We start from the raw sequence: 120776 nt of genomic DNA, 5'->3' as shown, positions 1-120776 counted from the left end.
TTATCATCAATTCGCTTCACTAGTGCTTACTTAAACAACCAATAATTAATTTTTAATTCAAAAATTGTTCGTGTTCGCAATCGTCTGCTATACACCGTTTACAATAAATTAACACAAGAAAGAAAAAAAAAGTAGATTAAAAGTTCGCACAGGCTGCCAGCGAGCTTTTAAGATGATTTTAGTATCTGCAATTAGAATGTTAATTACATTACATTAACATTACATAAAGTGTTTACGAGCAAGGAATTTTGGGACAGACAGTTGCGTTTTGTGCGATAATAGATTAACTTTTTTTCTACAAAAATTAAGCTCTGTACAGAACAGAATATTTTTGTGCACATATAGGCTACTTAGTTGAAATCCTTTGAATGTTTATTCATTCATGTTCATGTTGCCCGGAATTTTGTCGAAAAAGTGAAAAGACTTTTGGAAGAATGTTATGGGGTAGGACATATTGTTAAATATTATTTATAATACAGACCCATTTAGCCAACGTAAATTCACCTTTTCAGCTGTTCTTCGTTGACCCTAGATGACGCTGTGGTGAACATGTAAGCTTTTCCCCTCAATGTCTCAAACCGGAGTCTATGGTGAACTGGGTTGCTTGGTTACGACGAAGCCGCAGATGATCGTCCCTGCTGTTTTCCTCAGCCACTGGTCTATGTCTGAGGTATACAACAACACATACGAATGTAGCAAGCTTGACAGTTCTTACTAAATTGCGTGCTTCGATTCTGCGGTTCAGGTTATTTTTTATACAGTCTATGGTTGTACTGTACAACCGTAGTGTACTGTACAAACTTATTACAGAGTGATGGCAAGCTAGGTCACGATGAAATCCGTCTAGTTAATTAGCTAGCCAATATGGAAAGAACATTTGACGTTCCCTTTTTAAGAAACGACTGATGATTCTTCTTTTTTTTCTTAGTTGGCGCTAACGTAGATAGCTACATATGAAAAAATACAGTTATCTAACGAAGGACTATGGAGAATTACCACTTTATCCGAATCGTTGGGAAAGGTAGCTACGGTGAAGTCAGTCTTGTCAGGCACAACACTGACCGAAAACAGGTAAACCAATTACCCAATCCAAGAAATTAGTTAACAATCAGGACTGTACATAAACGGTACGATTTACGTTAAATGGCTCGTTTATATTAGACTTTTGTGGCTTACACTACAGAATGTATTGAAGTTAAGTTAATCACTTAGTGATTAACTTAACAGTTGTAGTATAATGGGTAAGGAGTTGGTCTTGTCACCTAAAGGTTGCAGGTTCAAGTCCTCACTAGGACACTGTTGTACCCTTGAGCAAGGTACTTCACCTGCATTGCTTCAGTATATATCCAGCTGAATAAATGGATGCAATATAAATGCTATGTAAAAAGTTGTGTAAGTCGCTCTGGATAAGAGCGTCTGCTAAACGCCTGTAATGTAACTTGCTGGCAATGACAAGTGCCGACGTGGAAAAACAAAAAAGAACAGTAATGCTTAGCCAGCATAACCGAAACAGAATAGCCAGCGTCGTTCACATTGTGTTCTGTTCTGTTCTCAGTATGTCATCAAGAAGTTGAACTTGACGACTTCGTCCAGACGTGAGCGCAGAGCAGCAGAACAAGAGGCACAACTCTTGTCACAGTTGCGGCACCCAAACATCGTTACATATAGGGAGTCCTGGGAAGGAGAGGACCGTAGGCTTTACATTGTCATGCGCTTTTGCGAGGGGGGTGACCTCTACCAGAGGCTGAAGCAACAGAAGGGCGAGCTTCTCCCTGAGCGACAGGTGGTTGAATGGTTTGTCCAAATTTCCATGGCCCTTCAGGTATGTTTGGCTTGTTTTCGGGAAAACTACTAGAGTGGAAACAAAAATTGGCATTGCAAAAACCTCTAAGTATTATTCAGGTATATTAAATTTCATTATAAGTTATGGATCCTTCCTCTGTATTGATTCGTAGTATTTGCACGAAAAGCGCATCTTGCATCGGGATTTGAAAACCCAGAATATCTTCCTGACCAAGACCAATATAATCAAGGTCGGAGACCTTGGGATTGCACGAGTGTTGGAGAACCAGAATGACATGGCAAGCACCCTCATTGGAACACCATATTACATGAGTCCTGAGCTTCTCTCCAACAAACCCTACAACCACAAGGTATTTACAAAAGTAACATAAAACAACAACACTGTTGCTCACTGACTGTAATCAGAATTGGATAAGCAAGAAAGCCTTTACATATTCACTCATACGATTTTTCATTTCCTCAGTCTGACGTCTGGGCTTTGGGCTGCTGCGTGTATGAAATGGCCACATTGAAGCACGCTTTCAACGCCAAAGACATGAACTCCTTGGTGTATCGTATCATAGAAGGAAAGGTGAGGATTTTTCTCATGGTTATGAATGACTCAAAAAGTCTAATTCAAAAAGTTTGTAGTAGGCCTATTTAGCAACAGATTGTTATAATAATTTATGTCCTTTACTGTGATTATTTATTTGTGTATTTATACTTAATTCATTTTCAGCTGCCACAGATGCCCAGTATGTACAACCCCCAGCTTGGAGAGCTCATAAAGAGCATGCTAAGTAAGAAGCCAGAGGAGCGACCGGATGTTAAGCACATCCTCCGGCAGCCTTACATCAAGCAGAAGATTTTCATGTTTCTGGAGGCTACAAAGGAGTATGTGATTCAGTTAATTTTTTTTTCTGCAATGACCAAGTTTTGTTATTCTAGGATTTACAAGACTGAATGACTTAAAAGTCCATGTTGTTACAGGTGTTTGTTCACAGTCCTCTGATCTGTTTCACCAGGAAAACCGCTGAGTCCAGAAAGAAAGGTCTCAACAACAGGCCCAGTGACTCTTCCTCTGTGGTCTTGGCAGACATAAAATGTGAACAGCCCCTTCAGTCACCCTCTGATCACTGCAAAAGGGAAAAACCGGTGAGGGAAGCTTTTATTTCCACCTTACAGCTAATAGAGCATAAATGCTGTCATGGGACGACCAATTAAATGCATATTAAAGGGGGTGACCACTGTAACATTGTTGACATTTTTCTTTCCTTTTTTTGTTTTTCCAAAGAAGGAAGAAAAACATTCCCAGCATCACAAAGCCAGCAGTGTTCACGAGGAACCCTCCTCCTCAGCAGTAGAGCTGGTCCCAAAAGGGCCTGTGCAGGACTTTCTGAACAGCACAGATGTGTCCTTAGCAACCGTCAGTAACGTCAATATTGATATCCAGCCCCGGGAAGACGAAGGGCTGCAGGACGCGGTGCCACCACTGCCCGAGCCACCTCGGAGCATCAGTAAGCAGCCCGAGCCAGCAGAGAACACAAGGAGCAGGAAAGAGTATCCCTCTCCACCACAGTCCTGGGGCGGGGCGCCAGTGTCAGGTGTCACCAGTGGGGAGGAAAAGAGGGTGTCGGATGGCTCCATGACGCAGGACTGTCCCCTCCCGCCAGGAGTGAGACCGGCGGACAGAGGCAAATGGACCGTCGGGAGTCAGCCGCCTCCTATAAACATGGACGAGAAAAATGACACAGTGAACCTGCTCCAGGATGTGGACAGAGAAAACCAGAACAGAAGCCCTGAACTAAAGGTAGGGACCAGCATGCTATCATCGCAGTTTAGATGGTGAGCAGTAAGTAATGCATGCCCTTTTTCCATTTGGGTCTTCTTTTCACGCTATGCTGTCACACGTTTTGTTTTGAAAGGAGAGCTTGGACTCAACAGAACAGCTATTGGAACCATTTATTCCTGTCACCGTTGCGGTAAGATGACTGGTTTGTTTGATTCTTAACATAAGACAGTTTCTAGTTTTCTCCCTGTCTGCTTGACAGAGGATGTCAGTCTTTGCAGTGTAAACATACAAAACCTAGCCTGGTGTTCAAGTTCAGATGCTGTGTGTCAGTGTGTGAAGTGGTGTGATCAGTTGGTCATGATTCGTGTTTTTCGATTTAAGGAATTCCCCCATCAAGATCCACTCCCACCTGTCCCAGAGCAGGGTGTGCCCCAGCTGCAACTCCCCTCTTATACCTCAGAATCCTCCCTGTCCCATCAACACAGACAGAGGGACGGAGAGAAGCCACTGACTGATCAAGACAGGGTGGGTACAGAGTAGAGTGTGGCGTCACTCCACATGGAGTAGCCTCACTCTACAAGTGGAGTGTCACGGTGAAATGCTTTTTAAACTGTAGGATGGCCTTCCAAGCGAGTGCAAACACTATGGCTATCAGGGACCAGAGGAGACAACCTGCATAGCTTTGTAGTTATGACATCAAAGCCAAAGAAAGTTATCATCACCAAAGTGTTATGTAACCCTGCATTACAACTGTTTAACACTGCACTGCATTTGTGTTATTTCTCATATTACCCCCCCCCCCCCCCCAAACCCAAGGTAAAGACGGTCTCTTCCCGACCTTTGCCACCACCCCCTGGAGATGCTTTTACAGTCAGTAAGAAGGATAAGCACAGTGGCCGTGCGGCTAAGACAAAGCGTGTCAGTTCATCATGTCCCTCAGACTGCGGGTCTAAAGACGGTTCCATAGCAGCATCACAGGTTAGCTTATGGTAAAAATGGGAGGCTATTATTTCTTGAACCCAGAAGCTATAGTAGATCCACACATGGCATCTAGTCTCTGGTCACTAACTTGTGATGCTTGTATCACATCTAAGCAAACAGAACTGATTTCTATTTTCACTTCAAGTTTTTGTGTATTTCCTCGATTGCTATGGCTAGGAAAGGTTGCATATAGCAGCACAGATTTTATTGGAGAAAATAATGAGGTTGCAAGAGAAAATGAAGTAATTTGTTGGGACAGACAGGCTCTGTTTTCAGAAAGGACATGGTTTATCTTTGGCCTGTGTGAGATGAAATGTTTGTAAAATGCTGGTTTCAGGATCGTCCCCTGACAGCAAGAGAGCGAAGACGTCTGAAACAAAAGGAAGAGCCCTTCAATTTAGGTAAAACCTTTGCTTTAACTAAGATGTTCTCCAGTGGAGCGACAGACTAGTAATATCAGAAAATGGGGAAAAAAGTCAAATTGGATCTTGTCATTGTGCAACTACACCATGGATTCAACTTTCTCAAAGGTGTCCCTGTGCTGAGTCAAGCATCCTATAATGTCACCCCTTTGGAGAGGGAGGAGGTAGATTCCCAGAATGCAAACGTCTGCCCTTCTTTATCTGACACTGCCATCGAAACAAACAAGGTAATCATCAGCTCCTGTCCTTAGAATGGATCCATATACTGTAACCTGTGGACAGATTAGGAAAATACTTCAGGAAGAAGGAGAGGGTTAGTCATAGCTACACCGCAGTCAGTTCCCAAATGGAAACAGGAGGAATGATATTATTTGGAGTTAAGTAAAAGTCTAGTAAAACAGTACAGGCCAAATGTATTCATACCCTGGGTGGTTTTCTCGTCCCTGAAACAGGATAGGTCACAACTGCAAGCTCCAGAAGAGGATGAGAGTGGCTCCTCCACTAGCTCCACTGATCACTCAGAAGGGGACTACAAAGAGAGGTGAGACTCCCAGCCCTTTCATACATAACCCACCTTGGCATGTCCGGCATGATCAGAATTTACAGAAAGTGAAAGACTATGTGAAAAGCAAAATATCTTTCCTCCTGTAACATTTAGATTTTTTCATGTTCACTAATTGTTATAAAATTGTTTGTAATTGCTCAGATTTCCTTGAGATAACTTCTCCTATGATGTTTTCCATAAAGTATTTTCTCTGTAGGAGAAAGCACAATAAAGGTTTGTCTTTCTGTCTTAGGAAGAACAAGAGCAATGAGATGCAAGATCTGGTCCAGTTGATGACCCAGACACTACAAATGGATTCCAGAGATCCAGCATGCGAGCATGATGGCCCTGAATCTGGCTCTACACAAATGCCTGAGTTCAGACTGAATAGGAGATACAGAGATACCTTGGTTCTATATGGAAAGGCCAAAGAGGAGCAAGAGGAGTTCCAACTCAGTGAAGTTCCCTCAGGTCTGTCACCCCTTAAGCCTTGAGAAACCTACTGGCGATACAGGTCTTTATTCTGTAGTCTTAAAGGACCTTAATTATTTAATTGTTAAATAATTAACAAACCTAATCACATGTAACTCACAGTAGGTGAACAAGTGTAAAGTTAGGGCAGTGGCAATTGCTCTATTATTGAAACACTTAACAGCCTAGGATGGTTAACTTGTGGCTGACTCTTCCAGCATGAACAGGTTTGGAGAATTTTGATGGGAAGCTTATTTATTCCAACCATGCCTAGTGAACACATGATTCATGATGTTTTCATAAATACATCAGGGTCATTCCACAGGGAATGGACTAGGCTGTCGGGCCTGTTCCTCAGAATACCTTTTTTTTTTAATAAACATATTCCTAACCTATCTGTAAAGACTAAAACTGAAGCTTGAGCGCCAGATCTCTGTTCTTCTGGGAAAAATAGGGATAAGAATCTTTCCTTTTGAAACCTTTTCAGCATCATTCTTTAATAATTTTATGGAGATATTTACACAGCTAATTTGTGGAAATGGATATCACATTTACATAACCTCCAGGTGAAAATGATGAAGTAAGTTTTATACTTTTATAACATCTACTTAAATGCAGTATAGTCTTTGGCCACCAGAGTTCACTGTTTATGTTCAGTGTTTTAACAGAAAAACCAAACTGTTGTGGACTACTTCCCTTTTTTTTCATGTGATGTGTTTACACTGAATGAGGGTTTAATTTTGTTGTATGCATGAACTTGATTATTTGAAATGTCTTAGGAGTGTTAACTTTTTTTCAGAGAAACTAGATTCTAGTTAGATTCAGTTAAACATAGAGCTCATAGAGCTCTGTATATCTTTAAAAAAAATCTGTGAGTACCCTGACATTTGTGAAAGAAAATTCTCTGTAGTCTCCTCTATTTCAAAATGAGTCTCGGCATCTTGAGGATTATTGTGTGTCCAGCTACGAGGTGGAAAACCCTGCAGCTATGGAGGGGCCCGAGTTCTGGGAAGCACATTATTAGATAAAGTGTTCCTTTGTCTGTTTCTGTGTCATTTCTCCTTCAGATGTTACTTCTGGTTCTGCTAAGATAAGGAGAGCAATTGAACGCTTACGAACTGATGTTGTGAGGGGACTGGGGATGAAGCTTCTGGACAGAGTTATGGAGATTATGGAAGAAGATGATGAAGACAAGAGAGAGGTGAGTACAACCATAGTCTATCGGCAAAGTTGGGGCACCGTAAACGTGGAGAGTAGCTGACAGCACTTTCTCTCTAGGAAACTGAAAAGGGTGTGTCATTATGGAACAGCCAGGGTAAATGTTCATCTTCAAGATACAGTTAAAGGCTTTGTTCAGACAGACAGTTTAAAGTGAAAAAACTTCACAAAACCGATTTTTGCCACAAATCCGACTCTTATCTGTTCTTTCCCTTTAAGTCTAAACAGCGAATAATCATATGGAATCATGATGTGTTCCATTCCAATTTGGACCATTCTGATATGGTACTAAATTTGAGACACATCTGATACCTGGCCATGCGATAGACTAATTGTGGGACAGCCGACCATAGTGAAGCAGGGCAATGGTCTGCAGACTGAAGGTTGTGTACAGGTGTGAAGTCAAGACCAACTGGATTTATAATGCATTTGCTGTAGGTGTCTACTCTTAAGGCAGGCTGTGTTGAGAATGATAGAGAGAATGAGAATGACAGTTCTTTTAGTTTGTGTATCAGTTTCATGCAAAACTGGGTATCAGAGAGACACCTGCAAGGTTGGACATTTGTTAGCATTTCTTTACATCATGCAAAGTAGTAACATTTCTTCATTCCCTCCTCTGCAGCTTCAACTTCAGGAACAAATGGGAGAGGAAAAGTACCAGGCCTATGCTGTGATGGTGCGGCAACTAAAATTCTTGGAAGATGTTGCTTTCAAAGAATAAGGAGTCTAAAGAATGAATGGAAAATTACAGCAATGCAACTGCCAGTGCCTTTGTATGGCTGATGTCTGGACCACATTCACACATGGCTAAAAAGGAATCCCTCTGAATATGCAGTTTAAATCAATATTGTTTCTCCTTTCATGCAACTGTGTCTTGTAGATTTCTTTGTGATGCAATCTAAATTATAATTTGAATATTGTTTTAATAGAATGCATTTGATAGACTATATTCACAAATAAGACTAGTGTGATAAATCTGATTTCAGATTCAAATGAAATCAAATAAATATTTATAACCCCAGAAAACCTGTAGTACTTGAAGTAACCGATTTGGTAGGATAGTTTGAAGTATGTCAACACAAATGCAGGACAATGCTTTATTTACATACTGTATCAGAGACAGTCACACTGTTTCATTTGTGCTGTTACCATCTGTATGAATTATATATTCTATATTCTCATGTTTGGGATTTTTTTTGAGGTGCAAAATACTTCTACAAAAGCATTTAATGTATCAGGTCTGTCTGGTATACACAAATGGTCACCCACAGTGGCATCAGTGCAATAAATGAATCCACATATAGAAAAAAATAACCCACAGCACTAAGCTGCCATTTTCTTTGGTGGAATTTATTAGACACATGGATAAAAATAAAAATAAACATTTTGGTAAAAGAAAAATTAGTAATAATTATCCAGTTGTTACTTATTTCCCTAAGGGTTGAACTTGCAGAGGATAATGAAGAAGGTCTGCTTGGGATAAACTGTAGAAAGTGAACTGAAATCCTGGGGTTTTGCACAGGCAGTAATGCACTACTTGTGCTTTCGTGGCTTCTTTGTGTTTTCCTGAGTCTTCTCTCGCCCATCTCCCGGTGATTCTGGCAATACTGGCTGCCAAGTCAAAGGGTTTCTCCGGTACATAGGCCAAGGTGGCAGAGTGAGCTACAACAAGATTAGAGATAAAGAAAATTACCGATTAATTACGGAACAGAACAGGGTGCTTGCCACTGATGACAACTGAATGACGCAGCAATCATCTTAAAGCTAGCCTGACAACCAGCCATTATGCAGATAAAAAGCAGTGAGGTGAAGGTGCAGTAAAAAACCAGACTCTACTGGAAATCAATTTACTCACCAAAGAAGAAATGGCAAAACCTGCAAGTACTATATACACAGTCCAGCCAAACTGTTCAATGATCAGGCCATAAATAAATCCAATAACCTGCAAAACAAAGGTGGTGTGAGTTACGTAGCAAACAAGACAAGCCAGTAGCCATTTTAAAAAAAAAATGTACTCCACTTACTGCAGAAACGAGTATAATCCCTTGGAAAATCTGTTCTGCTAGTTTCTGTCCTTTGTAGTCCTTTAAAAAATAAAAACATTCCATGTCAAAGAAGCATATTTGTAAGTTACTAGAAGCATCTGCCAAATGCCGAAACTGAAATGGTCCTTTTAGTTTGCGCAATCGTGCCAGTTTAAATATTCACACTATTTTCATTCTTAGTCTATAAAAATGCAAAATACCACAAAGATCCTTAAAGGGATAGTTGACTTTCTGGACATTTTTGATGTTATTTTTCTTTTTGCATATGTTTTTGATTGACCCGTACAATTCTTTTGTGCAAGTAAGGATATTTTAAATAGTTACTGAAGTTCCTGATGACTAGCCAGCTTTACAGTGACTGGTGTGGGGCATCTGGGGGGTTTGTGGTCACAAGCAAAACACTTAAATTCCAAAACAGCTTTTACACATGTTTGCAGAAGCTGTACAAATGAACAAATTAGTTTTATATCATATATTCAGAATTACAAATGCAATAATCTGTTTTTATACTGTGCTGGTACAGTGGCCTCATGCTCTATAGGAAACGCATCTAAAAATAAGATTAAGCCATTTTCTTTTCGAAAAAATGTGGTTGTCCCTCTGGGGCACGACATCACAGCAAATTTATACACAGCCACAGGCTACAATGACCAAACTTCTGTAAATCATTGTCAAATGAAAAATAATTTAATATGTATACAAGGAAATGCATCTATACCTCTCATCGCTTCTTTGTAATACTGTCCGTAAAATCGGAGGCCAAACACAAGCTAATGTTTGCAACTATCGGTACATTTAAGTCGGTAGGCTATTCATAGGCCATTTAGCTAAATAGTAGCAATGTACACCATGGATAATAATTTCATTTACGGACTCGGCGGAAAGCTAACCTGCACTAGCAATTCATGAATGAATGAAACCATTTGGACAAATTGGCAAGCAAAATGTACCCAGATTAACCTGCCACCTAGTTAGCTAGCTACCTACAATAGAATAGCATGAGAATAACCGATGCATCCAATTTGTCAGAGTTAAAGCGAGCTTCAAGTGAAATGCCGCACGTTTCAGTTCTTACCATGTGTGTAGGAATGGAACTGAATATCGACAGCATTTTTCCAAATGGAAGAAACAGCTAGATATTATGAGGAAAAAAACAGCTACCTAGCTAGTAGCTGTAGCAAAGGGAAACGAAAGATGTCTTCCGGTTTGTGTTCAAGGACCCTGAAATTGCTGGCTATGATTATCCTGCACAAACTACAATTTAAATGGAAAATGACACGCTTATTAAAGTAATAATTAGATAATTTAATAATAAAATGAACAAAAATGTATATTTACGCGTAGAACATACAAAAAATATTAACATAATCCTATTTAAATCATATCGCTCGTAAATAAATTAAGGCATGAATTAAACCGCATATTTGGTGGGCCATTGAAGCACAGCTAGCTCGCTACCAAGAAGAAACAGTCGTTGATGTCGAGTTGGCACTTTGGCTTGGAAGTTAGCGCATCTTGAGAGTACTTGGTAAGTGTCTGTGTCTTAGTTAAACGGGTTGCGCCCTTGTAATATGAATTGCAATGTTGGATACTGCAGAACATGCACTGGCTCTTTAATATTATGAAAGCCGTGAGCCTACTGAATCCCTAAGTTTGGCATCAATTGCAAAGAGAAGCAACTTAATTGACGTGCTAAGCAGCCGAACAGTTCTCTCGACTGTCATGCAAACATGTGTATATTTAATGTTGCTAGGTAATTATACCTACAAATCTATGCTGATATTGATGAACCGCGATCATACAAACCATTTAAAATTAAGCGATATATGTTGTTATTATTATTATTATTATTATTATGATGCAGGTACTTCTATCCGGAGCAAGATGACAGTACGAAGAGGTAAGAATATATTCATGATATTGGTGTAATGGTAGTGATCTGCCTTTTCTTCCACGACTCTCGACTGATAGTTAGCTGATGAACTGGATGTAAAAGGTGCTGGGTGTTGATCATAGGCAGGCAGAGAGAGACACCGCTATTCTGTGTGATTTTCATAACATTTTTATATTATTCAGCTTGGTCTTTTTAATGAATTGTTGCCGATGAAAAACCTTGCACAGTTGTTTGGCATGCTGCGCCTTTTGCAATGCAATGCCCAGACTGTTGTACAACACTAGTGTTACTGTAGAGTATTTAGGCTACTGACGGGTAGCCCCTCACATGTTTCAGTTGTACTGCAAACTATATTAGCCAATGAGAGATGTGGCAATGTCACCTTAAAAACATTCAGCTGTAAAATTGTGGTCTGGGTCTATCCACATATAATGTGGAATGATTTAATTGCATTCCACAGGAAATGGATTAGGTTGTCCTGGCCTGTTACTCAGAATCATTTCATTTTTAATATTTCTAGCCTGTCTACAAAGTCTAAAACTGAAGATTGAGCTCCAGATACCAAATGATTATTGAGAAATAAATTATCAATGCTCATCCATAATGGCTGCCTTTTACTGAGGCATAATTCTCTGATATCTGTACCTCTGGGGAAAATAGGAATACAAATCTAATTATTTTTGTAAAACTACAAGGGCAATCAAAATAAGCTATTCATAAATTAAAAATAAGTTATCTTTGCAAAATAATGGCTATAAATGTATACTGGTGATACATCTACAACAGAAGAAAATAACATGTGAGTCTATTTTTTCAGCCTCATCCTCATTATTTCATGGAGATATGGATACAGCTAATTTGTAGAAATGGATATTACCTTTGCATAACTCTTTCACATTAAAATGAAAAATTAAGTTTTATTATGTTATAAATGATGTCTGCTTGAATGTATTGTAGTCTGGCCCCCTGAGTTTGCCGTTCTGGTTCAGTGTTCCAACAGCAAAACAGTGAAAATGTACCTTTCCAATTGAATTATGTGTATTTTCCCTTCTTTTATCTACAGTAAACATTTTAATTCTGGTGCTGGTTGCCATCGCATTTCTTATAATTGTGCGTCGGAATCTTCTGAGTCTGAGTGACTTCTTAAAGAGCGAAAGCACAGGTAGTGCCATTTCCTTTATTTACTCATAAAAACTGCTAAATTTGCACTTTCAACCTCTGTGCGTTTGTCAAATGTATCACTTTTGGCATTGCATTTTATCATATTTATTTCTCCAGATGCATTACCTGGTGTGCTGCACCCTTTTGACCCTGACTTTGCCATCGAGTCTCCACGAAAATCTGAAGTTGCCAGAACGGGAGAAGAAATCCCTGTCTTGATCACGGCAGGAGAGGAGAGGCTCGGTGCTGTGGTAGCAGCTATGAACAGCGTGTACCGTAACAGCAAATCCAACATTGTTTTCAACATTGTTACCATGAATGACACAGAAGATCATCTAAAGTAAGTGTCGCCAGCGCAGTGGAAGATTTAGCACATGGACACTGATGCGGGATGTCACTCTAATACAATTTGCATACATATATTTTCAGAACTTGGCTCAGCAAAACTCACCTGAGTGAAGTCAATTATAAAATTATTCGGTTTGACCCAAGGATTCTGAATGGTAAAATATCAAAGGATCCCCCGAATGTTGACACCGTGAAACCGGTAAGTTTGCTATGGTCACCCCTTATTGCTGTGGAGGCCTAGTTTCAAAAGGATTTGCTCTTCTTTTGGAAAAAAAGGAAACATTCTCAGTTTTTACTTTCTTTTGTTTTGCAGCTGACATTTGCCAGATTTTATATGCCCATGTTCATTCCGGATGCAGAGAAAGCAATATATTTAGATGATGACGTCATTGTACAAGGTACAATCATGCAGGTTTATTCTGCGAGTGGCCAGGATGGAAATATGCTGGATGGAAATGGCATTCATTTATCTGAGACACATGTATATATTATACATGTATAAATGTGTGTGTGTGTGTGTATGTGTATATGCATATATATAGATATTATAGTGTATATATATATATATATATATATATATATATATAGTATATTATATATTTTATTTACTGTACACTTGAAATCTCAATATTCTTTTTTAATTAATTTAAAAAGTTAAAAAATTGCAATTGGGGGAGATTCTTTCAGTGAGTAACTAAGTGAAATAACTTCTTAATTGTCAGTCAGTCAGTCTGTCAATATTGCATGGTTAATGTTTGTGTGTTTTTCAGGTGATATCCAGGAACTGTTTGATACTAACCTTAAGGCAGGGCATGCGGCTGCATTCTCTGATGATTGTGACTCTGCATCCTCCAAAGGTATCATTCGAGGGGCTGGAAATCAGGTAATAAATGAGATGACTTGCTTTAGAAAATGGTACATGCACTCAGCTGGTTCAATCAGATGGGGGTATGGAGTCAAAATGCTGCAGTACTACAAGTACTGCTGGTTGGCAAAATTATGGCCTAAAATGGCCTCTAATGGGCTGTTTTTGTCATTAAATTTTCTTTTTTTTTAATCTATAGAACAACTACATTGGCTTCTTGGATTTCAAAAAGGAAGCGATCAAAAAGCTTGCCATGCGAGCCAACACATGCTCATTCAACCCTGGGGTCTTTGTGGCCAATCTGACTGAGTGGAAGCACCAGAACATCACCAGCCAGCTGGAGAGATGGATGGAACGGAACGTGGAGTGAGTAAAACTTTTTCCCTACAAATGACATACAAATGCTGTGCAGGTTTTTCAAAGGAAAATAGCTGTTTCCTCTGTGGGATACACCCCTACCTGAATAAGCTATGCCTTGTATTCAAACATAATTTTCCTTTAACTTAGATATACCACTAAATGCAAGCGGTACACTTTTTCTTCACAAACTCTGTTTGTTGAGTTGCCTTTAGTAATTGTAGAACTTGCCAAATTGTCTGTACAAAAGAAAAACATTCGTTAGTCAAAAAAAAATGTTAGTCAAAGTCAAGGGCAAATGTTAACTGAACCCCAGCCATCATTTCTTTCCTTTCCTCAAGGGAGGACCTCTACAGCAGAGCTCTGGCTGCTAGTATCACCACACCTCCCTTGCTGATTGTTTTCTACAAGCGTCACTCCAGCATTGACCCAATGTGGCATGTCCGGCACCTTGGTATGTAATGGTGGACAGTTGGATTTTTAAAGTTAACTGTACTGAAAATGATCTGTTATTTAATTCCATAAGGAAAACAAATCTGGTGCACACCGGTTTCTGTACTTCTTATTGGAGAATACGTGGTTGCTTCTTTTTCCAGGATCCACTGGAGCTGGAAATCGATACTCCCCCCAGTTTGTGCAAGCTGCCAAACTCCTGCACTGGAATGGACATTACAAGCCCTGGGGGTGGACTTCGTCTTTCTCTGATATTTGGGACAAGTGGTACATTCCAGATCCAACTGGCAAGTTTCACCCCATTCGAAGACACACAGAAGACAAGTAAACCTTGACAGACTCTAAGCTACGTGGCTTCTCTTCTCCTCAACTTTTCATTGACTTCTGAGGAAGGTTTACTTGATTCAAGAACATTACAGCGTGTAATTCACCGATTCCTGTGAGGGATTATCACAATGTTTCTCAGCTCACTGGCACAGTACTGATCATATGACTGAGATTGACCTACTATTGTGCCCCAGGGACATTGTTCTTACTGTGGATTTGACAGATTGAGAAGTATTCCAACAAAATGTAATTCCAGCCTGTTGCCGGTTGTGTCTTGCACTTTAAATTTTTACATATGTGGTGTTAATACTAAGTTCATAGCAGGACCAGGCTTAATGCAGTTGCTGTCATATTGCCATCATTTTACAAAAAAGTAAAAGCATGCATGAGATTGCGTATAGATAAGCTTTAGATATTTAATTTTGGCAGCTGCTTTGGTGTGAATGCTGTCACTGGTTTTCTGCTTTTTTATCATGATGATGTAAGGATTTCTACCACTTGAGCATTTTAACTTAAGCGTTGGTTAACATGTTTTCAGGGAAGTGTTCTCACTTTGCTAATGCTGTGCACAAATGTATGTTTAAAAAAACCCAGAGAATATTTAGCATACTACAGGGATTGCTGACCATTGTTTTAAAAGATGTAATTTGTTAACCAAATATAACTGCATTATGCATGGTATGAATTCTTTCCTAGAATTTCCAGGAAAGACCATATGGATGAGGTCTGATTGTCTCTATAATCTCTCGACCATTCCTAGGAAATCTTAGGTTTCCCACATGACCCGGAAGTAATCATTTTTAAAAAGCAAAATGTATGTGTGTACTGTATGCTGCAAATTAAGTGCTACTGATTGATTTCATTGACATATTGCTTGCTTTTTTGCCAGAAAAATAACTTGTTGTAGTATTTTAAAAACGATTGCATTATCCATACTGGCTCAAACAATTTTATGCAGAAACTGTTCTGTACTTAATATTATCAACAAAAGATAGCCTTCTAATGCTAGACTTTTGGGTATAGGGAGGAAGGGGGGAATAGTTGTTTGCTGAAAAGACAGAGTCATGATCTACCTTATAATGGTTAACATTTGAGGCAATGTATATATGAATGTTCAGCAGCAAATAGGAAACTGGACATACATTTGTCAAGTTATCACCAAGCTGCAGCCAGGTCAAAGCATTATCAATGTGCTTTTCAGTTTCCTTCCCAAATTTTGAAAAGGTATTCCCTAGCTTTGAGGTACAAACATACAAACAAGTTTCATGATGATCAGCCATTGCAAAGCCTGTCACATGCTCACGAACAACTGATTGGCTGATGGCTGCCATATTTTTTTCAGATCATTATACATTCCTTGGCAGATTGACACCAAGACAGGAAATGCAAAGATTAATCTTTACTGCTCAAAAAATTGAGGATTAAAAAACATTTTTGTTTATTTTTCTCTTACAGCGCCACCTATTGGCTAAGCACCACAAAATTAGTATGCTGCCTCCGAGTCAACCATTGTACACGTACGCCAAGTTTTATGATGATCGGACAAAGCGCTCAGAAGTTACAGCTGTTGTAGTAAAATGGCCGCATGCACAACTATTTAGTTGCATATGGTGGCCATATTGTCTTGAAAGTTCAACATTTCAACATTTGATAATTATTCCATTTCAGATTCTACAGATTCTTTCAAGGCTAATTTGGTGACACCAAAGGCTTAATGGCCTTTGACTAGTTTGTGAGAGTTAGCTTTGTAAAAAAATAAAATAAAATAAAAATTCTAAATGGTGAAAAAACAAAATGTTTGCAGATGTTTTTTGAGGCAGGGTTTGCAAACATGCCAAAACCTGCATGCTTCCTCGGAATATGGATTGTAATTATGTACCGAATTTTGTGAGGATTGGACAAGGCACTCAAGAGTTACAGCTGTTTAAGTATATATTGTTTATTTAAAATTACTGATGGTCTCATGATGTCATTACCACTTGTGGTCAAAATGATAACTGTATCGAATACATTTTCATGATTGAAAATAGTTCAGGGGAACGACAACAAATAAATGAGCGTTGCCAATAAATCAGTGTGTGGGTGCCTGCACGGGCAACTGTTAAATGCTTTGTAATTACACTGTTAATTTTTCATAATAATAAAGTTATTTGAATACAAATTAAATGAAAATGATGATTAAATAATGCTGCTGAGTTGACTTGAATTCTGAACATTCTTTCCTCTGGTTTAATACTTGCCCTTGGTGCAAATTATTGTAAGGATGTGTGGTGCTGAATCATGCATTCATTTTGAGCCAACATGTCATAGAAAATTTAAAAGTTCTTTTTAAATTTGATGGTAAAAAATAAAGCTTTTTTTATATTTTAAATACTATTGGATTGATTATACCTACAACTGTTACTAAAAAATTACTACATTTGCATGTCATGCATTTGTTGGATTGTGAAATGATCATTTAGGAAGGAGTGGGTTCCTTTGACCAAATTTTCCATGATTTATTTATTATTGTAGCATAGTTCTGCAAAAATCTAATTCAGATCAGTTCAATTACTTTTTTCGAATAACTAACGTTACATTATGTAACACTTATATGTTTATTCATTTTTAAATCCTAAAATTTTACAACCAAAAATACGAAAGGCCAAACTACAGCAGGCAACAAGCTAGCGTTTGTAACACTTCCGCTTCCGTTAGCAGTTAGGATAGGAAAGGGTTAATTTTTTCGTGTGCAAACTAGGTTAAATTTATAGGCGAAATCAACACAATGTTATTTGCTAGCTTCTTGTTACGTGTTTATTATTCCAAATAAAAGGTAAGATGCATGAGTGGGTCTCAGATTAGCATGCGTTAGCTATTCAACTGATTATATTCAGGGAAGACAGACTGCCTTCTGCTAGCTTGCTGCATTGTCTTTAACTGAGCTTGCTAGCTAGCCAGCTGTACAGATGCCGAACGGATGCTGAGCGGACAGATTAGCTAACGTTAGCTAATTAGCTGCCATCCAGAGTGGGTACTTGTTAGCTATCTAACGCGGACGCGGTCAGTAGCTAACAAGCAGACTGGTGCGGTACCCAGGGGCGAGCTGTAAAATAGCCAGCCTAGGTAACGTTAGAACACTGTCTAACGTTATCTTGCAGTATTCTGAGATTGAAAGACAACAAATGCAACCAGTTACTAGTTTAATTAGCTGGCTAACTAATGATAATACGCGATGTGATGGTCACAAACAGCATCTTTTCAGGGGCGTTACTGGCGTTTTGACAGCTGGATTTCCACACGTTGTTTGAAATTGAAGTTAACGTCAGCCACGTACGCAGCGTTGCTTGAGTCAAAATACAGAAACCAAGCAATATAGATGGGTAGATGTACATTTAATGTATTTTACGCTTGAAAGATCATACACTCTAATTGGGTATACAATCAGATAACTGGCCAACGTTAGACTCAGCATAACGAAATACTGTTGCATAGCGTTACTATTCGCCAGATGACTCCCAGCTTGCGCTAGGCAACGGTAGATGTAGGTTTTTCTTTTATATTCATTTTGATGTTGGATGTTTGTGTTTTAAATACGGTTGGTGCGTACATCTTTTGCTAACTCAGCTCATTAATTCATTCCCGTAAGGTAACTTCGCTGTTGTCCTATGGGTTCAAAAAGGCGAAGAGCGACTTCCCCTTCCAGTAGTGTAAGTGGGGGTGACTTTGACGATGGACAGACCTCCTCATCTACGGCTGGAAGCACCCGAAAGAGGAGACGAGTTTCCAATATTCCCCCTGTTGATCCAGTAAGTGGATTTCCAAGTTTTGTTCCACCTTTACAGAGAGTGAGCGCAGGAAGCAGAACGAGATGTGTCGTCTGTTCGTGAGTTTGACATCAACATTAACTACACTTGTGTGGTGCATATGACTCTAACTTGGCGGTTCGTTTTCATTGTCTGTATATAAACACAAATTGAAATTGCCATTGAAAATTCTGATTTCATGTCTGAAGTAAATCATGAAGACTTCCCCAAAGCCGTAGAACCACCCCCCACTCGATTTATTGCCACCTGGTACTTATGCCCTGTTCCAATCTTAGATGGGCCCAGTTAATACCATTGTAATTAACTAACCATGTCATTCTGTTACATAATGCTAAATAGTATTTTTAAAATATAGAAGTTTGTTTTTATTTGTTTGCATTGGAAAATATGGTTTGGCTTTGACAGGATTCCAGACTTGCTTCTCCACAGAACATTTGGTAATTACAATGAAGGCATGAAAAGCCTTCATTCATTAAAATGTTTAAAAAAACTTTTGGTTTTGTGTAATGCTACAATCTGTCACTGACATCAATTTGTGAAATTATTTTGGACAGACATATCCATAACAGGTTGAAGCAGAAATCCAGATGGCTTGCCTGGAATGATTGGTTGTGTTGTACCCTATCCAAGTTAATGAACGTGTGTGCCTCACCATCTACAAACCACAGCTTGTACTCAAGATGTTTATGAATACCATGAAATTAATGTTGTTAACAAAATAATATAACATTGCCTCTTTCACTTTTAAGAGCCATGTTTTATTGCTCAAAGTGCCTTTTTCCTGTCTTGTGGAATAGCTGAGTATCAATACCGCTGCAACTGATTCGACTGATTTTATGTGTTCTAAGATTGCAGTGTGCCATGAGCTGTATAACACAATCAGAGATTACAAGGATGACCATGGAAGGCTGCTCTGTGAACTCTTTATCAGGGCTCCAAAGCGAAGGTACTATACTTGAGGGGTGGACCAATTTCATTTTTTTATTTTTTACTGTGAAATTATAACAATTAGTGTTCCTTAATAAAAATGAGTGCTCATTGTTATTACTGTTTTGTCTTCTTTTGAAGGAACCAACCAGACTATTATGAAGTGGTGGCCCAGCCCATAGACATGATGAAAATCCAGCAGAAGTTGAAGATGGAGGAGTATGATGATGTGGAGCAGCTCACTGTTGACTTTCAACTCCTGTTCAACAATGCAAAGACTTATTACAAGGTAGCAGGCACCACATATGTACACAGTATATCCCTGTGCTAAGTGAGTGTGGAAAATGGCATGCTGAATTGCTGATCCAGTAGATTCTGATAGAATACAACATTCATGCAATGGACTAAGTACATTTTTTTAGGTTAGTTATTTGTTGTAAAGGTTGTGTCACTTCTTCTGATGTGCATTAAATTATATACAATCATATTATACTTTGCTTTCAGTTGATTTTTTTTTTTCCTTTTGTTTAACCTGGAAGAGATTATCATTTTTGAACGATAATGATGTTTTTCTGATAGACCTTCATCAGAGCTAAATTTATGACTTATTTGGAGGTCTAGTGAAAAATTAGCTGAATAAATGAGATCTGCAAGTACAACTGAAGTTCTATTCTCTTGTAATTAATTTGTCTTCTGTGCATGTGTATAGTGTCTTTTGCTCTTTCGAAAGGAGCATTTAAATAGTTGGGTATTGGGAAAATACAGAAAAGAAAATACATTTTTGTGTAGGCTGAGAGCCCAGAGTACAAGGCTGCTTGCAAGCTGTGGGACCTCTACTTGCGCACAAAGAATGAGTTCGTGCAAAGAGGGGACTACGAGGAGGATGAAGAGGATGGGGAAGACATGCAGGAAGCCCCCGTGGCCTCCACCGAAGAAGAGGTGAGGACATTAGGCATTTATAAACTTCAAATAAATTGCTAAATCTATCTGTGCCTTTCTGCTGTAACAGTTTATGCAGAAAGTGCATAGCAGCGTACAGATAGCTTGTGCACGTGTGCAAATCCATGTGTTTCATTGCACTTGTCTCTTATTTCCTGCCCCTGCTTGGTTGACAGGCTCCACCCAGCTGCCTGAGGGAGGTCCTGGAGCAGCTCCTGGAGGCTGTGGTGACCTTTACCGAGCCCTCTGGCCGTCTGATCAGCGAACTCTTTCAGAAGCTGCCCTCGAAAGTGGTAAGAGCCGCTCTGTGTGCACAGGGTCTTCTCAGCAGGCCTATACCCATGTGTCACTGGATGTAATTTTGTTTTTGTTAATATACTGCTCAATGTGATTGCAAGTACATTTTTATTAAAGATACTTAATATTTGTGATTCATTTTTCAGCAATACCCAGACTATTTTGCCATAATAAAGGAACCAATAGATCTGAAAACCATTGCTCAGAGGATACAGGTATGGTGGAACTTGATCATGTGATGTAATTGGTGTATCGCTTCAGCACAAGTGCATGCACACACTCGCTCACACACAAGTACAGCTAGTGCTACGTGTTACTTTATTTGTGTCTTCGTATTTCTTCTCCTTTAGATGTAATTGATCAAACAAGAAATGTTAGTTATGTTTCATTAGCTTATATTTTCACTGCAGTTAAGGCTTAAAGGGGTAGTTCACCCAGCAATGAAATGAAGGTAAGTTACCCAGAACAGTATCTGTTCCTCAGTTCCAAAACAGATTAAAAAAATTTTTTTAATGTAATTTGTTGACTCCATTAGTTAGATCAATTGTTGCAGAGTTAGTCCGTCTTAGTATCTGTGCCAAATTTGTTTTCTAGATGGGCTACTACAAAAGTGTCAGTGCCATGGCCAAGGACATAGACCTTCTGGTGAAAAATGCCAAAACATACAATGAGCCTGGGTCACAGGTTTTTAAGGTATCTGTGTAATATATTCTTTGAATTCTTAAATTTGGAAAATAACAGTTTTAAAAATGAAAGATAATAAAAAGTAAAAAATGTAAGTCAAGTCATTATGTTCTGTGATTATTTTGATTTCCTTTGACTACTTTGCAAGAGTTCATCATCTTTTGTGCTTCCTAATATCAGTCACGTTTATAGGGGTGCACGATGTGGAAATTCAGCAGCTGAAGTCTGTAAACGATATTTCATTGGCCAATTCTCAGATGACAATGATAAGACTACTTTTTTAGCATGGCATTTTTACCTAATTTACAGCATCACCGGGGTATAAATTAAATCTGTCGACTCACCACCGCATGCAAGCGTCATCATACCAGCAGTAATCTTAGCCTCAGGCCAATATCTATCAGTTAATTTTATGAAGTTATGACAAATTTTCATCCTATACCAATATGACCCCAGTATCATTGTGCATCCATAAAACTAATACTTGTTGCAATTCTAAATGCTATAATTGGCAAACAATGCCACAGTATCTGAAGCACAAGTTGGTGTGCACATTCTAAAAATATTCAAATTAACATTATTATGCAAATTTCTCTATTTTCTTCACCATTAAAGGATGCAAACACCATCAAGAAGATTTTCATTCAGAGAAAGTTGGACATTGAGTATGCTGAGCCCACTAAATCCAGTATTCGTATCAGGTATTTTTTTCAAATATGTCACTCACTTACGTAAAATGTGAATACTTTTTCAGCATTATTTAATAAGATTTGGCTCCAAACTCCCTATATGCCATAAAACATTTTAGATGTACATCTTGCACTGACTGAATACATGTTCAACATTGTATTCAGTTATCTTATGACATAACATCATTGACACTTCTGGTAACAGCTGTTTTTGGGAGGACACAGCTTGTTTGTTGATTGGAAGGATGGAAGACTTAAAGTAGAAGGGTGTGCAAAAGAAAGTACGAATACTGATTTGATATCATGTATTGGTGGAGGCTTTTCTGTAATTTTCGGGTTTGAATATATGTTTCCTGCTTTATTGTCTGACACTGAAAAAAAATTGCACTGAATGGCTGATTTGACTGAAAATCGAATAAACAAAAGGGTGGTCTCTGACTTTTGCATAGGACTGTAAATTGGGAAAAAAAAAGAAACAGCTTGTTTGTAATAGGTGTTGATGCATCTCTTCTGATTGTCTGTGTTCATACGTGTGTCAGGAATCGAAGGTCAGCACAGGGAGACCGCTTCCCATCCATCACCCTGGCACTTCAGTATGGCTCAGAGAGCGATGAGGACGCCATGCTTTCTGGTATGTCCCACTGCAGTGCATTCTGGGATCACCAGTATAGAGGAGCTCAGTTGACATGCGTATCAGTTCCGTCTGCCTCAGAAATGTAATGCGCCTGTATGTACGTATTATTGTAAATTTAATGCACCTGTAATTTGTATGTATTGTAAATGCAATGCATCTGTAACTTGTGTGTATTGTAAATGTAATGCACCTATAATTGGTATTGGTTTGTAACGAAGTCTGCTCCACCAACCTGCTGGGATTCTTTGTGTTATTTTAGGCGCCGTCCGCTACGATGAAGGGGAGACGGAGGCCGAGTGCATGCACTCCAGCATGGACGTGAGTAACCCCATCTTCCAGCTGTACGAGGCGGTGCGGGGCGGGAGGAACAGCCAGGGACAGCTCATCGCAGAGCCCTTCCTGCAGCTGCCGTCCCGGAAGGACTATCCCGACTACTTCCACCAGATCAAGCAGCCCATCTCCCTGCAGCAGATCCGGTAGCTACTCACAATTTCATTTTTCAATTTGTCATATTTCTTATATTATTATTTTTTTTTTTATTTTTTATTACTGGAATGCAGGTAATCTCGGGTTTACTCCAGAAAGGGATTTTGAGTTAAGGTTTGTCAAGAATGTCCAATCAAAATAATTTTTGTTATTCATGGTAATGATGTTATTCATTCTGTTTTGAAATGGAAAGCGCAATATTGCTCTTCATTATTCCAGAAAGTCGTCAAGCTGTGGTCAAGAGCTCCAATGATAGGAGTAATAATATGAAAAATAGTTCAGCTGGATTTGCACCCTAATTGTACCTTTTTACCTCTTTCCCTCATTCTGTCAGTCATTGTGTACGCACTTGTCTTTACTCACTCATAATTTTTGTCCTGTTGTAATGGTGGGCGAGCCTAGTGTGTCAACCATAGAGCTCTTTAATGGTAAACTTGAGTGACTGTGTTTGTTGGAGGGGGCTGATTTTGCCTTTCTCTTTGCAGGAGCAAAATGAAAAACAATGAGTATGAAAGCGTGGAGCAGATGGAGGCCGACCTTGTGCTGATGTTTGAGAATGCCAAGCGCTACAATGTGCCCCACTCTCACATCTACAAGCGGGTTATGAAGCTTCAGCAGATTCTGCAGGTTAGTGTGCACCCGGTCGTCAGTAGTGTGTCGGTTATCATAAGCAGGATGGTCCAATACTGGAAATTGCTGACTGTGGTGGCTGGTAACCTATAAAAGGGCACATTGCACGGTGTGGAATATTCCTGTTATTTCCACTGCATTGACTGGTGATCAGAGCTGGGTTTCAAATAAAATGTGGTGATGATCACAGCAAAACGTGATTATTTTTGCTGGACCATTGGTCTTGGCCAACGTTGAAGTCTTTTCGTCGGTCTTTTAGGATGCTAACATGCAACCCTAACCTGGGCCCGCTTACAAAAGTGATCTCAGGCAAACACTGTGAAAACTGTGAACCACAAACCGGGAAATCAGGAACAAAACGCTATGGATAGTTTCCAGAATTAGATTCAGTTGGGTAGCAACATGGAAACCATTTATTATCAAGCGTTTATTATTGGCTTTGTGCTTTCGGTGTGCTGAGCGGAGCGAGACGTTTCAGAGGTAACAACGTGCTTTTTACTATGTGTATGCCATTGGTAATATATTGTTGAGAAAATTTTGCACAAATGCTCTATTGCACTCTTTCATTTACACTTTTATTGTTACTGTGCATACATGCACATACATTCATCTGCGTGTGTGTGTGTGTGTGTGTGTTTTTGTGGCTATCTGTCTGGCATTTGGAATTGGATCAGATAACTGCTAGCGCTGAAACATTGATGAGACTTGCTGTCTCTCAGTTCTCCGTCCCTGTGTAATGATATTCACTGATAGGCTCTCTTCCTGTGTGCTTGGGGAAACTGCTTCACACTAGAGCTCCCGGTTTTTTCTCCGTTTCATATTCTTACTGAATGGTTGCATGTGAGACGGCATCTGGAAAATAATTCTTTATCATTATTTTTCCTCCTAAATGTACATTTAGGAGGAAAAAAAAAGCCTTTCCTGGAATTCAGTTCTTTTTTTGGATTGCTCCTGAATACAGTCTATCTAGGGAAAATTAACATTGGGGATTGCTTCATTGTACAGTTAAGGGTGCTTAATGTTCAGAATGCAGATAATGTTAGTGTCTGTGTGCGGTTAATGATGCTTATTGTGGGGGTTCATCCTGCTTCAGCCTGTTAAATATTCATGCAAGCTCTATGTGGGGGAAAAAAAGGAGCAGCTGCTCCTTTAAGTTGCTTAATATAAATGTGGTGTCAGAAATATGTGTCTGTACTCCAGAACTTCTCATCATTAATATGTCTGTGTGAGTATGCGAAAGAGAGTGGAAATTCCTGAGAGAGGTGAAGAGAGAGAGAAACTGTGTGCGCGCGTGTGTGTGTGTGTGTGGAGATCAACTGTGGGAACTCCTGAGAGCAAGAGAGAGTGTGAAAGAGAGAGAGAGTGTGTACGTGTGAGAGTCTGTCTGTGCTAGTCAGTGAGTTGAGCTGTTGCTTTGTGGTGGGTGTGTTTTTACAGTTCCAGAGGAAGGTGTTCTTGTGCGTGCAAGTTAATATTAATGCCTTTGTCTGAGTGCAGCCTGAGGAGCTGGATGATATGAACGTGTCCGTGTGTTTCAGATGAAGAGGAGAGAGCTGCTGCATCGAGAAGACGAGGACGGAGACAGCATGCTGTCATGCACTATGTCAGACACCGGCAGTGGGAAGAGGAAGAGGTACTCTTTATCATTCTTTCATCATCCCCGCAGCCTCCCAAATGAGATGGCTGTCTACCTACACTGCCTGTTTGAGGCTGCAATCCCGGGAGGAAAATTAACTTTTTCCACTTACACCTTCATCTGGAAGTTTTGACTTATTTGCACTTGGGGGAACTTGTGCTGTGAATTCTAGCTGCCATGAAAAACGTTACAGTAACAATCATCATTTTAAAATCCTCTCTGTGGCAATATGAAATGCAACATGAAAAATTTTAAAGGAATGAATGAGAATGTGGCCTTGTTTACAGTTTGTTTAAACTCTAAATAATACTAAAATAATATTGATATTATTCAAGTGTGAAACCCATTGATAGTTTGACAGCTTTGTTTGTTCCAGTCACAAGAAGAACAGTAAGAAGAGGAGGATGAAGTTGCTGTACTCGGCAGTGACGGAGGCCCGCGAGCCACTTACCAGACGCAGGCTCTGCGACCTCTTCATGGTCAAGCCCTCCAAGAAGGACTACCCTGACTACTACAAGATCATCCTGGAGCCCGTGGACCTCAGGACCATCGATCACAACATCCGCTCCGAAAAGTACTTGAGCGAGGACATGATGATGGAGGACATGAGGCTGATGTTCCGGAACGCACGACACTACAACGAGGAGGGCTCCCAGGTATGCGTCCAATCGCGGGCAGGGATGAGGATGTCAGTCATACACAGAAAACCGGGCAAAAGTGTTCCTTTGTATTTGTTTTGTTATTTTCTTTTTTTTACCATAGCGACCAGTTAAAGAGTAATATGGCATGTCTGCTGATTATCAGGTCTATAATGATGCCAACATCCTGGAGAGGATCTTGAAGGACAAGAGGAGGGAGTTGGGGCCTGTGCCTGATGATGACGACATAGCTTCCCCCAAGTTAAAAATACGTATGTGTCGCTTCGGAAATGACGGGATTTTTCTGTCAGTGTGTCCATTTTAAATGATGAAACACACACGCTACGCTAATTTTGTCTGCTTAAAGTCAGATACACTCAAGATGCATTTTAAACTGTGAGCATTGCTATATCCTGGGAAAGCACGATGCATACAAAACTCTTACTATCCGTACTCAGTGGTAACGTGCAGCTCTGTATTTCCAGGGAAGAGTGGAATCTCCCTGAAGAAATCCAAGTACCTGACTCCTCTGCAGCAGAAGCTGAACGAGCTGTACGAGGCGGTGAAGAACTACACGGACAGGCGTGGCCGCCGCCTCAGCACCATCTTCCTCCGCCTGCCCTCCCGCGCCGAGCTGCCCGACTACTACATCACCATCAAGAAGCCCGTCGACATGGAGAAGATCAAGAGCCACATGATGGCCAACAAGTACCAGGACGTGGACTCCCTGGTGGAGGACTTCGTTCTGATGTTCAACAACGCCTGCACCTACAACGAGCCCGAGTCCCTGATCTACAAGGACGCTCTGGTGCTGCACAAGGTCCTGCTGGAGACACGGCGGGACCTGGAGGGCGGGGAGGACGGCCACGTCCCCAACGTCACCCTGCTCATCCGGGAGCTGGTCCACAACCTCTTCGTCTCGGTGCTGAGCCACCAGGACGACGAGGGCCGCTGCTACAGCGACTCGCTGGCCGAGATCCCCGCCCAGGACCCGGCCGCCCCCACCAAGCCACCGCTCAACTTCGAGATCATCCGAGCCAACGTGGACAACGGCTGCTACAGGAGGCTGGACGTCTTCCAGGAGCACATGTTTGAGGTGCTGGAGAAAGCCAGGCGGCTGCACAGGTGAGACATTGGGATTGCCCATCCACTCGATCCTTTCTTTTCGCTAAGTTCCTCCAGCTGGGTTGTACAATGGTAATTACAGTGATAAGATTATTCCAGGAGGTTGTGATTTTTTTCAGAGTAGTGCATTTCCTCTGGGGATATCTCTGGAGAATGTATTATGTATAATTTATATGCTGTACCCTTTTTGAAGAGGAAGCTGGTGAATAAAAGGCTTTGATTTTTGAAATACAATTGGGTTTGAATGCAGTTTTTTTTCCTCTCTCTGGTGTCTGTGATCCAGTGACTAGTATAAACCCTACAGACGAAATATACTACAGAAAAGCCAGATCAGAGCCGGCTGGTGCGTGGTTTTAAACCCGGCTGTGTTTTCCCTGTGGCAGGACGGACTCGGAGATCTTCGAGGATGCGGTGGAGCTGCAGCAGTTCTTCATCCGGATACGGGACGAGCTGTGCAAGAACGGGGAGATCCTGCTCTCCCCCGCCCTCAGCTACACCACCAAGCACCTCCACAGCGACGTGGAGAAGGAGAAGAAGGAGAAGCTCCCCAAAGAGATGGAGGAGGACAAGCTGAAGAGGGAAGAGGAAAAGAAAGGTATACTTTCGCTATCATCATCAGAGGAAGCTGGCTATCATGTCATCCATACAATGGCCAGCTTCATCTCTCAATGCCAGGCATTCAGTGCAAATTAGGAATCCGAGTGACACTGTAGTAGCAGGCACAAACAGAATGGATGCTGGAAAGGAGTAAATGTTGTCATAATTATGAGGCTGCGTAAATAATAGCCCTCTGATTGGCTGCAGAGGCTGAGAAGAGTGAGGACCCAGCGGGTTCGGCCTGGCAGTCAGGGCTCCAGCGCACGTACAGCCAGGACTGCAGCTTTAAGGACAGCATGTACCACGTGGGGGACTATGTGTACGTGGAGCCCGCAGAGCAGAACCTGCAGCCGCACATCGTGTGCATCGAGCGCCTCTGGCAGGACGACGCTGGTAAGAGCTCCTTCACTCCTCTCTCTCTCTGGATAGAGTTTTTTATAATTATTTAGGAGAACTGTCCATGTGAACTGAATCAATCTGAGAAGATTGCAATGTTGTTCTCATGCAGGTGAGAAATGGCTGTACGGCTGCTGGTTCTACAGACCCAATGAAACCTTCCACTTGGCCACACGCAAGTTTCTGGAGAAAGAAGTGTTTAAGAGCGATTACTACAACAAAATTCCCGTTAGCAAGATAATGGGGAAATGTGTGGTTATGTTTGTGAAGGTAAATACACTGTATTCACAATGTTGAGACGGGGAGTCATTGGGAAAGGTTCTTCAGAGACATTTATGATTAAATGATGTGATTGCATTCTTATTTCAGCCAATGACTGCTGTGCATCTTTGCTTGCAGGAGTACTTCAAGCTGCAACCAGATGGCTTCAGACCAGAGGACGTCTTCGTGTGCGAGTCGCGGTACTCGGCCAAGACCAAGTCTTTCAAGAAGATCAAGATGTGGACCATGCCCCTGAGCTCGGTCCGGTTTGCTCCCCGTGACACGCCACTGCCTGTGGTGCGGGTGGCCTCCATGTTTGCCAACGCTACCAAGAATGAGCAGGAGAAGCCAGCGGAGACGTCTGAGGAGGGCAGAGTGGCGGACGCGGTCGCCATCATCGACAAGGTCAGCGTGCCTGTCTGAACCAAAGGCCCGTGTACCATTATTTTCTACAGTATTGCCAAACTATTTGAAAGATTCATTTCTGCAGTATTGCCCACAATTTGAAAGGAAATGCCTGAAATGAATTAACAGACAGTTACATTTTTTATTTAGCAATTAGTTAATGTCTTGTTTGCACATAACCATTGGAATGTCAAAGTACTAGACAACTCCTTCATGGCAGACACTAACACATATAATTTGCTATTCTGATTGGTTAGACCTTGGAGGAGCTCAGATTGAGATATGTACTATATTCACAATGGGGTGGCTAATGTGTGCTGGCTCGTGTTGGTGTGGCTTCAGGAAAAGGAAGAGGTGCCCGTGGACGTGAGCAGCGGGGAGCCAGGATGCCAGTACTACGAGCAGCTCCGCTACAATGACACCTGGCTGAAAGTGGGCGACTGTGTCTACATCCGGTCACATGGTCTAGTGCGTCACAGAGTGGGCAGGTGAGGCGGGAAATAGAAATACTCACATTATCATCCTGACATCCCATACATAAATAGCTCTTTAATACTTATTACAGACTAAGTGGCCTGTTTTCTCTTTATTACACGATTACTACTGGAATTTTTCTATGGTATTGCCCTTTCATAATTGCCACTGAGCTAATTAGCAGATTGGGCAGCAGGCTGAGTTGAGGAGCTAGTACAAACTGTTCCTTGTGGCAGGATTGAGAAGATGTGGGTGCGAGATGGAGCAGCCTACTTCTTCGGGCCCATCTTCATTCACCCAGAGGAGACTGAGCACGAGCCCACCAAGATGTTCTACAAGAAGGAGGTGTTCCTCAGCAATCTGGAGGAGGCCTGCCCCATGAGCTGTGTCATAGGTACTCTCCCTTTCACCTGACTTTACACCACTGCTCACCTGATCTTACAGTATACACGTTTACACACAGCTTTCAGTGACCAGAACATTCTGTTACAGGTACACGGACCTGAAAAGCCTGTCTGTCACTAGTCCATACTAGTCCATCTTCCGTTTACCAAAGCCAGTTGCATAAGTACTCACCCCCACAACCCTGCTTGTGTGTGTATAAGCAAATTAAGTTGCTAAACTGACTTTTCCTGATTTTTATTTTTTTTTTATTTCTGGCTTGATATGTAGTTGGAAGTAACATTTGTGCCTGACTTAGGAAAGCAATAGAAGCTGTAATTCAGATAATTTTAATAACTTTTTATTTTGGTGAGTATGTGTGCCATGTTTACCCGTCCCATTCAATCACAAGAATCACAATGTCTTCCTCTTCCAAAGAACTAGTAGCACATTAAGACGTAAAAAGTCAACACGCAGATTGGGTTTATAAAAACGTTTTCATTTCTTCACTGTTTTCCCCCTAATATAATCTGACCTCCTTCCTCCGCATGCTTGCATCTGGCCTCAGGGAAATGCGCAGTGTCCTCCTTCAAGGACTACCTGTCATGCCGGCCGACGGAGGTGCCTGAGGATGATGTTCTGCTGTGCGAGAGTCGTTACATCGAGAGCGAGAAGCAGATGAAGAAGTTCAAGGGCCTGAAGCGCTTCTCGCTTTCCGCCAAGGTCGTTGACGACGAGATCTACTACTTCAGGTCAGACGAACAGCTTGCGTGTTTTTGTCTGAGGGGAATATGGCCCGAATGCAGGTGTGTCTACGGCCACGTATTTAAATTCTATTATGTATTCATATTGTCTAGCAGACTATTCACTGGATGCAAGGGTTCCACAAATGGAGATATGGACACTAAGAATTTCGCTTAATGTCAAAAAGCATACCTAAACCTGCACACCTGCAAACCTTAGAAATCCTACAGGATTCATCAAATATTATGAATTAAATTAAACTGGGATAAGTACAGTAGGAAGGAAGCTTTCCTTGCTCGTGATCTTTGTGGGGTTTTATCAACTTATGAATCATGAGGCAGGTTCAAAACATGCCAGTGAGGTGAGCGTACTATTATCAGTACAATGTACTATTGGATATGGAGTCCAGAGATTACCTAAAGGTGCGCTTGAACCCAAACCTTCATCATCAGCTTCATGACATGCGGCAGGGACGGAAACAGGTCCTCTTCCCCTCTGTTACGGTCAGGAAGCTGATTGTGCCGCAGAAGGAGCCATCACCCCTGCTGGACCGGAAGATCGAGGAGCTGGAGGCCAAGTTTGCTCTGATGGGAGACGACGAGCTGGACGACCTGGGGGACGAGGATGGAGAGGCTGCAGACGCGTCATCCACGGGTCAGCTGCAGACTCCTCTGGCCAGCGACATGGACCTCATGCCATTCACCCCCCCGCAGGTCAGATTTCAAGGGAAATTAGCATAAATAAAAATAATTATTATTATTATTTCTGCTTTATTATTCTTTCTCACTTTGTTTTGCATTTATACTTATGTAATATTATGATACTTCTGTATAATTGTGCAGTAATTGTTAAAAGTAATTTCATTCATTTTTACTCCAAAGGAACAACTATGACATATGCTGTCAAACTGATTCTGCATTGCTTTGATAATTAATTTTAAAATGACTAGGGTTAGAGATATTTATGAGCATGAGTGTGACAAGGATTAACCTGTCCTGCTGTTGGGCTTTGCAGTCAACTCCGAAGTCCATGAAGGGATTGTCCAAGAAGGAGGGGTCGAAGAGGAAGATCAACATGAGCGGCTACATCCTGTTCAGCAGCGAAATGCGGGCGGTGATCAAAGCCCAGCACCCCGACTTCTCCTTCGGAGAGCTGAGCCGTCTGGTGGGCACGGAGTGGAGGAACCTGGAGGCCTCCAAGAAGGCCGAGTACGAAGGTGAGAGGAGGCCGTGGAGCCGCACTCCTGCACCGGTCCTGCCTGCGTTTCTACGGCTCGTCCGGTTAAAGGGAAATGCTGGTGCATTTGCTCGGGGTGGTGACCGCGCTCCGTGTGTGTGGGTGCCGTCCTGCTGACTGAATCGATGAATGCTCACTGTGTCCCTCGTGTGTGTTGCAGAGCGGGCAGCCAAAGTGGCCGAGCAGCAGGAGCGGGAGAGGGCAGCCCAGCAGCAGCAGGGGGCTTCCCCCAGAGCAGGTACCCCAGTAGGGGCGCTCATGGGGGTGGTGCCTCTCCCGACCCCAATGGGGATGCTTAACCAGAACATGACGTCTGTGTCAGGTAACCCCTCACAGATGCAGATTGACTTTGTGGTGACTCTAGAGCTGGAGTACGAAGCAGCACTGCTCAAATATCCCATGTTTCTTTTTTTAAATTATAGCCATCACCTATTTGCCCATAATTGCATCCATATTAACAAACTTTTACCCAAAAGAAAAAACATGCAATTTGACATGCAAGCAGCCTATAATTTTAAATGTTTTTGTGTTCTTTTCAGTTACATTCAATCTGTGCTTGTTCTTAATCACATCATTAACAGCATGCCATCAAAATAATAATTTCTGTATAATCCAGTCTGTGTGTATTCTTCTTTTTTCTCAAACTCACCTTTATTCCTAATCTGTCTACATGTTCTGTGCTCATTGTTGTTTGAAGTGTGTGCCATTAATTGGTAATGCATGGTAGCATTTACTAGTTGCATGACAGTGATGCATGGACATGTTGTGTTGTTATCCCTCCAAGGCATGATGGGGGCCTGTGGTCTACCTATGCTGCCCTTGCAGGGCCCTGTTGATGGCATAGTCAGTATGGGCAGCATGCCACCTCATCACATGGGGCTGCCTGCATTGCCCCACCACCTGCCACCAGGTGTATCTGGGTTCCCTGGCATGCCATACCCGGGTAAGAACACTTCCACCACCACCATCCACCACTCTCCTTGCCACGCCCATGCAGTTGCTTCTTGTCTGCCACTCTCACCCACTGGAGGGGCTACCTGTACCATAGGCTCAAGTACTTTATCAATTACCCAAACCACCAGATCTGCGTGGTGACAAAGTTTCAGATGACCTTGCCGTTTGAGTGTAGTTATGTCTGGAAATTAAACTTGCCAAAATGATCACTAATTCCAATGATTAGTCATTTTAACACTCAGAATCTCTTAATTTGAATCAAGTGCGTGAACTAATAAAATCCATCAGAAAATATTTACTTAATCTTTAAATGGTACATCACTAACATCACTTTCAATATAATTGTCTTCTTCATGTTTGAATAAGTGCTAGCAAATATTTACCCTACCTTTGTTATTCCACTGAACGTAAACTACTAGCATACTGCATCACATTTGAGTATTTATTGTTTTTAAATAATGGTGTGCTTTAAAAGCTGCATTCAGCATGCACAAGTCAGTCTAAATTGGTGCATCACCGCTAACTTTAAGGGAGAGAGAAAAGTGTGTCACTAATTACCCTACCTCACAGTTTAAATTATTTAATTTCTCTCGGTGTAATCATTAATATAAATCTTGATGAAAAGATGCCTAGAAAACTTCATATTTACAGTTTACCCACCTCTTCTTTAGCTGCTGACAGTTGCAGTACAGGACCACAGTCCTGGGGTTAAACTCAGGGCACACAGTGCTGCACTGGGTTTCTGTGGTGCTCCATTCCTGACTGGCTGCTGCTGTTTTCACCACAGGTGCGATGGGACAAGGTTTGAATGGCATGGCAGGCAGTACCGGAGCCGGAAGCTCTTATGGGCAACAGGTGAAGTGATCGCCCATACAAACAGAGAATACAGGGCTCAGTTCATTGTACATAAACTGCTAACCACGATATGTGGCATTCTCCTGCAGCTGGGTGCTCAAGGCCAGCAGGCCCCGCCACCCTATCCAGGGCAGGCTCAGGCATTACAGCCAGCTCTCCAGCAGCCCTCCACCCCCATGTTTGTGGCCCCGCCACCCAAGTCCCAGCGTCTCCTGCACTCCGAGGCCTATCTGAAGTACATCGAGGGCCTCAACGCCGAGTCTTCCACCGTCAGCAAGTGGGACCAGACCCTGCTAGGTGTGTCCGCATTCACCAGAACCTAAATGGCTGTATTACCAAACACATAAACATTTATGCGTCAGAGAATCATTGTGAGATTGTAGACGAGGGTTAAATGCTTAATAAATAAAAATAATATAAAAATATAAATTTTTCCTCTTGAGGATTTGGAGCATAGGTTAGTAACTGTACATTTAGGTCTTTACATTACATTACTTACATTACCACAGAAGTGATCATAAACATTGGAGAAATGTGTTTGAAATTGGTTTCTGTTCACAGAACAATGTGGGGAAAAAACTCACTGTACTTAGCTCTTTATATATGCTTCCATAGCTCGTAGAAAAGACGTGCGTCTGACTAAGGAACAGGAGAGCAGGCTGCCATCCCATTGGTTGAAGAGCAAAGGTGCCCACACCACCATGGCAGATGCACTTTGGCGACTGCGAGATCTGATGCTACGAGACACACTGAACATCCGCCATTCTAATAATCAGCAGAATGTTTAGACGCTCTGTCGTGCAGCATTATAAATGTTGGGGGTGAGACTACATCACAAAAATCAGTAATTTTTCAATGTACATGATGTGTGTCAGGGGTTTTAATGTGTCAAAATATGCTCTGTCTCAGTGTTTTGTTTTTGTTTGTTTTGTATTGTTAAATTACGGCCTTTGTAAAAATACTTGTTATTGGTGTTTTTATATAAAATGTAAGAAAACCCCATATGATATCTTGACTGTTTTTTTCACTTTCTGTTTGTTTCTTGGAACTAATGTCCACATTAATTGCAATTAGCTGGTTTATAAAACAGCAGGTTATTTATTTTGAGAATTTGGATGTCATTCAAGAAGCATTTAAACCGGAGGCCAACTTGAATACGTATGACGACCATATGTTAAGAACATGGCCAGAATTGCTAGATTTAGTTTTAAAATGTTTAGAGAGAAAAAAAAATTATCGAGAAATTGCAATGTAGGAAACGCAAGACTAATGTTACATGCATAGCGTCCAGATAAACTGTTTAGCGTGGATAAAGTAGTTATGAGACACTTGTTGAACGTGTGAGCACATACCGAAATTTGTCATTTAATGATTATTGGGGGCAATCTACTTGATTCTTAATTGAAGTATGATCATATCTCCATTCCGTCACTTTGAATGAAATAATAGCACTGCTGCGTGTCACTCTAAGGTCCAATAACCAAGAAACAGCTGCACAGCTCAACCGCAGTATCCGCCATTCGCGCCTGCGTAGTGCGTACTAGTGTCATCGCGCCGTTAAAAAGGAGAAATCCAACCACTTAAAGCAGCTTCAGCAAAGTTGGTAACGTAAATCTATTCCAAGGGTAAGACATCACTTTCAGCGCTTTGAAGATATGTACTGTACAGTTAGTTCGTTATTAGGGTATACACTGCTCGGTATGCTAAGCAGTACCACTTAGTTAAGCTACCGTAGTTATAACGTTTTCGTTTAGATAGAATCGGGTCCTTTGAAAAGTTAGCGCTGGTTCCATGCAGTCACCACGCAACTTATAGCTCCAAGCGTTAAGTTGGGGTGGACATGGCAGCGCAGGTAACATTAGCTAATGCATCAGCGAGCTAGTCAGTTGTTTTGGATTGATAAATTGTGCCGCTCCTTCCTTCTCGTTGTGGTTGGTAAAAAGCATTTAACGAAAAAAAGCTAACTAACAGACTAGCTAAATGAATGCATTAGAGAACTTGATTGAAGCAGGCAACGCTGTGCCACAGTCCCGCCTCCTAGACTGTGTGATTGGACCAAAGTGCTACTTGCGATTTGACATCGTATTATATTGGACTGCAAAGGTGTTTTTTTGAATTTCAAACCAATTTCATGGGAAGTACTTGCATTGTTCGGTTGTCCTATATGTTTTTCATTTTTTTGTTATGCATGTGGTAGTGTTAGTTGGTAATTTGGTAGACTAACTCCCCTATGTTGCGTGTTAAGGTAGATAACGTTAACGAGATTGCCGTTATACTAGTTATATGCTGAATGACTCACCAGCCACGGTACTGCCCACTTTGACAACGTTATTAATCTTTCTAGCTGGCTATCAAGGAAGTTAGCTTGTTACTTGGCTAGATCATTTATTGTCGTTGTCGTGTTATGCAGCTAGGTATTGTGAGATGTCTCACTAACGTTAATTGGCTTTGAAATTGAAAGCATCGGTCATTAAAGTGAGTGTATTGTGCGTGATGAGAAAGTAAGTCGCTGTGTTATATATTACGGTATTCTCGAGTTGTCACTAATAATTGTAACGCGAGTTAAACGTGGTTAAAACTACATAAAGGGTAGAAAATGTTATGCCAATAAGTAAATTCAAACCTGTAATGCACGGGGCACGCCCACCTATCCAGCGAACTACTGTAATTTAGCAGGGCTAGCCAGCTAGGTGGTGCTTGGCTTCCGTAGCTATTGTGGTTATACTTTATACGTTTTCATGAATGTTGTGTTTTCTGACTTTGCAGTGTACCTTCCTTCTGTAAACCAAAATAATATTAATGTCTGGCGATAATATTAAGTCTTCGTCTTTTAGGGGACCATGGACCTGAATGATACTAACCTGCAAACTCTCACAGAGTTCCTGCAGAAAACTCTTGATCCTAATCCCTCTGTCAGACGACCAGGTATGTGAAAGAAAGGGCAGTTGGTTGAATGTATCTGGATGGACCATAAAACGTCAGTTTTTGTAGAAGTAGGTTTGCAAATGTGGAAATATTAAGACATATGAAGGTGTGGTCTTTGAAATGGCTCTGTAATGGTTTTCCTAATGTTGTGTTTATGTCCTTCTTAGCTGAGAAGTTTCTTGAGTCTGTGGAAGGCAATCAGAACTACTCAATCCTGCTACTCACACTGCTGGAAAAATCCCAGGACAGTGTGATCCGAGTCTGTGCTGCGGTCACTTTCAAGAACTACATCAAGAGGAACTGGCGCATTGTAAGTTTGTCAGGAGCGCACATCTGTTCTTGATTAGGATTAGTCATGTCTGGAGGCTGGGAGGTATAAAGTGGGGATGGGACTAACTGTATCCATTTGGTTCAGGATGGTGAGGTAGAGGCTACGCAGGTCTTGTAGCTTGACATTAGTCTTGTCTGGTGATAATGCACACCTGTGTTTATTCATATTTTTTTTCTGATTGTTAATTATCATTCTCATATTCACCTTATTCATAGATTGAAGATGAACCAAACAAAATCTCAGATGCAGACCGAACAACCATCAAAGCCAACATTGTAAATTTGATGTTGACCAGCCCAGAGCAGATTCAGAAACAGGTATGTTGCTGTGAGCTATGGATTTGTACTTATCCTCACTGCAATTTGGATAGAGCCCATTGTGAGAGCGTTGATGCCATACCTTCTCGCTTTCCCTATTGTACTGCAGCTGAGCGATGCCATCAGCATTATTGGCCGTGAAGACTTTCCTCAGAAGTGGCCTGAACTCCTCAAGGATATGGTGACGCGCTTTCAGAGTGGAGATTTCCATGTAATAAATGGAGTGCTGCGCACTGCACACTCACTCTTTAAGAGGTAAGTGATAGTGCGAGGATTCGCTAATGATATTGCAGATTACTATTAATGATTAATACTCTTCATATATTCATTAGATTAATGGATACATTCATATGTATGCATTTTATAGTCTTGCATATTTATGTATCGGTTCAGTAAATGGAACACATAACCGTTAAAGATATATTTGAGTTAGTTTGATAATGGCTTACATTTTTAAAATGTTGTGGGGGGTGGGCAGTAGATCAGTGGAATATCAGCAGAACGATGGTATATCAAGTTGAGTTGAGATTTCTTTTTCTCTTAGGTATCGACATGAGTTTAAGTCTAACGAGCTTTGGTTGGAGATTAAGCTGGTGCTGGACACGTTTGCCCAACCTCTCACTGAACTCTTTAAGGTGAATTTCTCAGCCTTGAATCCCAGCCCATAGATAAAATTAATTTGCGCTGTGGCAGGATGCTAATGCGACTGCTTGTTTTTCCAGGCTACAATTGACCTGTGTCAGACTCACGCATCGGACATCAATGCCCTGAAGGTCCTCTTCTCCTCCCTCACACTCATCTCCAAGCTTTTCTACAGCCTCAATTTTCAGGTGTGTCCCCTTTTGTGCTTTTCCCAGCAGGACTCAAAAAAAGCATTTGCTGCTTATTCAGCTGTTCCTATGTCCCATCTCATTCAGGATCTTCCAGAGTTTTTTGAAGACAACATGGAAACCTGGATGACAAATTTCCACAACTTGCTGACACTGGACAACAAGCTCCTCCAAACAGACGTGAGCAAAAGCAGTGCTTGGTTTGAAAACACTTTCCCTGGCTTAGTGTAGTTCACGGCCGGGTGCCGTGTCTGAGCCGTGACCGTGTCCGTGCCGCACGTCTCCCACAGGATGAGGAGGAGGCCGGCCTGCTGGAGCTGCTGAAGTCTCAGATCTGCGACAATGCGGCCCTGTATGCGCAGAAGTACGACGAGGAGTTCCAGCCCTACCTGCCGCGCTTCGTCACCGCCATCTGGAACCTGCTGGTCACCACCGGGCAGGAGGTCAAATATGACCTGGTGAGGCCGAGTTCTCTTCAGTTTGGCACTCCTCTTCACATTACTCCGGTTCCCAAACTTTCAGGGTTTTGAATGGCACATTGTGGTTTCTCTGCTTCTGGTGCAGCTTGTGAGCAATGCCATTCAGTTCCTGGCATCTGTTTGTGAGAGGCCGCACTACAAGCACCTGTTTGAGGACCAGAATGTTTTGACCAGCATCTGTGAGAAGGTCATCGTTCCCAATATGGAGTTCAGAAGTGAGTGAACAAGGGGCTCATTCCAGTCGCTTATTTTATCTGTCCTTGTCTCCTCGGTCCTTGACTGACTCAGAATTGGATCAATTCTCTAAGGAAATGCCAGTCTTTTAAATGCTCTTTGAAGGAGCTGGGAGGCTCGCAAAGGATCCTTGAGATGGGAAACCCAAGTGCATCCTTTGCATAAGTTTTTATTTTTTTAATTTATTTTTTGGAATGTGTGACGTATAAATAACCAACCTGTGGATCCACCTCTCCCTATCTGCCACATCTGTAATTAGCATATCTTCAAACTGACACTTGAGAGGAAAGCGCATTTGCCTAATACACATTTCCTTGTTTCTTCCATCCTCATGTCCTTTCCTTGCGTCCTCTGTTGGGTGGAGCTAAGGCGCTAGGAAAGTGTGTCGGGTGGATGCAAGGAGGTAAAAATAAGGGATTGGAATGAGCCCAGGGGAAGGCACACTAAGGATGGATCGGTAGTGTGCAGGTTATTGATGCAGAATGACTGAAGTAGATACCAAAACGAGGATTGGGGGCAGAATGATTAATGTACTTTGTAGAAGCAGAGCATTTGGCAACTATAAATATCTTACAAGTTTGAAAAGAAAGTTAACTTGCTGTTTGACACATCGGGATATGCATCCATATTCAGTTTTGTTATCAAATTCTAAAATGGTGTCATCAATGCTTGCTCTTGGTTTAGCAGCCTGTTGCCAGCTGACCTGGTTACTTTCACAGGTGCAGATGAGGAAGCGTTTGAAGATAATTCAGAGGAGTACATCAGGAGAGACCTGGAGGGCTCAGGTAACAGCTGCTCACTCAGCTTACCAGCATGCTAACAGAACAGTGGTACATGGTGATCATTTATTCCTGACTCACACCCACATTCAGCAATACTGTAGCATTTCAATAGGCTGTATGTAATCAACGCAGCATTTTCAAATCCTCATGGAATTTAGCACAGCCCTCAAGTCCTGATTTGTTTTTAAGCTTACTGTGTCACTGGTTGATATCAATAAACTTGATTTAAATGGGGGACAATGTGCCCACCTCCGCCTGTCCACAGACATAGACACCCGCCGCAGGGCAGCCTGTGACCTCGTGCGGGGCCTCTGCAAGTTCTTTGAGGCCCCAGTCACCACCATCTTCTCTGGTTACGTCAGCTCCATGCTGGCAGAGTACGGCAAGAACCCCAGGATCAACTGGAAGCACAAGGACGCTGCCATCTACCTAGTGACATCGCTGGCTTCTAAGGCACAGACGCAGAAGGTTGGTGTAGTTGTGTTGCAACTGTGTAGACTCCGAATGGCATCATAGTGGGAAAAGCACCATGCTGAGTTTGGGTGGGGGTTTTGGCTTGGGCTGTCCCAATGGGCTACTCCCATGGCGCAAATGAGGAATGAGACTTTGCCTGTAAAATGCTCATTTTCTGACTGCATTTGTTTCTTGTTGTACACAAACATCTCCTTTTGTTGTTCAGCATGGAATAACACAAGCCAATGAGCTGGTGAACCTCACAGAGTTTTTTGTGAATCACATTCTCACAGACCTGAATTCACCAAACGGTAAGGATGCCGTTGCATGTGCCCTCGTGTCCTTTCACCAACTTTGTGTGAGCGTGCTGGTTGTTCACTGATGACCGTTTTTCCTTCTTTCAGTTAACGAGTTTCCAGTATTGAAGGCTGACGCTATCAAATATGTAATGATCTTCAGGAGTCAGGTAAGATTGTTCCTCTTCCCTTCCACCATCATCTGTCCTCCCATCCTGCCTCTTCCCCCCCCGACTGTTGTCCTCTCCTCCTTTCTCCTCTCAGCTCCCGAAAGAGCACCTCCTCCAGGCCGTTCCGCTGCTGGTGGCTCACCTGGAAGCGGAGAGCACAGTGGAGCACACCTACGCTGCTCATGCCCTGGAGAGGCTTTTCACCATGAGAGGCCCCAACTCCTCTACCCTGTGTGTACTAAATTAATCACCGGCTATACCCAACACCGTTGCACTGAGTACCCTGTCAATCACCTGCTATACTCAACACCTCTGCACTGAGTACTGCTGGTCACCTTCTGTAACTAGTACCTCTACAAGGAGTACTTTTTTCAGTCGCCTACTGTACCCAACACCTCTGCACTGAGCATTTTGTCAATCACCTACTGTACTCAACACCTTTATGCCAAGTATTTTATCGATCACCTATTGTACTCAACACCTCTACATTGAGTACTATTCACCTGTTGTATCTTACAGTTCCACACTGAGTATCATACCCCTGGTTTACCCAGCCTTATTTCCCAACACCTCTTCACTGACTGATTACTCTACTAAACACCCACTGTACTCTCCAGGTTCACACTGTCTACGGTGTAAAAACACAGCAGCCAGTCGGCCCCATTGTGTGAGATGCAGGCAGTGAAGGGCATGATAAAGCTGTCAGTGATGTTCATTTGTCAGAATGATGGATATTTGAAGCGGTCTCTGTGCTCTCTGTCTGCAGTATTACACCTGCAGAGATGGCCCCCTTTACAGAGCAGCTGCTCAACAACCTGTTCAAGGCCCTGGCACTGCCCGGCTCTGCCGAGAACGAGTACATCATGAAAGGTGCCCCGCTTTTTATGCATTTATTTTCACTATTTACTCCCCACTTAGGATTTTGCAGTTATGTCTCCGTTACCACTATACCTGTAGCACAAACGTGTGCCCTGCAGCTGAAGCAAGTGTGTTTCTCTAATGCATTGCAGTCAAGGACTTTTTTCAATGCCACGATTTAAAAAAGGGCACTATAAGAGCCTGTTTTGAATAGCCAGTTACAATTTAATGCTGTTGTATTGTGTGTGGGGTTTTTTCTCTCTGAATTGTGTATGTGTGTTGTCATGTTAACATGTGACCTCACATTGCACCATCATCACTCAAATCTGCAGCAATCATGCGAAGCTTCTCCCTCCTCCAAGAGGCCATTGTTCCATATGTGCCCACTCTGATTGGTCAGCTCACTCACAAGCTCCTCCTAGTTAGCAAGGTAGGCCCTGGCTACTTTTACCCAGTGTTTAACTACCCATCCATAATTTTGGTATGGTCTGCTAATTGATGATGTGTAATTGCTTTGTGTAAGACTGTAGTCTGTTCTAAACCCTGGGAAGAACTGGTATAGGAGTGACTGTATTTCATATGTGTGTTTCCTTTCTTTCAGAACCCCAGCAAGCCTCACTTTAACCACTACCTGTTTGAGTCCCTGTGCCTGTCCATTAGGATCACCTGCAAAGCCAGCCCAGCTACAGTGGACAGTTTTGAGGATGCACTCTTCCCCGTCTTCACCGAGATCCTGCAGAACGACGTGCAGGGTAGGCAGGGGTCCCACTCCTCAGAAGTCCAATAAAATAACATTTTTAAAACTCCAACTTGACAGTAGTTGAAAATGTGTTTTTTAGCTTTATAAGGGCAACTGCACAGATCTTCTGGTCATTCCTTCCCCCCCCCCCTGTCTCTGTAGAGTTTGTTCCGTACATGTTCCAGGTGATGTCTCTGCTGCTGGAGATCCGCTCCAGCTCCACCACCTCCGCCTACATGGCCCTGTTCCCTCACCTGCTGCAGCCCGTCCTGTGGGAGCGCACAGGCAACATCCCCCCGCTGGTCCGCCTGCTGCAGGCCTACCTGCTGAAAGGAGGCGCCGCCATTGCCAGCACCGCCGCTGACAAAATAGTGAGCGCCTGCCAGAGGGCTTCCAATGCACTGCTGCTTACGCCTCTCCAGGGTTTATGAAAGGCAGTTCAGCATGCCGCCAACTGCTGGCTGAAATTGTACTTAATTTATCCAACATCCAGTCAGTACACTACCCTGCCTATGGCTGTGTGCTGGAAGTGCTATATCAACCCCTGCCCTGTGGTGTAGGGAAGCTGCATGTGCTCTTTACATAGTAGTCTTGTGTTTCCACAGGTAGGAAGTGGCTTTGAGATGCAGGTTATGGTTTTGTGAGTCAGAAGGGTAAAATACCCGTTACTTGCATGTCTGTAGGCGCAGGATTATGGTCATTGTAGTTATTGCAAAGCTTATTTCTGTGCCAACTGTTTTGAGTAGCTGCCTTTTAAAAACTACAACTTAAAAAAACAAGCACACCGAGCTTTGAGAGAAGCACTGTTTATCCACCAAATTAAGACAATTCAAATAATCAAACCGATGTTGATTAATTATTTAAACACCAAAAAAAAACAACATTGAAATGTTGGTTATTCGCTCAACACTGTGTTGTGCTCATAATGGGTTTGTGAAGTTTCATAGGGATGCCAGATTTGTACTGCTTGGCTGATGTTTCCTAACTGACTGTCCTCCCACCTACAGCCAGGTCTGCTGGGAGTGTTCCAGAAGCTCCTTGCTTCCAAGGCCAATGACCACCAGGGGTTCTACCTGCTCAACAGTATCATCGAGCACATGCCCCCGTGAGTGACCTTAAGCTCCTCCCACTGAAGGCATTACCCTACACTGATGTGCACACAGCGTGCCACCTGTCTCTGCTCAGTGCAGTGCTACTTTCCAGTTTCAGACTTTCAGTGCCATTTTGAGTGCAAGTGTGGCAGCCATTGGGGGGGGTTCGGATACTTTCCAGAATTTTATGATTGCTTTTTGTATTGCAGTTCTGTTGTGGGGCATGTGTTAATTGAATTGCAAGGAAAGCTATAATAGCACAAGGGATCCTGAAGAGACAACTCATCTGCTTAGGTGACTCTTGGGTGTTTTCTTGTTTATCTCAGAGAATCCATCACTCAGTACAGGAAGCAGATCTTCATACTCCTGTTTCAAAGGCTGCAGAGCTCCAAAACCACCAAATTTGTCAAGAGTGAGTCTACCTAAAATACGCATGCTCCCTCATATACAAACTATTCACACACACATACTCACTCTTTCATTCACCCTCTCCTATTATCCACAGGTTTCCTGGTATTCATCAGTCTCTACTGTGTGAAGTATGGAGCTATTGCCTTGCAGGAGATATTTGACAGCATACAGCCAAAGTAAGTCCTTCAGGTCAAACTGATGTCACCGTGTCATTTTTACATTACTTTCCATTTAATGCTCATGCTTCTCAACTCCGATTTATTATCTTACTTTTTGTTAAATATGACTAATTTTGTGGGTATGTACCCTGAATTTAACAAAACTCTGCCCTATTGCATAGTCCTGAATTGTGAATGAAATGGAATGAGAAGCCTCAGGTACTGCAGCTAGGCTCTGAATTCCAGTCTGCTTCTGCAGGATGTTCGGCATGGTGGTAGAGAAGATCGTCATTCCAGAGGTTCAGAAGGTGTCTGGCCAGGTGGACCGGAAGGTCTGTGCTGTAGGCATCACCAAGATGTTGACAGAATGCCCAGCAATGATGGACACCGAATACACCAAGCTCTGGTGAGGGAGAAGGCCAATTAGTGAGGGATTAGGCCCCCTTTGGCCTTTTGGCTAAAAGAAGACAGATTTTACTGTGGAATGTTTAGCATTTTAGTGTCAGGATATGTGGGTCCACAGTCATTGGAAGAACCTCAAAGGCTGATATTTAATGGATTTGTTGCTGCTTTTTCTCAGTTTCATGGCCCAGCCTGGAACTTTATTCATAAATTTGAGATTGGTTTAGATTTGAAATTTTCTTGCACTATAATCCATGCAAATGCCTTGTACTTCTGTGCTTTTTATTGAAGTAATGCCAGTTTATGGATGCTTCAAATACGATCTTCCGCCACTTGGGTTAAATACAATATGGAGGCGTCCAGTCCATGTTTGTAATGTAATCGTAATTGTCGTTCTGAGATCACTGCTCAGGATACTTTACAAAGAAACAGGATTACAGTGCATGGCTTTAATGGTTGGGTCTCATTGATGGAAATTGTTGTGCAGGCCCCTCCTACTGCAGGCTCTGATTGGTCTATTTGAGTTACCTGAAGACGACAGCATCCCTGACGACGAGCATTTCATCGACATCGAGGACGCGGCCGGATACCAGACCGCATTCTCTCAGCTGGCTTTTGCCGGGAAGAAGGAGCACGACCCCATTGGCGACACCGTCATGAACCCGAAGATCATGCTAGCGCAGTCCCTGCACAAACTGTCCACTGCCTGCCCAGGACGGGTGAGTCGCAAGCAGGCAATAGCGCCTCAAATTTGCATGTCTGTCTCCGGCATTCAGGAGCACAGTGGTCTCCAAACCTTTTCAGCAACTGTAGGAATTCATTTTGCTGTGAAAACTTCAACTTATTCACAGATCTCCGTACGGGGACTGTTTAACAGCTGATGGATAGCAGTTAACCCACACTGACTGCAGCTTTGCAGTAGTGAATGCCTGACTCATTCTTGTTTTACACCATGAAATCCAAATGTGTCAATAACTTGGTTTAATGATCTGTGGAGTCTGGAGAGGTGACTTAAGTGTTTCCCTGTTTACTCGGCAGGTCCCCTCCATGTTGAGCACCAGTCTAAATGCTGAAGCTTTGCAGTTCCTGCAGGGCTACCTCCAAGCAGCCAGCGTGCAGCTAGTGTAATGGAAGATTAGACTACCCTAACACTCATGTCTACAGGTGGGGTCACTGAGATACCGGGATTGGGTACACTTGGACTATGGCAGGGAACAGAAAATACAGCAACAGTGATGTTGATCATTTGGAAATGAGGGGTTTTTAAGGTTTTTCATTTTCATAAAATGACTCTGAGATGTGCAATTTGGAATTTTGCAGGCTGTTAGAGACCTTTCCCCTGGTTTCCAGAGAATGTCCCACAGGACCTGGACTTGCTGGGAAGGTCAGAGTACTTCCACTCAATCAGCATATTTGGGAAATCATGCCTTCAGTGGATTTTCATAACTGCCCAACATGCACCAACCCCACATACTAACATTTGTTGAACACAATAGAGGAAGGACCAAACACATGTGACCTCTTTATGGCTGTCTGCTGAATCCAGGAAGCAGTCTATTCCCCCCCCCCCCCCCATTTTTACTTTTCAAAATAGGAGTTTCATAGTCGCTCTTGCATTTTGTGCATTGTAGTATTTTTATGTTGGTTTTGTCCATTTCTGATGCCTTTAAACATTAATAAACAGCATTTGTATAAAACTAATGGTACCTGTTGCTTATTTGCAGTAGAAGTAAACCTTTAGAGTGCTTTTCATACAAGAAAAACCCAGATGTTTAAGAAATACAAATTTAAATTTCAAAATATTTTCCAAAGGATTGTGTAAAAATTGAAACTTCTAAAGTATTTACTGCTTCTGGCCAGTAAATTAAGGAAATCAAATGCACTCTAACCAGTGATCAATGCTGACTTGAGTGGAATTTCATGTTTCTTTGTAGGTGTACTGTACATATTGTAGCAATTTGACTTCTTGGGAAGACTAAACAAATTACAGTACTGAAGTGAATGCACCATTTTCAAAAAGTTAATTGTATTTACACAAGACAAGCTGAAATCAGGAACACCAAGACTCAACTGAATTTGACCAATCTCTTGCAGAAACTAGGTCTAAATTTAAGATCTATAAGCATCAGCAGGCTTCAGCATGTGGCAAAGGAACATGGTCACTATGCTGTGCAGCATGAAGTGAGTCACACAAATCTGAGAACCGCCCTTAATTAGGGCAACTTAAACTAGACTTACAGAAAATGCAAATGCAAAATTTCACACCAGAATGTCTACAGTATACATTAAAAGCAAAATGAATGAACAGACACTTGTGCACTTTGACAATTACATCAATACTCCAATTTGCAGTACTAGCAGATTTATTGTGATGTCTCTGGAATCCACATTCCCCATTTCAAAGATACCACCTAGATATCATACAGTACAGCATAGGCTCAATTTACAACAGGTTAGCTGCTAAACAATTTGGTGTAGACACTTCCATGAAGAATTGCACAGAAGCCTAATTGAGCCAGTTTACATTAGTTCACTTTTAAAAAACAAAATTAAATTAGGTGGATAATATACAATCGCATCCCATGCACACACTATGTAGTAGAGGAAGACCATAGTGTCCCTAGACAATGATGGATACTGAAGTCTGCAGGCAAATAAGCAAAGTTGCTGTTCTGTTCTCACCATGTATTATGCTCTTAAACCAAACAAAAAGGACAATACTTCAAGTGGTAGACAAACTCTTCAGAAAATTAGCCTACAGCCACAGGGAGTCCCCACATACTGTAGGGAACCATTTAGGTGTCTGGTCTTCGTGGGTTGAGACTCCCATTTCAGTCAAAAATGGGTCCTCACTCATCCTGTCCGGGGTGTTGGAAGATACCGGCAGGCCACATCGCTTCCCTTCAATACCTTGGACCAGAAAGGGATGGGGGGTAGAATTTTACTGCACTGGTTCAAAATCCACAGAATATGCAACAGTAGTAAGCACTGGTACTAGTGGCCAGATGGTGTATCAGACAATTTTGGCTTACAAAGTCAGGCAGTCAACAATGTCGATCTGCTGGGGAAAAAAGTTCAGTCATCATTATCACCATTGACCATGCAGATCTAGAGGCCAATAATCTACCTACATTCCCAACCCATTTTCAAAACAGCATAAAGGCGGCTGTATACTTACGTGTTGTGATGGTCTTTCTTCTGGTATATGGCAAACTGCCATCTGAGAATCCCCCACTCTGCCACTGCAGGAAGCAAAGCACAAATGACTATGCATTCCACCACAAGGCCAACATTGACTATATGCAATTCAGTTGGCGTGTCAGACAGGTTTGGCTTAAATCAAGAGTCAACAGGGTCGATCTGCTGGGGAAAAAAGCTTAGTCATCACAAACACCAACTTCATGTTCAACGGTTTGTAAATTCCCTATTTGCACTTATGTACTCCTATACACCTTATACTTAAGTGGTGTGCAACATACTTACAATGTCACAGGAAATAGGGGTCACAACTGGCCAGCTTCACATGATTCCTGGGGGGGGGGGAGAGGAGAGATGGTTTGCAAATATTTTGCACATACACAAAAAGTGCATTCTTCAAATGGTGTAATCAGACAGGTTTGGCTTTTAAAGTCATGCAATCAACAGTGTCGATCTGCTGGGGAAAAAAGATTAGTCATCACAAACACCGATCAGACTCGTAAATAGCTCAAGAATTCTTGTTCTCACCCCGATTAGCGGAGGGTGGTAGCCTTCTCAAGCGCCTATTCCAGTCAAGGCCCGCTGAAACTTCATTTTAGTGCAGTGCTGTGGGTGAGAGGTTCAACGTTAGTTCAGAACGTTCACTACCAGCGGCATGCACACGTGGTGACGGCTGGTGTTTCAGAGGTTTTGGCTTAAATTCCTGAGCAATCAACACTGTCGGTCTGCTGGGGAAAAAAGATAAGTCATCACGGACACCAGCATTTATGTCGAATCACGTTACAAGACCACTCATACCATTAGGCAAAAGACCTTTCCCAATTTTAAAATCATTAGGGGGCGATTCGCCTAAAGGCAGCCCGAGTACATCATAAGGCAAATACTTGTGGTACGAAAAAAATGCAAGGAAAAGCACACGATCAGTTACGCCGCGTTGTCTGAAGAACAAATGTGTAAACCCACCAATATGGACGCCAAAGTTTCTTGCGTGATGGCCGCCATGGTGACATCCCCCTCTGCATCGCACCAGATTCCTACAATCGGTTCTTAAAAACAGAAAACAAACGTGAGTTACTTACCCAACTTGGCGTTTAAAGATGGTGGGGTTTTTTTTGTTTTTTTTAAACACTGCTAAAGCAAATCAGATGTGCGCACATACTGCACGCGAGCTAGTCTATGAAGCTCATTTACCTACTTAGCTAACAAGCTAGCGAATGACCCCGCACACGTGGGCTATAACTGAAACATTGGTGGAAAAACTGCTGTAGCAAAGTCACGGTCCTCGCAAAATGTTATAAATGTTTTAAAAATGACTACCTATATTTATAGCGTAATGTAACTAATCGACGTTAATTGTAACGTTAGCCAGCCTTACTGCAGAAGTAGAAGAGTTATAGAATGCAGCACTCTCAACTACTCGACAGTTAAGAGAAAGTTTCCCAAATCATATAAAATCTCGCAAAACTTGGAACGTTAACGAGATAGCAGAAGAATAATAACTGCTATATTTACGCAATATTACTACTGAAGGTCTGCTATAGATATGACAGCGTGACTGCAGTGCATCCTCTTGCTACTCACCTTCGTTCCTCACTAGCGTGAAAGAGACGGGAAAAGCATGTGCGCCGGTTTAAAAAGTCAGGACGTGTCTTCTGCGCAAAAGCAATGGCCAGAATGCATTATGGTAAATGGAGTTGTATCCTCCGTGTTACTTAATCAATCAGTGTTCTCGTAGCCCATCAATGTACTCTGATTCTGCCGCTGTATTTGATACCAAACGTCAATGCATTGCTTATTGAACAGCAATTTATTTACCAAGTTACCAGAAATTGAAACAAGCACACGATAATTGATCCTCACGACATATAGAAAATGAACCTTGAACTATGCGTCTTTGAAATAGTGATTGATTTTACTCATTGCTGTGTTTTGCACCATTCATATCCCCCCCCTCCCCCCCCCCCCCCCCCCCAAATTTGTTGGATGGAACAAATTTGTTTTCCATTTCTCTCAGTCCCCAACACCCGCAGGATGAAATTCCACAGGCCCTTGTCTGAACCTAAATGCTAAAAAACTTTGAACTTCTGCTTGTTTTGTTCCTACGATTGCCACGTGGGGGCAGTAGAAACCATGGTAAGGTACTAATTTATTCTGTTGCGCTCAGCGTGTTGTGGAAAAAAGACATTCAGATGCAGGCAGTGAAATGCAATCACATTGCACAACCTGTTGTAAATGAAATCAAGTGTAAATGAAAAGCAATAAACAGACATCCATGCACAGTTAAAACTATTTAACATCAATATAGACACATAGAATACTTCATAAATCAATATCCTAAATAAATATCTAAATGAAGTCACATAGTTGGAATTGTTTGTATAGAGGCAAATTAGGAAAATGAGTTTGACATTGCAGATGTGACCCTTTCCACCAGTTACTGTGGAAGCGAGAGCTGCATCATGGCACTTCAGGTTGTCTAAATTCCCATTATTGCCCCGCTGTTTGGTCGCTCCTGGTAGGTGGCCTAAGACCCACTTCTTGGAGTAAGTGAGGTCATTTTCCAATTTGTGCTTAACCCAATGGTATTATTTGTGCCCTATCTGTACGCGTGGATAGTTTTGTATGTGTGCCTGCGTATCTAATCTACTTCGGGTTTAAAATTACTGGTGCAGTTGGATGCCCTTGAAGATCGCACTTTACCCGCCTATGTGTGCAGTGTTCCACCTTATTTCTGCAACTTGTAGCCTTCTACTTATTGTAACCTGTGTGTAGTGGACTGAATCCTTTAATGTGTAGTGGCATTGTTTATTTGGGCTTTGTGCAATATTCCCCCCCTTTTGGGCATCATGCAATATCTTTCCTCCACAATTTGTATTCAATTCATCATTCTGGAAGTAGCGTTGGAACTCCTCTGGGTTTGCATAAGTTAACTAATGTACAGCCTGACCTTGATGTGTGTCTTACTTGTTTATAACCATGTCATTTAAGTAGAGTGTGGCTCATGGCATTATAAATTAACTTGAGCACTAATTTGGCTACCCCGCTATATTGCCCTTTTTTAACTTTTATGTTCTTGTTGTTCTTGCACAAGTTTACAGGAACTTATATTTTAATACAAAACCAGCCTATGTCTTTATTCATTCAATTGAATTGTCGGTGCAGAGAACCTTGGCCTTAACCTACATTACGGAGGGTCTCCCACCCTTCTAATTGGGAGTGGCATAATCCAGTGCATGGTATCAATCCTCGTTATATGCTGTGTGCCACATGTATAATACATATGTACATATATTTATGTTATCTGCTACACACCGCATATCCCTTTATGGCTGGGGATGGATGATCAGGCATGGCCAGCAAAAGTATCCAATCCCAGAGTTGTATTTGATACCAACTGTTTCCAGGACAGCACATGGTCCTGATTAAATGACTTGGCTTCACCTTATAGGAATTCTCATAACAGAAATTTGTTCTTGGCAAGTAAGCAAGTCAATTAAATAGAGTTCTGAAGCAGTTCTACCATACCTTATGAAATATGAAAGGAAAGTGCATTTAATGCCTCCTCCCATCTCTCTGCTGCTAGCTCCTCATGCTGTAGTGACAGACAGAAGTGGGTGAGATGTCTTGGTGAGCTGTCAGTACATGCCCACAGTTCAGTTCTGAACTTTCCTTATTTGCTATACGTGAGAATAGACACGCACATAGCTCATACTATTACAGAATCCCTTTTCTGGTTTTTCCTCATTGTTTCCTGTAAGATTTTTTTTTCTTTGTTTAATCCTAGCCTCTATACAAACATTTTAAATTTGCTGTCTCACAGCATAGCTGCTCAAGGAATTGCCCTTGACACACAAAATAATTAAATATTCAAACACTAACATTAATTTAAATTAAACTGAGTGCTAATCCATATTAAACATGCATGGGATGAATGAACAAAATAGCTGAGACGTGCCTTTTTCTCTCATTTATTGTTTCTGTGCACTTTCAATAATGCCATTGCGTCACTAATGAAATGGCAGATATTTTCCAAGAAGTGTAAAGAAGTGTATGGTGTTGCCAAATTAACAGTTGTCAGACCTGCTGAACTGGACCCCGTAATGTAATGTAGGTCAGCATACAAAGTGGATCACAGGGACCAGTGCTGCTAAACACCCTTTAATGCTCCCAGACCCTGGCTGATAACTCACTCTATGCCTTTCAACAATTACCCTTTCAGTCTGAAACAGGACACCCACCTGCCACAGTAAACATAAAAGGTGGACTACGTAAACATTAGAATCTCGGAGGCACATGAACCTTGCCTTGGGCTCATTAAACTCTGCTATAGTGACATTTGTCTCCTCCCTGTCTCAGTAGTGTGCTCTGAGTTGAGTTTGTGAAATGTCTGGTCAGGTCACGTTTTGTGAAAAAGGCAGTAGCATGGGTGCATAGCCGGCAGTCCTTAGAGCTTATTGTTCACCAGCTGTGCAGATCAGTAGATCCTAGGTAAGCATTGCGATGCTAGGAGCGATCAGATAAGCATCTCGGCTGCTGCTATTGGTGCATTTTACAGGTGTTTTTGAAGTGAGGAACTCCATTGTGCCTGGCAGGAAAGGCTACGTCATCGGGCAGGTATGCGCTTACGTTGTCTGTGGAAGGTGTGGTGAAAAATAAACCTCTCTTTGTTATCCAAAGCTAGGTCACAGCAGGTAGCCATGACAACATTGAAGACGTGTGATGCGAGGTGTGTCATGCAGAATTGATATAATTTAGGCGAGGAAGGACCCTAAAATGGAAATTATGACTGATGAATGACCTCATCTGTGCACACCCACTAGATGGCTCACTGTGAATGACCACACCTGTCTGTACCTACACCTGCCAGACTGGACATTGCCTCACCCGTGCCTAACTTCATCAGTCTTCATCATCTGCCTTTTTGCTATCTGTGTCGTCATCAGTACTTCAGAGTCAGCACAGCCGGGCATCTGTGTGGGGTTTAAATGGTGTGTGAGAGGGGCCGTAGCCATTGTAAAATGTCCTGTCTGTTTGTGACATTTCCCCACTAGGGGGTGATCCTAGACTGAATGGCGATCTCTCTTGTATGCGCTGTCATTCTGTCTCTCTTTGGGCATGAGGTTACTTTCTGCCTTAAGATCAGCATATCTTGTCACAAACAATTAGTTTGCAGCACCTACACTTTAATGACAGAAATTTAAACAGTTTATCTGTGTTTGTGTATGGGAAAAGGGTGACTGGGGATGAGTCAGCCAGGGACTCGAAGCTAATTTTCCAGATATTTAGGTGAACGTGTAAACGACGCAATGACTTTATATACAGATGCCATTTTAGAGCATCATGCTTATGTAAAAATGGACCCTTTCCATACTTGAGGCACAGTGTCCCCACTCATTCATACACAAACACACACATGCATACACACTCACACACGCACATACACACACTCACACACACGTACACACACACACACAGACACTCGCACACACACACGTACACTCACATGCAAATACACACACTCACACACACACGTACACACATACACACACACAGACACTCACACACACGTACACACATACACGCATGCACACACAAACACCTGCACACACACATGCACACACGGAAACATCCTGATATCTTATTTTTGAAAAAGATGGCACAGGAATAAAACATATGAATAATTAATATCCTTTATTTAATTTTCAGTCAGCCAGGGGGAGGGGGAAGGGGGGCATTGCTTAATAAAGAAATAGGAAGAGCGTCAGATATTTAGAGATTTCTTTTCTAAGACAGGTTCAGAGTAACATAGTTACAGCTCCGTAATGCTACATGCATTAAAGGACAGAATGTCAAACACAAATAACAGTTTAGAATGTCAATAGGAAGAATCAACGTAAGAGACTTTACAAAACCAAATTTAGACTTACAAACAACATTGTAGGAGGGTTGAAGTAGGTATGTAGTGTGAGCTGTGATTTCTTCTTTTGAAAAATCCTGGAAATAGAAGGGTATTGGTGGCTTTGTAATAATTATTTATTTAGTTCGTTTTTGTATTTGGCTGTTTTTTAGCAGTTCTTTAACACTTTAAAAGAGAAATACCAAAATAAATTGAAAACCAAATAAAACAAGTCACTTGGATTGTGCTTTCCATTTTAAACATGACATTTATAAGACTTCCTGTGACCATTCTGAAAAACAATAGACCTTGCTAAGGCCTTATCTACTGGAAAATGTTTCATGTTTAATGACAAACCGACTGTCTCCAGGTGGGGCTCCTGTATAAAGTGCAGAGTACATCTTCTTGATATGAAGTAAGATTGACTTATATAAAGTGCCCTTAAAGAAAACAATCAAAAAAGATGTCACAAATGAGCTTTGACCAATCTTTTGCAGCAGCACAAGTTTCCCTTTGTTCAAAAGGTTAATGTTGTTTTATTTAGTAACAGGTGGAGACAGGGGAACACAGTAGATTTTGAGTAGACTTACAGCGTACCTTCATAGGGATGGGTTTTCACTGTTTTTGGAAAAAAAAAAACGAATCTTATTCCAGTGCAAAAATGTGTTAGTTTGCCCAACATGATTTAAGGTGACATCACTAAATGATTTGTACCCAACAGACCCACCCCACAGTCTCCATAGCTTTGTGGTTCTGGTATGGACTCAGCATGACAGCATGACAATTGCATGTCCACTGATCATACATCAGTTGCCACAGGTGAACTTTGAAAGCACTGTAAGAGCGGTTATCTTGTGATGGTGTCACACCTTTCTCATTAGTCTGATTTTTTCTCTGCCTGTAACTATACGGATTGGACAGGTGGAGGAGTACAGCATGAAAGGAGTGTTCCTTTTGCTTGTGTTACTGTCATTACCACTGGCACCTGAGTGTTTGTTTGTCAGTTTATCCAATTACAGCCCAGTTAAAGTCATCCTTCATTTGAAATCTTTTTTTTTTCTTTTTGGCAAGAATACAAGAGAGCTTGATTGGCATTTCGATAATTGGGGTTGCTCTGATGATGTCACAGAGCCATTTCCCCTCTACTGGCCTTATAATATCCAATGACTGCAGGAGGCCTGTGAAAGATGACACTAACAGGCTGCTGTTAACCACCCACCACCATTTTAAGGTTAAAAAAAATCTAATGACTATCATCAGTTTCCAAAACTGTCAAGTTCCCACGGTACACCTGACAAACAAACACAGGCCTTTGTGACGTGTATTACAATCAAATTCTTTTATTGCAAGATTATAATCCATTTGCATGGAGAAGCAATGGAACAGTTTGTACAAAGATGCCTATGAGAGGTAAATATGTGTGACCTTTGTCGGTCATATTTTTATACTCCTAACAATATGTTGCCTGAAGAGTGCCACTCTGCTACGACAAAGAAGTGCACAACCCCAACACCCCCCCCTCCCCCCCCCCCCCCCCCCCCCCAGAGAACAACACATCAATGCCTAAAAACAAATTATCATGGAAACTGAGTGGTGGCTGGTAGAGTTGAGTGTGGGCCAGAGGAACAGAACATCCTAAAAATTTCCCCATTGTTAAAAAGTAAGGTGACTCAGTGTACTAGGGCAATCCTGTTATTTACAGACAGTAATTTGCAGATTTTCCCTGTCAATTGCTGTCATCTTCTTGACGACATACTCTTCCTGAAATAAACTTCCCAGAAGACAGCTGGTTTAAATTCACAAAGACTATCATAGGTGGGTGACGGGGGTGGGTGAGTGGACTGTAGGGAGGTGGACTGTCAGACATGTGAGCAGGTAGGCTTTTCAGCGGGTGGAGTTCAGTGGACCATTGTCAACCCATTTGCTCTTTTTTCCTAACCCTGTCTGGAAAATGTTTGCATGTGTATGTGAGTGTGTACTGGTCTTTGTGTGTCTGTCTAGGCATGCTTGAGCATACATTATTGTTATTGTTATTCATGTATTTGTTGGCATGCAGCTACTGTGTGTTTGGATTATGTGCATGTGTGACACCTATGTGTACTGCATTTGTCAAATGTGAGGCATGTGCATGCATTATGTGTATGCAGAATTATTCCTAAATTCTTGTGAAACCAGAGTATGTGTAAAAATGAATGATATACTGCTGTGGATTTATTGTGTGTGTGTGTTTCAAAATAAGTCAAGGCACAAAAATAGCTACGTTTTAAATATGCAATTAGGTACATCAACAATGAACTAAAATTTGAAAACCAAAAATGTATATTTACCATTTTCTTTTACATATGTTTTTATATGTTCAACGGTTATTGAATACAATGTTTCACATAGAATCTTAGGTATTGTTAATATGTATTTGCGAATGACAACTAAAACAGGGTAGCGTACAGAATAAAGTGCACAGTTATATTAGAGATATACATATTGAGATGTATTAAAGTGATCTGAAACATTCGCATAGTAACTGGTGGTATTCTGAGACACACTGTCTTTCTGGATGGTGCCAGTACAAGACTAGAACTGAATAAATCCAATAGAGGTGTGTGTGTGTATGTGTGTGAGTGTGTCTGTATGTATGGATGTTTGGCGTGCGTGTATCTTTTCACAACCTCCCTTTCCCTGATCCTTCCTCCCAGAATGCATCACAGCTTCACCCCAACCCTCTCACCCTCAGATCTGCCGCTGTTGGTGTCGATGGGTTAACCTCATGCCCAAGTGTCCGTGGAGATCTGTCACTGGGGAGACAGCCTAACACATGTCAAAAACCACTCAGGCCACCGCCAATCTCCCCTTGACCGACTGAAAGAACGAGTCTTTGGCTAATCACATTGTATAACGAATAAAATTACAGAGACAACAGTCTTCAACAAGCAAAAAGATCCTAGCCAAAGATCATCATTCTCTCATGATGTTCTTTAGTACATACTTTTAAATAAAGCTATGTATTGAAATGCAAGCCTACAAGATTAGTGTAATTCACTTTCCTATTCAATTGCCATTCTTTACAAAATATTTCAAAAAAATATATATTATGCTTCTTATTTCTTCTTTTTTCCCCACCCCCAGCTCTACATGGATGATATGATTCCTTTTGAAAAAAACACTTTTTTACACATATAAAGTCCGAGTGCCTTGAAGAATCCAAGTGGTTTTCATTGTTTTATTTCCGGTTTCCTGACCGTGTTGGGCACATTTTTGGCTTTGACTGAATACTGTGAGGTGAAATATTTTAAATTATCCAGAGAAAGAGAGACCTATGTGTGTTGTGGTGTGGCATGCTGTGTGTGTATATGTGTGTGTGGTGTGGTGAGGTGTGTTTGTGTATGTATGTGTGTGTGTGTGTATAGCACATACATAGACAGTTTATGAGGCTATTTTATCCTGTCTATCCTGATTCTGATGCAGCATTTAAATTATGTAAACTGGAGTTGGAAAAAAGAATAACACCAATACAAGTAAATTAGAAAATAAACAAAACAAATTTCAAATATGTACAGAAAATGCCAAAGTAGTTCTCACATGCAGGGATTAGATCAAGACTGAACTGGAATAAGAGAGGTCATCCTATCTACATTTCCCCAAAAAATATACTCCTCAAATATGATGAAACCAAATGGTTATGAAGTAACAAAGAAAATGCAGATATAGATATTTTTCTGCTTTTGCTTTAGAAAAGATGCAGCTAATTACTGCATATGTACATATACTAGAGTGTATTTGTGTGTATTTCAATGCATTTTTTCTCTTCTCTTAATTTATCATTGTACCTATATGTACACACATGTATATACATATATACATACATACAGTATATATATATATATGCACACACAAATACACCATATGTATACACATACATGCATATAACTAAGGCCAGTTTGAAAGGAAAAAAACCTCTAGGAAGTAAACAGCAAATTTTTTCTCGCTCAGTCTGTTCAATAGTGCCTAAATCTACATTACGTGATTGGACAAGGCAGGGTGACGGTGGCCAAGTGTTCCATCCATGAAAACTATATCTCTGTCTGTGACTCACTGACATGCTCTCTCTGCTTTATTCTCCTGTCCCACAAGCCCACTATTGGCCCTGCCTTTCTCCAGGCCTCACCCCCATGACTGGGATGCCGTCAGACAGCACACAACACTGCTCACTTTACAGAAAGAAAAATAGAGGGATCACATGAGTCTCCCAAAGCTCCTGTCAATCACTGCACAGACTTGCTTGGTCTTCACTGAAGCCAGCAGATATTATTATTGAGCCTTGTTTACATGTCAATGGCTTATTTAGAAGCTTTTCATGCCATGCAGTTAAAGCTCCTGGTGTTTGTGTTACTCTTTCTTCATTTTTTTTCCCCCAGTGTCACTCACCCATCTTGCTTCAGTTCGCTCTTTGAACACAGGACATCCTGGCTCAGATTCTGTCATTGTAGCTGCTGGAACGGGTCCTCTCCCCCTGGGTCATGTGGTTCTCCTGCCGACTGCGTGGCCGTCCCTCCTGTGGAAACATGCAGTTCTGCCCCAGCCTCTTCTGGGCCACCTCCAGGTGGTTGGCACCCCGCTGATGGCCAGTGTTTACACTGAACTTGGGGCTGGTGTTTCTAAGGAGACGCTTGGAAGGGCTGGAGTCAGAGCCGTCTTGCAGATGCTCTTCCTCGTCTGTGTCAGCGTCGATATACTTGCTGATGGACGCGTCGTGGAAGGTGAAGATGGCAGGCGTCAGCCTCTCCGGGGATCTGGGCGGGGTCCTGCTGCTGGCCGTGGTGTAGACAGACACCTCGGGGCTCAGGAGGGAGTGGTCAGAGAAGGCAGAGATGTCAGAGAGGGCAGCATTGCCACCTCCTTGCACAGAGGAGGAGGAGGGGCCAGCTGCCGCCGCTGCCCGGAGCTTGGCCTTAAAGGAGCGTGACTTGAGCAGGTTGCTGAATCGTGAGCCTCGGGGACTATCCGAAAAGAAGCTGTGCCGTGAGGAGCCCCCAAGCTTGGAGCCAGCCTCCAAGATGGCACCCAGCTTGGAAATGTCACACGCAGTCAACATGGGCTCATGCTCCAGGGTGGTCTCGAGCCCGGGACTGGTGCTGACCCGCACAGGATGGCTGGAGGCTGGGCTGTGTGTGTAGCGGGTGGTTTCTGGGAAGTCTGTTGCACAGCTAATAAAACTGTCTAAGCTGGACATGCTCCTCATGTCTGCTATGCCCCCAGGTGTGGCTGGCGGTGGGCCTGTAGGCCCCGGAATACTGCCCATCTCCATCTCATCTCTCTTCTTATTTGCTTTTGAGGGGTCCCCTCTGTCTTTGCTGTTGAGGTTGGGATGGGACTGGGACTTGGACATTTTATTGTACATCTCCTCCAGCTTCTGGACATTGAGGTGCTGTGGGCTGGAGGGCTGGGCCTTGCTTGGTGACGTTGGCTCCTTCTCATTTAAAGACTTGGAGCTGGTCTCCATGGTCATGCGCTTAGCCGCCCACTTCCAACGGGAGGGGGATAGGTGGTTGTCCTGAACCTTTGCCCCCATCTCCATGCTCTCCCCATTTTGTGCCACCACCACGTCCATGAGCTCCACACTGCGGACAAATGCATCCTTTATGTTCATGGACACAATGCTGCCATTCCTTTTGGCCCTTTCCAAGGCCTCCCTTCGCTTAATGGCTTTCTCCTGCCTCTTCTGCTCTTTGTAGAACTCAGAGAAGTTGTTGACAATGATGGGGATGGGCAGGGCGATCACCAGCACCCCAGCAATGCAGCACAGTCCCCCCACAATCTTCCCCAAGAGGGTCTTTGGGTAGATGTCCCCATATCCCACTGTGGTCATGGTAATAGTGGCCCACCAAAAAGAGGCTGGGATGCTCTTGAACTTGGTGCCATCCTCGTCCTTCTCAGCAAAGAAGACCAGGCTGGAGAAGATCATGATGCCCATGGCCAGGAAGAGGATGAGGAGCCCCAGCTCGTTGTAGCTCCGCCGCAGGGTGAACCCCAGGGACTGCAGCCCAGTGGAGTGGCGTGCAAGCTTGAGGATGCGCAGGATGCGCATTATCCGGAAGATCTGCACCACCCGTCGCACGTTCTGGAACTGCAGAACGCTCTTGCTGGACTCTGTCAGGAAGATGGTGACATAGTAGGGCAGGATGGCCAGCAGATCGATGATGTTCAGGGGGCCCTTGAAGAACTTCCACTTGCTGGGCGAGGAGAGAAAGCGCAGCAGGTACTCCATGGTGAACCAAGCGATACACACGGCCTCCACGTGGGCCAGTTGGGGGTTGTCTGTACTCTGCCCAAACTCATCTGTGTCCTGCAGCTCTGGAAGGGTGTTCAGGGACAAGGCAATGGTCGACAGCACAATGAACAGAATGGAGATGATGGCCAGGACCTGCAAGGCAAAGCGCATAGGAGAGATGGGGTATAGTTCTTACAGTCATACTGAACATATCATATAGAATGTACACCATGCATAGCATGTGTACTCTATGTACACAGCCATATGCTTTCCCATTTATTGAATGTAGAGCTGGTGCCCTTGACAAACTGAATTATGATGTGGAACAGTGGCTCAACAAATAAATATGTAGTTTTCCCATGGATAGGTGTCTATAATCATGTGGACGGCCATGCGTTTCATGTACATGTGAGGATATTGTGTTTATGTACCGAAAATAGAAATTATATATACATTTGTTAAATGACATTGAGGATGTTCTATTGCTTCTTCTGTGGAGCTGATAGCTTGAAATTATTAATTCATGACCTACGTATCAGGCAACAAGAGCTTCTTTCTTCTCAATATCAATGAAAGAGAAATCACTAAGTTGGCAGAATAGTACAAGCTGACATTTAATACAAAAGCCCTGTAATAATCAATATCACCGGGTAACAAATATATATATATCAGAAAATAAGGTTGTCTTAGAAATTATTTTACTCCTGTGTTGTTCTCATTATGACCTATTTAAATTCATGGAAAAATAGAACAACTATTGTTTTAAGGAGCTGCTGGTTATGGTGAGATAAAAAAAAAAACAACTAAACTGTATACTCAAAAATAAATGCATAAATAAAGAAAAGAAACATTTCACTATCGCTACATCAGGTTTTTTTTTTTTTAGTGCGGAGGACGTATCAATGAAAAATGTATCAATAAGTGAGATGCATTACATATGCACGTGTGCTGGGAAAACACACACTTTCCATGCATTTCATTCTCTCATTGTTATTAATTCATCAAAGGAAACTTTGGAATTCAGTTTTGATTGATACATTCAATTACAAACTATCAAAATGATAATAATGGTAGGCCTAATGCTTCTGAGGAAAATAAACCAGGTGTTCAAACAGTAACTTTTTCACTGCAACAATTTTTCTAAAGTCATCATGCTCAGTGGTAAAGCTCACCATCTGGTCCAGGGAGTGATTACTAATTTCAGAGGAATATGCGAGCCCCTGGTGTGCTCAGGCACATGAGACAAGATTAAAGCACAGCAGCATTGCGATTTCTCATCTCTGTAGCAACTCCAGCCTCTCTCAGCGAGTCTGCTTCTGTGTCTGGCGAGTGACAGAAAGGAGCTGACTCGACTTGGCATTTGTGGAGCAGGGGGAAGGGACTGATGTCACAGGTGTTGCTGTTGGTGGTGGCTGAAGGGTGCTGGTCTCCCACCCCAGAAATTGTGATATTATGTATTTCCGTGAAATGTATCATTTACCACTCTGTTTCCATGCTACCTCAACCCCAGGCCAAAGAGGTCTGAGAATGTCTTTTAGAATAGATTTGCTAAGTTAGGGATGTTATGAGAGAAATAATCATCTAATGGTGACTATGTGTCCAGTGGAGCGATAAACCACAAAGTAGAAACTGGGCTTAATATATAAATAAAGGGCTCATTTCATGAAAGTTGCAATGTACAAGCTGAGATGTGCAAGATGCGATAGCTTTCTCCTGCTCTGTTTCACATAGAAATCACAATTGCGAGCCACAAATACATCACAGTGTGTTCATGTATGCAATCAGTAAATCGGCTATCTTTCTCATCCCCTGCCTCGTTTTGGTTTTGTGTTGAACCTATGTGTTTGTGTGCAACATTGTAGCACTCCTCTGCTCTACGTGGGCTGGCCACAGGTGTGAAGAGCCAAGGTTCGGACACAGAGGCTTTGCTTTTTCCATGGCATTGTCTGACACCCCCCAGAAAGTTGCCGGCTGCCAGGAAGTACAGAACTGTCAGCCCTTACAAAAAGAAGCTTATAAAAGTATACCTTAAGTATACTTTTTCTGTATGAACTCCCAGGTAGTGTACTTAAAGTGCTCTTTCACTTTACTTCCAGAAATTAACTTAGATCACAATTTTAAAATACTTGTAATGTACACCACTTTAGGATACAAAGTGTAGAAATAGTTAATACATGGTATACTTAAAATACATTTTCAGGAAATACATTAAGTATACCCAAAATGGGCAAATGTATTTTTAGAAAGTATATAAAAATATACTTAAAATAAAAACAAACTTGATGTGCTTAAGTATACTTCTAAAAAATGAACTTTTATGTCCTACTTCTATTACTGTACAATGAAATGAAACGCCATACTTGCAAGGAAAGAATTAAACGTGTGAGAGGCCTGTAGTTTTTATTTGCAATTAGCAAGCGAAGAATTTTCATGACATGCCATTTGAAACGATACTGCTATCTGTGAAAATGAGTGAAAACGCAAAACGCTTTCATTTAACAAGGCTCAGGACAGGCTATTTAGCTTGACGAGGGAGGGGATGGAGCCACACCCCGGAGGCCACTGTCAATCACGCGCAAGGTCACCGTCAAGTCACCGTCTCGGCCTGCAGGATTACACCCTTGCACCGCTCAGCACTCATTAGCTTTAATTAATCCTGGCATGAGCCTGGAAAGCCAGCCATGGTCTTTGGGCCAGGATGGAGGGAGGAGAGAGGGCAGCCGGCCGGGTTGCAGTGCCTGCTGACTGCATAAGGCGTGTAGAGAGTGGAAGAAAGGGTGGGCAGGTCTGCTGGAACATCAATCCATACACTGGCTAACAGCGCAGGAGAAAGCGGGGGCTGAGCATTGTGTTGCTAACAGTGTGGGACAGGATCAATGGGAAGCTCAGGAAAACTGTGGCTAGCTGAAGGTGTACGAGTCTGTGGGAGGGAATCTTAGCTGAAGCCTCTGTAAAGACTTCAATAGTTTCAATGTAGCTAAGGGGATATGAGAGGGATGGTGCAGGGCTATAGAATAGAACTCTCGACTGTGGTATGCCCCTCTCTGTATGTAAGTAAGCCTGCGAGGGCTTACACAAGCAGTTTTTACCTTTAAAAAAAAAAAAAAAACATTTTTTTGTGGAGGAGAGTGGACATTCCTTCCTCATTTTGTGTTTTTTGATTTATTCAAGGAGTATCCAGTCTTATCTTAAAAGGGCCGGTGTGGGTGCAAGTGTTTGATTTAGCCTAGCACCAACACACCTGAAACGACATATAAAGGTATTGATTGAAGACTATGATTGGATGATTAGATGATTGGACACCCTGCTTCAGACAAACAGAAAGCAGAGAGGGTAACAGAGGGAAAAGATCATGGCTGAGAGGACGTCATGGCAGGGGACTGAATCCATGTTCTCACAGGGGAACTTAGGCCCTGTCCACACGTATACGTCGTTTTTTCCCCCTCCGTTAAAAAAAAAAAAATCCTATCCACACGACCGGCGTTTTAAAAAATATCTCCGTCCACAGGAGAACGCTAAAACGATTGCCGCATGTGCAATACACCAATTGCCATGGTAACTGATGCGCGAGTTGACGTCATGACATCAGCGTTTTCATAAAGCTCCGTTTTTCTTGTCCACGCGAAGACAGAGAAACTGGAGTTTTGAAAAATCTCCACCTTGGAAGGCGTTTTCAAAAAGCTTCGTTTTCAGTGACCTAAAATGCCGTTTTCGTGTGGACGGGGCCTTATTTGTGACTAGAGGCTCAGACACACCTCTCACCCAGCATGTTTATTTGAATGCTATAGAGGTGGTAGGGTAGTATAGAGGGCAACAAACTGGTCTTGTAAACCAAAGGTTACAGGCTCCCTTCCTAGGTAAAGCACAGCCATAAGCCTGGATTCAATAAATATTTTAGCACTTTATTTTGATAATAATAACAATAATTATAATATTACATATAATATAATATTTTTCCCTTCACCCACACAGTTTGGCGAGTTCCTTTAGTTAATCTATGCTGGAGAAGATAATCCTTGACTTTTGAATTGAATTATGACTAAAAGTTAAGAGCAAATGTTATTCCTTTAAGCAAGGCTGATTACATGAACTGTCGCACTACATGTTTCACAATGCGAATGCATGAATGGTAAAAATGTAAATTTTAAGTCAGTGTTTCTTAACCTTGGTCCATGGAACCCACTGCTCTGCATGTTTTAGAGGTCTCCCTGCTCCAACACACCTGATTCAAATGAATGGGTCGTTATCAGGCTTCTGTAGAGCGTGATGACGACCCATTTATTTGAATCAGGTGTGTTGGAGCAGGGAAACATCTAAAACATGCAGGGCAGTGGGTTCCCAGGACCAGGGTTGAGAAACACTGTTTTAAGTGATTTAAAAAATGTGTCATGTAATGGTGGTTCTAAGATCCCTTGCCTTTACTACTAATAGTCAGTTATCCCTTTCTTTCACAATGTCCGCTCATCTTTACACATTCTGGAAGGCTTAATTGCAAAGACATTTCAGGGTCAACAGCCAGGGAGCAGTAGGTGAGAACACACGGACGTTTTACTGAGGCACATTAGAAAGGCATGCACACAGCTTAGGTAAATCAGTTAACATTCCGCTTGACTTAACAGGAAACAGGTGTAGAATGTGCACTTAAGCCATTTCAACAGAACTTAAATTAAACAGATGTATCCACTTTTCTTCTTGAGAGTTTTTGCTGAGCTGTCCTGTATTCTGTCCTAAACCGATTGCATTGTGCTTAAAAAGCAACTGTGGAGAACAGCTCAAATCCAGGGCAATCAGTGGAGTGGATGATTTTAGTGTTTATAGAGAGGAAGCACTTTGTGTTCCCATTGCAAGGCATTGATAAAGGCGGTTCAAACTCTAACTGGGCATGTGTGTTAGACTCTGACAGTGCAATGATAAAGAACAGTGAGCTCTTTTAGAGCTAACAGAGCATCCCAGCAGCTCAGGCTCGGGCTCCCTCATGGACAGATCCTGAAGGGAGAGACAGCCCAGGTTCTCACCCTCCCTCTTCACTCCAACACACATTTATCTTTGGGAATAGTAATTCAATTTCAGAATCTTTTGAAGCAGCCCGAGGCTCATATTTGATTGAAGCAGCCCCAGTTGCTCTGTGATGCAAATGCTCATTTCACCGTTGACCTGTATAGATCAGCAAAGAGGTTTTTTAATGCACAAGTACAGAATGACAGATGTGTCATGATCAAAAATATGCGTGTTTGCCTGTGTGTGTGCATATATATATATATTCATTGTTACATCATTGCCTTCAGTACATTTTGGGTCATTTATAACACGTATGTTTACTGTAGCATGTCTAAATCAGTCTATGATGTTTTTACCTGGATTTTTTTCTCTGTTGCATGCATGTGGAAAATGATTACCTTGCAACACAATGTTCCATTAAAATGTAAAAGGGAACACGTTGCTTCAATGTTCACTGATCAAAGCAAGCCTTAACCAGGACGTATGCTCATCAGATCAGGGCCAGATATATTCTGGCACAGAGACGTGAGTGAACTGCATTTAATGAGCTGCTTCATTTAGCACAGGCGGTTGTGCGGTGAGTGACCGCAGGTGCATCTGCGACTGCCGGAGACCATTTGAGGCATGACCAGCTGTCTTAAAGTACTTTATCATTACATTCTGGGAACGCAGCCAGTGACAGTGGACAAACACCTGTACCCAGCACCTTCACCTTAGAAACACCGCTAGCCAGCATGCTGAACACAGAAAAACACTTACCAATATGCAAACAACAGAGAAACAGCACTAACCAATATGCAGGGAACAGAGAAACACCACTAACCAATATGCAGGCCACAGAGAAACACCACTAACCAATATGCAGACCACAGAGAAACACCACTAACCAATATGTGGACCACACAAAAAGTCTACTACCCAGCACAGCCGCAACAAAAAACATCATTACCTAGCTACCTATGTTTGTTCACCACGGTGTCAACTTGACTCAGCCCACTTCTGATCTACAAAGTGCCCCCAGAGACTTTCACCAGAATAACCCAGCATAGAGATAACTCTGCCAAACCCACTCACCACTAAGACAAGCTAAAGCAACAAAGAACTTACAGTCACACAGTGTCATTTTAGCACAAAGCCACAATCACCTCTGGAGCCCACCAGCTCCCAACCAGCAATCCATGTTACTCACAGGGCTACTCAACTGCTGCCAAACTGAAGCCCCATCCTTCACTACGCTTCACTAAACTGATTAAATGCATGTTTATGTCTGTGCAGTTAGGGACTGGAGTGGGTGTTACAGTAGTAGGTGTAGAAGTATATGTCCTTAAGCTAAGCACTATTTACAGATAAAACCTCACACAATGTAGAATTTTATGTATGAATTTTATTTGCTCTGACTAAGCGGCAGAATTATGGAGCTCCAGTTGCTGGGAGATTAGAGGAAGTTATGAGTAATGGTCAGGAATTATGGAGCTGTTAGGTGCTGAGCTAATGTAGCCTGGGGATCTATGGCACACCTTCTGGCCCCCACGCACACCACGCCCCTTCTCCTCCCCCTCAGTAATTAGACTAGAATGTCCCCCTTCCTGTTTGGCCACCCTAATATGTAACGTCCCACTCGGGGCTGTGCTTTATGCCTATCCCTGGAGCGGCAGAGCGAGGTGGGGTGGGTGCAGCCCTTGTGCGGCTAAGCGTGAAAGGGAAGACGGCAGAACAGGTCTCCCAGCTTCACTGCTTCTTTCAAGATCACTGCAGACACGGAGACGGATCAGAGAAGCAGAACCATGCCGCACGCCCACACTTATCTTCTCACGAGGGGATCCTTGTCTCCTCATGTAATGGTGGACGAGCATAAATAGCACGTTCCGTATCTGCCCATCTCTCCCTTAACCGTCACTGGGAGTGGAGTCCAACACCACGGTGGGGCCCAGCAGCCATGAGGCTGGGAGTCTTTCAGGGGCGAGCCAAGAAGTAATGCAAGCCGAGAGTGAGGCAGGGGGAAAGCCGCAGAGTATCGCATGATGGGCGAACGACTCGATTTAGCACAGCTCTCTCAGGAGCAAAGCAAGGAACTGTGTCAAGAGCATCCTTCCACGTCTCACCGAATGTGCTGCTTGTTAGAGGAAGAGACAGGAAGGTGGAATGAATTCATTAATTTACACCAGTCGAGGACCTGGTAAGAAGGGAGACAGCTGTGAGCTGTAGAGAAAATAGAGAGAGGGAGAGAGAGAGAAAGAAAATAAGAATACTGTGTGTGTGCATAGGTGTGCATGTGTGTGTCAAGGGAAGGGAAGAGGGGGCACCATGAAGAATGTTTGTCACCAAAGGGTTAGGACAGTACAGGATAACTATAATAGGATTGAGTTTCTATATAAAGCCTACTATTACAAGAAGTTTTATTATGGTCTTCTTCTGGCTGCTGATCTGCAGCATAGATGTTTATTTATTTACCCAGCACTCCAGAACCTGCCGCTCCGCTTCATGTACGTGCCTGAGTGGGAAGTACGTGAAGCGGAGCTCAAAATATGACACAAAACAATTCTCTACTGGAAGGTGTAGGAAAAAGAGAAGTGGTGATAATCCTATTATGTGTAGTCCTGCTGTAATGGACAGGTGTATTTTCACACTTAAGTTATTACATTACTCCCATAGTTTTTATAGAAAAATGCCCATTAATCCTTTCCAAAAAGTTAATGATACATGGAATGACCTTAAATGGTGGAGATTCATGCTTGAATATGACAGCTCAGAGTAGCATGTGCTCAAGCATAACAACAATTGACGTCTACAGACCCAGTGGTGAGAGCAGACATTTACAGACAGAGTGGTGAGGGCAGACATCTACAGACCCAGTGGTGAGAGCAGACATTTACAGACAGATTGGTGAGGGCATTTTAGTGGCAATGCTACAAAGTTGACTACAGGCAGAACCGTAAAGGCAGTTCGCTGACCTCACTCTGTCATCCTGACCCACATACCCCGCCTCCTTGGTGGGTGTACTGGGACCATTAGCACATCTAAAGCACAGGAAACCTTTTCACAAGCCAGCTGCCACTTGGAAAACACATTAACATCAAGACAGACAGGGAGAGGGGTTGTGGGGGGGAGGTGATAGGAAAGAGGAAAAAGACTGGAGAGATTAAAGGACATGGCAGAGAGAGAAAATGAAGACCTCAAGAGAGCGTGCAAGAGGTGACAGAAGAGAGAAATAAAAGCGCTGAACCAATGAGACTGAGAAAGGTGAGAGAACCAAGAGTGAGAACAAAGACAGAAGAGAACCAGAAAGCGAGAGAACAAGGTTTTTCAAAATGAGAGTTTGAGGTGTCTGTGAGCTGAGGGTATCCTACCTCTTGTTTTTCCATGCCATTTGCATGGCAGACAGTCACATCTGATTCAATATGTATGTTGTTTTTTTAAGAAAAAGGATAGCACACAGTCTACCCACACCAGAAAGTGACAGAACAAGTTTTTTTTTTCAAAATTGTAAAAACCCCAAGATGAATATCTGCAAGCAGAATTCTGTGAAATAATTTTAATTGTACAAAGAAAAACTCTGAGTAGAGCTCTCTGAGTTGAATTAAGCCAATATCCACTACTAATCAGCACTGAATAAAATACTGAAGTTCAGCTATGGGAACATCTAAATCACTCAAACCTTTGTCGTTGCAGAGCCACAAAATACCAAAAGCTGAGCATAGAGAAATGCCCCCTCAGACAGCTGAAAATGAAGCTCTCTACACTAGCAACTATTAACACAAAGCGGCCTCAGGGCAGTACCATCAGAGCACAACACAACACACAACACCAACGAAATGTCATCTATTGAAAAACTTGAACCGAAACACAATGAACAGCAAAGCAGGTCCTGCAACAGAAAAAAAACATAACATGTATTGACAATATAAAACCACTGTGAGCAGAGTTTGGTCATAGAGACCAGCCAGCACAATCTTAACTTCCCAAAGAAGAAAGGTTATGTTCACAGCGCTCACAAAGAGAAAAAAGTTGAAAAGGACAACGTGTTTCACAGAATTGCCAAGCAAACTTCCCGTTAAGGAGAAAGTTCCTGTTCTCCCTGGGGAGGGAGGAAGTCGTATGAACCAGACCGTGTAAAATACGAGAAAATGTGTGAGAGAGAGAGAGAGAGAGTAGAAAGAAAGAAAGAAATAATGAACAAAAGAAAGAAAGAAAAAGAAGGAAATTCAGATTTTCAGCATGGGGGACTGCCTGGAGCTTTCAGAGCTGTGATAGCCTGCTGGTGCCACGCGGCTGAAACAGAAAGCCTGGAGGCAGTAGGGTCCAGAGAGGGATGGGGTCTGGATACAAACAGCCTCCTGAAACACCAGACTCTCTGGAAAGCTGGTTCATTTCTACTGCCAGACAATGGAACTTATGTTACACAAGGTAACACAATAAAGGCAGTTCCTCATTCTTAACCTTGTCATTTAGTAAGGACACAGCATCAATAATTTAAACATCTAATAATGGAATAATGGAACCATAGAGAAACAGAAGTGATTAACCAGAACAGTTCAGATTATGGCACAGTTGGGCAGAAACACAGTTTTGTCATGCATATCACATAAAGGTGACTGTTGGAACCATGGATTGGATGAACATGAGATATGATCATGTTTATGAATAATTTCACATTATGCTCCATGGTCACTTTAAATAAAGGGTGGTCCATGTTTTCTGAGCATTCATGATTGATATTGTATTTCAATTTCTTGTACTGTAATTGTGAAAACCAATAAGAAAACAATATACAGAATATATTGCGGTTGGAAATATGCTTTATGTAGCCTCTAGGATATACGTTATGAAATTTAACTATAAAACATATGTTTTCATTGCTGGAGACAAGATTGAAAGCAAAAATCTCTGAAAAAAAAAAAACAGAACTTTGTACTATTACTTTCAGTGCCCCAAAATGGGGACGCCCAATGGAGAGACTCCATTGATGTGTCTCCAAGTCAGACAAACACGTTGATTGTTTGGTCATGTAAGGAATTATATTTAGTCGCAGGGAGGAAAACATGTTTATCTGACTCCATTAACTTCAAATCCTGTAAAGTGAAGATGCATGTGAATACATGTATGTGAGTGTGCGTATACGTGCATTGGCAGCTCTGAAAAAGGAAAAAAAACTGTTTATTATGACACAATATGACCGTTGGCAATAATCGAAGATAGGCAGTTTCAATGATGAGAAAGATGAACACTTTATTTTACAAAGCAAGACAAAAGACCGCTATGAAAAGAAAAGAAATACAAAGTAACAAACTAGGACAAAGAAAAGGAACACAAAGTGAGTATTGATGAATGCCCAAATATTCTGTACAGCAAAGACTATGGTACCAGGAGAACTGTTAAGCAGATTCTCCCCGAATGTTAAGGGACTTCCCTTAAATCCAAACCTGAGAAAGCCTTCCACACCCCACAGCTCCCTTGGTTTGCCCAAATAAGGTCTGGACACGAATAGGCCGGTGACATCTGCCCCACCAAGAAACCCCCCTACTCGTCCAGGAAGAGAGAAACTGCACTTCCCCTCCTCCTCTGTAGACACAGGAGAAGTATCAAAATCCAGTGACAGCAATAAGATACTTTGTACGATGGCACATGATCCTATGATTTTACCTATCAATTCTCCACATACTTCTCTATGGGAGTCCATGGTGGTGACCCATCTGTGACCCAAACACTTATGCAGGCATACCTAAATATACTATGCTTTACATACTTGTGATCATAACCCCATATACCATCTCATACCCGTTCAGTGTGCTTGTCTATGTTTGATATTATTCACAGTCCCCCACATTTATCATATCATCCTTAGTTATCCATATGCAAATACATATGATGCATTCTTTCAGTCCATGGTAGTAGTTTTGTCTTACCCAGGAGAGCCTGGGCCATTGTCCATGGATTTCAGAGCAGCAGTTTATGGCCCCCAATTGAAGTTCTTCTTGACCCTTCACCTGGTATGGCCACAGCTCCAAGAGGGTAATACCCTGTCATCTGATTCCTTCAACTCTTCCAGGAGGATAAGCCATTTGAAGCTTCCCCTTAATAAATGGGGCCGAAAAAGACAGTCCCAAGCAGCTTTCAGCTGCTCTCCCCATCCTGGGGCATTTCATGGCTCCACTCAGCTCCACTCATGTACGGCAGTGGAATTTTTACAACTCCACCAGTGTGCGCGGCATGGAAGAATATGTCCCGTTGTGAAGGGACAACAGAGCTGATTGGGAAAATTGAAATTTTACCTTACAGTCATATTGCAGTGACTCAGGAGACCATGCAGGAACTCCCAGTCCTTTTGCTCTCTTAGCTTTGGAAACCTTTATTAATTGGCATGGCCATGTGAGACTATTGAAGCATGTACCCATGTTAGGTATGGGCTATCCCACTAGGTCTTCTCATGATAACAACTGTGTCACAGTAGGTAGAGTCTGTGGGCTGAGAGCATTCTACCTCTTGTTTTTCCATCCCACTTGCATGGTAGACAGTCATATCTGATGCAATATGTATGTTGTTTTTTAAGTAAACGGATAGCACACAGTCTACCCGCCTTTCATATTTTTAAACTCTATTCAAAAATGTAGAAAGCAGAGTAACAAATAAAGAAAGGAACAGACCTCAAAAGATGTCATGGTAGAGGAATGAACACTGAACACCAGATGCAATAGTCAGCTGCCCTACGGGATGTGCCACATCTCTCACCAAAGCAGCATGTGATTTATTCATTTACTGTAAGTACCTTGTTTATAAATATCTCATCCCACCTGGCACTCAAAATTATTCAAAATGATTCTCTGCTCTGATGCCCCTGCAGCAGCCCCGCCCCCGCCCCCTCCCAACCCCTACCCCAATATATTTCACTTTGACTCCAATCAAGCAACTGCACAATATGTAATGTCCCTATGGGAAGTCAGGAAGAAGCACAGGAATCCAAGATGGGAGCAAATCCAGTAGAGAAATCCAGGATGCGCAGTGGAACATTTCAACTCCATCTTTTGCAAAATGCTCTCAGGTCTCTTCCCTATCTGGGTTTCTGATAGGTCATGTGTGATGGGTGGGTGTGTTTAATACATTGTGATCCTGTGACCCTCTCTTAGACCAGATTACTTAAGGAATGCTCCAAGGTTCCGGTGATAATAGAGCCAACTGAGGCAGTCATTGATTAACTGTCTAGAGGAGGATCCAGGAGCAGGAATCCACTCTCTCACTGTGTAGGTCCACCCAAGCCGAAACACTGGACTCAGAGGCACAGAGGAACCAATGCCACATTATCTTATAAAGCCTCATAATGAATTTCCAAAAACATGCCATGAACCTTCATAGATTAAAGGTACCCTTTAAAATAATTTCCTGGTTTATAAATAAAAATTCCACATTTTTGGAATAAAATATTGAAAAGGAAAATGAATGAGGCACATAACATAACACACTTACACAGAGCACTACTGACTTCCTCTACTTAGCCCTTATTAATCCTCTATTGCAATAAACAAAGTCAGGAAAAACAGCCTCTTTCACTGTCAACACACACAAATGTGGAGAAAAAAACAGTAATGTAAACAGAAGAAGAATCTGGAAAGGTTCTTCCTAGAAAAGTACTATCAATTTAACTTCAAATCAATCTAGCATCTAAACACAGCCACTTATATGTTAAAGCAGCAAACTAATCTGGATTTTGATTTAGTCCAAGTTGGTCATTTACAGTATAATTTACTTTAAACTTTATACTTGGATGTAAAGGTTCCCATGTTGGGGATGGAAATGTCAGTAAAGGACTTCATGTTGACTGGTCAGTGCTTCAGATTCACTTTGCACAATCGGAAGAAGAACCGTTCTGTCTCGCACTGGTTTTCCTGCTCCTTGCTGTCTCGCACTGGTTTTCCTGCTCCCTGCTCTCTCACACTGGTTTTCCTGCTCCTTGCTGTCTCATACTGGTTTTCCTGCTCCTTGCTGTCTCACACTGGTTCTCCTCCTCCTTGCTGTCTCATACTGGTTTTCCTGCTCCTTGCTGTCTCACACTGGTTCTCCTCCTCCTTGCTGTCTCATACTGGTTTTCCTGCTCCTTGCTGTCTCACACTGTTTCCCCTGCTCCTTGCTGTCTCATACTGGTTCTCCTGCTCCTTGCTGTCTCACACTGGTTTTCCTGCTCCTTGCTGTCTCATACTGGTTTTCCTGCTCCTTGCTGTCTCATACTGGTTTTTCCTGCTCCTTGCTGTCTCGCACTTGTTCTCTTGCTCCTTGTTGTCTTGCACTGGTTCTCTTGCCCCTTGCTCCCTTGCACTGGTTCTCTTGCTCTTTGTTGTCTCACACTGGTTCTCTTACTCCTTGCTGTCTCATACATTTAAAAATATATCTATCAACTGCTTTGCAGATGCCTGTACCCCACAAATTCTTACATATTATTAATTTTACCAGCTGCTGAAGAAATGCAGCCATTAAGCAATATTGGAAAAACCTTCTTCAGCAAAAAGCCTGCCAAGTCATGATCACATCTTCTTTTCCTCAATACCATAGAGGTGATTTGAGTCTCCCTCCCCTCCCCTCCCCCAAGCTCCACCGCTTTCATTGAGCTGACTCTTCGATTGGGAATTTGTGTTATGGGAGATCCAACTTGGGGTGATAACGAGGTGTGGAAAGATGCTGTTAGTAAGTGATGTTCTCTGATAAAAATGCTGTTTGGAAACCCTCACCACTCTAAAGCAGTTTAGGACTTGTAAACACGCAGCCTAAGCACAGTTTTGAGTTCACCTTTTTTCTCATAATGCTCTTCCTAGGCACATACAGTTCTGTCATTAAAAAGTGCTCAGGGACTCCAGACTGGTTCATATATCAAGCTTCCGGGTGTGGTCAGTGCCTCTCCTCTTCCCTACTGCAAAGCTTGGGGGTCTGTGAGCAATCACAATCCAAGTAGGGAGCCATTTTCCACAACTTAGCTAGCACACTATTGTCCAGTGAACTCCAACCCCCAGGGGTCTCAGCACCCGGTCTATAGCTGTGAACACATAATCAAAAAATCAAACTGTGCCATCTATGCCAGGGCTGCTGCTCACCGTTGTCATGGCAACCATCTCACGGCCCGCCAGGTGGTGATTATGGGAGTCGCTGGTCCAGAGCCAGTCTGACAACCTTTCCCCCCTCTCTCCCCTCTTTCCCTCTCTCCTCTTGCTATTGAACTGTCTTACTCAGTTCTTTTCCTGTTTATCTCAATTTCTCTCCGCATTCTCTTCCTGTTTATCTCTGTTTTGCTCATTTAAATCTCTCTCTAAGTAGCAAAAATGCAACAAATGCAACACAAGCTTCTTATTCTCTGTGAGCAGCCAACACATTGCTATCCAGATTAGGTATCATACGGTTGTTCAAATAATACTCAGCAGTGATATTGAGTTTGTGACAATGTTTTTGTACAAACTCCTTTAAAAGGCAATGAGTTGCCAAAGTAATGTGAGAGGGCCACACTACCACATATCTTAGGATCCCCAACTACACCTGTTACTGGTTTTGTAGTGGACTTTTCCGTATTTTATTTCCATGTGGGTGAGCAAGAGACTGGACACATTAACATTCAGACTCATCAATAAATTATCAGTCCAGGTACCTCCCCAGATCTGCAGACACACACACACACACACACATGGCAAGGCTGCCAAAGCATGCCAACAGCCTTTACATTTCACCCGCTGAAAGAGGTGCACCTCATCAGCGCCACATTTTTCACCTAAATAATTGATGTCTCATAGATATTAGTGGTGCAGAGACTCCACGACTCAGTCTCTATATTTAAATCAGAGCCCTTCCAGCGGAGGTGTATAAATAGAAAAGGAAGGTTCTTTTCTGAGGCAGGGGGATGTGGCTTAGAAGCCAGCATGATTGTCCTGCTAACAGAGCTGCTGCAAGGCTGCACTGTCCCAAAAAAGGGTCTTCTCACCCCATACATTATCACTTGACAGGATGGGAGAAAAACTACCTTTAAAACTGACTCCGTGACTTCATGATTTCAAAAGAGGCTTTTAAAATGAGTACCAAGCAAAGAAGCAAAATCTTAAAGAGATTTAAGTCAAATTCTTTTCACAACTTACAAACCCAAAGCGTTTTATTACGAAACCCCAAAAATGTCATCTTTCATGTTTTACATTTCTAGGATTTTGTATTGAGATGCAAGCATTTTACTGGTGTAAAAAGAGATAGGAAAAGTAACAGAAATGGAAAACATAACGGAAAAGGAAAAAGTTGAACATTTCTGTCAACTGACAGAACCATTTTAAACAACATAACCTTTTGTATAATTGCATTAAAGATAGCAAAAAATGTCCCAAAAATGAGAAAGAATAAAGGGTGTTACACAATTATTGAAGCGCAGAACAGCTCTTACACACACATCTGTCAGTTAGGAAGCTGTGATGCACCCTTCCCTTTTCACACAGAAGTGCCAACTGTCACATAAACCAAAAAATAAGCATGTGCGCACAATTACATGCACACATGCACGTGCACACGCACACACACACACACACACACATACTCATGCCTGACTAAACAGTTGCAAATAGTGCTGCATGTGAAAATATTGTACAAACTGCACAAGTCAGAACTCAAGGCACAAATTGGAGTATTTTCGGGGAGGAGGCCTGGGGTTTTTTCCACACTTAAAAAACTGTCTCTGGCACAGGGCCCATCACTGCATACACTGGTCATCGTTAGCTGCATAGAACATGAAAATGTCTCTCAACTACCACTTCATGAAGTGCTGTAGAGCTGAACTGTGTTTGGCTTGCTTATTTCAGAGCAGAAAACCAACTCAGCTCAGTCAGCTATTGATGCTAATGCTGGCCTATTTACAATTGAGCTGTGGGATAAAGCTGAGCAAGTGTGTTGCCCCTGTTAGATGGTAAAACAAAGGAGCATGGCATCATCAAGTGGCTTTCAAACAAACAACAGCCACTAAACTCAGCACACTCACTCCTTCTGTTCTTTCAAAAGGTGTGCGATGTCACATGCTATGGCTCTGCTTTCTGGAAGTCTGAAAGAAAAACGGTCTTGTCATGCTGACTGAGCCAGCTTTGACACCAGCGTGATCTTGTTGGCTGCTCCTCTGCATTGGAAGCAGTGTTTTGGGGTGCATTTCAAGGTACACAAGCAGTGTTCCTCCAGACTCCTGCATTCTTCATTGCTCAGCAGGCCTGAGTCTACTGTTCCTCAGTATCTGACCCTAAAGGCCACAGAAGAGATGTGGAATTTCCCCCCTCAAAGAGGCAATGCTACTCAGAGCAAAAAAGCATGAACATAAATCCATCGCATATGCATGAACAGGTTTTAGAAGTTGGCAGATGTAGCTTGTGTCTGAATGTCCCAGGAAAAATAGCTGCCTATGGAAGTAACCTCCCGATGTGGCTCTTATTCTGTGCAGTACTACTCTGAATATATTATGCTGCCTCCCCTCTTTCCCAATGAACTCATGAATGCCGTATCCTAACTAAAAAGCAAACTAGGCAGCCGGCCAATGGGCGGGCAAAGAACCAGTGTGATGCTGTGGCACCGTGCCTGTGGATGGCCTACACCCACACCATGCCTGCTACTGGTGTATTTTATTTTTTTTAAGTGAAGGGGAGATGATTAGCAAATGGAATGAATGCCTAAATTACAAGAGTCAGTCAGTCAGTCAGTCAGTCAGTGAGGGCACTTATCAGCCCTTGTGCGTCTTGTGGCTGCTGGACGTTGACTGGAATCCCCTCTCTCAGAGCCATAAACAGATGTCAGAGAAAGGATGACACAGAGCGCACTGGGCACATAAATCCAGTGGCGTGTAAACGTTGCGCCACTTCGGCACGTTGCACTCAGCCGTCCCCTTCCTTACATGGACTGACCAGACCCTGCCTGGTGCACTGCGCTCAAGCACCCTGCCTATCCCACCCACTCCCCCTCCCTCTCCCCAGAGCGCTTCACTGAACTGCTTTACTGCCACTGATGAGGAAGCAATCACAGCTCCAACAGCCACAACACTTAATTTTGTTAAGAGAAACAATCGAAGATCATAGCAATTTTGTTCATCTTTCCCCCAGAGGGTGGCTCCTTCCTCCTTCTGTTTAGCCCACGGATGTCCGAGTCCGTCCTCACGTCACTGGGAGAACTGCACGTATTGCCCCATGTTTAATAAAGATATGACATCATGTGCGGAAACACGGCTGCATGGTTGATCTGAGCAATTGCGCCACAGTGCTGACCTCACACACCACCAGTATTTCCTGCCCTGGACCATTCCCACGAACTTTAAACCCATTCATCACTAAAATAAACTTCAGCTGAATTTGTTCCCGGGAAATTTTGCCACGAACATATTCTTCTTTAGCTTTAGTAATTACGTGTATGAGGATAAGGATTTGGGCGGATTCTGTAATACTTTCCCTTGCATCACCCACACGTTCTGCACATTGAAAGTCAAATAATATGCGTTACTAAGGTAAATGAAGAAAAATGAATGGTTTACTTCCTCACATCTGGGACATCTGGATCAATGTAACAGTAATAAAAGTAAACTTGTATTGTAAGAATTTGATTTCGTTGTCATTCCTTTGTTATCAATTTTCCCTCCTGGACAAAAATACACAAAAAGAAAAACAGGACTGATTTACTTGTTTGCTGCACACATCTGTTGTGTTTCCAGAAAACATTTGACAAGGCGAATTCCCCCCACTGCGCACACTCAAGTAGTCCTCTTGCAATCATGGGCTTGATTAATGTGTCCCTATGCCATGTTCCCAGACCTTGCTATAGCATTGAGCACAAGCTGTTTCCAGACAATGCTGTCGCAGTCCTCTGCGAAAAAAGCATCATCGAAATGAAGCATTCTCCTTTCGGTAGTCGTTATGTATTATTAGCTGTGATTGTGTATCATTTTAGTATTGATCAGATCTACCGCTGTGTTGACAATGGAAGCCTACCTGTTACTATGGCAATGACACTAGTCTTCCATCAACCCTGGGCTTAAGGCGACCCCAGGGTCATGGGACAGGAAGCTTGGAATTTAATGAGACAGAATGGAGATGGATTTCCTGTTCTTTCCCCATTGCTCACATATCAATGTTGGCAAACCCTGGAGTTTCATAAATTACTGTCATCCACCCACTTTCCAGTATTCCTCTGTTTTATGTGTTGCTCAAAACCAGAGTATGGTCCTCCACAAATTCTGGAATTCCCCCATCTCCTATACTATCTAATCCCAATGATTCCTGCTTCCTACACTGCCCAACCCCAGCTTCCCTGCCTCCAGCATCATCCGACCTGTGCACTGCATCCAAAATTACCTCAGGACGCACAAATACGGACCCACAGTTCCACAAATACGCAAATATATTTGTGTAATTGTTTTTTAAATAAAAAAGTATTTTCTTTTATTATTTATTCCTGTTTGCATAATTTTGTATTTATTTTTTAAAACAGTGAGGGAGAGAGACCTCCCTATGATGAAGGGTCACCCATCGGTCAGCTAGGTGTGTCCCAGGGCGACACTGCCTCTCTTTAAAAAAATGACATATCTTGGGCCATTGGTTACCCACTCACACTTTGGATTGGGGGCAGAAAAGAGCAGAGTCCTGCTACCTGACAATGTGAAAGAAAATTACCAGGAGGACATGCTCCTGCCTGATTACTCCAGGAAGGAGCAGGGATATCTCCTGTAGTGCACACACACAAACTCAAAACGTCTGACATTATATTGAACCTTTCTTCTGTAGTGTTATCTTCAGATTCCAGCTTGGCTCATGGGAGGACAGAATTCCTGCTTCATTGTGTTTCTCCACAATTGGCTATTTCACTCCAGCATCACAGAGTGAAATAGCCAATTGTATAAATAACAAACCTCAGCCAGTCGAGTACTGTGTTCCTTCAATTCAGGAAATGTTGCAGAGACTTAAGCGCTTTTCCACCGCATGCTACCAGCTCAACTCGACATGACTCTACTCAACTCTACTCGCTTTTGGTACCAGGTACTTCGTTTTCCACTGCAGATAGTGCCCCCGTCAATGTAGCTGGTCGTCATAGTGACGCCACATGAAATTGCATCATCTTCAACGCGACACACATAGGAACAATGGAGGATATCGAAGGGATGGTGTTCTTGATTCTCGGTATGTGGCTGTTTGTCACAGCAAGGAGACAGATTTTGTTTCAGAAGAGGCTGAGGGCAGCAAGACAAAAGACTGCTGAAAAAAACTGGAGAGTTTGGGAAATCCTACATCAGAGCTCAGACGATGAGACGACTCTGGTTGCTCAAAGGTGACGATTCTAGTGACGATTCTCTCTGACCAATCAGTGGTCTACAGTGTTCTCACGTCACCTTTTGGTATCGCCTCAGCTCGCTTGGAACCTCGACGGAGGTGATACCAAAAAAGGTACCAGGTACTATCCACAACTTTTGCCCGATGGAAAACCAAAAAAAGTCAAGTAGAGTCGAGTCGAGTTTAACCGGTACCATGCGGTGGAAAAGCGACTTAAAATCATTCAGGAATCTAACATTGTGACAGATTTCATATTCATGAAGCTGGGATTATAATAGAGCCTAAAATTATGAATGATAAAAATCCTCTAAAATGACGATGCAATCCATAATCATAAGTTAGTTAGAAACCATTAAGGGGTATGGAATCATGAAGCCATCTGATGTCATGGCAGGGTCTGGAGTATCAGCACATTCTTGAATATCTATTGACTCTCTGCCCCCCAGCCTCACTTCCTTGTTTCCAGGACTACAGGTCAGAAATTAGTGCTGCTTCAAACTGCCCATTCTCCTATTCAAAGAGCACCCTGCCTGTCTCTGCTTTGCTGATCTTTCAGGTGTCATTCTCTGATGTCATCCAAAGCATTCCATTTTATGTTCCATTTCATTTTACCTTTAGGAAGTTGTTGGGAAAAGATTAAATGTTCCCATATCAGTCTGTGCCAATCAATGAAAAACAGAAGCTGTGTGTGTGTGTGTGTGTGTGTGTGTGTGTATGAGCATGTATGTGTGTGTGTTTGTGTGTGTATGTGCACATGGGGAGGAGTGGGGGATTGTATTGATTAATAAATTCGACTGGGCTCTGCTGGCCATTCACGTGTGCCTGGAGACATGCACTGATCTCCATAGCAACCATTCTCTCTGTTCCCTCAGTCCCTCCAGGTGCAATCCAATTGAGTCAACTGGACCAATGTGATGTGAGAGTGCTTCTGCACAGCCCCCAACCACTGGTTTACTGTTGCTGGTGCAGAACCAGAACCAGAACTGCACGCCATTGCTATTTCAAAACATCCATAGCCCTTGCAACAAAACAGCCATATGAGTAGTACGATAGCACATGCCTCATTGATCTTTCCAGACTATTCGAGACAATGGCACTGAACAGTTCCATTTGGTTGCACAATGAGAGCATGTGCAAGGCGAGCGATGGATGCTTGTATGCATTTCCATAAATACCAGCCTGTTTGGCAGCGGCATGAATAGCTATACTTCCTGTATGGGTTTAGGCTGTGGGGTTGTGTTTTTCCAGCCCACGCTGTGTACACTGTCCGAACAGTCTGTGACCTCACGGGACATTTATAATATTGACCTGACATGCATTTGCCTTCTGCCCTCTGTTTGCCCAGGAAGAAAAGCATAACACTGTGTTTTGAACTGTGGAGATGGGCTCTGAGATTACACAAGCATCTCACACACAGATCGGATTCATCTGGGAAATTCAACAATTCAACCCTCAGACCTTCTCAGCTTTTTAATGCCTAATTCAGCCCGAGACCTGCGCTAAACCTCACCTGGTGATTCAGCATTTTTTGGGAGCATGTACAGTTTAGAGAGACCTTGATCTATCCAGAAAAAATAAAAATGAATTAAAAAAGTTACAATTTCAAAAACCCACACATGGGAACGGTGTTATGCTCTCAGGAATGGTACTTGACTAATTTATTTTAGCAAATGCACACATGTACACATGTTGTTTGGTGATACTGAACATTTAAATATTTAAATGATCCCAATTTTTAGCATGCCGTTAAAACTTCTATGATCTGTGATTCAGGGAATGAGCTAAATTGTGTGGAGATTTTTTTGGTGTTCCCATTATCATTTTGGGGCTTCATGTAGTCTCCCAGATGGAAGGAAATGAGGAAAGGCAACATTTAGAAAACACCCAATCATGTGAAAAAATGCAAAAATAAGATAAAAACACATTCAAGTTAAAGAAGATATTCTGTCTCTTCCCTCGCATTATACCTAGGCTTACAAGGAGACATCAGTCTAAGTAGACATCAAGCTTTTAAGCAGACAGCCTAAGTATCCTGGAAGTTCTGGCAGTCTCCCACATGCCCACAAATAATACAGTACATGCCAGAACCTGTACCTTTGTTCCACTGAAAACTGCAGTGTGCAAAACCAAACTGTTGTACATTTTGTCCTGCATATCGTTAATATTCATCACACACTACCATAAAATGAATTCTATAATTAGCGACCCGAACTCCAGAGCTAAGCAGGAGAAACACCAAATGAGAAGTCTCTGACCCCCCTTCCATTAATACAGCATGACAGGCGTGCTAGTGTACAAAACTGTCCTCCCCACATGCACAAAGCACACACTTCAGGGAGGCCTCGCAAAAATAATATTCTTATTTATTCCTTATTTCTCAAGGTCGCATTAGTAGAAATTTTGTCCAGCGAGCCAAAAGGAGGTCAATGTGCTCTTTAGGTTCATATTTATTAATAAACCCTGTAGGATAACAAACCATCCTAAATGGAAAGTGTGGTGTGTGTGGTGTAGTATCCAGTATCTGTTTCAAGTAATTACTGCCAGTGGGTTGGCAGCCACAAGGTTTAGAGAACAATCAACATTCCATTATTCTTGAAGGCCAGCGAATGGGTAAGTTTATTTGCTATACGCAAGAGTGTGAGAAAAACAGAGGAAATGTTTTTGTATTCATTTATTCCTTATCTGCTTCCACATCATGTTCCATGCAATAGAGAGGCACGTGAAAGGCCCTGGCAATTATTCAGGCAGAACGTTGCGTTCATGCACACCGATGTACATGCTATGGAAGATTTCCACGGAACAGTGTGAAACGTGGGCGCCAAATCAATCCTGTTGTCTTGCCTTTGAAACAGAGGGCACTGAGCAAAGCCGTCCTTCAGACAAACCCTGAGTGGCCAGCCGATGTTCTATATTAATCTCTCTCTCTCTCTCTCTCTTTCTCACTCTCTCTCTGCTGCAGATTCTTTTCACTCCCTTCTTACAGCTGCATGGAACGTGAGTCTGTGCCTCCCTTTTTCCTACTCCCTCTCTCACCAAATGTAGCCATCATATTTCAGCAGTGAGTTCAAATGGTAAATGGTAAATGGACTGCATTTATATAGTGCTTTTATCCAAAGCGCTTTACAATTGATGCCTCTCATTCGCCAGAGCAGTTGGGGGTTAGGGGTTAGGCGTCTTGCTCAAGGACACTTCGACATGCCCAGGGCGGGGTTTGAACCAGCAACCCTCCGACTGCCAGACAATCGGTCTTACCTCCTGAGCTATGTTGCCCACAAAATGTCCTCTGAGATTATATGCAGCCTCTCAGCAGCCAGAGGCACCAAAGACATTTTGTGGGCACCACTGTCGCATGGACCACAGGACTATGGGGTAACAGCCCATGTGGAACCCAGCTGTAGTAGGCTACTCTCGACGGCAGAACCCTAATTGAATTGCTACTAGAGGAAGATTCTGAAGTTTAGCCATTTATGAATGGCTTGAATATCACATAAAAATACCTGTGTGTATAGAGGAGCATCTGTGCAAACAGATTACAGTAATGACTGGTAAGTGCTACCATTAGGCAGGTGCTTTATGTTCCATAGAGAAGCAAGCAGAAGTCTTTACTGTGTGCTGAATACAGCACTGATTCTGGAAAATGAGAACTGGGTGATGCCATAGAAGTTCATTTCCCATGCTGGAAAGAATGTGAAATTAAAGCCATAACAGTCCATCACCTGCATGCACACGCACACTGAACTCTATGTTTTTCCTACATACAGTTTTCCTGGACTCTCCCCACTTTGTCCTAATGTGAGGCTCACTGGCCCTGCAGTTCCGGGTCTTTCTGAGCTCCCTCTCACATGTATCCTGTGACTCCAAGGTCTCTAATGCACTGCTGCCCAATAACTGTGGAACTATGGCTTTATACCATCTTGCTCTCATGATGTGTCATTCTCTCTCTCTCTCTCTCTCTCTCTCTCTCTCTCTCTCTCTCTCTCTCTCTCTCTCTCTCTCTCTCTCTCTCTCTCTCTCTCTCTCTCTCTCTCTCTCTCTCTCTCTCTCTCTCTCTCTCTCTCTCTCTCTCTCTCTCTCTCTCTCTCTCTCTCTCTCTCTCTCTCTCTCTCTCTCTCTCTCTCTCTTTGTGATGTGGCCTGCAGTTTGGACACCGAGACTCCCCCTGGCTCACTAATGATCGGATCCCCAGAAGGCAGCCTGTACTGAATAATAAATTAAGCTAACCTTCATTGCTTACCTCTCACCTTTGACAAATTTGGCTTAGGGACCAATCCGCAAATGATTGTGGTAGCACAGTAGTGAGTTCATAGAGATCATATACTCTATCTCCCTAGCAACGTAAGAACACGCACCTGAGCAAACTGTTGTTGCTGAGGGCCTACCAATTGTTCACATCAGCATGTTTCTCAAAGTGGGCCAAATTTCTCCTGAACACAGCGCTGCCATCCCTGCCTGTGAAATTCATTTGCACTTTAACATAGGATTTCAATGTGACCTATTCAGATCATCAGCACATTTAGCAATAAAGCTCTCCCCTTCCTTATCTCTGTCCCAGGCTGACTGTATGTGTGAGACCGAATGCACATACAGTACATGCAAACCCTTGCTGGTCCCAATGTACTGTCTGTCTGCAATGCTGAATTTAGGGTTATTTTACATGGCTGCACATAAATGATTGCAGTGCCTAGGCTTAGTTCACATTATTGCTGTGCCTATTTAGTTTTAAAAGTTCCAGTATTCCAATGTTATCCATTGTTCATTTTCTGGTTAGAGAACCTTACCTAGAACAACTTTTAAATTATATATTTTTTTACATATTATTTTTTGACACATCTGGATGTGTAGCTGTGTAATTCAGGTTAAGTAAACAGAGAGCACACTGCTTTATCAAGGCGATGAAAAAAGTAAAGCGCACAGCAACCCACTAGCAGCAAGAACTTGAGCTGAAAAAGTCATTTGGTGAACAGCAGTGATTCCTATTCATTCCCATGGGCTTCCCACTGTCTCAAATTTATAATTAAGCTTCTCTGAGTTCAGTGTAAGGAAGAAGAGGCCATTTCTGGAATCTGGAGTGATTAAGCTCAATGCAGGCTCATTTCTTACCTATGGAGATTATTTTTATTCATGTTGAACACTACTCCTGCAGCATGATTCGCTGGTAGTTGACTGTGATCTGTCCTTAGTCCCCAGAGGATGGCTGTCCGGCCATTTATGTAAGAAATCAGCTAGACCAGTAACAGTATACCAGCGTCAATGAAGTAAGTCATTTATAGACCAGCTGAAACCAATCCTTGAATCCCCTTTGGAAATGAAGGTAATATTCCTGAACAGTACTTTACAAATGTTTCCAGAGAAAATGTTTCCTTCATTGAACATCTTTAGAAATGTATAGTTTGGAAGGCCATTTGTATTTGAATCCACCAGCAGATAATATTGTTTTTCAAGCAAATATATCCTTGTACATGCTTGAAGGTCTACTTTAAATGCGGACATAAACCGCAGATTGCTTTGCAACGCATATTGATCAGACGCTTATTTCCGGGGGTAGTGAGGTCAACTGTGAGAAGTGACACGGAACAGGGAAAACTAACCAGTTTATCTGGAGGTCAAATATTTTCTATGTATGCCAAAAAGTTTATCACATCGTTCTCTCATTGCGGTATGAGACAGAAAAGTCCACCATTTTCTTACACTGTGTTGTTCTGGAATAAGTTCCTTTACATTGTTCAAGCTCATTGAAAGTCAGCATGAAGCTTAGAAAATATGACACCTCATGTTGGAAAACAACCTGCACTGTACACTGTTTAATCCTTGTTTCAGGCAATATGAAACATCAGGCCTTGGTGATAATTAGATTATTTTGTTTGATCTGCAGGCTGTCTATTGGGATTTTTAAAAAACTTTTTCTGCATGTTACTAATCATTCATTGACGATATCAAATAAAATCAATATAGTTCTTCTAGCAAACAGGCATGGGTAAAACAGCAACACAAACAACACCAGAAAGCTGCTCAAGTTGTGTATCTGTTTTTCATTTGGTATGGTTATCAACTCGCAACCATGAATTAGAGATGAAAAATATAGGAAAAGAGAGAAAAAATGTAGACTCTCTCAATGGAGAGGGCTGAGTTCTACCAGGAGAGAGACTTCTGGTCATGGAAGATCTTGCTCATCCATCCCCCAGTCAGCTGCAGTGATTTTGGGGGAGTCAGGAGTTGGACATTGTTGCTCGGACATGATTTTGTGTCACTTTGGTTTTCACAGGTAGTTAATTATCCCCATCCTGAGCAATTACAAACAGGTTGTTCATAGAATCAATGTACATCTCAGAATGTATTCATGCATACTTTAAGGATATTTTTGTGGGACCTCAGAGCACATACAAGATGGGGATTGAGGTTGAAGCGTGGGTTACTGTTTGAGGGATGCTGTATTAAGGCTGAGGATGTCAGAAAGTATTTCACCAGACAATTGAAAAAAATAAAGATGAGGGTAGCAAAAAAAGAAGTGACAGCTTTTATGTAATCTGCCCAGTAACACATCTCACAGCACCAGTGCTGTAGAGGGTGTGGAGTGGGCAGGGCTGGGGCAGGGGAGGGACTTTCTATGTATACTCTATTTACAGTGATGCTGAGAGAAAAAATGGGGGTGGGAAGGGGGTGTGTTCTCTTATGCCCCCATCTGTCTGCCACACTCTCTCAAAGCACAGCGTGAGATATATGGACATTGAATAAGCCAGGCAGACAAGAATTTGTGCTGTGGATTTATAGACATTCGACGAACTGTGGGGAGCAGCTGCAGCGAGCAACGTCAACACACTCTGCTTCCAAGCTTCACAAACCACGGCCGCAACCACACGCAGCAGGAACGCAGCACATAAAGTCAGGGCGCAAACCTTCACACAGTGAAATGATACATTGAAAAACTTCTGTTTCTATGTCAGTCTCCCAGGAAACCTTTAACCAGCAGACACTAATGTTGAGTGAACATTTCCAGAGTTAGTGTTGACAGCTGAACGTTTTTCCTCTGCTGTATTATGACGCCTCTTGTGCTGAGCCACCACCCCTCACACAGCACCCTGGTTTCCATCACTGATTCCCTCTCCAGTTCCAGTGAGGGATTTAAGGAGAATAAGAAAGCCAGTGATTGAGTCTCAGGTGATTGATTATTCCTTGGGGATCAGACGAACCGTGAAAAGTGTGATGACTGACTGATAGGTGCTGATTCTACTTTCACAGAGGTCTGCATGCGTGCTCCGACAGTGAAAAAGCCATAAATAATTACTATATAAAATATCAGATAAACATTTAGTCTAGACTCGGATCATTTGAGAAATTTCAAAACCATTTGCAATTTATGAATAAAACACAAGTTTAAGTTAAGCTTGATTTATTCATGCACAAAAAAATGAGACAGAAGACTGTAATTGGCAATTGGATGCTGTTGTCTGATGCCTAATACACAGTATAGTGCCACAGTGCTGTAATGGGCTGCATTCTTCCAGGCATGAGTCAACAAGAACAAACAAAAACCAAGACAGAACGTGTCTGGTTGTACACATGTGACTCCAGAAAGGGGCTTCAGCTGACCTCTAATGCATGAGCACATGAATAGCATTTGTGATCTTGAGCAGTAGGATGAAAAATCCACACTGACAGCTCATAAGAGCCCTGCTGTAATATACTTTAGGTTACAACTCCAAAGTCGTGGGCACAGGATGACATCTGCAGCTATAGATACACCAGATTGCACCTTCTTTCACCATTGTGAAGTCAAGCTTTATTAATGTGAAATTAAAAATTAATTGGCACTGAAAAATGAATGAAGAGAAATCTGCATATGGGATCGGCCTATTTTAGTGATGCTGCCCTTCAATTAAACAGGAGAAAACAAGCCTGTAGCCATGATTAAACTGTGTAGAGCTGCTTCCATCATCTCTTGCTCTGATGGGGATGGTAAATCTAATTTGAGGACACTATTTGTCAAGTAAATGAATAAAATCTGCAGTCCCCACCTTGGCTTTACACAGTTCTTCTATGTATACACGCATTCCAAATACATACATACATACATACATAATAGCCTTTTTTATACATTCATCTCTCTCTCTCTCTCTGTTCTGCACGGCTGATAAAATAAGTTCTACAAAGGTCAAGAACAGGTGAAGGTGAAGGAAATGTACTCTCACCTTAAGGAAGAACAGAAAAAAAACATTTTGAGGAGGGGTAAATATATCCTGTCCATTTCTGCCCATTTCTGCCCATGGGTCTTCACATTACATTATACTGTCACTTGTGTAGGCTGCTACATTTTTATACACACACATTGATGCATACAAACACACACACACACACAATTTTACTGAATTAGGCCATGACACACATTTTAACACATACCACGCATATACATGCAAAACAGGCTGTAGGTATGGGTAAAGTTATATCATAAATATTAAATGAATATTGATATTTAGCAGTTTAAGCAATATGATTTCACATAAACTGAATAAACAGAGAAGTAAAAATGTTTTAAAAAGAGAATACTAAATGCTCTACAGGTCTGTACACACACTGAAACTCCTGATATTCCTGCAGTTCATAATAATGCCATTATATAGCTAACAACCTCAATTTAAATTAGTAAGGCACAAGAGGGAGCCAAATGCACCCAAAAGCCCACTTTTGGATAATTAATGTGACACTGCCTTGGCATTTCGTTCAAGGTGTGGGTTGCAGTCTTGAAGGCATCTCATCATTTGACATGTGAGGAATGTGCAGATGTCGTCTGTGCTGTTACCTCATTAGCTAATACCACAGGAAATGTGCAATACACACAGCTACCAGTCTGTCCTTTGACATTGTGTAACTACAGTGACTTGAGCCACACACAGCAGACACTGCATTTGGAACCACAGAGCCTGTACCTGGAACTACAGTCTATGCGTCTGGAACCATCAAAAGGTGTACCTACAGTCGGACCACAGCGGATGAAAGTTCTGATTTTATTTGAGTGACATCAATATTTCTATGCACACAGTTTGTGTTGTTTCTCCTCAATCAAGTGTTCACTGGGCACCTTATTTCTTAACTATACACATTGATGTTGCCAAGTAACTGTTTCATTGATTTGGTGCACCAAGTGTCCCTCTAGCTCTACCATTGGCCATCAAATCAATCAAAATGCCTGATGCTCTAAATCTTAACAAAAAAATATGGTATGAATGATAATTCTTGCGTTTAAAATAAGAACACCTTTCATTTTGTTGTTTATCCTCTGATTATTAAATGGCTGCAGTAATGCATTTAGAATCCAGTGAAATGGAATGAGGTTTTACACCCTCCTTTTAAGCTAATTAGATATTGATATATGTGCCGGTACAACTGAGGGAAGATTGCCTTTTTTGTGGGATCAGCTTGGCAGAGAAAATGTTTACTGACAAAACTATCAAGTAGATTAATATTTATGCTTGAACTGCAATCAGATATTTTTGAATAGAATATCTTTTGACAAATTGAATCTTTTCATTAAATACACGTATATTGTAGGAACTCACTGGTATAATGTAAAACTAGTCCGTTAATGACTGTTCAAACACTTTCAATGAATGCTCCAAGTTGCTTACACCATGTTATTCAACATGTCTCAATTTCCATCTAGAAAGCTAATTATTTACTATGTCTATGCACTATTTATATTAATTTTGAAATGTTGGAATCTGTTCAAAACTAAAATGAGTGACTATCCTTTGGATTTCAGGGGTTAAATATAATAGGTACTTTCTTTCTTCACAAACACGTTGATGTGATTAGTTTAGTGATAAAAATGGGCGATAAAAATTAATAAAACTAATAGTATTATACTGCTGGAGCAATGCAAATTTGAAACAATTCCACAAAGCAGATGAATTAAAACCCCAATTTAATAACCACAACAATCCCATGACCACATATGACTACTAGTGAACACAGAGTGGGATGCACTGTATTAAGACTCGCCATACAGATTTAACATGTAATCAATATAGGAAAACACCAAAAATACTGAGATTATATCTCATTCATTATCAACTGAAGTGTATTATATTCACAGACACCCAATGACACAAAGTGCCAGTATACTTCCCAACTTTCTGTAAGCAGCACCATACAGTACACTAGGTCACGAGGCCTCATAAAACTATATGTGTGGTCTTACCATTAGCACACAATCCACTGAAGGTGACTGACACGCACACATCCTGTTGACACCTCATGCGGGTATAACTCTTGTGGAAAGCTGAGAGAAGACCACATCTGTGGACCCTCACTGACACAGTATTAATGGCAAAACACTTCCATCTGACCCCCCACAGCCCCATTTCCCTAATGTGGCCCATTTACCTGGATAAAAATATTGTTTAAGCAAACAATTCATGACAATGTATGCTACAAAATGACCACATGTTATAAACACAGAGAGGGGATTGATCAACAGGCAGAATCCAATTATATATTAAAGTATACAGTGACCATGCATGTTTTTCCACTTCAATATTTGAGTGGGTTTTGTGTGGTTTTCCATTCTATCAAAAGCAAATCATTCACACAACACCTTTCTATTTATAACTGTAAGGTGTTCCATTAAGGGCATCTCTCTGTCTGAGATAAAGCACACTTTGTTTATATCTCATTGCTTCTACTACTATCACTCCAAATGATTTCTTGCCTGTTGCTAAAGCAAAGAAAGGTGTTCCTTTCAAGAAATATCCTCTGTAATGTGCAATGTGTTCCATGACTTAGTTCTCTGTTTGGTAGAACACTCTGGGGCATTTCCTTTGTTGAAAATGGCATATCAAATTAAAGGATTGATTAATTCATGGATCTAGTCATTTCAAGTCAGGAACACAATTCAGAGAATCAAGCCCTCAGGCCCCCAATGATATGTATATATTCTATTATATTAAGCCCATTTCTCTTGTTCAGAGAATAGGAAAAGATACTACTTTCATTATGGCAATCTACAGCACAAAGCAATTATATTCATAAAAGATTTTTACATTTTTGAGGACCATATTTCTGCACTTTATATTTCCCTCATTTTAATCATGCCAACAAAACGCGAAAGAATGATTCATCAGGTTGCTGTTATTATTATTATTATTATTATTATTATTATTATTATTATTATTATTAATTGTTGTTGTTGTTGGTGGTGGTGGTGGGATTATTATATTATAAATTATCTTTGAAAAATGTATGGAATATGTTGTTCTTGTTTTTTCACGATATCCAATCACCATGTAAAGGTTGGCGCTGTGTTGACAAACTGCCGTAAATTACTTGACCTCGGGCAGAGTACATGGAGTTAATGCGTCAGTTCTCCGCGATCCATTTAAATCGAGCTTAAACACACAAATCCCATGATAGACTGAACAAGTTCGAAAGGAAATCCTACTGCGAACTGATTAACTAACAAGACACATTAAACTCATTTTATTTATTTAACCATGGAGTAGCCATATCCGCATACTTACTTTTGCTGCAAGTGATGAACTTGGCTTCTCTAGAAGATCCCAAAGTTTCTTTCGCTTATCTGCACAGCACGAGGTATCAAATTCCTCTCCTTCTCTTTCCCTCAAAGTCTCGGCTTCGCGTTTAAGCTCCTCGTTCATTTGTTCTTTTTTCTGATGATAGCGAGCTTGGCAACAGGACTCCAGGTAAATCTCGTCGATTCCCCAGTAGTCCAGTTCTTGGCTGAAAGACAAAGCACACATCTCCTCCATCATGTGTAACTTTCCGGTGCGGTAAAAATTCAGAATAGAAGTGAATGCCCCCGGGTGTCTGTCAAAGAAATATTCGTTCTGCTCCAAATTATAATCGTCGCATATCTCCATTATGGAATCATGCGTGTTGCAGTCTCGTAGTTTACCCAATCTCGTGCGGGGTAACCTGTCCAGCGTTCTCCACAGAACCTCGTGCAGAAGACCACCGACATTGAGCCTCACACGGCGGGAACACGACTTGCTACGAAGTATGTCCACCGGCTCAGGGGGAAGCGAGCAAGTCGACCGAGATCCGGATTTATTCATCCCTACGGAAGAGTTCGTCCACTTTCTTTCTTTCGATTGGCAAAATTCTGTCAGTCCTGAAGACAAACTCCGGGCGTTGCGTTAGCGTCTACATTTGGATCTGTGTTCCTCCATTCTTGCGACTGGGAGGGAGGAAAAGAGGGGAAAATATCAGCAACACTTTCTAAAATGGACACCGAACCCAAATGACCTACGGCATTGAGAAAGAACATTTCTCAGGCAATGTCATTTGGTTTATCCAATAATCAGAGGAGCAAATAGATAATTTAATCTGCTTCAGAAATAATCCAGCAGCTTTCCTTGCGAGCAGTGGGGTGGGGGAAGTCTAATGAGAGAATTCGGCTCCAGTAGCGAGCGCTGTCCAGTGAAACAGTGCTGAAACCACCGCTCTGTCACTCTAGGAAACAATCAATTCATTGCACTGTCCTTTCTGTTTCAGTGCTGAAATAATTGCACTTCTGCAGATACTTCAATAGAAGTCATTCGGTTTGTCGCCAAGAGAACCTAGCAGTTCCTTGATATTCTAAGGTGTTCTCGTACTTGGGATCTCTCCCAAAGAGATAATAGCCCTACTGGTTTGTTTAAGAGTTAGAAAAATTTAAGAGATACACGTCCAGTTAGTCAAGATTATTGGTTTAATCCATTTTCATGAAGCCCTACGACCAAATAATTGAATCACAGACGAGTTCACGGAGACTCCACTGTCGATGTGAGGAGTTTCTATTAGTCGGGACACAACAAATGGGCAATGCTGCCTGTAGCCAATGCACAACAATAGCGACGTACAAAGCGAGTTGTAAGTTAAATAAATCGTAAATATACATACATACAGGCTAAACACCCTTTAAATATAGAGGATTTAAAATAGGCTACACACTTAATGTAAACCTTCGGTTCACTGTCTGTGTTTTTTTATTTTTATTATTTTTTCAAGCAACATCAGTGTGAATTTGAGTACTACGTCCTCGCCGGAGTTCACAAACGTCAAAGAAAAATGTTACTGATAACGTCTGATGTATATATCGATTGTCCTTTCCACCAGGCTCAATCAGGGAAAGGACATTTAAAATACTTAAATGAAGATAAATGGGGGAGACATCACTGGTTTGTTCTTCCTCTCATCCCTCTCAGACCCTGCACCTAAGTAATCACTTTGGTCCCAGACATGTTTCAGTAGGAGACAAAACCATACAAAAAACCAATCCGTTTGTCCTACTTGTTTCTTTTTAACCGGAGATAACTGTAAAGGATCAACAAGTAGCCAACGTTATGAATCCGTACAATTTTTTGCTGTACCTGACTCTTGTATCTGCGCGTGAAGGAAGACATAGCTGCGGGGTTCTGAGGAGGGGTGCTTCGCGGCAGCTCCACCATCGGGCTCCAGCACACTGGCGGCGTTTTTAACTCTTGCTATCCCGGGTCGAGGGGCTGGCCGCGCAACTCTCACCTCCAACTTAGAGTGAGAAACATATATCCACTGGTACCCGCATTACCACGCCACGGATATCGCCAAGATTCAGTCGAAGCCGCACTCCATTCCTTAACGTGTTTTTAGAGTAGGCTGTAACCTTAAAATGGACTGAAACATCAACATAGCCTGCACATTTCTCAAACAAGCTCACTTGTTCAATCACAGTTTTTATGCAGTTTTTACAAGAGTAAGAGTAATTACAAAACAATTGTTCGACGGGTCTATTGAGAACTCTGCGAGTGGTTCATCTTTGTGAAAAAGCATTCATAACGTAATTTAAGATCAGGATCATGAACGTGTTCATGGTTATGAACGTGTATAATATATCAAACACCACAGGAAGTAAGAGAAACTCCACATTTCCTACATAGTAACCCCAGAGGGACTTGTTACAGAACCGATACAGGTCCTGACCACAGGTAACCTGAGTTTATAATGATGATCCAAATTATAGTGTGCGCATGTAGTGCCGGCAAAGAAGAGAACACATTGTTGCATGTTTACATTTCTCCGACCAGGCAGTTAGGATCTCGCCAAGCTCCTCTCATACCATACAACCCGTTAACCACACAATTCACTGTGACTAAAGCAGCATACCGTGCGCACGCACACACCCGCTCCCTTCAGGTTTTTGGGATTAATAACATGGAATGGTTTTTAAAACGCGCCTGATACGCGCACTCCGTCCGCCACTACAACATATCTGTCCTCTAGTAAAAACTTTAGCGAGAAAACCAAACGTCCAAATGATTAATATAGCTTTGAAGTTAGGCAGCTGTACTCGTTCATCTTCCACGCTTCTCCCACAAATCCGTAGAGGTATGTGAAATTGTGTCACCTTCATCCTTTATTCTGAATAAAATTAGTTCATTTGGGATGAAAGACATGGCGCTTATGAAAACGACCGATGGTTAATTACATAGGTACAAGATTGATAAAATATCGCCGCTTACCCTTAAACACGTCCGCGAGGGTTTACTCCGAGCGGCAACAGAACGTCCAGATTGAAAGCAACCATCGTGCCCTCGAAAGTGGAGTGTAGGCGTTCGGCGACGAGGAAAGAAGCTCCCGTTTTACGCTTAAAAAAGTGGGTCAAAAGAGATACTGTTGTTCCTATTGCCTTGAGTATTAAAAGAACAGAAAATAAATCTAAACTCTGCAGTCGTCATGTTCCTTCGAGCTAGCCATTGTTTAACACTATCCGAAAACACCGGGTCTGCACAATTAATGAGCAGTCAGAAAGTGTTTAAACTACTGACTACCAACTCGTTATTTAGAATGGGTCCTTCTTCAAACACATGCATTAGATAGCTTAGTTATTTGGCATCGGTGCTGGCAAAATGAAATTAAAATGGCAACTTTTTTTAAAGCAGTTCCATTAAAGAGATTCCATAGTGGAATGCAAATAAATGAGTAATACAACATACAGACATGAAGTAAAAAAATAAAAAAAAGTAAAAAATCAAAGTTATTGTGTCAAAAATTTACTTGAGGTGTACATGACATAATAATAATATACAACTCTGAATAAAAAAACACCATATAGAAAAGCAATAAAGACAATATTTATTATTTAATGAATAACAAAATACAAAAATACGTACAAAATATAATATACAAATGAACATGCTTTTGTTTATAAACCTGGAAAAGCTGTTCAGCATAAAACGTTCTGTGTAAATCAACTCTGATAGAGTAGCCTACGTATAACTCATAATAGAGTTGTTACGGTTGATTTAACACTGCATTGTGGTGAGCAAAGCTGCTGGACTCTATAGTGTGCATCTTAGTTTGTAACGTATTTCCATGTCTCCTTCCGGTTGCAGCACCCCAAATCCATAGCGACTGGGATTCCCTTTGGGCATCGTAGAGGCCGGGTCACACAGCTCCAGGTCCAGTCGCGTTAGCACCATCAGCAAAAGCCTGGACATCACAAGGAAGAAGGTAGGGGGAAGAGAGATCACTTAATAACCTGCATCTCTTAACTATTTAAAAATGAATGCAAATGTCTAATCTTGTTATTTCTCTTCCACTAAACAATAAAATTTGAGTCAAACACAGCAGCAATTTAATAAGTAGTTATTTGAATCAAGTGATCAAAAAGAAATACCCTAATGCCAATTTGTTACAGGAATAAAGTAATCCAGAGCCATGAATTATGGCTCAAATGAGCTCCTCTTTTCATTTCTCTTAATGGCTTTTGCTTCTAACACAGGCAACCATCCAGCATCCTTCAATAAGCTAATCAATTCATGCCTGCCAACACTAAAGCCACTTCCTGCATTTCCAGAGGCATTTGGTGACCTCACAGTTCCCTGTTCTGAGATCAGGTGGCTAATTCAGAATGCTCACTGTTTGATGCTGCTGATGGCGAATTGCTGTCCCACACACTTGTTCTTCCCCGCCCCCCATGGCATGGTGTAGTACTTCAGCCTCCTCCCGCCTTTGTAGAACTCCCTTTTCTCACTGCCGTTGGAATTCAGGAACCTGTCATACTTGAATTTCTACAATGGGAGACAGACAGGAAATACAGACTGTGTGACGAATGTTAATTATACACAAAGGTTCTTCATGGTTCAGCAGGCTAGTATCCCCCTGGCATGCAACCAGTCAGGCTAACCTGTTGTAAGAGGTTGTTACACAATCAGCAATAATAATGATTTGTTATGACTCTAGACGATTTCTGCCTTTGTGTACATTGTGGAAGTGTGATTGAGGAAAGCTCATAAGACTGCCCTAAATCTACTTCCCACGTCTATTATCTTTGTTTCTATTATAGCATGCAGTTAATCCTGTGGCATTCTGGGTTTAACCTTTCCATTGGTAATCTGAGACTGATGGAAACAGTGCTTGCATATATGATTACACTTTGTAATTACGTGATCATACAATCTTTACAATACAATTTTTATTGCTTTTTAAGGCACTCCATATGACTAAAATAACAATAGGCTTACAGTGACATATGTGCCAACTAGGCTAAAGGAGGTTGAGACGGAAGGGAAAGGCACAATAGCTTTGACTGACGGGGGAAGGCTGAGATCATGCAAAGAAATGCCACAAGCTTCTGCAAAGCCACTCGTCCTGTCAGGCTGTTGATCAGCCTCAGCTGAGGCATCTGCACCCAGTCGCGCTGTGGCTGACGTAGGCCTTACCTCTGGTTCCTCGTGGATTTCGGGGTCCATCTGGGGGCTGATGTAGGGGAACAGGCACATGCGGTCCCCTTTCCTGATGTCATACTCCCGCCCGTCGGCCATGCACAGAGTCTTGCTGTGCAGCACCTCTCGGGTGATGAAAGGGGCTGCAGTGAGCCGTAGCGTCTCATTCAGTACACTGTCTGTCACATGATAACACAGGAACAGCAAGGTTAATCAGCGCCATGGGTCATTCAGGCCATATACAGTAGGCTCATCATTTTGCATAATAAACATAAATGCCAAGACTGGCTTAGAACAATTCAGGCCTCTGCTTCCTCTTATACACTCCTCTAATACACTAGTAATAATAATTTTAAAAAAAATCTAAATAACAGTGAGAAATTTAGCTTTAACCAATTTATGCATATGTCCTCCAATTCTACTGACAGAACTCAACTTAAAATGCATCCTGTAATACCCTTTTATTTATTTAGTTAGTTATTTATAGAAATTTCTGCCTCCATTGATAATTTATCTTGGAAATATAAGACCAATACACCATATCAGGCTGCAGTAGGTTACAGAGGTGGCCACTCATATGCCATGCCTGTTAGAAAATTAGACTTAAATACCAGAACACTGCTTGTTCAAATCCAAGCAGGAGAATTGCTGGCATACCCCTGAGTATGTTACCAAACATTTTCCTTTTCATAAGATTACAGGCCTTCAGTCAAAACCATGCATCCATAAAAAGAGAGCTTTAACTTACTGTGAATGTGCCGTACTAAATAATTTACAGCCAGCCTGCAGGAAGCAGTGTGTGGCAGAGGTATGATTTGCAGAATAGGGGTATCTAGTTTTCACTATAGGTCATCTCTTGTTTGCTGAGTGGGTCTGGTTATTTGGATCAGAGGTCAACTCACTTATTTGGTACATACACCTCAATTGCAAATTAAAAAGGTGCTTCCTTGCCCTGGAGGACTGACGCACACTTTGCATCACTGAGTCCCAAAAACCTATAAGGGCTAAATTCCTTTTGTTCATAACCTGCTACTGCTCCTCTCATCTGTGGTGACCTAATTACTTCAATGGAATCTGGGCTGTAACTACACCTAACAACATAGGACATCTCCTAACTCTTAAGAGTTTACAAACAACAAACAGTGTCTTGGTATGATAACAAAAAGGAAGCACATATATCACCATCACTTGTCTAAGTAGTCAAAACATTTTGTTCTGATCCTAGTTCTGTGGTAATGCCAGTTTGGCTTTGGGGAAATACACAGGCCACCAAACACTTACCAAAGACTGGTGTGTTCTGTAACTTGTCAAATGGGAGGCCCTGTGGTGAGTCAGCTTGCAGTAAGAGGCTGTCAAACTCCTTTTTCACAGCATTCATTGCCTCGGGGTTGATTAACAGGAATCCAAGAAGCCAGAAAGCTGCAGGTCCAACATTACCCTGGCAGGATCAGTAACCAAACATTCACATCAACAACAGAAAGAGGTAGCAGACAGCAGATGATGTGGCGTGCATTGAAGTTTTACTAATCAAATTTTCAGCTTCTATCTAGTATGAAATTTGCTCATTTGTCAAAGAAATGTTGCTGTCATTACATGATGGAATGGGAAATTCAGCAAAATCAACTGAAACACACATACACACACACACATACAACAGGAAAAAGTTATAATTCAGAGATTATTTATCTGAAAATAAGCAAAATAAAACCAAGAACTGTATAGCATATGAATAAAGGATTGTATGCATCCTCCTTTTCATCTAATAGCATTGGTCTTCATCTAACAGTCTGGTCCTGAGTCATATATCTGTGTTGCAATTGAAGACTGAAGAACTCACTTATGTTTACATGAGGTGTACACCACTAATCCCTCAGCGCTGCAATTTCCTTTAATGTGTAACTAAACTGTGTGCGATTCTTGTGTAATTTTAGGTGTACAGGATGGGATGGAACTGCTGAAGCCAGAGACTGGGTGGTGAGTAGAGGGAGCTCCTGTTTTATTTTCATTTTAGATTTTTATTGCATTTCTGTTTTCAAATACTGAATAATTACATTTTACATTGCCTTCACCACATAAGTTTCAATTTGTGCATTGTTTTCTAAATAACTTTATATTATTTTAACTTGCAAGTCTGCGAACTCAACAAGCAAATTACTGAGCCAACATTGTACCCATGTGGCTCACAGAGGTACTGCAGCCAGGTGACTGCATACCCAGTGGCAGCCTTTGGAAATGGGCCGGTGTGCTTGTAGTATGATTAACTAGGAAGCAGCAATGCATGAGGCAGGCTGTCCATTGTCTATTCAGGCTGATGCATGGGGTGTGACCCAGTGGAAGTGCCAGCAGCTTGGCCAAGGACACTCCACCCACTCTCCTGGCCAGGGAAAGGCTGTCTGGAAACCCTATGCCTCAGAGAACAGTCTCTCACATGTATGAAACTGATCACAACCACAGCCTCTTCCTGTGGAAGATTTTATATATATACAGTATGATGACATAAACCTGAGGATGCTCTTCAGCTAGCGATTACTATTAATGTGATAAACCGGAATGTATTGCTTCACATATCACATTATATGTTAAATTACATATACTAATATTAATATGTCATGTTTTACTTGTGTGTGTGTTTCATATTCTGCATTTATAAATTGTGTCGCATTTACTTCTTTTGGTTGTTTTAGGGTGAGAACTCATTTTGTCATTAGCTACATCTACTCCAAATGTAAATGACTTTGTAACTGTGCTGGCTTGAGCCAAATTAGACTGACAGAAGATAGTTAGTGTGTTCCCTCCCATCCCTGGTGATATCTTATTTGATATGCTTTTTGAAATGAGTTATGCAATGTTTCTTACGTGTGCAACTAGGCAGTCACAATCTGTGTATGCACTGGCATGTGAGATAGTGATTCCATTTGTGAGGGAATTTCACCATGCCAGAGAAGTCAACGAACCCCTGGGATTCCCCCGGAGGCATACCAAAAGAATGATATGCCTCATTGTTTTTTTTTATTTCATTCTTGGGTGTCATGGAAACAAAACGTCTGCCCCAAATTCCAAAATCATTTGCACCGCAAGAAACAAACAAACAGCAGTTTGAAATGACAGTGTTGCAATGCACATTATAAATAGAAAAGAATGCAAACAGTGTGGCTCACCTGGGTGGCCCACAGTTGAAGTAGCATGGCCCGTTTCTGCATCTCCTCATCTACGGCCTCATCCTTCAGGTGCTGAAGGTAGTTCTGTAACCACGTGTCTTCTGTCTTCTCACCTGGCAGGGCTGCAGACAGGAGGCTCCATAGCTGCTGACGCACAGAACCGGCGATCCTCTTCTCCTCTGTTGTGGAGGAATGGAAAGACAGGTTTGAACTGGAAAGAAATGAAGGCCAAACACTTCTATCCTGCCGTGAAAAACTGTAAAGCTGTATGCTGGGTGTGATCAAAGAGCAGGACTGCACTAAACACACGAGGGGAGGATAAAGTTAGACCGAGTTGATCTTAGACAGGGATAAGGTGGGAAAACTGAGACAGGCGGAAGGATCAGGAAAAAAAGTGAAGGTGGCACCAGAAAGGGAAAAAGAAAATGCAGGTGAGAGACTGGGACGTGAAAGGATCATACAGTACATGTGAGCTGGGTGACCTGACAGGTGGGGCACAGGCAAGTTTTAAGACTTCTTTTGTGTTTTAAGTTTGAGCTTGTGTTTGAGTTTGCATAATGATTTAGCTTAATCTTGAGCATAGTCTTGTGGGAACTCTGTAGTAGTTTAGTGCTTAAGACACAATACGGCCCATACCATCAATGTTCTATGATCATAGTCTGAGGTGCATGTTTGTTTTGAAAATACTGTCACATCACTGAAAGTCTGAAAGAATGGACGCTCCCAGCTTTTAATAAACATGTGCGCGTCAAACCAAATTAGCTTATTGCATGTATGATCATTCAGTTTTTAAACAAAGTGCTGAAATATGCTGTTACATAATGTTCCTCAGGTATTTTAAAGCTGCTGATCTGATAAGGGTCAGGCAGGCATGAAGAAGGAGAATCAAAGCAGTATTGAAGTAAACAAAGTTAAAAAAAATTCCCCTAGTGATGCAAATCTCTGGTGCCTAGTCCTTAACTATCACATGTTTCAAATGGGATTTCAACGGTTTCACAACAAAAACAAAAAGCTACGGAGCGAATATCCACCACAGAGCTACTGTGTTACCTGGGTTCAGCATGTTCCGTGCCATTTTTGTCAGGAGGCTGTCAAATTTTCTGAACTCCTTGTAGACTGCAGATGAGTCTGTGTAGTGGTTGCTCTGCTCCGCTCCAAACAGTGTGAGGTATCCAGCCCTGTTAAAAGCGTGGAGGGTAGGGGGGTGGTTGTCATTTCAGAACAAGATGTAATGACATAGGACAATAGCTATACTGAAGCAATGTCACTGTGATGCCATTAATGTTAATTGATGGCATTCACATTAGTGCCATAAACTTGTCGATGTTCATGTATACTGTATTGACAGTTGATGTACCATAAATTTGAACCTTCTAGAGAATTTTTCAACACAGAGTGCTTTTTCTGTTATTCCCACCTAACTCTTCCCCACTGTAAGAATCAAAATCTTGAACTGGGATTCAAATCCAAATAGATTTGTAATGAATGCAATTTAATCAAAATTAAATTAATTTCCAAGGTTTCTTTACGACTCCATTTCCAGCTCAGCAGTACTTTGGCGCATTCACATTCAACTTAGAAGTAGCACTAACCCTGACACCCGGATGTGTGGGCCCGTATAAATAAAAAAAATTGAATTGTTTTGTCTTTGGTCTGCAGTTAAGTGTCATCATCAGTTAAACACCAATTCAACTATTTATATGGAGTGGCTTATGTTTTTAAACTGTTTATCGGGCGTAGCTGAGGAAACCCCAGACTGATCGAATGAATTCTGTACCTAAATAGCAGGCTGTAGCAGAAATTGAAGAGCCCATCCTGTTTCCAGTTCTTCTGGTCCTGGATAGTCTCAGATTGCAGTAGGGCCTGGAGGTTCCCCTCCATGACACTATTCAGGCAGGTGAGGCTGTCTCCTTGGAAGTGCCTGTGGACGCAGAGGTGACAGGGCACAGGGGAAACATTAATTTATTAACTGTGCCTCTGTCGTGTACATCTACCCATATGTTATCCATTGAACAAGCTAATGAATAAGTCATGTTTGTGAATGGCTTCTGTGGATATGTTCTGCTTCCCTCAACTGAATCTGAAAGCTCAGATTCAAACAGATTAAATCTTCACTCTGATAATGCACTGTGGCGCTAGTGTTCTAACACAGTCCCTGTAAATACCATCATCGCCCACTTTTGCAGACCCAGCCGCCGAGTACAAAAACATTCCTTAGCATCAGCAGGGTCTCAGATAACTGAACAAATGGGCCAAATTTTCAAGGTAGAATGCACCTACGCTGAGAACACAAGAGGATTAAAGAGCAAACACGCTTCATTTGTAACACAGTACAACTACAGGCGTCCCTGTGGAGTGGTTCAGTACATCACCATAATGTTCTTTATATCTTTACATCAGAAGACCACTCAAAACTTGGCGTGACAGTTCGGCTTTTATTATTGAGGATGAAGGTGTACAGCACTGTAAAGTGCTAAGACCTGTTGCCAAGTGCTCTGTTAACACCAACCACACCATGGGTTGTTTAATACAGCTCTACCACATTCAAAATGGAGCGGGATCTACAGACAAAATGTTCATGCTTGTGTATAAATCCACATTTGAGGCAGGAGCCAGGTTATACCCATATTAGAAATTATCCACTGACGAAATCTTAACAGAAATACTTGGCCATACTTCATGTTTCAGGCATTTGTGCAGTTCTTCACTTACCGCATCATTAAGGCCTTCTCTGTGGAATTGTTGTGATTCGGTAGTGACAAACTGAAGATCCTCTGCATCAGTACCTGGGCGTAGCGAGTGAAGTCTAGTGTGACCGAGTCCTGAAGGACTGCATCATAAGAGTCTGGGTCCAGCAACACCGTCACGTAGTGTCCAGCAACACGTACCTAGTAGACAAAGTTCTTGGTTGTTATTATTATTATTATTATTGTTGTTGTTGTTATAATAATAACAATAATAATCATTATTATTATTATTGTTGTTGTTGTTGTTGTTGTTTTAGCATCACATTTACAGTCTTCACTGTTCTTATATTTATTCAGCAGGAGCTCTGCAGGGCCAGTTCAGATACTGTAATGCAAACGTCTACTGCAATGCTCTGGATTTAGACCTGTAACTCTACCTCGGAGTAATGCCTTTTCTTTCACATTTATCAGATATCCTACTTGCCAAACGGCAATAACAAATAAGGACGTGTGCACGTTAGTCCTTCAGTAACCTATTCTCAATCCTGCAGAGTAAGAGTTTAACTGACAAAAGGCTCTCCCTGGGTCCAGTTCTTACCGTGAAGATGTCGCCGTGTTTCAGCTTCATTCGCGTTAAAAACTTTGAGGCATCTCGTCCGAATTCAAGCGCGTGACCCAGCCACGGAATGATTCCTTTATCCAACGGAGGTTCTTTCTTTGATCTGCATTAAAAAATAAATAAATAAATAAATTTAAAAAAAAAATTAAATCGTTGATCTGTATAGTTTACAAAAATATATCTATATTGTCCAACAGTCTTGGCTCAGATGTAACGCGCACCGTGATAACAAGCAGAATCGGATATGGAATAAATATTTTAACTTTTATTTAAAAGGTTTGGTCTTTTATTTTGTATTGCAGAAAGTCGGGATATGTTTTTCCTTAGAAAAAGCAAACAAATTGCACATATTTACATGAAGTAGGCCTACTGGGATGAACCCAATGTTTACTGAAAGCCAAACTCATGAGACGACAAACGCAAACAACGACAACATTTCAATATAAACACGTAGAACTTAATGTGGAGGCTCATTTAAGATCATCTTACACAAGAGACAAACTAAACACATTCACGTCTGTCATACATAATCTTTTTCATGCACAACACCGTCACGCACTAAGCCAACAGTGACGTAGTAGGACAGTGATTTATTTCACAGCAACTGACGTAGGCTACGTTACACCAACCCAACTGCGTGGGAATGTTCGTTTAGTTGCCATGACAAAATTACATTGACAATGAATAAAAACATATCGAATATTTTGCTAATAGCCTTTTTTTTTTAATGAATGCTAATCTGCTACAATAGGCAACGTCGATGCTGATTTGACAGGCAGCAATTCCAGTAGACTGCCATAGATCAAAAGTTCACTCATAAAAATGTAATTGTGAAATATAAATGTAACCCCAATCCTTGTATTATGTGCTCCAAAGAGACGCTGTGAGCTATGTTTCTCTGGCCATGATATTATAGTCTACAGGCTGATATTTTGACGGTAGGTAGTCACATGCAAGTCCAGACTCATTTTGAATAGCAAAATGTATCTCCTATTCAAAGTGACAGCCCTTATGGCCTGCCACAATGTCACAACAATGAAACTTATCGTAACACACGCATCTATCACACCCATCATTTATTCCAAAAGGAAACTACAGGTGGGGGGCATAGGGAGGGTAAAGGTATGGGAGAGTCGCTATAAACGCATTGTAAATGTAACACGGTCAATAATTTCTTGTGCACTACTGCAACAGTAGCAATTTCAGGTGTATAGACGCGCAATTCAGTCCTGTACCGCGGGCCAAAGAATTGAGCAATTCGACAACCGTCGCCGCAAATATTTCTAAAAAACGGTTCTTGTGCGAGGTGAGTAAAAATCTGTTCGAACATTTTAGTAATTTTAGAACATAAGGCATTATTTTTATATACAATAAACCAAATCATATATAATTTTAAGCAGTCATCTGTCCTTGAAAATTTAGTATGATTTTCTGGGTGAATTTTAGCGGGAATTGTTTGCTAGACTGGGTAATAATAAAAATAAATAAATAAATAAATAAAACATTTAAATGACGTGATGTCCTCGTCTGTATAAATGTAAAAGCTGTTACAATAATGCCGTCTTTACAACAAATAACGTGTTTTTTCTGTAGACTGAATGCCATCTAACGAGAAAACGAGAGGGCTGGTACCCAGGGTGGTCATTGAGGGCTTCAGATTTGGAGATTAGGGACACTAGAGGGTGCTGAAAACCATCTACATGTAGAGTCATTTTGGTGAGACTTTAGGCATTTTAAATGTCAAAAAATGATTAGGTTAGGTTAATTTAGGTTAAGTTAGGTCAGTATTTGATGTTAAATGTGTTCTGCTAATTTGCTTGCTGCGTTGACATAGCATCCGGATGCTCCTAGTGATTAATAGAAAAGAAACATCCACCTGATCACAGGCATTTATAATAAGATTGTGGCTATTTTCTTTGTAAAAGCTTACCTGGATGTTAAGAAACAAACAAAAGTAGCCTACCTTTCCGAATCGATGTGTACGTTACCACAACTCACTTCTCGGTAAGTTTAGAAATTGCTTGTGTCAATGTTTGCGCACTGTCTTTTTCATGAATAAAGCCCTATAGTTCATAGTCTGAGGATGTGACTGGTCTCACATTACCACTGAAAGTGCGCTTCCTTGATTTACATTAGTATGTGCAGAAAACGCCTCCATACGCGCATTATTGTGGCGTATTCATGTACTGCTAATTATTCAGCCTCTCTGTTACAAATATACGGACTAGGTCGTATGAACGTAACATCGGACTGCTTGTATTTCGGTTTAAATGGTAGGCTATCCGATTAGATCAAGTTATGAACGTAACTGAAACGGATAATGAATTCTGACATGTCAAAGCTGTTTGAGATAAAATTTTATAGTGCTAGGCTAAACATTTTCCGATTAAATGAGCAAAAAAAAAAAAAAAAAAAAAACGGTAACATTTATAGCGATTCTCCCCTAGTGCAGTGTGTAGCCTACCAAAAAAGGCAAACCATAGCCTAATATTGTTCCTGAGACAAATTTATTCAAAAATTACAACGGCTGGATAATTTATATTGACAGATGAATTCTCGAATTAGGCTACTGTAGATACATACCTTGACCGATTTGAAAGTATCAAGAAGAGAACGAGAACACAATGTAAAAGCAGAAGAGTTGTCCAGAACATTGCGTTGTAGTCCACAGTTTCTCCGATGAACGCGTGTGAAGTTTTTGAGCACTGAGTACCTGTCAGTTCAATTTTTCTTGCGGCATATTATAGGCTAAGGGGAGGACCATAAATAACGTCATTTAGAGGGGGCGGATAAACGCGTAGGCTCTGTTTTCTAAATCTCGGCACAATGTTTGCAGAGGACCAGAAGCGAAATAAACAATCCCTGTTATTGTTTAGCGGGGGACAAAAAAATATTCCAAAATGAAATATTTTCCAATTATATCAGTTTTCCAAAGATAGACAGGAGGACAATGTCGGCCTACACCTGACGTAGATTGTATTATACACTTAAGTTGTATTTCGCAACTACATGTTCATACTTATGTATGCCTATAACGCGCGCTGCTCCCATGCCAGTAAAACACATTAAGAATAAAAAATTACGTTTAAAAAGGACTTGAAAAAATCTTCATTTTATTGCGTCCGACCTTGCTTTAAATTGTGATCTGTGCTTGGGTATAGGCTACTATCTCAGTAATTTGCCCAAGGGTAGAATGTGGCACGTTCTATTCTTGCGTGAGGATAAAAAACTACAAGATGCAGGCAGTCATTATTTCTGCGACACCACGAAGATGTGTACTGTACGCGCTTACATGAAAACAAATCAATGGCCACTAAATAGGCTACGTTTAGTTATTGTCCTCTATCTCGATTAAATTGAATTACTATAATATTGCCATTACTATAGCAGGACCTTATTTTTGTATCTGTAACCCCCCTTTTCTCATAAAATAAAAACTTAGTCACAAAAAACAAACAAACAAAAAAAACTTAAGTTAAACTCGCCTTGAGGATATGCTGTACATTTTGATTCCACTCCACCCCACAACTTACTCGGAGACACATAATTTACTTCAGAACTGAATTCAGGAGATATACCCCAAATTAAACCTTTCATCCATGAAGTGTAGTTGACTACTATTAAACTGAATTTATAAATTTAACTGAATTCACTGGTTTTAAGGAAACAAAAATAAAAGATAAATTCTGTATGAATAAATCATTTAATAAAGCTATATTTATTAAACATTCAATTAGGTAAATGCAGGGTTAACTATGTCTAGGCCCTGAAATTCTTGCCAACAACTTCAATTCAAAACTTCTTAAATGTACAGTTCACACTTCTTTAGTTTAACCAGTGCAACATACAATCCAAACACACCAAAATAACAATTATTACATAATAAGAACTATCTCTGGTAATCCTAACTTAAATGGGATTCATTGAAGATAGCAATAAGTCTGTTCTTTCCATTACGACATATGCCTGCAAATAGAACAAAAAATAAATAAATAAATGGTGTGTCTTGTGAAACTCTTTGAGGAAATGCATCTGAACTTCCGGGGTTAGCTCTTCTACTTCTACAACACTCATGAAAACGCAAATGTCTTAAAACTCAGAGGTAATATAGTTAAAATGTTGCACACCAGAGAGGCTTGAATTTTTCTATTCATCCCCCTTTGTGTCCCCTGCTGTCTCACTGGCTCCTTGTGGCTCCCTGACGTCTTCGGGGGTCGTCCCAAAAACAGCTGCGGTTCTTTTGAGGAGGTACACACCTGCATGTAGCCCCCCTATATTTACCCACACAGTGAGGGACTTCCGCCAAAGTCCCCCCATCTTTGACACAGCCTACACAAAACAAAAATCCCATTTAAAAAAACCTGTATACAAAAGCATTACTATGTGAACAATGTTGCAAACTCTAAGGTAACAAAATCTGAAATCTGAATCTGTGTTCCGGTTGAAAAACAGGAAATCATGTGAAAGCTTTAAAGGAGCCAATAACAAAAAATTCACATTGTTTTCAAGCCAAACCAACATGAAATGGAACACAACCGAAGACTTGAACCAGGCAAGCCCAGTGCCTTCACCAGAGTTTACTGCCGTTAATTACTGTGAAGCCACAATGGAAATAAACTTTTTAGCTCTCTCTCGTGTTATTCTTGATAGTTTTTAATTTGATGATGTTCCTACTTGAACTTCCTCTTATATTTCACTGATCAAATACATTCAGTCAATCAATCAATCAATCAATCAATCAATCAATCCAAGGTACTGTAGGCTAACCGGGAACATTTCCTCTTACCTTGGCAAAGCATTTCTTATCCTGAGTCAACAACACAGCCTTTCCTGTTCCAGGTCTGCAAACACGGCCCATCTCCCTCAAACAAGAAGGGTACAGATCCCAGTTCTTCTTCCTTGATCCCATCCTACAGAAAACGGACAAACGCTTTTAAAAAATGAAAAGCAGAGCATAGTGCATAATGTCTTATCCTAGATTTGAACTGAAATTAATTCTACATTTTCGTAACATATATGGCAAGAGTACGTAAGATCTCTTGATGCAGATATCTTCAATCACAAGAACAGGCTAAACTAATTTCTTCCATTCCGTGCCACGCAGAATGGTGCAATAGTATATATACACCAATGTTATGTAATCTAGTTGACGTGCACAAGCAATTCTGCAGAAAAAAAACAATTTCCGTGAGGGTGACATGTTACAGTACCTCTTTCCAAAGGGCATATCCGTGACAATAATATCCACAGAGTTGGTCCTCATGGGTAAATGGCACAAGTCCCACTGCACTGTGTCTATGGGCAGACCCCAGGCTGTGCTGGATTCACAGGTAAAAACCTCTTAAGAAACTGATCACCAGACGTCTGGGTAAACATTTCAAAACAAACCATATACATATCGTTTTGAATTATGAGATGGTGTTACGGTCTCACCTGCCCTTGTCTTGTCTCTTCTTGTGGACATGGCCAATGTTATTGACTGTGCGACTCACTGCCATGTCATTGTTGTCTCCTGCCAGGTAGAAGGAGTGCTCCCATTCCATGGCTCCCTGGTAGAGACACCGAAATGATCGGTTTACACTAATGAGATCCTTTTACAGTAATGACCACTGGCTACTAACTGGAAGAGAGAAATCACAGAACTTTTTATACATAATCCCCCCTCCCCCCATTTCAGGGCACAATTAGGGACAAATGGCTTCACATGTGTTTCTGATTACTCAAGTGTGTTCAATTGCTTCCTTAGTGGAGTTATAAGACAGCTCTCAGTATCCAGACAAAGTAATAAACATTACTACTTTCAGTAACATAACATTAATATGTCCCAAACATTATGGTGCTCTGAAATGGGGGGGGGGGGGGGGGGGTGGTATTTATAAAATTACATGGAGAAACTAAAGTGTGTAAAAATACCATTAAATAAAAGCAGAGAATCTACACTTGAAACACAGGTGAGTTGTTTGATTCCAAATCCAGAGTACAAGCAAAATCAAGAGAAAATACGACTTTTCCCCCAACATTATGGAGCTCCCTGTACACTAAAAACAGGTTTTTAATTCTTTCTAATATAACACAAAAGAAAGTTATATCAGTTTACTCTAAATCTTTGCACAAATAAAAGTTTGTTTTGTTATTCATCCCGAAGTAGGTGTTTTCTTAGCCTCAATTTATCTGCACTGTTTACATTGTATCTATTCACCTCGCTGATTATTACTACTAGAGTACTTCAGGTGAAGCACATTGTTGTTTGCGATTCAAAGCCCCAACTTTAAGAGAAAGGTCTGTTAAAAAATGATCTGTGCATGGCAAAAAACTTACCTCTAATGGTATAGCTCCAGTGCCACACATCGGGTCAATTACAACATCAGAAACCTGAGGCTTGCAAAGTCTGTATTGAATATAATATTAATTACAGGATAAATGACGATGACATGTAAAACATTGGATTTTGTAATTCATGTGCACTCAAAGACACTAAAAATCATTAAACAGCACTGATTTGCTGATGGAACCTAAAATATATGTAAACTAGACAGAACAGTCTTCAAACTCAGTGTTGTATGACTTCATAACCGAAGATTGCCTGTTTAAAATAATTAGTGATAGCTGCAACAACCACACTGTCGGCCCATACCAGGTGTTTACAATATTTTTGTAAAAACAGCAAATGAAAGCTCGTCTTAGTGTGATAAGTCAGCTCATCTGTGAGAGATGGTGTGCTGTGGGTGGGATTCTCCAGGTGTGGTATGTGACCTGAGCATGCCATAGGCCAGGGTGGAGCGCAGGGTGGTGGGTCCAAAGTGTGTGATGTTCCTCCTGTGGAGACTCTCCTCCGTCAGTGCAATGCCGATCACCACCTCGCTATTGTGGATGTTCAAGAGCACCTGGATTACATGGAGGGAAAAACTACCTTGAAGCAAACCCGTGTTTGAGCAAAGGAAGACCCTTTACTACTCTCTCTCTCAAATTAATCATGTGACAGCAGCCTTTGACCTGCTGCATGTCACAACAAAAGACACAATTAGCTTGTCAACATAGCCTTTACCTCGATGTCAAACTTGGTCATATCTGGCTTCCATAGGAAGAAGTCTTGCACGGCTCCCCCAAAGTCCCTCGCTGCTTCGTTAGAGGTGAAGTTGTGCTTGTCCCCTGCCCTATTGCAAGTCACTCTGAACTTGAGCAGTGGGTCTGCGGCCCCTTCCTCCTGCTCCTCCGCATCCTTGTCCAATTCGCCTGGGGCCCCGTTATTCAGGGCACCGTCACCCTCAGGCTCCACGCTGCCACCTGCTGGCGTTCCAGATTCCAGCCTGAGGCCCTCCGTTTCCGTGGTGACCGTTTCTACCTCGTCTTTGCCACTGTCCCCACCGGCTTTTCCCTTGGGGCCATTTAACCCTTTACGGCGCCACCTCTTCTTTTTCACGGCGTTGTTTACTCTCCACACTTCAAGGGGGTTTGTCCAGGAGAGCTTGGAAGCAAGCTTCTGGAAGTCCTCCAATGTTTCCTCCTGCATAATATGATGAAAATGATGATGAGGATGGCAATGATGATTAGTATCATTATTATTGTCAACAGCAATATCATAACAAACAACATTACTGCTAATTGTATTTCAACAACAATTTGCAAAATGGCATGAAGAATAACTGAACATGACATATACAATGAACATATGATTTTCAGAATCAGTTTATCTTATGATATTATGGATATATAATATTGTGAAAATGTATCTTTACATAGCCAATTTCTAAAGTATAAGATAAAACAGACCTTTGTGTCTTTAAACTGATAGTCGCTATATTGTTCCACCACCACAAATAAGTTGTCAACTGACTTCAGATGATGTACCTACAAAAAACAGAGAATGGTTCAGCCTGTACTAAGACTATTCTTGTAGCAGTGAAACTTATTAAAAAGTGATTGAGTGAAACAAGTGAAAAAAGCAAACGGATATGTATCTTAGGAACCAATAAATAACAGTGACACAAACAAACACATGACAGTGAACAGTTTAGCAATATCAAATAAAATAAAAAACAGTCAACACTCCTTTCTAAAAACTTAACATAATATTAGTAATCATGTAGCCTAGTCATTTTTAGCAGCACGTCATTTTTACAAAAATTTGCCAATTTCTGAAATTTGTAACTGTAAGTCTTACACAACAAATCTGGCAACAGAAGGGAGGTCCAAAGGGTGTGTAAAGCTTTTAAATCAAAGTACATGCCTATGTCAAAGTCTTAATCCTTGCAATAAGAGAGACAGAATAAGATACTAAACAGAAAGGGTAACTGAGATTGGGCAGGACATGTGGCCACAAAACAACTACCACAAATAGATGCCAATAGATTATCTAGACGTTTCTTACCCGGGGCAAGTCTTCTGTAGTTATTTCGAAGTATATCCTTCCACGGTCCTTGCTAATTCTTACATCAGCTCCTATTTTTTCATTGACTTCCTCTGCAGCAGTATGTTCAAACCCTGTAGGAACTGTTGCTCCAACAGTGACAGTAAAGGCGTCTGAAAGTTGTTCTACAGTAGTTCCTTCCTCTGCACCTTCGTGGCGCTGGGGTTCATTTTGTATAGTTGACATAGCTGTCGGATTGTTCGGTGTACCTCTTTCCCCCAGTAAAATTGGTATATTATTTCCCAATAACTGATTGCCTATGCAAGAGGAGAAAATGCATAAAGAGTGTTATATGACAGACTACTTATCTTTTGATGGGATCATAAATAATAGTGACAGCTAACGCTATTTCAGTGGTTAAAACTAACAGTTGACAGAGGCATTTTTCTAGTTTATAGTTAACGTCAGCAAGCTACAAAAATAGTTAGCTTTGGTTAGTTATCACTGGTAAAAATACGACTCTATACATACATAAAGAATTTATACTTTGATTGCTAGTTGCCTAAAGCAACGTTACCATTCTCTAATCGAAGTGGGTGAAACTGAATCACACAGGTCCTGCTACAGTAAATTCTAACTAGTTAGCCAGCTGGTTAGCGATGCAACCCGCTTGATTCTTTCTTACCTTCAAGCCCAAATGTGGCAGTTTAAATTACTCACATGTAACTCCACTTGCTGACATGGGCTAGATATTTGGGTCTAATCCGAATGTAAACTACCTAGCAATGCTGCTGCTGCGGTCACATACGGTCGCTAGCTCCCAACAAGCGCACGTTGCTTCCCCATAACACCATGTGGAAAACAAAGCATTTCCGGGTTAGCTCATAGCTAAATTGGCTACACGTTACCTTTACCTCTAATATCATTAAAACGTGTAAGTTTGCTTATTAATTATACCCATTTGACATCAAATATTATATTGAAGATATAGCTGACGATATAACACTCCACAATTTTTCACAGTGCCAGCTTGCAGCTGAAACTAGCTAGGTCACCCTAGTTGACTTGACTGTGCTGCGGTAAGTTAAGATTTTCAATGACCTACAATTTGCATGCGCTCTCCAAAACTAATATAAAAATTCTACAAAATTAACATAAGAATGGGAGACGACATTTCAACTAAAATAGGAAAATACCTACGAAGAATACCGCATTTTTCAGAATACGATAACGCGTAGACAGTTAAGAATTGCACTGTCGTTGAATGAACGGTGGAGGGCGTGTGGATCATGCATAATTTGTGTAAGCCTTCATTCATTTATGATTTTAGCTGCGGGTCATGAGCTTTCTATCGTGATAATACACTGTATTCAGGTGTATCTAATTGTTATGCAGATGTTTTGTCAGAAACATTAATAAAACAGGACTTGGTGCAAGGCTAGACAATATACATTGGACGAACAGCAATGGACGATTGCAACAACCGCGTTAAGAATACCATAAAATCTCGTTAAACACTGATCTGGAATTACGAACTATAGACAAATATGACATTCCCTACATCGCTTATTTATTTATTTATTTATTTATTTATTTATTTATTTATTTCAGCAGCAAAAACTTGCCACCTAATCATCCCCTGATTTAAGTGGCTAAAAAATGTTCTCTCCCTCCAGTGGAGCTGCTCAGTGGCCAACAATAGAGAATTGTGGTTGTACTGGGCAGCTCCCAGGTGTGAATGTGTATGAGTGTGAAGCGGGGCGTTCCTGCAAAAGAGCATCCATGCTCAGTGAACCTACCCTGGGTAAAATAAAGGTTAAAAAAAAGGTCACAAGAAAGATATCTGTTTTTAAACGACTTTGGCAAACAAGAAGGTATGAATTAGCAACATGTACAGTACGATGTTTTAATATCTTTTGGAATGTATTAGTTTGTGGTCTTGATTTTGTATCTGAAGATTCTGGTACATCAAATATGTGCTTTATTTCCTGTTTTTCCCCTCAATTTTTCTAGGGGATGTGATCAGACTTTTTCATTTTGATGATTGCATGGTTTAAAGGAATGTCTAAGAAAAATACAGCGAACAATGAACATTACACATTATAATGATGCATAGCTACAGCTTATATTAAAGTTCTGTCTGCCTTTTCAGTCAAATCCTACTTTGAAGTAGAGAGTTTTAGTGCAGTTTTAAGTTTCACTGATAGTGAATTCAAATGTAAAGATGCCAGCAAATAGATTTCTTGATCACATTTAGTTTTTAAATGGCCCTTGGGGACAAAAACACCTTTATTTGAGAACCTGAGATTTCATACAAAAGTACTGAGGACCTTGGCCACACAATATTATCAAAACTATTCATAGAATCGTAAATCTACTCTAAACGTAACTGTCAGTGTAATGAGGCCAAGATTATATTAGCACATGTCCCCGTTTCTGGTCTCGTTAAAAGTCTTGCAGTGGAATTTTTCAACAACTGAAGGAAAGTTTTTTGTTGCCATTTAGGCACGGATAGAGAGCTTTGCACTGATTTTGAAGAGATTAATGTTTGAATGACTTTCTCTGCATCTGCAAATTACAACAATTAACTGCATTTCAAAATGTCTCTTAAATCATAGTCATGTGATTCTTAATGGTCCAGGAAATTAAAATCTGTTAATTATTTACTGATGTGTAGTTTTAATACTTTTTGCTTTCAGAAATGGCCCAGAAATATTTGGAAATATTATTATTATTAAATATTATTTTGATAAATAAATAAATAAACTGGGTTTTCAGTGGGCAGGATTAGCTGGGTACAATGTATGTCACTAAAACGCTAAAACCAATGTAATCCTTTCTACTTGTAAAATGTAATTGAGGCTCATGCCACATCAGTGTAGGCAAGCTAAGTTGGAAATGCCAAAGATGCAGAAAAACCAATGCACTTTTCTAGATGCAGAAAAACCAATGCACTTTTTTCTTCTCCAAAGAAAGAAGATAACCACAAGAAATGGGCTTCATTTCTAGAAGCCCACAAGCACTGCAATATTGCAATAACCGCAACAATATTTGTAGAGGACGGCAACTATACAAAAACAATGTGGCTTTGCCACATTTCTGCTTTTGCTGCTAGTAAAACAAGATTTGTTGTTTACTCTCATTCTCTGAAAATGTGTATTTCAGTTCTCAAATAATATCTTTTCCATGTTGCTAGTGACTATTTGGCAAAGGTGATGAACTTTAAAATCAGACTAGTAATACCTAAATAAGAAACCAAATATTTTACAGTAACTCACACTGCAGAACATTTTAAGCATAAAAAACATGCAGTGCCTTCTGAACAGGAAATCAATGGCGTCATTCAAATTGTGGCAGAGTTCCTAGTTTGCAGGGACCCTTTTGAATTGGCATAGTATAATTTATTTGAAATGTTGCCTGGATGGGAAGTTATTAATCTCAGAAGGCCTTGATTTATTGCTTTTTTTCACATGCAGAGTTCTTTGCAGTTTCTAATACAAATACGTGTATGCAAAGGAAATCCAAGTCCGTTTCATCTGCATGCAGACAGTAGGCAGCTGGTGATGGTGTGATAGTCAGTTCTATTCCAGGACATTATTTTCTTCCCTTAAATCTTAAATCCCAGTTACAGCAGACACCAACACTTTTTACCTTAAATGGGAAATCAAAGAAAACTTTATTTGATAAAAAATTGCACTTGAGGGATTAGATAAAGGATCTCTGTTAAATAAGGATACCTTTACTCAGATGGAGATACATAAATACTAAGAATTTTCACAATGTCTGGTGGTAATGTATGAAATGTTGATGTATGTTGTTTCATTGTGACATATATCATAAGAAATATATTTGTGCAATGGGTGGAGTTACCTTGTGCTGTGTGGGCCAATCAAGACATTTAATGGACTCAGAGGAGAGATTCATGATACATACTAGCCCATCCTTACCCTCCCTTATCTCCTGCCTGCAGTCCTGTCCACATGCTGTTTACACATTTTTAAATTCTTCTTCTTCTTATTATTATTATTATTATTATTATTATTATTATTATATAACTGTTAATTAATTTACTTAATTCAGTGCCCCTTTAGGACCATTCAACTATCCAGCAACATATTTTTAAAGGTTGGAGATGTGCCTCAATTTATCATTACTGCCTCTGCAAGAATGTATCACCTGTTCATATGCTGTCTCTGAGCTAACAATGCTTTAAATATTTCTAGAGCAATTGCTTCTACAATCTGATATTTAAATTGAAACTGGTCTCATGAAATGGTCAATTATACTTACACATTCATGTATGTTGGAAAATGTTTCAAAACTATTTCAAAAGGAGTCCCTTGAGCAAATATGTACATTCATTCTAAACATAGAGGTTGTACATGATGGCATCTGTGAGCCCAGCCAAGACCTGCACAAACTGCACTACACTGTATACTCTCAGACATGGTATGCTACAGATAACTGGCTTGCTGCAAGCCTGACTTTTTTGTCAGATAGCTTTTCTGCAAATTATAAATTTATACTGATTTAAAAATTGTTACGCAACTTTATCATTAAAAGTGTGAACTAGCCAATTGGAATTACAATATCAAGTAAATTTATCATGAAGTGGCATAACACCAGCAGATTATTCAGGTGACTTATACATTCAGGAATTCAGTTCATTTATCATTTTACGCTGTACAAAAGCACAAAGCTATCCTCAGATCTCCCATCCACCCACTCTCTCAAAAAATAGTGAATGAATTAAATATTGTTGGCCTGTTGATTCACGACATCCTGATTGGCCTCCATTGACTTTCTCTGGTCATCTCCTCCTGTGCAATAAAGAGCTTCTGCTTGACCTGTACATGAGTGCCAGTAGGACAGATCCATCAACGAACAACAGCATATGGCCCTGAAAATGATCAAGCATTAACCCAGTTAGTGCTGTGCCAAGGTGTTCTGAATGACAGCCAAAGCACAACTTTCTTACGGGGACAGTCATTTGTGCTGTGCAGCATAATACACCGGAAAATCACTTGGTATTCTGTAAATATGTGACATCATAAAAAAGAAGATTGCAAGATTCTAAATTGCATTAGTATTCAACCCCTCTCCTATTACAAATATTACCTAAGCCAATTCGGCTATAAATTCACCTTTGCAGTATAGTGTGTTACTGTTTCAAATTGATTCTGTTATATTTAAAAGTGTTTTTTTCCATAAGGCTGTATCTCATAGGAAGAAATTTAAAAGCAAATTACTGTTGTAATGGAAAGAGGGATTTTGGTATATCTAATGTGAGACATATACAGTATATCACTGCGGTTAACTTTTTTCTGGTAATGTAGAAAATAATTTTTAATATATCAACAATATTCCATCAATGTTCTACTGCAGGCAATGGACACCTTTTATCAGTTCAGTGAAAGCTGTTGAGAAATTTAGTGTCTCTTGGTGCCAGCCCCAGATTCACTATTTTAATGGTGTATTTGTTTTGCCTTGTTAGCTGATATACAATCAATTTTGCTTCAAAAGTAGGAGTGGAAAAATAAAGTAGGCAGCCAGCAGCATCATGACCTTCCAAAACAAACCACCCACACCCCTGCTATACCAACCAGCAGGGCCAGCTGATTGGTAAAGGTCTTAAAAGCCCCCTTTCCTCAACTCCAAAACATGAAAACAAAAGGGTTTTTCAAGGCTTGACAAAAAAAAAAACTGATAATGTTATTCGGAGCAAAAGTTTTTTTTTCTTTCTCTTGACTTGCGCAATCTTTGGCTTTGAGATGATGAGAACTTGCAGTTGGAAAATGAAAGAGTTGAAACTGGAAAAAAGAACAATAACAACAAGTCTGGCTGTGTCACATGACCTGGGTTCTGTGATCCAGATGGGCTTGTTTGTTACTCCCAGCTGGAAAGGGGGCTGAAGAGGGTGCCTGTAAGCCAGGCCACACATGGCTTTCTCCTGCTTAAAAACCCCACTCCAGCTGCCAGACTGCACATACACTCCCATTTTCACCCCATTTCTTAAAGAAGGAAATGTCATTTATTTGACTCAGTTCTTTGTGGAGAGCAGCCTCTCTATTATCGCTCATGTAATATTTGTAATTAGAGGAAACTGAGGGAAGCTTGCCAGTGAATGTTAGCTCTCATTGGCAGGGTGGCTGTGAGGGCTGTATATTCCACACTGCCTGGCAAAAACAAAACAAAACAAAAACTTTTGTTTTATGGGACAAGGGGCATCTATTTTGCCTCTGACTGTCACACAATAGGCAGCTGTTTTTGACAAATAATAAAGTAAGTGTAAAAGGCCATTGGGAATAGCAAGTAAGTCACTGATTGTTGGGTGGTGGAAGAATGAATTTGTTTTTAGTTTTTAGTCACTGATATATACTGTTACTAAACAGTATATATAAGTCTTAAGATCACAAATTTTGTTTGGTATTGAAAACATTGATTTGTCCTGTAAAATGTGTTTGGTGTTTCTGGTTTTGCTCATTTTCAAATTCATACAAGATAAGATTTTTGTTTTTGGGATGAAGGTATCTTCCTGATTTAGCAAACACCCTTTTTTGTTACTGATTACTGAAACATATAACATATAAAGCTTACAATGTGTTCAGTGGAAGGCCCTATCTAGTACTAAAAGTCAAACACTATACTAAGTTGTCAACCCTCTAAAACACATTACTAGTTTTGAATGTGTCCTTGTGCCGTGGTGATCACAATAACTTTTAGTTTTGCTTAGACTTTAGTTTCAAGACAATTGTCCCCTATAGCAAACTATGGCTAGCCACTGAGTGAAGGCAAACCAACATTTATTCCAGCTCAGTTAAACATAGCACACTTTGAGTACAGATTATCTCAAGGGAGGAGAAATAGAGCCTTGCCATTTACAAGAGATACTTCAAAGCTTCAGAAAACTGTCCATCTATCTCCAAAGATCCACTTGTACTTGCATAAATGCGGCTCAATCTTCTGGCACTGTTTGATTTGTAAAGAAGGGTGTTGAAAGAGCTTTCGCTTTCTCTTTCTCTCCCTCTCTAATGTGAGAAGAATGCTGTTTCCTGCCTCATTCTGGGGGATATATTTATCTTTAGGGTCTGTAATGAATGAAACAAGGGCTCACATTTAAAAGCTGAGGAATCTGAATGCCTATGTATACTACAGCAATGACTTATTAGCCTCATCTATGGTATAAGTGAGGGGGGAAAATGTAAAATTCAGTGTACAGAAAATTAGTCTCTGAGATAAAGACACTGTGTACGGTTGGAATCTGTCAGGAATATGGATTAGTCAGAAGTGTGGAGCTTGCAGGTTCTTGGTGCCACAGACTGTGTTAGTTTCTCACACTCTGCAGGTGGTAAACACTGTGGTTATTTCTGCTTCAGTTAATTACCTTCTGGAAGGAAACTGTCTCATAGACATCCTAATAAATATAATTTGTAAATATTTCAATGAGCTAAGGTTGGCAATTCATTGTAATATTTTTTACAATTGTATTTGAAGTTACAAGGTAGACATTATTGTTCCCAAAGGTAAATTTGTGTTATAGTCAGATATTTCAGACAACCCACAGTTAAAAAGCAACATTACAACACAGGACAATACAAATATAACAATAAAACATGACATAAAACGAATGCTTTTCCATAAGGATAAAAATTCTGGAGAACATGATGCACAGTAAGCTCTTTTTAGCTTGAAAATGTGATCGCTTCAGGTACAAAAGCCTTTTTATATCTACTAGTTACACAACTTAAGGTGCCCTCAAAACCCAAGAAGTTGCACCTCTTAATTTAGACAGCACAGGGCATCATGCAAACTTTAGTCACACTTAAAAAAACACATAAAAATGCAAGTCAAACTGAAGTACCAGTTTTAAGAGCAACGGACACACTGCCAAGAATATGTTGGTTAGTTTCCTTTGAAGGCCAAAAAATGAATATGACTGACTGGTGCAAACATATGGAGGGCCTGTGCAACCAAAGACCCTGTTCAGCTACACCGCGGAAAACAATGTCATTATCCTAATTTGTCAATATCACCGTGCGAAGGGGTAAGCCAGGGGTCACCCCTCAGATGACAGAGTGACACTTTCCCCTTGTGCTGCGGTCACTTAAGCTCCTGAGGTCAGCCCATTAGCACAATTAAACTCCACAAGACGCCATCTCTGCTGCCATATCCACTGATCATCAGAGATGAGTGTGGCTTTGAGCGCAGGATAAAGAAACTCTTTGCTGGTTCTTCTTTATCGCTCCCCTCTCCATTTCTTGCTGCAGCCTTGGCACCAGCCTGAGATGGTGGGACTGTTAGAGAGGATGTTCTTCAAGGAGGCCACATTCATGGACATGAGAGGCCTCTCAAAGGGATAGCATATAATGAAAGAAATCTCCCGGTGAGGGATTTACTCTTTTTCAAAGCACGGAGGTGATTGTCCATGGAGAATCTGCTTCTTCAGTTTATCTTTTGAGCACAACATTACTCACAAAGGATGCAAGATTTAATTCAGGAACCTCAAATTCAGGATCTCATTTGAGGAAAAACAGAATATATATATATTCAGTCTATACTCCATATATATATATATATATATATTGTATGAGTGTGCACTTCTAACCGCAGCAGTCTTTATCAATCAGAACATTATCAATGCACTAGTGCTAGGTGTTCTCTTCCATCAGAGGGGGACCCAAACCCTAAAGTAAGACTCCAGGGCTGCATGCTACCCTAAACCGTTTGGCCTAATTGAATAAATGAAAACATTGAGTCAGTTCCCGAATACCCTTACAGCAGTGCAAGAATAGGGAATGATACATACAGTATAGCTGAATTCCAGATGTGAACTGCAAAAGAAATAAGGAGGCCACGTTTATGGAGGAAATATTTAGGATTTCTGCAAAGCTTGTGGGCAGATAAGTTTGGTATTGACTATTGAGATGACTATATTATAAATGGGTGGGTGTGTGTGTGTGTGTGTTTGTTTCTGTTTGGTAACAAAATGGAAAAAATATATATACAGTATTACTTAACAGCTACTTAATATTGCTTTGCTAAAATGCTCAGTTTACATATTTTTACATTTGTTGGTACTATATATGAGGACAACAGCATTTTATCAGTTTTATATATACTCTTTGTGATGATAGGATGATATAATACTAACTTGTCTAGTTCTGCTCTAGGATATCTGTCAATCCTGCTCTTCACTTTTTCTCTTTCCCAGGGCTTGGACATGAATGCCCTATACAGTATGACTTATTTCAATGGAATGACATTTCCAAAATGTCAAGATTGTTTGGGATTAGCATCTGTTCTCACATCAAAGACGCTGCATAATGAATGGAGAGAAGTTGCAATGGGACACAAAAAAGACCGTTTCATTAAAATGTGTCATCTTACTGTCAACACCGGCCATTTGACTTGAGGTAACTATTGAAAATTGCTCCTTTTAAAAAGCATATTCTGAAAATATGTGCCGTGCTTTTTTTTTTTTTTTTTTACAGTCTCTTTACATACTGCAGTCTGCTCATTAGGAAACATTCACAAATGGGCATTATCATTATTGTAGATTTAAGGAGCTTGAGATATTTTCTATGATTATTTGAAACATGACAGTCTATACTGATATAATGTTCAGTGACGACAAAACAAAGGAGAGCTTGTGGATGGTTAATCTCACAGCAATCCCACAAGTACTACAGAGCTCATAGTGTGAAAAGACTTAGACTGTCAGTCAGTTTAGGGGAGGAGGTCAGTCTTGTTCTTTACTGTCTCTTAAAACATGGCCCTTGTAGTGTTACTGTTGATTAGGTTTTTGTTTGAAAGTGGAAGAGGTAACTCCTAGAAACTCCTCTGTTCTCACTGACTAACAGACTGTGTGAATGGGTGTGAAGCTCTTGCAATACCAGTATTGTACCACTAGAGGATGAACAGTACCTATTCTGTCATCTTTTTAAAATATGGTTGCCATTTTTAATGCTTATTTTAACATAATTGTTGTTTTTAATTTTGTTCATTTGTTGCATATGCCACAATTGAAGTGATACATAATTTGGTAAATGTATGTTATGATAAATAATGCAGAATAATTTAAATCAAAGAGAAAGAATCAAAACTATAGTTACAAATTAACCACTATGCCAATAAAACTAACTGACAGATAGTTCTAGAAAGAAAGTAATCCCTATAGACAGTGGTTTTCATGTCTAAATAATGATAGATAATTGAGAATAGGAAAAGAAATATGCCTTTCTTTTTTTCCCATTCTAACAAGTTTGGCCTCATTTATGCAATGAAGAAATTTTTAAGATACCAAATCCCCCTCTATTGAGCCAGCCATCCTTTCTCAGCGCTATTCAGATCCCTTTTGCCGCAGTGGCGCAGACAGGATCCCTGGGCCTGACATTGTCTTTTGCCCAGAGTCCCAGCATTGGTGGAGGCCAGCAGCAGCTCCAGTAGGCCCTTTCGAATGAAATAGTGAGGGGCCCTGGACAATGGATCTTTGTGCCTCAGAAACAGTGAAGTCATAGTTTCCCAGGATTCTTTCTCCCTGAGATGCCTAGCAATGAGCAGAGAAAGGAGGCGGTGGGGCTTCTGCTGACTTTTTTGTTGCAAGACAAAAGGCAGAAATCCTTCCGAGTATCGCAAAGGGCCACCTAGAGGCCTTGGCTGGATCCTCTGGGCCCCATGCCCAGCTGACCAC

The 120776-nt window shown here is 41.4% G+C and overlaps 8 protein-coding genes, 2 long non-coding RNA genes and 4 other non-coding genes across 35 annotated transcripts; 5 read left to right on the top strand and 9 right to left on the bottom strand.

The window, feature by feature from the left end:
* The first annotated feature begins 589 nt into the window (after nucleotides 1-589).
* LOC118211323 (serine/threonine-protein kinase Nek4-like) lies at nucleotides 590-8873 on the top strand. Of its 4 annotated transcripts, XM_035388461.1 has the most exons (17): nucleotides 590-670; nucleotides 929-1071; nucleotides 1556-1822; nucleotides 1956-2153; nucleotides 2267-2374; nucleotides 2522-2676; nucleotides 2808-2937; nucleotides 3077-3592; nucleotides 3708-3764; nucleotides 3956-4099; nucleotides 4391-4552; nucleotides 4893-4956; nucleotides 5086-5204; nucleotides 5430-5518; nucleotides 5775-5992; nucleotides 7060-7193; nucleotides 7833-8873. In XM_035388461.1, the coding sequence occupies exons 2-17, from the start codon at nucleotides 985-987 to the stop codon at nucleotides 7929-7931; spliced, it is 2547 nt and encodes an 848-aa protein (XP_035244352.1). In that variant the 5' UTR covers nucleotides 590-670; nucleotides 929-984; the 3' UTR covers nucleotides 7932-8873. The 4 variants fall into 4 exon arrangements, with proteins under 4 accessions (XP_035244352.1, XP_035244353.1, XP_035244354.1 ...); XM_035388462.1 differs by having other exon boundaries at nucleotides 629-1071; nucleotides 3080-3592; XM_035388459.1 differs by having other exon boundaries at nucleotides 630-1071.
* Nucleotides 8540-10487, bottom strand: spcs1 (signal peptidase complex subunit 1). The gene is made up of 4 exons (XM_035388465.1): nucleotides 10331-10487; nucleotides 9235-9294; nucleotides 9066-9152; nucleotides 8540-8872 (listed from the first exon to the last, which is right to left on the bottom strand). The coding sequence occupies exons 1-4, from the start codon at nucleotides 10364-10366 to the stop codon at nucleotides 8744-8746; spliced, it is 312 nt and encodes a 103-aa protein (XP_035244356.1). The 5' UTR covers nucleotides 10367-10487; the 3' UTR covers nucleotides 8540-8743.
* A 160-nt stretch (nucleotides 10488-10647) lies between these two features.
* glt8d1 (glycosyltransferase 8 domain containing 1) lies at nucleotides 10648-16866 on the top strand. The gene is made up of 10 exons (XM_035388464.1): nucleotides 10648-10783; nucleotides 11120-11155; nucleotides 12213-12311; nucleotides 12428-12650; nucleotides 12740-12857; nucleotides 12972-13056; nucleotides 13429-13541; nucleotides 13723-13889; nucleotides 14222-14334; nucleotides 14477-16866. The coding sequence occupies exons 2-10, from the start codon at nucleotides 11140-11142 to the stop codon at nucleotides 14659-14661; spliced, it is 1119 nt and encodes a 372-aa protein (XP_035244355.1). The 5' UTR covers nucleotides 10648-10783; nucleotides 11120-11139; the 3' UTR covers nucleotides 14662-16866.
* Nucleotides 16867-17185: 319 nt separating this feature from the next.
* Nucleotides 17186-34456, top strand: LOC118211774 (protein polybromo-1-like). 8 transcript variants are annotated; one of them, XM_035389215.1, is made up of 30 exons: nucleotides 17287-17475; nucleotides 18289-18448; nucleotides 19315-19412; nucleotides 19535-19682; nucleotides 20183-20332; nucleotides 20509-20625; nucleotides 20776-20844; nucleotides 21224-21322; nucleotides 21929-22014; nucleotides 22542-22633; nucleotides 22896-23112; nucleotides 23608-23749; nucleotides 25291-25385; nucleotides 25750-26044; nucleotides 26193-26298; nucleotides 26512-27151; nucleotides 27535-27746; nucleotides 27956-28141; nucleotides 28257-28414; nucleotides 28544-28810; nucleotides 29153-29298; nucleotides 29521-29678; nucleotides 30234-30417; nucleotides 30918-31122; nucleotides 31424-31625; nucleotides 31806-31967; nucleotides 32430-32588; nucleotides 33387-33454; nucleotides 33544-33751; nucleotides 34070-34456. In XM_035389215.1, the coding sequence occupies exons 2-30, from the start codon at nucleotides 18308-18310 to the stop codon at nucleotides 34240-34242; spliced, it is 4983 nt and encodes a 1660-aa protein (XP_035245106.1). In that variant the 5' UTR covers nucleotides 17287-17475; nucleotides 18289-18307; the 3' UTR covers nucleotides 34243-34456. The 8 variants fall into 8 exon arrangements, with proteins under 8 accessions (XP_035245113.1, XP_035245106.1, XP_035245110.1 ...); XM_035389219.1 differs by having other exon boundaries at nucleotides 17288-17475; nucleotides 31806-31883; XM_035389223.1 differs by having other exon boundaries at nucleotides 17289-17475; nucleotides 25765-26044; nucleotides 31806-31883; nucleotides 34070-34242.
* A 544-nt stretch (nucleotides 34457-35000) lies between these two features.
* On the top strand, nucleotides 35001-45631 carry LOC118211717 (exportin-2-like). Of its 4 annotated transcripts, none has more exons than XM_035389133.1 (26): nucleotides 35001-35079; nucleotides 36289-36379; nucleotides 36547-36689; nucleotides 36926-37027; nucleotides 37137-37282; nucleotides 37572-37662; nucleotides 37750-37857; nucleotides 37945-38037; nucleotides 38148-38315; nucleotides 38422-38551; nucleotides 39290-39355; nucleotides 39618-39820; nucleotides 40032-40116; nucleotides 40210-40271; nucleotides 40366-40502; nucleotides 41038-41141; nucleotides 41462-41559; nucleotides 41731-41881; nucleotides 42031-42239; nucleotides 42876-42973; nucleotides 43286-43371; nucleotides 43465-43546; nucleotides 43788-43934; nucleotides 44418-44649; nucleotides 44969-45094; nucleotides 45251-45631. In XM_035389133.1, exons 2-25 carry the CDS (start codon nucleotides 36295-36297, stop codon nucleotides 45056-45058), a joined length of 2916 nt encoding a protein of 971 aa, XP_035245024.1. In that variant the 5' UTR covers nucleotides 35001-35079; nucleotides 36289-36294; the 3' UTR covers nucleotides 45059-45094; nucleotides 45251-45631. The 4 variants fall into 4 exon arrangements, with proteins under 4 accessions (XP_035245024.1, XP_035245023.1, XP_035245022.1 ...); XM_035389132.1 differs by lacking the exon at nucleotides 35001-35079 and adding an exon at nucleotides 35600-35761 and having other exon boundaries at nucleotides 45281-45631; XM_035389131.1 differs by lacking the exon at nucleotides 35001-35079 and adding an exon at nucleotides 35600-35761.
* A 616-nt stretch (nucleotides 45632-46247) lies between these two features.
* Nucleotides 46248-48791, bottom strand: LOC118211718. 2 transcript variants are annotated; one of them, XR_004762067.1, is made up of 5 exons: nucleotides 48710-48791; nucleotides 48092-48174; nucleotides 47657-47734; nucleotides 47109-47460; nucleotides 46248-46840 (listed from the first exon to the last, which is right to left on the bottom strand). It is a non-coding gene; the product is annotated as an uncharacterized LOC118211718 (long non-coding RNA). The 2 variants fall into 2 exon arrangements; XR_004762068.1 differs by lacking the exon at nucleotides 48710-48791 and adding an exon at nucleotides 48504-48526.
* On the bottom strand, nucleotides 46935-47026 carry LOC118212018. Its single transcript, XR_004762154.1, has one exon. It is a non-coding gene; the product is annotated as a small nucleolar SNORD12/SNORD106 (small nucleolar RNA).
* Nucleotides 47241-47328, bottom strand: LOC118212019. The gene has a single exon (XR_004762155.1). It is a non-coding gene; the product is annotated as a small nucleolar SNORD12/SNORD106 (small nucleolar RNA).
* Nucleotides 47528-47620, bottom strand: LOC118212021. The gene has a single exon (XR_004762157.1). It is a non-coding gene; the product is annotated as a small nucleolar SNORD12/SNORD106 (small nucleolar RNA).
* LOC118212020 lies at nucleotides 47801-47891 on the bottom strand. Its single transcript, XR_004762156.1, has one exon. It is a non-coding gene; the product is annotated as a small nucleolar SNORD12/SNORD106 (small nucleolar RNA).
* A 7558-nt stretch (nucleotides 48792-56349) lies between the features above and the next one.
* Nucleotides 56350-93592, bottom strand: LOC118211426 (potassium voltage-gated channel subfamily B member 1-like). Of its 4 annotated transcripts, none has more exons than XM_035388620.1 (4): nucleotides 93071-93592; nucleotides 91943-92099; nucleotides 90092-90768; nucleotides 56350-59442 (listed from the first exon to the last, which is right to left on the bottom strand). In XM_035388620.1, the coding sequence occupies exons 3-4, from the start codon at nucleotides 90644-90646 to the stop codon at nucleotides 57490-57492; spliced, it is 2508 nt and encodes an 835-aa protein (XP_035244511.1). In that variant the 5' UTR covers nucleotides 90647-90768; nucleotides 91943-92099; nucleotides 93071-93592; the 3' UTR covers nucleotides 56350-57489. The 4 variants fall into 4 exon arrangements, with proteins under 4 accessions (XP_035244511.1, XP_035244512.1, XP_035244513.1 ...); XM_035388621.1 differs by having other exon boundaries at nucleotides 91943-92093; XM_035388622.1 differs by lacking the exon at nucleotides 91943-92099.
* Nucleotides 93593-93667: 75 nt separating this feature from the next.
* LOC118211429 (prostacyclin synthase-like) lies at nucleotides 93668-104560 on the bottom strand. Its single transcript, XM_035388628.1, has 10 exons — nucleotides 104323-104560; nucleotides 101719-101842; nucleotides 101146-101321; nucleotides 100211-100354; nucleotides 99484-99611; nucleotides 98434-98612; nucleotides 96557-96713; nucleotides 95273-95454; nucleotides 94470-94621; nucleotides 93668-94040 (listed from the first exon to the last, which is right to left on the bottom strand). The coding sequence occupies exons 1-10, from the start codon at nucleotides 104391-104393 to the stop codon at nucleotides 93890-93892; spliced, it is 1464 nt and encodes a 487-aa protein (XP_035244519.1). The 5' UTR covers nucleotides 104394-104560; the 3' UTR covers nucleotides 93668-93889.
* Nucleotides 104561-105438: 878 nt separating this feature from the next.
* Nucleotides 105439-110989, bottom strand: thumpd3 (THUMP domain containing 3). Of its 3 annotated transcripts, XM_035388626.1 has the most exons (11): nucleotides 110807-110989; nucleotides 110108-110403; nucleotides 109510-109587; nucleotides 108785-109243; nucleotides 108493-108623; nucleotides 108058-108127; nucleotides 107173-107288; nucleotides 106950-107057; nucleotides 106526-106649; nucleotides 105867-106068; nucleotides 105439-105705 (listed from the first exon to the last, which is right to left on the bottom strand). In XM_035388626.1, the coding sequence occupies exons 1-10, from the start codon at nucleotides 110826-110828 to the stop codon at nucleotides 105886-105888; spliced, it is 1587 nt and encodes a 528-aa protein (XP_035244517.1). In that variant the 5' UTR covers nucleotides 110829-110989; the 3' UTR covers nucleotides 105439-105705; nucleotides 105867-105885. The 3 variants fall into 3 exon arrangements, with proteins under 3 accessions (XP_035244517.1, XP_035244518.1, XP_035244515.1); XM_035388627.1 differs by having other exon boundaries at nucleotides 105439-106068; nucleotides 110772-110989; XM_035388624.1 differs by having other exon boundaries at nucleotides 105439-106068.
* Nucleotides 110958-119493, top strand: LOC118211430. Of its 3 annotated transcripts, XR_004762002.1 has the most exons (4): nucleotides 110958-111020; nucleotides 111110-111165; nucleotides 118354-118469; nucleotides 119298-119493. It is a non-coding gene; the product is annotated as an uncharacterized LOC118211430 (long non-coding RNA). The 3 variants fall into 3 exon arrangements; XR_004762000.1 differs by lacking the exon at nucleotides 110958-111020 and having other exon boundaries at nucleotides 111049-111165; XR_004762001.1 differs by lacking the exon at nucleotides 110958-111020 and having other exon boundaries at nucleotides 111049-111165; nucleotides 118354-118501.
* Nucleotides 119494-120776: the final 1283 nt, after the last annotated feature.

The sequence above is a fragment of the Anguilla anguilla genome, chromosome 13, assembly GCF_013347855.1.
Source record: "Anguilla anguilla isolate fAngAng1 chromosome 13, fAngAng1.pri, whole genome shotgun sequence".
Lineage (NCBI taxonomy): Eukaryota > Metazoa > Chordata > Actinopteri > Anguilliformes > Anguillidae > Anguilla > Anguilla anguilla.
Note: the sequence above shows the minus strand (reverse complement) of the source record. Positions and strands in the feature narration are given on the sequence as shown.

Excerpts from the sequence above, each read along its gene's own strand:
- thumpd3 (XM_035388624.1), bottom strand. The coding sequence starts at position 110,828 with ATGTCAGCAAGTGGAGTTACAT. Across the intron at positions 109,588-110,107 it reads CTACAGAAGACTTGCCCCGG|GTACATCATCTGAAGTCAGT; the intron begins GTAAGAAACGTC and ends TGTTTTTTGTAG. Across the intron at positions 108,128-108,492 it reads CTGGCCTATGGCATGCTCAG|ACTTTGCAAGCCTCAGGTTT; the intron begins GTCACATACCAC and ends TATTCAATACAG.
- LOC118211426 (XM_035388620.1), bottom strand. The coding sequence starts at position 90,646 with ATGAATAAATCCGGATCTCGGTCGACTTGCTCGCTTCCCCCTGAGCCG. Across the intron at positions 59,443-90,091 it reads GTTCATCACTTGCAGCAAAA|GTCCTGGCCATCATCTCCAT; the intron begins GTAAGTATGCGG and ends TTTGCCTTGCAG.
- LOC118211429 (XM_035388628.1), bottom strand. The coding sequence starts at position 104,393 with ATGTTCTGGACAACTCTTCTGCTTTTACATTGTGTTCTCGTTCTCTTC. Across the intron at positions 101,843-104,322 it reads ATACTTTCAAATCGGTCAAG|ATCAAAGAAAGAACCTCCGT; the intron begins GTATGTATCTAC and ends TTTTTAATGCAG. Across the intron at positions 96,714-98,433 it reads TTCAACTGTGGGCCACCCAG|GGTAATGTTGGACCTGCAGC; the intron begins GTGAGCCACACT and ends TGATCCTGCCAG.
- LOC118211774 (XM_035389215.1), top strand. The coding sequence starts at position 18,308 with ATGGGTTCAAAAAGGCGAAGAGCGACTTCCCCTTCCAGTAGTGTAAGT. Across the intron at positions 20,626-20,775 it reads AGAAGCTGCCCTCGAAAGTG|CAATACCCAGACTATTTTGC; the intron begins GTAAGAGCCGCT and ends TTCATTTTTCAG. Across the intron at positions 29,299-29,520 it reads GTGCGTCACAGAGTGGGCAG|GATTGAGAAGATGTGGGTGC; the intron begins GTGAGGCGGGAA and ends TCCTTGTGGCAG.
- spcs1 (XM_035388465.1), bottom strand. The coding sequence starts at position 10,366 with ATGCTGTCGATATTCAGTTCCATTCCTACACACATG. Across the intron at positions 9,295-10,330 it reads GTTCCATTCCTACACACATG|GACTACAAAGGACAGAAACT; the intron begins GTAAGAACTGAA and ends TATTTTTTAAAG. Across the intron at positions 8,873-9,065 it reads GTTTTGCCATTTCTTCTTTG|CTCACTCTGCCACCTTGGCC; the intron begins GTGAGTAAATTG and ends ATCTTGTTGTAG.
- LOC118211323 (XM_035388461.1), top strand. The coding sequence starts at position 985 with ATGGAGAATTACCACTTTATCCGAATCGTTGGGAAAGGTAGCTACGGT. Across the intron at positions 4,100-4,390 it reads CACTGACTGATCAAGACAGG|GTAAAGACGGTCTCTTCCCG; the intron begins GTGGGTACAGAG and ends CCCAAACCCAAG. Across the intron at positions 5,519-5,774 it reads GAAGGGGACTACAAAGAGAG|GAAGAACAAGAGCAATGAGA; the intron begins GTGAGACTCCCA and ends TTTCTGTCTTAG.
- glt8d1 (XM_035388464.1), top strand. Across the intron at positions 12,651-12,739 it reads GACACAGAAGATCATCTAAA|AACTTGGCTCAGCAAAACTC; the intron begins GTAAGTGTCGCC and ends ATATATTTTCAG. Across the intron at positions 13,057-13,428 it reads TGATGACGTCATTGTACAAG|GTGATATCCAGGAACTGTTT; the intron begins GTACAATCATGC and ends TGTGTTTTTCAG.
- LOC118211717 (XM_035389132.1), top strand. The coding sequence starts at position 35,738 with ATGCTGAATGACTCACCAGCCACG. Across the intron at positions 36,690-36,925 it reads TCAAGAGGAACTGGCGCATT|ATTGAAGATGAACCAAACAA; the intron begins GTAAGTTTGTCA and ends CCTTATTCATAG. Across the intron at positions 40,272-40,365 it reads TAATGATCTTCAGGAGTCAG|CTCCCGAAAGAGCACCTCCT; the intron begins GTAAGATTGTTC and ends TTCTCCTCTCAG.